The sequence below is a fragment of the Nothobranchius furzeri genome, chromosome 4, assembly GCF_043380555.1.
Source record: "Nothobranchius furzeri strain GRZ-AD chromosome 4, NfurGRZ-RIMD1, whole genome shotgun sequence".
Taxonomy (NCBI): Eukaryota; Metazoa; Chordata; class Actinopteri; order Cyprinodontiformes; family Nothobranchiidae; genus Nothobranchius; species Nothobranchius furzeri.
Window position 1 is genome coordinate 9,538,230 of NC_091744.1, and position 144,179 is coordinate 9,682,408.

General features: G+C 43.1%; 1 protein-coding gene and 1 long non-coding RNA gene across 4 annotated transcripts; both read left to right on the top strand.

The window, feature by feature from the left end:
- The first annotated feature begins 18,054 nt into the window (after positions 1 to 18,054).
- Positions 18,055 to 72,648, top strand: LOC107395821 (vasorin). 3 transcript variants are annotated; one of them, XR_011520259.1, is made up of 2 exons: positions 18,055 to 18,267; positions 49,602 to 50,261. XR_011520259.1 is itself a non-coding variant. In XM_054743645.2 (2 exons), exon 2 carries the CDS (start codon positions 68,219 to 68,221, stop codon positions 70,322 to 70,324), a length of 2,106 nt encoding a protein of 701 aa, XP_054599620.1. In that variant the 5' UTR covers positions 18,055 to 18,267; positions 68,191 to 68,218; the 3' UTR covers positions 70,325 to 72,648. The 3 variants fall into 3 exon arrangements, 2 of the variants coding, with proteins under 2 accessions (XP_054599620.1, XP_070406171.1); XM_054743645.2 differs by lacking the exon at positions 49,602 to 50,261 and adding an exon at positions 68,191 to 72,648; XM_070550070.1 differs by lacking the exons at positions 18,055 to 18,267; positions 49,602 to 50,261 and adding exons at positions 31,510 to 34,158; positions 68,191 to 72,648.
- A 20,292-nt stretch (positions 72,649 to 92,940) lies between these two features.
- Positions 92,941 to 96,549, top strand: LOC139069700 (uncharacterized). Its single transcript, XR_011520394.1, has 3 exons — positions 92,941 to 96,001; positions 96,111 to 96,412; positions 96,491 to 96,549. It is a non-coding gene; the product is annotated as an uncharacterized lncRNA (long non-coding RNA).
- The last annotated feature ends 47,630 nt before the right edge of the window (positions 96,550 to 144,179 follow it).

The following is a 144,179-nucleotide window of genomic DNA, read 5'->3' on the forward strand; positions in this document are numbered from 1 at the left end:
ACCGTATTGACCCAAATATATGATGACCCTAATTATAAGACGACCCTCGCTTTTCAAGACTAATCTTAAAAAAAAGACTTAATTCACTTTTTAAAGTAAAAATTTAAATTGAAATTTTGAGAAAGTAATTTAAATGATTCAGTAATTACAGTAATTCACACTGTATGATGAGTGTGAAATTCAGATTTGTAGCTTGGAATCCTTGGGGGTGCACAGTGACACCTATGGCTGCCTGCTATGTCCAGTGCTGCTGCAGCTCATCCCAGAGGATATAGCCTTAGCATACACCAGGTGATCAGACTCCAACAGCGAATGGAAGGTTCCAGAGCTTATCGAGTTTCTGCAGAATGAGGTGCAAAGCAGAGAAAGGGCGCTACAGCTAACCAGACCTGGACATGATGTTAAGGATGCTACCCCAAAGCAGGGCGGTAAACCATTCTATGATTCTGATGTTAAACCTAGAAGGTGGAGCACCCCATCAGCTACTGCCTTGCACACAGCAAACACTGTGCCCCAGACCTGCGTGTTTTGTGACAGCAGTAACCACAAGCCTGAAAATTGCCCAGAACATTCAGTAAGTGCAAGTATTTTATTTTGAAGGGAACCTTCAGGAAATGCACTCTTCTTCGCTGATTGTGTTGTACTCGACGATTTAGACTGAACATCTTTAGGTCCCTGGTTCGGTCCCGGGTTTTGGCACCAAAAACTGAAGTGGAATAAAGGCTTCTAAAATGATGACGGACGACAGCGTCTTTATCTTGAACATTTAATGCTCATTTCAGAACTTGAGCAACATCCAAACCTTTTAACGTCTCTTATTTCTATCGTCAAGTACAACACAATCAGCGAAGAAGAGTGCATTTCCTGAAGGTTCCCTTCAAAATAAAATACTTGCACAAATACATTTTCAGTGCTAACAACAGGACTGTATTTCTTTAGTAACTAAATACTTAAATGAAAAATAAGTCACAACAATATTTGACTATTAATGCAATCACAAAAATCTGTAATGTATATTCTAGTGCAGGGGTGAGTAATCCTGGTCATTGAGGCTCAGTATACAACAGGTTTTAGTTGTTTACCTGCTCCAACACACCTGATTCCTCAATGACTCACCTGTTCAGCAGCTCATCAGGCTCTGCAGCAGCCTCTTAATCACAAGCGTGCTGGATAACGGCCCTCAAGGGCCAGGCTTGCCCACCCTGTTCTAGCGCATGTGGGATTGTCAGGAAAGACAATAGTAATGCTGAACAAAAACTGAGCAAAATAATCCCATTGTTGTACAAACTGTCAGAACTTTGCTCATGACATGACAAATCAAAGGTCTGCATGAGGCTTTTTTTTCACAGACATCCTCTACCTCACTGTGCTCAGTCACGCTCATGCTGCTGTCCACTCTCCTCCTACAGAACGTTGTTGCCACGATGTGCCATCTTTGGACATTTAGCTCTATAACTCTGTATTTCCTGGCTGCCTGACAGCTGTTTGATGGCTCTGCTGCATTGATCACCATCATCTTAAAATTAATGTCAAAAGTCTGGTTCAGTTGTCTGATTATGTAGTGACCAAGCATCTGTTTCCGACGCTTAGGGTGTGAGAATGTGTTGATTGTTTGCCCTCCTCCCTTAATTCCAACTCACAGTCCATAAATTAAATCTCATCCCGCCTTTGCTCTGTCGCTGCCATCCTGTTAGATTATGTTTGCTTCCTGCATGTTTTTTTTGGTCATCTGCTGCCTTTTTTTGTAAATTTCATCAAGCGTCAGTTTTAAAATAAACTATGTTAAAGTACACAGGAAGTAGCAAAAGAAGAAAACATCTCCATACACCCTTTGCCACTCTATTCAAAATAAACAGGACACTTGGGCATCATGTGGAAGAAAACAGAAAGATGAATGATGTTGGCTCATATGTTTCCTATCTGCAGATCTCAAGTGTACAGTAACATGAATGTGTTCTCACACCAAGCTGTGGAGGGGGGGGGGGGGATGTGTAAACATTTATAACTCAACATTCAGAGTCAGGGCCGTGCAGAGACCTTTGACGGGGCGGGTGCTCAAAGTAAAAAAAGGGGCACTTATAGAGCAATCCAACAAGTTAGAAAATTCAGATAATGAGACCCTTGGGTTCAAACAACATAATAAAAATATATCAATTAGTGTCATTAGTGTAGTTCATAAATAATAGTTTTAGTTTTTAAAGCTGACTTATATCTAGAGATGTTACAACCACATTTTTGCCCCTGATCCGAGTCCAAGTTGTTTGATTTTTGATTATCTTCCAATACTGAGTCTTGTTCTGATACCAGGTGGTGATGCAACGCCTTATAAAAGAAGAAAGAAGTCGTCCTTCTGTCTGTATTTGTTATTTTGTTGTTTTAGCCTGAAAAGGTCACTCATTCAGGAAGTACATTGAACAGAAATCAAGATACTTTATTGCTATTGCACAGGTGTACAACCAAAGATATTTTGTGCCTACTAAAGACAGCTCTAGTAAGAGGTAGTAAAATAAATGTAAAATAAATGCAACCACAGAGACTTTACTAAGGTGTGATCTACAGCTATGCTAGCTGAGATCTTTTTCCTGTCAGTAGAAAATTCTTGATCCCATTCCATGTTCTCACTGAACTTACCACTAAACATGAGAGCTCTGCTACCAACCTAACAACAACACCCTTTACACAAAGGCACCATCATCCCATATGTGGCAGGAGTCTCAGAGAAACTTAGAAGAATCTTCTCCAAACACAACATCCCAGTAAACTTTATACCCAACAGCACCATCAGACAGAACCTGGTCCATCCACAAGACAAAACACCCAAACAGAAGCTCAGTGGCGTCGTTCATGCAGTCCAGTGTAGGAGCACTGTCCAGATGTTTACATTAGAGAAACTAAACAACAAGTACACAAGAACATAACACAACACAGGAGAGCCACCTCTTCAGGTCAAAACTCTACAGTCCACCTTCACCTGAAGGACAAGGGACACACCTTTGAAGATGACAAAGTCCACATTCTGGACAGAGAAGATAGATGATTTGAGAGAAGAGTAAAATAAGCTATCTATGTCAAAACGTGAAATCCCCACGTTAAATAGGGGCGGGGCTTAGATTTCACCTTTCCAGTACCAATAATGCAGCTTTGGTCAAGGTCAAGGTCAAGGTCAATTTTACCTACAGAGCGCATTTACAGCAGCAAAGCTACACCAAAGCGCTGTACAAGGTAAAACAAATCAAGATACAACAAATCAACAATAAAAACCTAAAATAAGATGAGCACACAACAGTCACAATCTATGATAAAAACTGTTAAAAACTATTAAGATGCTCAAGTCAACCTGCATTAAAAGCCAATTCAAAAAAATTGCGTCTTAAGAAGGGATTTAAAATGCTCTAGATTCTGTGTGGTCCTGATGTTGAGAGGTAGCTTGTTCCACAGTTTGGGCCCAACCACAGAGAACGCTCTGTCGCCGCGAGTCTTGTGGCGGGTTTTTGGAACTGTTAAAAAAGCTTGAGAGCTGGACTTCATGGTTCTGGCAGGGACGTCAGAGGACAGCAGCTCAGAGATGTAAACTGGGGCCAGGCCATGAAGGGATTTAAAAACAAAAAGTAAAATTTTGAAATGGATCCTGTAAGAGACAGGAAGCCAATGGAGAGAGGTCAGAACCGGGGTTATGTGATCCCACTTGCTGGTTCCAGTCAGCAAGCGAGCCGCTGCATTTTGGACCAGCTGAAGTCGGTGTGGGGAGGACTGGTCCAGGCCAGAATACAGGGAGTTGCAGTAGTCCAATCGGCAAGACACGAACAGGTGGATGACATTAGCAGGAAGGTATGGCTTCACCTTTGCTATCTGCCTTAAATGATAAAGACTTTATTGGACCACTGCACTCACCTGTCTGTAAAGATTACAAGAACCGTCTAAAAACACACCAAGGTTTTTAACACAGGGTTTTAGAAAACCAGAACAAGGACCAAGAGGACCAACAGCGTTGTTTAAAAGATTAGAACTTTTTTTGAATCTCATTCAGTTTCAGTCTAGGTCACACCTTCCTGCATCTAATCAACACGATGACTCACCATCAATAGAGGCTAACGACTCATCAGGAGATGGAGAGGTGGGGTACTCAGAGTAGTTTCTGCTCTTTAAATAACAACAGACAGCTACAGCTTATGAGCTTGACTCTCCCATATTCCAGTTAGAACTGACAAAGCTCCTCAGAGGAGAAGTGAAATGTTTTAAAGAAACCAAAGAAGTCCAGTTGCCTTCATCTGAACTCTTTGGAGTAATAGTCAGTGATAAAAAATACATAATAAAGTAATAAAACGTATATAATTATGCTCACATTCACTTTTACCATCTCTTTGTGGGAGGTGGAACATTTATCACGGTTAACCCTCTTATGACCATAAATATAACAAGTATTTTTTTTTGTTTTATGGCTTTAAAATTGTAATAAAAGTGTAAAATGTTTGTAACTCTGCTCCTTTTTTCAGAACAACCTCAGCTTTCAGTGTCCGGTTTGTATTTAGTGTTTATGTTTATTAAAGTCTGTAAAACTGCAACTTAAATGAAAAAAAAAAACAGACTTGAATTTTCTTTATATTTATTACTAAACAGGTACTTCAAAATGACTTGAGCAAACTATGTCAAAAGAAATACCGGTATTTAAACTCAGAACTGTGTTGCAAACACTCAGAAAACAGTGTGACCCCTGACCTCATGTTAACCAGTTTAATGACTGCAGCCTGTCTGTGACCACAGGTCTACGCTCTGGTCCAGAGAACGGGATACAGTAAAATAAATACTAGGTATCATAAAATAACACTCATGGGCTACTTCACAGCTGGAGCTACATTTCTACCAGCATTATGAAGATCAATAAGCCAGATAAAAGGTTAAATCTAAACATTTCATTACAAAAAGTCAACTAATAAAATTCAGCACTGATAAAATGATATTTTCAGCTAAATAAATATTTATTGTACGTATAAATAATGCTGGAATGAAGCTGAATCATTTAGTAAACAGTTGAGTGTTCAAATAAAAACCAGTGTGACTTTAATCTGTCCCTCCTCATGTCACCATCTACAGAAACAGCCTTCTGGGACACCTGACCAACCAGGTGGATTTTATTTGTGACGTTTCCATAACTTTATAAAAGATCAGATCATCTCCTCCTTTCGGTTCTCGCTCTCCCGTCGCGGTTCGCACCGTTTCTTTCAGAAAGTTTGTTTCCTTCTAATAGCTATTTTTGGAGTAACATGAATTACATCATGTAATACCTCGTTGGAAAGCTCATTTTATGTACTTTTAGAAACCGTTTGAATTATTTTTATTCTATTAGTAATTCAGAAGTTATGACCCGGAGAATCTAGAGTGAGAAACATCCGTGATTCTTTGTGAGTTTCTTCAACACTTCAGAAGTCTCTCTCATGTTTCATTTTCTGTCCCAGACATGCAGCTACCTGACTCTGCTCCACACACACTAACTACGGACTCAAACGCACGTAAACAAAAGCTCTGATATTAAAATCTATCCAGCTGATGTGAAGCAGGCAGAAAAAAAACTTACAGGTAGATGAACGCAGACTCCTGTCCGCAGGGAAAACACCGGTCTGTCGTCTCCATGGCTACAAGGTAGAGCGACAGCAAGGACAACCAATCACACGTTAGTATGATGCGGCAGAGCCAATCAGTGAGCTTGTAGGCGGGTCTAAGGGAAAATAGCCTTCAGCTTGAGGCGAGAACGAGACTGACAGGATTACAAACAAACATTAATGGACCGACACAAGACAAAGACAAGACAGGGCTTAAATAGACTGGAAGAGGCAATTAGGAAAACAGGCAGCAGGTGTGCGGAGTGAGCTGCTGGAGGGAAGGCAGGTGATGATAATAATCTAAATGGGGAAACAGAACAGAGAATGGCAGATAACCCTAAAATACAATATTTAAACCTAAAGACTGAGGGAAAGGCTCACACAAACTATCTGGAGGAGGACATAATACACACACATATACACTCATACACACACACAAACACCAACTGGGCAGGACACGTACACACACACACACACACACACACACACACACACACACACACACACACACACACACACACACACACACACACACACACACACACACACACACACACACACACACACACACACACACACACACACACACACACACTGAGCTGGGGACAAGGCTGGAGCTTCAGACTGGAGGAGGCTGAGGATGACTAAATGAAACACCGGACCTGAAGGGATAATATGAGAACCTACAACCAGAAGACACAATATAGAGACACAGACAATGACACACACACATTGATTGTGATGAGTACAATGTAGCAACAGCCCTGGGGCAGACTAGCAGAGGCACAGTAGTTGCCTGGGATTCATCCCCAGCCAACTGCATGAGGTTTAGTGATGTTGTGTTAGACCACTCATACTGTCTTCAGGATTTGACCTAAAGCAGCCACATCTCCATTTTTTTCTCAACAGAAAATGATCTTACTTTTAACTTGAACTAATCAGATAAACACAACCGCTAATTAAAAATAACACTGGACAGTTGAGCTCAGTATGTGTTGAGTTAGAAACTTAAGTTTCATATTTGACACCACTCTGAAGCTCCCTGTTGACCAAAAACCACACTTGATACTTTTGTACAGCGAGTAGGTGTCCTAGGGGGCACTCTTTACCTGTTTTATAGCTGTTAGCTGTAACGCTAGCAAATAGCATTTATAGTTCACAGATCGTCAATATAAAGCACAAGAAGAGAAAGAAGAAGTTTGCTTTTTCTGTTGGCATCATGGTAGATCCTGGAAGCAAAAGTAGTTGAGTGATGCCTTTGGAGGCAAAGCAAAGAGCTAAAATTGGTGTGAACATCTGTGCAGCCTACACTAGTTTGAGGGAGCTAAAGGCAGCTACGAAATCATGGACTGATGGTGACCTGGCTTTGTTGCTACTGGACTTGTAGGTAATAATATTTTTGTCTAACTGTGTGGATCTTTTTACCTGTTGGTTTATTTCAATATTAGTTGGCTCATGCTAGTGTTAGCTCGTTGTTCGTGCTAGCTACAGCAGGGTTGTTTACGACATGTGTAATTTCACTTTCAACCAGTAGGGCGGAGGAACAGAAAACCACTCCGTTTCTTTAAAATTTCAGAAGTGAAAAAAGAAGAAGATTACACATTTTGAAATGTCACTAGTAGGCATATGTGCAACAAAAGACAAAAAGAAAAGTCTATTTAAAAAAAAAGGTTTGACTTCTGATGGCTTGATCACACATCAAACACTCACAGATCATATGTGTGACTATTTAACAGTTTGTGGAGAGATAAAATAATACACCCTACAACAGAGGACTAAATGTGCATTATGTAAACACAAAATATTCATCCACCAGTCAAACAGAGCAGATCAGAAATGTGAAAACTGGACTGAAAAAGTCATGCATGCCGTTTTTGTTCCTCCTTTAGTTCTTCTGGCTCAGGCCCAAACACCGACTCTGACTGCCTCCCATGGGGAGACTAACTCCAGGCTTGAATTCCTTCGTGTTATTTCATGTCTACTTTTGGCCACAGCTTGTTTCCCCCTTGAATGCAGTTGGTGCACCAGCTCTCATTAAAAGAGAACTTTAGCAGAATCATGAATGTTGTAAAACCCCTAGCTCACACAGAGCAGCTCTAATAAACGCAGACACGCCACAGTTTTTGCCACCTCTTATTCTGCACCTTCCACTTGCTTAGCTCTCATTTAACTGCCTTTAAAGCTACAAATCGAAGAGTTGAGGAGGTACTGAAGGAAAGAAGAGGAAGTCTTAAGCAGAAAAAAGTCATTTCCGCTATGTTAGGGAGGTCTGCAAAGGGTCAGCCCTTCTACAACCCTTGCTGTGTGAATTACATAAACACTAAAACACACCCTTTCTTTGCTGCTCTCATAGCAAGAAGCATGCTTAGCTGTTACACACAGATCTGGACTTTTTCAAGCAGTTGTGCACATTTATAATATATATATATATATATATATATATATATATATATATATATATATATATATATATATATATATATATGTATATCTAAAAATCACAGAAGATCTTAGTTTGAATAATTAAAAAGACAATAAAATGTGAAATACGACAACTGTTTTTAAAACTTGTTATGGTTTTTCTAAAGGTTATGTAAAGAGGTGAAATCATCCTTTTTCTCTTCTAACAGAGAAAAGTGAATGAGGCTGGTTGTTTTCCTTGTATTGATTTGTTCCCATGAGAAAATCCCTCTTTTGAGTTTCACTGCTGACAGCAGATCAAACATACCTGCGAAGGATCCAGGTTGTGGTGTTTGTTTTCTCGCACTCCTCTCAGAATCTCTTCCTCTTTCTCACACTAACACATCTGTGCAGACACGCAAGCACACATGATAGCGACATACAGTAAATCGCTCAGCTCCCACACACCAGAAGTGTGAAGGCCTATGTGCTCCAGTATGTAAATGTCTAATACCTCCCAGGTAGATTTTCAATGGTACTGTCAATGTTTCTTTGCAGTTTATTCAATTCTAAATTTTAGGGAATATCAAAAACCCGAATAAGACCGTAAATATAGCCAAGGCAGTTTTGTGTGCACTAATATTTTCTCACATAACCTAAAGTATCACCTGCTGAGGACAAGCCAGTGAATCCACAATTAAATCAGTAGGATTGCTTTAAAAGCAAACAATAACAATTTTTTGATGGATAACCATTTCAGTATCGTCATTTTAAAATCCCTGAAAATAAATAAAATGTTGGACAAAAAACATTATTACTTACTAGTTCAGTAGCAACAAAGCCAGGTCACTATCAGTCCATGATTTTGTAGCTTCCTTTAGCTCTCTCAAACTAGTGTAGGCTGTACGGATGTTCTGTCATGAACAGAGTTCAGAAGACCCGTGAAGACGCCAACACAGTAAAAATCTATATTAAAAAGTCTTTATTGAAAGCAGAGGTACCTGGAGGGCAAGGCTGAGGCAGGTTCAGAGGCAGGCTAAGGTCAAAGTGGCAGGCAGAGAGCAAGGCAGGGGTCAGGCAAAAAACAAGGTCCAGAGGCAAAGATCAGGCAGGGTGGATGGCTGGAGAACTACTGACAAGGCTGTAATAATCTGGCATCTGTTGACTGGATGGCTGGTTCTTTTATAGCAGGGGAAGCAGGTGAATGGGATGAGGCTGATTACAGGAGCAGGTGGAATGAATGGAGCTGATTGAAGCTGACAGAGGTTGCTGGGGAAAGCAGGGCTTGGCTGGAGCTTGGTGAGAGGAACCAGGTGAGCTGAATGAAGGTATAATGAGGAAGTGGAGGAGGGTGAAGGATGGGAGTCATGACAGAACCCCCCCCCCCCCCCCCCCTCAAGGGAGGATACCAGACGCCCACAGGAAACCAGAGCAGGGTGGGAGGAGGGAGACCAGGAAGGAGGGCCAGAGCAGGGCGGGAGGAGGGGGACCATGAAGGAGGGCCGGAAGGGTCTGGGGGGCCGGCGACGGGGAACCAGGAGCCGAGACTGTGGGAGTCTGGGGGGCCGGCGACGGGGAACCAGGAGCCGAGACTGTGGGAGTCTGGGGGGCCGGCGACGGGGAACCAGGAGCCGAGACTGTGGGAGTCTGGGGGGCCGGCGACGGGGAACCAGGAGCCGGGACTGTAGGAGTGTGGTGACAAAGGACACTGGTGGACGAGGACTAAGAGGGGACACTGGACCAAGACCAAGACTACGAGGAGACTTTGGACTACGACTAAGAGGGACACTGGACTACGACTAAGAGGGGACACTGGACTACGACTAAGAGGGGACACTGGACTACGACTAAGAGGGGACACAGGAACTTCAGACTGGGGAACTTCAGACTGGGGAACTTGAGGGCAGGAGGGGTCCTCTTCAGAGCAGGGGCAGGAGAGGTCCTCTTCAGAGCAGGGGCAGGAGAGGTCCTCTTCAGAGCCTGGAGGCGTCGACCCTTGGACTGGAGCCCCTTGGACAGGCTGGGCCGGGACCGGGGCCTCTTGGACCTCATCCGTCGAAGCCGGATGCGATGCGTCCTCCGAGACCACCGCCGGAGCAGGATGCGATGCGTCCTCCGAGAACACCGCCGGAGCGGGGTGCGATGCGTCCTCCGAGAACACCGCCAGAGCAGGGTGCGATGCGTCCTCCGAGAACACCGCCAGAGCAGGGTGCGATGCGTCCTCCCGGACCACCGCCGGAGCAGGGTGCGATGCGTCCTCCCGGACCACCGCCGGAGAAGGATGCGATGCGTCCTCCCGGACCACCGCCGGAGCAGGATGCGATGCGTCCTCCCGGACCACCGCCGGAGCAGGATGCGATGCGTTCACCGGGACCACCGCCGGAGCAGGATGCGATGCGTTCACCGGGACCACCGCCGGAGCAGGATGCGATGCGTCCACCGGGACCACCGCCGGAGCAGGATGCGATGCGTCCTCCGGGACCACCGCCGGAGCAGGATGCGATGCGTCCACCGGGACCACCGCCGGAGCAGGACAGATGGAGGTGGGACCCCTGCTGGACATGGATGTGGTGCGGACCCTGGGACCACCGCTGGACATGGATGCGATGCGACCCCGGGAACTACCGCTGGACCTGGACAGGCGGAGGCTCTCAGACAGGCGAAGGTAGAATCTCTGCTGGACGAGGATGTGGTGCGACCTCTGGGACCACCGCTGGACGTGGATGCGATGCTCCCCCTGGGACCACCGCTGGACGTGGGTGCAATGCAACCCCTGGAACCACCGATGGACCGGGGCAGGTGGAGCCTCTTCAAAAGGCGGAAGTAGGAACCCCACTGAGCGTGGACACTGTGAGACTCCTGGGACCACCGCTGGACGTGGATGCGGTGCGCCTCCTGGGACCACCACTGGGTGTGGATGCGGTGCGTCTCCAGGGACCACCGCTGGACGTGGACGCGGTGCGCCTCCTGGGACCACCGCTGGACGTGAACGGGACGGAGGGACTCGAGGCTTGAGCGGCGTAGTTGCAAAACCTGGCGTCTGTGAAGGCCATGAATTAGTAGAAGGTCTCCGGGACTGCCACTGTTGCGTTGTCAGGTACCCGTTGCGCAAGATGGCCGCAGCAGGCCTGGACGGAGGAGTGGAACCTCTGCGAGGCTGTGGCCTGATGGCCAGCCGTGTTCCCCAGAACGGTGACGCCTGCTCCTTCTCTAGTTCCATGAAGTCCAGGAGCGTGAGATACTCCATGACAGGTATGAAGGAAAAAAAAATACTCCCAAGTGCTGTGTCGGCGTAGGGTCAGAGTTTGGCCAGATTATTCTATCATGAACCGAGTTCAGAAGACCCGTGAAGACGCCAACACAGTAAAAATCTATATTAAAAAGTCTTTATTGAAAGCAGAGGTACCTGGAGGGCAAGGCTGAGGCAGGTTCAGAGGCAGGCTAAGGTCAAAGTGGCAGGCAGAGAGCAAGGCAGGGGTCAGGCAAAAAACAAGGTCCAGAGGCAAAGATCAGGCAGGGTGGATGGCTGGAGAACTACTGACAAGGCTGTAATAATCTGGCATCTGTTGACTGGATGGCTGGTTCTTTTATAGCAGGGGAAGCAGGTGAATGGGATGAGGCTGATTACAGGAGCAGGTGGAATGAATGGAGCTGATTGAAGCTGACAGAGGTTGCTGGGGAAAGCAGGGCTTGGCTGGAGCTTGGTGAGAGGAACCAGGTGAGCTGAATGAAGGTATAATGAGGAGGTGGAGGAGGGTGAAGGATGGGAGTCATGACATGTTCACTCTGATTTTAGTTCATTGCTTCACCTCCAAAGACATGTCTCTCCTACTTTTGCTTACAGGATCCACCATGATGCCAACAGAATAATCAAACTTTTTTCTTCAAATATTTATTTCATTCAATTTAAAAAATACAACATTTAAATAAACAATATACATATAAACACAATACAAACTTGAATGAAAGGTAGCAGATGGAAGAAAAAATCTCACAATTTCTGCTCCTTTTAAATAACAGATCTATTTTTATGCATTCCCTCGAAGTTCATTCTGTCACGTTCCTTATCCACATTTCAATTATAGCCACAGAAATTATTCACATTCATATCCACCCAACACACTTGATCTACTATATTCTCTAAACACTTTTAGAGTTCTTGACTCTTTCACTTCTCTGTCCAGGCAATTCCATAATTTCACACCATTTACCGACATAATTCCTTCATTCTGGTTCTAAATTGGGGCGTTTTGAAGACTTCAGTTCCCTTCAACATATAACTACTTTCCCTCTCTACAAACAATTGCTGAATGTTTTTTGGCAACACTCCTATATTAGCTTTATACATTGTATGCATAATTCTCTAGTCGACCAAATCATGAAATTTCATTACTTTATATTTTATAAATAACAGGAAAGATGGAACTCTACTGTGATTATTATTAATAATTATCAAAGCTCTTTTCTTCAAAATAAAAAATGGTTGTGTATAAGTTCTATATGCAGTTCCCCAGATTTGTACACAACAAATTAAATATGGATGAATCAGTTCATTGTACAATGATAACAGCCCAGCGCTATTCAGTAAAAACTTCACATTACTCAACACTGCAATGGCTTTGGCCATTTTACCTTTTATATAACCAACGTGTGATTTCCTGGTTAGAGCTTCTTTTTCTTCTTGTGCTTTGTACTGACGATCTGTGAACTGAAAATGCTAACCGCTAGCATTGCAGCTAACAGCTATAAAGCAGGTAAAGAGTGCCCCCTTGGACACCTACCCGCTCCACAAAATTATCGAGTGTGGTTTTTGGTCAACAAAGGGCTTCAGAGTGGTGTCAAATATGAAACTTAAGTTTCTAACTCAATAGTTACTGAGATCAATGTTAAAGCTCTAGCTTAAAGTTTAAAAAACTATCCAGTGGTACTTTAAATAAACACATCTTCTAAGTTATGAGAATTTTAGACTTGTATCCAACCTGACAATGGCCTACAAGATTATTTATCTCTTATCGTCCTACCAGCTCTGTGAGATCTACAAGAACAGCCTCTATAAGTGTGTATCTCCCTCTATATACTTCGTCTGTCATCTTTGAGGAAATCTGCTGTCTCCTACACAGAGATGCCGAACAGGAATGTGCTAGTGGCCGACAAACAATTGCCACTTGGTCAAAAACTAGAAACTTCTTGCAAAATCTTCCCTTAAAAACACACAGCTTTGTAAGCTTTTAACCACAAAACACACTGTTTATTTGAATGTTTTGGGACTCTGTTTAAATGTATTTACTGTGGTACCAATAACTGGATATGTTTATGTGAAAATTTCATTGGAATTTTGTGTATGAGGTTATTTTAAAGGTCAACTTCACAGAGAAACCATTTTTTACTGATTATTTCTGATTATAATGGGTCATTCTGAGTTTTTCATTCAGGCTGAACATGAAAACAGTCTCCTACACTTATCTACTGCATTAGCTTCTGAGAGCAGTGAAGTGCTGTAGAGGGTAACAGAATTGCTGCCATGTTGGATGGATCTTTTCACTCTCCAAACCCAACAGGAGTGAACGCTGAGTGAAGAACTGTGCCTGTTATTGTGCTGCCTACGGTTGCAACAACCGGCGCACTATTGAAAACAAATCACTTGTTTTGTTTACTAGTGACTTTTCTAGCCCACCTGTTCAGATTTTATATTTTAATTGATTTAATTTGTTTTATTTAATTTTATTTATTTTTTAACTATCATGAAATGTCTGATTTTATAAAAAGGTGTTACAAAAAAGTGTTTTTAGTTTGGTAAACACCTTCCTTAGTAGAAATAAATGCACTGTTGGTGAATAAAAGTCCATCCGAGATGGCGGCTTGCTGCTATGCCAGCTTAAATAGGCAGCGCCAGTATACATCACATTTGCATATGATGTCTGTGATCTTGACTAGTAGAAGCAAGCCATTAGCATAATCAACTCCACCAAAAGGACTTTTCCAGGCTTTTTTATGGAGATAAAACATCAGTGTTGCAGAGCAAACTGTCAGAGTTGTGTTGCTGTTAAGCAATCAGAGGGGAGATGTCCAAATATCAGGAAAACAGACCCCAAATCCTGCCATCTGAAGCTACTTTCTAACCTAACTTTAATTTCTCGATGCTGAAACGGCTCACCAGAGCTTTTTTTCCCCAGAGTATGATCGCAAGGCATTCTTTCCTACTAGAGACCATTTCAAATGTATCAAAAAATGAGCTTTAAGGGCTGGGGTGGGGTGAGTGTGTGTTCTGTTCTTAGTCTGTCAGGACTGCAGATGTGAATTGGGCCAGCAGCTCACTTGGGTACGATGCATCAAATGCCAACATTTATGTTTAAAATTGTAAATAGTCTCTAACAGTACTCAGTGGAGTCTCTTCTGAAATAGGAAATGTGAATACAACTTTCTTATTTATCATGTCACATGTTCTTTGATCCATTTTCTATCCTTCCAGCACTTTTAACAATCTAGGCGTTAGTTGCAGCACACTGTGACATTTATGTCTGAGCATTACTGCTTTTAAGGCAGTGGTTGGTGAGCGCATCAGAGCCTTTTGCCTGCACAACTAGCATTTTGTCTGAGGTGTAAAATATCAGGTAGAATTCAGCAAGATTAGCTGCAAACCTGAAAAACTGCAACACAATTCACCTTCAAGGGAAATTATATATTTGTGTTAGATGTTGGAGCAATCAGAATGAGTGAATTTCCTCACTGTTGTGTAACATCCAGCAATGGTCAGTTTTAGGTACAGTTTGACCATTCAACATCCGGTCAAAAAGGAGACACGAGACCGCATGTGTCCCCTTTAAATCAGCCTGCCTTCATCCCATCAGCTGGAGCTCAGAGCCTGTCTGCAGCTCAGAACACAGATAACGAATTGTCAACAATAATGTTCTCTCCTCAAGGTCTCAAGGCTTCCCTTATCGTTCTACAGGATTCTTCATGCCTCTGAATAAGTGAACACTCGCAGCCCGGATCAGTTGCTAAATCAAAGAATGACTTCCTAAATTAAACATGAACTTCTAAGACCTATAAGCTAGATAATCATTAAATAAATGCTTGTTTAGTGCTACTTATAATAATTACAATATAATGAAATGTTTCATTAATCTGTGCTCAATGATTGAAGTTTGAAATGAATGTTATGCTATGATTACAGTGATTGATATATGTTTCAGCATGTTTATATGACAAGGTCATCACCATTCACACTCACACAAGAACAAAGTAAAGTTAAACTCATGACACATAGATAGCCCTTTACCCCAGATCAGAGCATCCGATATCAAGGAAGGCATGTTTCTGAGTTGTCTTGGTAACATTCCTCAACTTGTCAACCTCTGGTTGGCTACACAAATCATAACATGAGAACATTAAAACTGGATCACTCTGGTGATTCATCAGTTCAGTTCAGCTCAGCGGTTCAGCAGTTCTAGAGAAAGCTTCAGACCAACCGTCTGAAGCAAAACCCTTTTTAACCCATCAAAGCTTTTGACACGTTGTCAAAATCTTTTCGCACCTGCAAAGCTGATACAGCAACAGTTCCTGCAGAACAAGCTGATATTGTTTAGACTCCTTAAGAGTCCCAGACGCGCGGTTCCATCCATCTGTTGTGACCTGGAGACAACTCTAAGACTGGTCTAGTCGTGCCGCAGTTTCTTCCACGGACCTCGGTGCCTGGAAGTCTGAGGACTTCGACATTCCAGATCTATCACGAGGGTCTTCGAGTCGGTATGTAGACATGACCGATAGCGTCGGATGTGTTTTTGATAATAATCAACTTCATAGCTTAACGCAAACCAAATTCTTTTACATCCAGAGCTCAGCTCTCCTAGATATGGAAGTTCTGATAACATCGCATTCACACATAGGTTCATATATCACAGTAAATGCTTAGATAACTTGTCATGTTTTAATTGTTTGTAAAATAAATTCCTACTTTTATAAACCTGACTCTTTTCTGAATCAAAACAAAGTGTTTACAATCCCTTAATAAACAAAGAATCCTAGAATCTTCTGATAAACACACAACAACCAGCAGGGCTCTTTTGACTTATTATTTGCATCTACTGTAATGACTTTATACTGTAGATGGGTTTTATCTATTTCTGGGGACTGTTTATATTTTCCATACTTGATAGTATCCTGAAAATTTTAACTGTGTTTTTTTAACTAGCTGTGTACCTTATACCTGCCCCCATACTCTATAGCACTTTCAGATTACTTCTGTAATGTAAAACACATTATAAATAAAATGTATTATTTTATTATTATTATTATTATTATTTTTAGCAGCTGCAAGGGGTGCATTCCTAGGGACGACCCTTGCTCTAAGGGCTGCAGCAATCTGGTGCAGGAGTGTGATGTTTCAGTCTCATGAAGCAGCTGTGTGATAAATGTTGAGAAGAAGCAGCATCTTCAAACAGGAGGAGATACAGGAAGCCCGCTACAACATCTAGAAAAAGGGAGATATGAAGAAGGAACGGAGGAGGAACCGTGGGAGCTGCTTACAATCTGGACATTTTAGTGAAAAATTCTTCAGTGCAACAATATTACCAACAACAAATTTTTTGGGATTTACAAACAGTAGACACATTTTCAATTTATCAACTGGTTACAGTTGTAAAAACTTTAAAATAACATTTGATTTTATTTACAGTAGATGTAATGAACATGTATGGTACAAAGATTATTTTGTGATAAAAACTTAGCAGAAAACATGATATGAAGTCATAGAAGAACTTTAGCCTGCTGTGCTCACATTCGTGTGTGTGTGTGTGTGTGTGTGTGTGTGTGTGTGAGATAAATGATATGTGATTTCATCTGGGCAGCACTCATGCATGTCCTGGCCTGTCTGACCATCTTTCTCTTTTTAGACCCTCTGAGTGTTTATGTGTGTAAACACGAGTCGACTGATTGCTACACACATACACAAAAATAACGCGTGTGTGTTTGATTACAACATGTGTGTGTTTGGGAATCCTGCTGCTGATCCCTCAGATTAAATCCAGATGTGCGTTTAGATTTTCCGTCAGGTGCAGAGCAGTTGGCATAATTTAGTATTTAGTTTGTCATGCACTTGGAACAACGAGACATTATATGTAAACGAGCTTATAATGAAAATGCAAGCAGACCAGTTCTGTAACTGAAACACAACTATGACGATGCTCATTTAGACAGAACATGGAGACTAAATAAGATACATTTTGCTTTTATTTAGCAGCATTTTTTAGCTTTTTCATTCCCCACCCACATCAAAACTCCACGCAGCTGGAGAGGTTTGTGCAACGTTTGTGCTGATTTGTGCCATTTTGTGTCTGAAATATTCAAGATGATGTAATAGGTTATTCAGGGATCACCAACCCCCTTAGGAACTACTTTTTGAGTCCTATTTATGCTGATTTTTGCTCTTATTTAATTGTTTTGGAAATCTTTAATTGAGACTGTAAAATTTCACTGATAGTAAAGCGTGAGCTACTCGTGACAGACGGCTATTTTGTGCAGTTTTAATGGAGAATATGAAATGTTCTTAACTTTTCAGCTTTCAATAAAGTGAATCATTTCCCACACCCAGATAAATCTATAATCAGAAATAGAAAAAAATATGAATGAAAAATAAAAACAAGGCTCAATTCATTACAAGTAAAAACAATCATCATGCATGTTGAACTTTACTGACCAATACAAACAAAGGCTCAAAGTAATTTGTAAGACATTTCCAGCAGCAACAGGTCGAAAAGCATCAAATTATAAACATTATTTACACGAATTAGCACATTATTAACGCCATAGACCTCAGATGTCATCATTCAGATAAGATATGTGATAAATAAAGCTATATAGAAACAGGTGCACTAACCACTCCGCTTTGCGTGAATTTCTGATGGGGGGGGGGGGGGGGGGGGGCAGCTTCACTTGTCCATTTAATTATTTTTTTGCAGGTGCAGCGTGCGTCGGGGCCGCGCAGGGCCGCGCGCCCCGGCTCCTGCCCCTCCCACCCCCGCAGCCTGTTTAACAGCTCGCTGAACAGCGCTGTTAGCCCATACACCCGCAGCGCTCGCGGATCCAGGCTCTTCAGCGAGTGCGCTGCGCTGATTTTGGTTGAAACTTCGTGTCCACGCGGCTGTGCAACAAAAGGACGTTTTTTTCTTCACATTTCTAGAGCTTTGAGTTCAGAAACCAGCTGATAAAAGTGGATGAAGACTTTAAGCCGAAAGCTTCACAGCTGCGGACTCTGAATTAAGACTCTACCAAGGTAAGCTTCTCATGCGCGCGCCTTTAATGTGAAGTGAAAGCTCAGTGCGCGCTTTTACGCACTTTGGATGCTTAAGACTTTAACTTGACCACACCGCAAACTTTCTAACCACAGAGAGCTGCTGCCAGTGAATTAAAGAAAGATGTGGCGTTTTTAATGAAACGAAACGTTGACAGATCCATCAGCAGCTCCCGGCGGGGCGCACGCCAGGATCCGTGGAGTAGGACGCGCCTGTAGGGACTCAGATATGTGGAGGCTGGATTAGTTCTTATCTCAGTCGCGGTAGTGCCGAATAATTTGGATTATAGGTTGTTATCTGCGATTTCCTCGGGTTCTCTCTGACCTTAGGCTGCTTAAAACCTCTCTTTTCGGGTCAGAGAGATGATCTGATTTGCTCTTTTTGCAGTTATTCGCTCCGGTTTTCTTTGTTTTCACTGTCTTTTAAAAACGTCCCAATCATTCTTTAATAACAACATTTAAAACAAGTTGATCTAAATCAGCAGGAACATGAGGTTTGATGAGGGGTTAGATTGACAGACGTGTTTTCTAATATTAATTAGAAAATGCAAAGTTTGGCAATTTAGGGTTTTTGGGAAGGTTTAAACCTGTGGTGGGCATTAAGCTAATAGAAAAATATTGACTTTAATTAAAAATTTTAATGAAAATCATAAAGTTTTATAAAAATGTTATTTCATGAGTCATTTTTGCGTATTGATCTGTTGTCAGAGCACGTTTTAGTTCTGAGGTGTGATGAACTAAATTGTAAAAGCAATAAAAAAATCTAAAGAAAAAAGGATGTTTGAACAGAAAACAATTTATTTTTGCATTACTGTTTTATTACACATAAAATGACATTAGTGTTATGATTCAGTTTCAGTTTATGTCGAAATCCTAGATTCTACATTTGATTTGTCTATAAACTTGCTCTGTTTGGTGATTTATTAGGAATACATCAGAGGATTTTCTGCAAAGCATGCCCAAGATGTTCATTTGATAGGAATCAGACAGCATTTTGCTCATCGGGACCTTTTGCCTTTGCTGTGAGGAGTTTTGAGGCGCTAAGACAAACTCATGATGGAATAAGAATGGGAAAAGCAAAGAAAGGTGGAGACAGAGGGATGGCTCAGCGAATGTACCTCAGGACGAGAGAGCAAACCAAACATTCTTCCCTCCGTGTCTTGGCAATTTAATTAAGGTTTATGAAAGATGCTGCAGCGAGCACCTCGAGATGAAGGCTTAACCCAAACTACCCTCCCCTGTTTTCAACCTTGGACTAATCCCAGGGGTCAGCTAATAAGTGTTCAGGTCATGCCACCATGTCAACAGAACAGGACAGAACGCAAAGGAAAGCTCCTCGATCAGAGACTTAATAACCCCATGAGAGAAGTTAAGAGCTACAAGGTGAAGAGTTCTGGATTAGTGTGTGTGTGTGTGTGTTTGATATTCGACATAGATATATATATCGAACGATATGAAACAAATAGCTATTTTTGTCAATCGTGTTTTCTGGTACTTTCAAGTAACATAGATATCAGAATATATTTCTAAAGATTCATTTTCGAAAGCTGAACACATGAAACATCAAATAACTGTTTTGGATTGATAAAAGAGGTTTAATCTAAACTAAAACCATCAATCCTTAGTGGAGAACAGAACTCAATAAAATAGGTGTCAAAATATCACATCTCAAAATCTCTGCTTGGTTTAAATGTAGCTTTTTTATGAATAAGCATAAAAAATAAATATTAGGAGACAACCTTTTTATATCAGTGAAAATTTAAACAGCTTTCAAAGAAAAAAAATCTAAACAATAAAACAGACATCATCTAGTTTCAGAAAAGGACCAAAACTGTAATTCTTAATGTTCTCTGTAGCATTTAACTGTAGCAATCTGTTGTGCATGAATCAATTAGTTTAGTCTGCTGAGATCGGTTCGTGTTTGGTCTAGACTTTCATATAGTAGCTGCTACAAGCCAAACTATGTCCCCCCGACTGAACTGTTCAGTCCCTTACTTTCAACCACGTCATTGCTTGTGTCCTTCCTCTCCTTATCTCGTTTGAGGCACTGATATTTTCTGTTTTTACTAGCCATTGTTGAAGTTTTTAGTGATGATTAAAACTCATGATAGCACAAATGGCTTTGCCAACAACTTAAGTATCAGTAGATGCAGTGGTGTTCATGGTTGGAAATAATGGTGGAGTATTTATTTGACACTGTGTTTTGCCCTCGTTCTGCCATGGCTGCTAGCACTTTAAGATCATCGACACAACACGCAGGTGAATTTAGCCTCCTGGAGTGAAGGCCAACACAAAATAAGAGTGTAGAACTGCTAAGTGGTAAATGACAAACAAATTTTCCATTGATTATGCTGACACTGTAACTGGAATTCCAATTTGACTGAATGCACAGCCATGCATTAAAGCGATGGTAAAAAAACAGGTTGTGGTATAATAATGATGCAAGTTCTTCCCCCTGGACTGCTCTACCAGTGTATCCACCTGACACCCTGTGTATTTGTCTGACGGGTTATTAGCAAGGACATTCTGATTAAATGTTTGGAGTTATGTTGGATAACAGTATCATTTCTTTCACTGATCTTTTTTTTGTCTGGGTCTGAACTTTCTGTTGAGCACATCTGGGAAAGTTTAAGGAAGCGAAGATGGAGCAGACATCCAGCATCAACCCCTTTTGTTCAGCCTTTAAACTGATCTCTGTTTGTTCCCCTGACTGTTTTTTCATTTGAGAGATTCAAAACAAAATCAGTTCATCTGAACCTAATAACTTTGTAAGTTTGGAGAGGTTGTTGTAGAATCTGTAATTCAGGGGTAAAACATGGAAACCAAAGAAAGAGTTCTGGTGTTTGTGTTAGAAGTGACGGAACTTCTGAATGCATTTTTGTCTATATGAGCTTGAATCCAGCCTAATTACGTTTCTGCTTTCAGCACCAAAAACCGACTCACGTACTCACGTAACGTCTAAAAATTCCTCGACATAAGAAGAATTCTAGACTCAATTATCACGCAGCAGGCTGAGGCTTTTCATGCCCACCAGAATGGAACCGGCACTTTGAGTTCCTCATCTCCACAGGCCGGCATGGTTCAGGACTTGTCACTTCTTTACCAACTCATGGAGCGCATCCTTAAACATATTTTTCAGTCTTCCTCACAGGCTGCTGTGTAAACATGGTGGTTCTGCAGTAGGAGGAAGGAACATCACAAACAAACACACACACACACACACACACACACACACACACACACACACACACAAACAAACAAACAAACAAACGTGAACCTCAGAATATTCTATGGCACCAGCAGACAGAAAACTCCAAAACCAGATCTAATTATGCTTTAGACATGAAATCAACTTAATTTATATTAGATTGTGTTGTTTGATTGCTAAGAAAAAAACATTTCTTTTCAATAATTTGACCCTTTGAACATAATCTGCCTCTTATATTAAAATAAACATTTTTATTTGTAGCTCAGAAGTAAAATAAAATGGAGATTACTGCGTGTCCCTCTTAGCTTAACATGCCCTTTTAATTCTGACCCACCTGAATACATTGCTCAGTGCGATTTTGTGAAAAGGATCAGAACAAAAATCAAACCTATTAAAGGCGCACTTGTCAGTTTTACTTGCTTATAGCACCCTTTAGTGTCCGTTATTATTTACCTGTTGTCAAAACAACAGTGAAACTTATCTCCTCTCTGTGTGTTCGTCTTTTTAACACCTTTATCTAAAAGTTGAAATGTCTCCTCAGCCTTCATTAGAGTCTACAGGAGCAGTTTATCACTAGATTAATATCAGCTGTGTTTATGTTTATGATTCATGTTTATGATTTATTCAATTCAATTCAATTTTATTTATATAGCGCCAAATCACGACAAGAGTCGTCTCAAGGCACTTCACACAATAAACATTCCAATTCAGGTCAGTTCATTAAGCCAATCAGAAATAATATTTCCTATATAAGGAACCCAGCAAATTGCATCAAGTCACTGACTAGTGTCAATGACTTTACAGCAATCCTCATGCCAAGCAAGCATAAAGCGACAGTGGAGAGGAAAACTCCCTTTTAACAGGAAGAAACCTCCAGAGAATCCTGGCTTAGTATAACACACACACACACACACACACACACACACACACACACACACACACACACACACACACACACACACATCCCCCACTACAATGACCTTATAGACACAAAGTAATGTGTCTATAGTTATATTGTGATGTCTTAGTTAATTTTCTATTTGGTGAGAGATAAACTTTATTGTATTTATCCTAATGAATCTATAATTAAACGGATAAACTAGCAGTAGCACATCCAACGTCAAGGAAAGCAAAAAGTTATTATCAGGAGAGGGAGAATGTTTAAGTGGTTAGCAGCAGTGTGCTAGACGTTGGCCCCCTCCATGAGGCCACCACAGCTCAGCAGAACATCATTGTAGCTTCTTCTGGGGAGAAAAACACTTAGAGAAAAAATAAAGTTAACAGCTGAAATTGCAGAAAATAATACAGTTAAAGAGCAGATTGTAGAAGAAAGTAGTAGAGTGTGAAAAGTGGTCAGTGTGTCCTCCAGCAGTCTAAGCCTATAGTAGCATAACTACAGAGATAACTCTGGCTAATCTATCCTATTTAGATGGAGGCATGTTGGAGTCAGGGCAAGGGAGAGCCGTCTTTACTGACTGTACACTCCACCTCCCTCTGCTCCCCCACTTCTCCAGATTTAGGTTAACATCAGATTTTAACTATAGGCCCTATCAAATAAAAATGTTTTAAGCCTAGTCTTAAAAGTAGACAAGGTGTATGCCTCACGGACTAAAGCTGGGAGCTGGTTCCACAGGAGAGGAGCCTGATAACTAAAAGATCTGCCTCCCATCCTAATTTTAGATATTCTGGGAACCACCAGTAAACCTGCAGTCTGAGAGCGAAGTGCTCGGTTAGTAACGTATGGAACAATCAGATCACTGATGTATGATGGAGCTTGATTATTAAGAGCTTTATATGTGAGAAGAAGGATCTTAAAATCTATTCTGAATTTAACAGGTAGCCAATGTAGGGAAGCTAAGACAGGAGAGATATGATCTCTCTTTTTAATTCTCATCAGAACTCTAGCTGCAGCATTTTGGACAAGCTGAAGACTTTTAACTACATTCTGTGGACTTCCTGAGAGTAATGAATTACAGTAATCCAGTCTTGATGTAATAAATGCATGAACTAGTTTTTCAGCATCACTCCTGGAAAGGATGCTTCTAATCTTAGCAATATTCCGAAGGTGGAAAAAGAAAATCCTACAAACCTGTTTAACCTGAGATTTGAATGCCATGTCCTGGTCAAAGATAACACCAAGGTTCCTTACTTTGTTCTTGAAGATTAATCTAATGCCATTCAGGTCAGGTGATTGACCAAGCAATTTCCTTTTCAGGATTTCTGGTCCAAAGATGAGAACTTCCGTCTTGTCTTGATATTAAAGCAAAACGTTTAGAGTCATCCATTTTTTTATGTCCTCAAGACAAGGCTGTAATCTACCCAACCGATTAGGTTCATCAGGGTTAATGGATAAACTGAGTATCGTCAGCATAACAGTGGAAGTTTATCCCATGCTGTCTAAGGATTTTACCAATTGGGAGCATATATATAGTAAAAAGAATTGGTCCAAGCACTGAACCCTGTGGTACTCCACAAGTAACCCTGGAGTATGAAGACGATTTGTCATGTACATTTACAAAATGGAATCTGTCAGACAGGTAGGATTTAAACCAGCCTTGCGCTGTTCCTTTGATCCCTACAACATATTCTAGCCTTTCTAAAAGAACATTGTGATCAACTGTGTCAAAGGCAGCACTGAGATCTAACAAGACTAGAACAGACACAAGATTCTTATCTGAGGCCATGAGAATATCATTTGTAACTCTCACTAACACAGTTTCAGTGCTGTGATACTCTCTAAAACCAGACTGAAATTCCTCAAACAGAGCATTAGTGTTTAAATGCTCACATACTTGGATGGCCACTATTTTCTCCAGGACTTTGGATAAAAATGGAAATGGAAATGGTTAAATATTGGTCTATAATTCATTGGGTCATCTGGATCCAGAGAAGGCTTCTTAAGCGAAGGTTTGATTACAGCAACCTTAAAATCCTGTGGTACATATCCATTTACTAAGGATAGATTCATTATAGCTGGGGGCAGTAACCAAAGGAAATGCTTCTTTAAATAATTTGGTTGGGATTGGATCCAAAATGCAAATTGAAGGTTTAGAAGCTAATATTTTTGATAAATCTGAAAGCTCAACTGGATCAAAACGGTTCAAGCACAGATGAGGTTCTGCAGTCACCTCTGATGCTGCCTCACTTACTGAGGAAGAAGAAATCGCATTAGGGAGGATGCTAAAGATTTTGTTTCTAATAGAATTAATTTTACTTGTAAAAAATCCCATGAGGTCATTGCTAATGAGGGCTAAGGGAATAGATGGCTCAGAGCTATGATTCTGTGTAAGTTTAGCAACTGTACTGAAAAGAAATTTAGGATTATGCTTATTCTCCTCAATTAATGCTGAGAAATAAGCAGTTCTAGTTTGTCGAAGCTCATTTTTATAAAGCACAAGACTATTTTTCCAGGATAGCTAGGCCTCCTCATGGTGCGTAGAGCGCCATGTTCTCTCCAATTTCCTAGAGTGTTGTTTTAAGGCTCGTAAATGAGAATTAAACCAAGGAGCCAACTTCCTGTCCCTAATTACCTTCTTTTTTAAAGGGGCAACGTCATCTAATGCCACACATAAAGAGGAATTAACATGATGAACTAAGGCATCAATTTGTGAGGGGTTAGAACTGAAAATATTATCCTCTGCTACATGCCTCTGAGATGCTGAGGACAATAAAGATGGAACAGTTGATTAAAAGATGCAACTGCGTTGTCAGATAGAGACCGACTATAGTGAAATTTACTTTCATGTCTCGAGAACTCAGTTATAAAAAACTCAAAGGTTATCAGAAAGTGGTCCGAGAGGCCTGGAATATGTGGAAAGATCGTTATTTCCTCACACTCTATGCCATAAGTCAGCACAAGGTCTAATGTATGATGGCAGGAGTGGGTGGAGCTATGTATTCTTTGAGTAAATCCAATTGAGTCTAAGATATTACTAAAGGCTACATTGAGGCTATCATTTTCAATGTCCACATGAATATTAAAATCCCCCACTACAATGACCTTATCAGTATTTATCACCAAATCAGATAAAAAAATCAGAGATCTGATCCAAAAACTCAGAGTAAGGGCCTGGTGAACGATATAAAACTACAAACAAGAGTGGTTTTACAGTTTTGCAATCTGGATTAGGAAAACTAAGGATAAGATGTTCGAACGAACTGTAGCTATTAATTGGTAAGGGACTGATTAATAAGTCCGAATGAAAAATGGTTGCTACTCCTCCTCCTCGCCCTGTACTTCGAGCAATATGATGATTTAAATAATTTGAAGGAGTCGACTCATTTAAGCTAACACACTCCTCAGCCTCCCTGGAAAGGTCTACGCCAAGGTACTGGAGAGGAGGGTCCGATCGATAGTTGAATCTCAGATAGAGGAGGAGCAATGTGGTTTTCGTCCTGGCCGTGGAACTGTGGACCAGCTCTATACCCTTGCAAGGGTGATGGAGGGGGCATGGGAGTTTGCCCAACCAATCCACATGTGCTTTGTGGATTTGGAGAAGGCTTATGACCGTGTCCCCAGGGGCACCCTGTGGGGGACGCTCCAGGAGTATGGGGTGGGTGGCTTTCTGTTAAGGGCCATTCAGTCCCTTTACCAGAGGAGCGTGAGTTTGGTCCGCATAGCCGGTAGTAAGTCGGACCTGTTCCCAGTGAGGGTTGGACTCCGCCAGGGCTGCCCTTTGTCACCGGTTCTGTTCATCACTTTTATGGACAGAATTTCTAGACACAGCCGTGGTGTGGAGTGTGTCGAGTTTGGTGGCAGGAGAATCTCGTCTCTGCTTTTTGCGGATGATGTGGTCCTCCTAGCTTCATCCAGCTCTGACCTTCAGCTCTTGCTGGGTAGGTTCGCGGCCGAATGTGAAGCAGCTGGGATGAGGATCAGCACCTCCAAATCTGAGACCATGGTTCTCGACCGGAAAAGGGTGGCTTGCCACCTCCGGGTCGGGGGAGAGGTCCTACCTCAAGTGGAGGAGTTTAAGTATCTCGGGGTCTTGTTCACGAGTGAGGGTAGGAGGGATCGGGAGATCGACAGGCGGATTGGTTCGGCGTCTGCAGTGATGCGGACGCTGAGCCGATCTGTCGTGGGGAAGAGGGAGCTGAGCCAGAAAGCCAGGCTCTCGATTTACCGGTCGATCTACGTCCCAATCCTCACCTATGGTCATGAGCTTTGGGTAATGACCGAAAGAACGAGATCGCGGATACAAGCGGCCGAAATGAGTTTCCTCCGTAGGGTGGCCGGGCTCAGCCTTAGAGATAGGGTGAGGAGCTCGGACATTCGGGAGGGACTCGGAGTAGAACCGCTGCTCCTCCGGATCGAAAGGAGCCAGTTGAGGTGGTTTGGGCATCTGGTCAGGATGCCTCCTGGATGCCTCCCCGGGGAGGTGTTTCGGGCATGTCCTGCCGGCAGAAGGCCCCCGGGTCGACCCAGGACACGTTGGAGAGGTTACATCTCCAATCTGGTCCGGGAACGCCTTGGGGTCCTGCCGGAGGAACTTGTGGACAAGGCCGGGGAGAGGACGGCCTCGAGCTCCCTAATTGGGATGCTGCCCCCGCGACCCGGACCCGGATAAGCGGAGGAAGACGAAGAAGACGAAGTAGTCCTCTTGCTGCAGCCAGGATTCTGTGAGAGAGAGCAAAGAGATCTGATTATCACAAATCAACTCATTAACTAACACAGTCTTAGAAAAAATGGATCTAATGTTCAACAACCCACATTTAATTTTTCTAGTTTTCTTCGTCTTCGTCTTCTTCGTCTTCGTCTTCCTCCGCTTATCCGGGTCCGGGTCCCGGCACGGTCATAAGCCTTCTCCAAATCCACAAAACACATGTGGATTGGTTGGGCAAACTCCCGTGCCCCCTCCATCACCCTTGCAAGGGTATAGAGCTGGTCCACAGTTCCACGGCCAGGACGAAAACCACATTGCTCCTCATCAATCTGAGATTCAACTATCGATCGAACCCTCCTCTCCAGTACCTTGGACTAGACCTTTCCAGGGAGGCTGAGGAGTGTGACCCCCCTATAGTTGGAATACACCCTCTGGTCACCCTTCTTAAAGATGGGGACCACACCGGTCTGCCACTCCACAGGAACTGCCCCCCGATGACCACGCAATGATGCAGAGACGTGTCAACCACGACAGCCGTACCACATCCATAGCCTTGAGATACCCAGGACGAATCTCATCCACCCCCGGGACTCCGCCGTTGTGTAGTTGTTTGAGTACCTCAGCAACTTCTGCCCCTGAGATTTGACAGTCCATCCCCAGGTCTCCCGGCTCTGGCTCCTCCTTGGAATGCACGTAGGTGGGATTGAGGAGTTCCTCAAAGGATTCCTTCCACCGCCCGACTATAGCCCCAGTTGACGTCAGCAGCTCCCCATCCTCACTGTAAACAGTATGAGCGAGTTGCTGCCTCCCTCTCCTGAGGCGCCGGACAGTTTGCCAGAACCTCTTTGGCGCTGATCGATAGTCTTTCTCCATGGCCTCACCAAACTCCTCCCACGCCCGATATTTTGTCTCGGCAACTGCTGCACCCCGCTTGGCTATCCGGTACCTGTCTGCTGCCTCCGGAGACCCACAGACCAGCCACGCCCTGTAGGCCTCCTTCTTCAGCCTGACGGCTCCCCGAACCTCTGGTGTCCACCAGCGGGTACGGGGGTTGCCACCACGACTGGCACCGGCCACCTTACGACCACAGCTAGCAACAGCCGCCTCGACAATCGCAGAGTGGAACAAGGCCCACTCGGACTCAATGTCCCCCACTGCTCTCGGGACGTGGTCAAAGCTCTGCCGGAGGTGGGAGTTGAAGACCGTCTTGACAGGTTCTTCTGCCAGGCGTTCCCAGCAGACCCTCACTATGCGTTTGGGTCTGCCAGGTCTACGCGGCATGTTCCCTTGCCATCTGATCCAACTCACCACCAGGTGGTGATCAGTTGACAGCTCCGCCCCTCTCTTCACTCGGGTGTCCAAAACATACGGCCGCAGGTCAGATGATACGACTACAAAATCTATCATCGACCTGTGACCTAGGCTGCCCTGGTACCAAGTGTACCGGTGGGCATCCTTATGTTCGAACATGGTGTTCGTTATGGCCAAACTGCGGCTTGCACAGAAGTCCAATAACAAAACACCGCTCGAGTTCAGATTAGGTGGGCCGTTCCTCCCAATCACACCCCTCCAGGTCAAGCTGTCATTGCCCACGTGAGCATTGAAGTCCCCCAGCAGGACAATGGAGCCCCCTGATGGAGCACTATCTAGCACTCGTCCCAGGGACTCCAAAAAGGGTGGGTACTCTGAACTGATATTTGGCCCATAAGCACAAACAACAGTCAGGACCCGTTCCCCGACCCGAAGGCGCAAGGAAGCTACCCTCTTGTCCCCCGGGGTAAACCCCAACACACAGGCAGAGAGTCTCGGGGCTAACAAAAAGCCAACCCCAGCCCTCCGCCTCTCACCCGGAGCAACTCCAGCAAAGTAGAGTGTCCAACCCCTCTCCAGGTCTCGGGTTCCAGAGCCAATGCAATGTGTCGAGGTGAGTCCGACTATATCTAGCCGGTACCGCTCAACCTCTGCCACAAGCTCCGGCTCCTTCCCCGCCAGCGAGGTGACGTTCCATGTCCCAAAAACTAGTTTTCTTGTCCGGGGATTGGACCGCCAAGGCTCCCGCCTTGGTCTGCCACCCAATTCGCATTGCACCGGACCCTTCATGTTCCTCCTGCGGGTGGTGGGTCCACAGTTGGACGAGCCCATGTATCCGGTTCGGGCTGGGCCCGGCCGGGCCCCATGGGCGAAAGCCCGGCCACCAGGCGCTCGCTCACGGGCCCCAACCCCAGGCCTGGCTCCAGGGTGGGACCCCGGTAACCCCCCGGGCCGGGTACTCCGACTCTTCGTTTTAACCGCCATGAAAGATCCTTCGAACCGTTCTTTGTCTCACCCTTCACCTAAGACCAATTTGTCATGGGAGACCCTACCAGGGGCACTAAGTGCCCCAGACAACATAGCTCCTAGGATCATTAGGGCACTCAAACTCCTCCACCACGATAAGGTGACGGTTCAAGAAGCTTTAGTCTTGTATTAAATTTGTTTACACATCTCTACCCATATGAATAAGATAATATATCCTACATTCATATTACTAAATAAAAATAAAACAGTACTGACACATAAACAGCTTTTTTATAATTAAAACGTCCACGTTGGCCGGTAATCACCTGGATCTGGCTAATGGGGAGCCTAAGTCTCCTCCCCTTCTGGCTGGCTCGTGGGTCACCAATCAAAATAAAAAAACAGATTGTTAGTGAACTGGGCTATAAAAGTTATTTTCTTGTCTTTCTGGGCTTTGCCTTACGCCCAGATGGCGCCCGGTTCAAGGAGGAGTTTCTAGTTTTCTGCTCAGTTGAATTTGTTCTAATATTTATGAGATTTCCATGATTTGCTTTATTAAGCCTGATATTTAATCTGTGTGATTTTGGCCGTGGGCAGGACACTGTCTCTATGGGGTAGTGGGTGGGTAACAGTACAGAAGCTGCAGAGGGGTGTGTTAAACTACGACTCTGCTTCCTGGTCTGGCCCCTGGGTAGTCATGGAGGGCTAATAAAACTGGCCATGTTGCTAGAAAGAAGAGCTGCTCCATCCAAAGAGGGATGGATGCCGTCTCTCCGCATCAGACCAGGTTTCCCCCCCCCCAAATTTTTTCCAATTATCAATGTAGCCCACGTTGTTTTCAGGACACCACCTAGACAGCCAGCGGTTGAAGGACAGCATGCGACTAAACATGTCGTCACTGGTCCAATCAGGCAGGGGGCCAGAGAAAATTACGGAGTCCGACATTGTTTTGGCAAACTTGCACACAACATTAATTTAAGTGACCTCCGATTGGCGTAACCGGGTGTCGTTACCGCCAGCGTGACTAACAATCTTACTGTACTTACGCTTATCCTTAGCCAGCAGTTTCAGATAAGATTTAATGTCGCCTGCTCTGGCCCCAGGTAAACATTTAACTATGGTTGCTGGAGTCTCTAATGCCACGTTTCTGACTATGGAGCTGCCAATGATCAGAGTCGGCTTATCAGTGGGTGCGTCACTGAGCGGGGAAAATCTATTAGAAACGTGGACGGGTTGGTGGTTGCCCACAGGCTGGGTTCTATGCTTCCTGCGTACCGTCACCCAGCCATCCTGAGGTCCCGGCTGCTCGGGTTCTGCTGGAGGGTCGCTACGGGGTGGTTGTGAGCTAGTTAGCCCCGCGCTAGCTAAGTAGCTACGGCTGTTTACGGGTTTTTCAACAGCGCGGAGCAGGGACTCCAATTCCGACACCCTCGCCTCCAAAGCTACAAAAATGCTACATTTATTACACGTACCATTATCACTAAAGGAGGCAGAGGGGTAACTAAACATCTGACACAGAGAGCAAGAGATAGGAGACGGAGAAGCAGAGACAGAAGTAGCCATAGCCGTGCTGAGTCTAAGCTAACTGGACCAGCAAACTGTTCAATACCAAATAAACTGCGTGCAAACTCAAAAGGTTCCCTAAAAGCTAGGTGGAACAACAGAAAATGTGCGTTTTAGCGTGCTTATGTACTACAATAACTCAGAGATATCCTAGTACAGAGAAATTAAATCAGTTTTAGTGAGCCCCAAACACCAAACAGCTACACGTAGTGCAACACTGAAAACAGGAAACGCCTTACCGCCAGGTGCAGCCAATGATCCCTGCTGCGTGTGAACACAGTGTGTTTATGATTATTGTACAACTCTAAGAAGGCACTATACAAATACAGGTCAATTACCGTAAAACATGCAAGAAATGTGCTGGAAGCAGACTATAGCGCCAGGTATGTCGGCTCCAACAGACAGGCACTCTGAAGTTGCAAATGGGGTATTCTAGCCACAGAGGGCAGTCTGAGTGACATTCCATTAGACCTGTAAAGGGACATTTTAGCACATACTAGCTCGAGACAATGATGTAAAAATATGAAAACGTTGTTTAGTATTCCTTTAGGAAAGCTCGTTGAACAACCTCACTTTGAAGAAACAGAGAACAGTTCTGACCAGATAATGAGCTAATGGCTACTCTGACTACATACTGAGTACAATTCTGCCATCTTAAAACTATCTGAGTCTAAAACAGATCAAAACAGCTCATGCGAGTATTAGTATATAAACTTTTTTATTGCTGCAAATTGCAAAATAAAATTTATATGGTAATTTATGCAGATTTAGATTGCCATTAGCACTGAAAACGAACAAAAATGGTTTGCAAGCGCTATGTATGAAATTTTGCCCCTCACAGCTAAATCAGCAGCGCCTGTTAGCAATGTCGTCCCTACCTGCTAAAACAAATCTCTCCATCCTGAGTGTGATAGATTGAGTAAAGCCATCTCCAGCCCCCTTTTCCTCTGAGCCCCGCTCCATCTTTCTGCCCTGAGGGCAAATAGTCTGGCTGCAGACACACAAAGGATGCATGCATGCACTCTTTCATCCCCATTCAGCCACTCAGTCTACTGAGTACACACAAACACACACATACTCTGGTTTGAGCTGACAACGGCCCCAGGGCTGCAGAGCACATCAATAGACAGAGGTTTGAACTCGTGTTGCTCTGAACACCTTAAAGGGACAACAGATGAGCAGAGTTTGGAGTTTGAGACACAGAAAGTGTTCATCAGTGCTGGACAGGTGCACTGAAGGCAGTGTTGATGTGGAAGATTTGGTTTTGCCAGGAAGTCCTAGAAGCAGTTTTTACAAAACAATGGCATCAGTTTGCTGCAGCGCCGTGGCGGCATCAGAGAGCTTTTGGTCATTTTATAGGTGGTCAGATCGCGGCGGTAATGTTGCGCTATGATGTCCTTTTTACAAAAGTTTAGGCGATGGCGGTATAAAGGGGTATGGGGCAGTCTCTGCGCTGCAGCGGACTTCCGTTTAACTTGAACATAACTTGCTTTTTTATTGAGATCAAAACCGTGCTCATTAAGTTTTTTTAACAAGCCGCTCCTAAAGGTCCCACAGCCCCCCACATTTCCTGAGCAGTCTCTGTGATCTGAGCTCCAGCTGTAACGGAGATAAGCTCCAGGAGCGCTGCATCGCTCCAGATTATCATCTCAGCTGATTCTGTTTATAAAAGCGAAATGTACAGCCCGTGTTTACTGTCATTTTTAATATAGTTGCCAGCCGGATCTCGGCAGTAGATCATGACATGTGATCATGACACCTCCCTCTGTTGCGCCAAGCCGCAATCACTGTTCATAGGAAAGACAATTACCACAGTATTACGATTACCAAGCAAGGTGGAATGAACGCCGCAAAACGTAACGCAACGCCTTGCTGGCATGGAGCGTTTATAAGACGCTCCGTTGCGGTAATATTACACTGATTTGCCGGTGTGTGTTGTAAAAAGGCTTGAAGATTTTTCAGGCATTTCATGTTTTTTGTGTACATTCGTTCGTTAGCATCTTTTAAATAGAAATCTGGACCTGTTACATGTGGCTAGATGAGCGCCCAGCTGCACACAAAGATATGAAGTTAGTAGTAAATTCTCTTCATGAATTTTTAGTGACCAACTTCATCCCTCAAATATTTTCCTTTTGTACCCCCCCCCCCTCACACACACACACACACACACACACACACACACACACACACACACACACACACACACACACACACACACACACACACACACACACACACACACACACACACACACACACACACACAGAGTCACATATCTCTCCTCAGAGGCCTTTCTGCAGCTGGTAGGGGATTGTGAGGTCAAAGGTCAAAGGGTGATCCAATCAACCCACCGACCGGGACAAGAACCTAACGAAGCAGAAGAACCACAGATACAGAAATAGCTTTCTTACAATCCAGATGACAGAAATGATAAACAAAACAAACCTGTTGAGCAGGCTACATTTAGCTTGATGCAATCATTTCTGATGATGGGAACAAAAAGGATAAAAAAAATAAAACAGGCAAGACTGGGCTTGTTGAAGATCCTTAGCAGATTCTCGCCTGCTTTGTTCTAATGCAGGAGGAAGTTGTGCTTATAATGACTGAATAAACTGAAGGATCATGAATCACAGGGCAGTTTAAACGTAGAGGTGCTATAAAATATTGGGACAGCAAGCAGTTTGCACCACAAAATGTTAGATTTCAAAAGCATTTTTACAAAATAATGCCGTCAATTTGCCGCAATGCTGGTTCTACATCAAGAAGCCTTACATAAGTGGTCAGACCGTGGCGGTAATGTGGCACAATCGTTTTCTTTTCATAAAAGATTAGGTGAAGGAGGCATGAAGGTGGTATGCTGCTGTGGACTTCATTTATCTCGGACATAACTTGCATTTTACTGCGAACGAAGCCGCTATCTTTAAGTTAAATGGCTCGTGTTTACTTTCCTTTTCTCGACAGCAACTCCTCACTTGATCCTGACACCGTCCTCTGTTGCGTCAAGGCACAATCGTTGTTTCTAACCCCTTCTTTCCACCAGAGCCGTCAGCAGCATGTTACTGCAGCAGCATGTCTTGCTCACGTAAGCTGCTGCTTGGCCCTTCCCACGAGACGCGAAGCAGCAGGGGAGCAGCAGTCACCGACAGAGCACGAAGTCACACGAGTGACTTCGTCAGTAAACACAACAACAAGCAGGAGAAAACTACAACATGGCTCCAAAAGGTTTGTGTTTTATGTTCTGTCCGTTTTATAATCGCCAATGCGGACCTGAAAAACAAAGGAGACCGCTAACTAGGTGATAACTTCTCACAGGAGTTAGTAACTTTTTTTTTAAAGTAAAGCAACCGGAAGGCAGTACATTTCTTTATTCTGAAAATTTCGGGAGCTTTGCTCCATTTCCGCATCCGATTTCCTGTCTTTCCTTCCCCAAAAAAGTCGAACTTGACTCGTTTCAGAGGCGTCGCGCGTAGAAATTAGAACCGGCACGTAAGGGCCGCGACATGCTGCTCCTGAGACGCGGCCGACTCGTGCTGCTGACGGCTGCTAACGGCTCCGGTGGAAAAGGTTCTGTTGACCACAGCGGTTCCTATCAGCAGCTATGACGTGCTGCTGCAGTAACGTGCTGCTGACAGCTCCGGCGGAAAGAAGGGGTAAGAGCTCAGACAATTACCGCGATATTTCTACCAACCGAGGCGGAACGAATGCACAAAATTCATGTGATGCCATGCTGGGACGGCACGTTCATAAGACACACCGCTGTGGTAATATTACGCCAATTTGTCGGCATGGTGTGTCTTATAAAAGAGGCTTTTAAGAGACAAACTGAGCTGTCATCTAATGATTGTGGTGGAAATCATTCAGTATACTTCATTAGTTTATTCTCTGCAGGGGGGGGGGGGGATGATAGTTGTACTTTTAATGAATATTCAAAAGTACGGAGAGGAACTTTCTAAACACAAAAAAAGTTATTAAGGACATTTGCAAAACTCGCCTTTTGCATCCTTTTGTGCTGCCCTGTGGGTCTCTACTGCTTCTTCAGATGCTCCAAACAATTGCTTGGATTTAGGAATTATTAGCATAACATGAACTGTTTAAAAAAATAGTTTGGGACATCACAGTTAGAAATTTGCATAGAAACCCTCCTCACCTGTGCACACTGGAGGAGCAACAGCTCTACTCCAAGCCCCTCCCAGATATGGGAGCATCTCAGCTTATAGCAGCCTGAGCAGGAGAGATGGGTGGGCGTGGCCAGTCCTGAAACGGCTCATTCTGGAAGGTACTGAAACAAGAATAAAATAGTTAAAATGTAACAGGGATTTTGTGTAAAGAACTTTTTTATATCTTAAGAGAAAAAGTCATACTATGTCTCCTTTAAGACATATAAAATTTTAAACTAGAGCTTTTCTTTCTTTCATTGTCACATTAACTCTAGAAAATCTAGTCAACCAGTTCTGCAAAAAATGTATGAAAACCTCAAATGTATAAAGTTAAGTGAAAAAAGAACAAAACAAAAAATTTCTTTAAAAAAAAGACCATTGACATTTCCTCTGGATTTCAAATTATGCATTGTGGGGAGTTTTTATTGTTTTCATTTGACTTCAGACCCTCTGATCCCACTATAGCATCATTTGATCATGAACGTGTCTGTGGTATTTTTTAATTTGGACTTGTTGTTCACTGATGAAAACAAAAAACTACTTCAAAGAAGTGTAACATAATTTATAAGTGAGCTTGCCTCAGCTTTAACTCAAAATGGGAGTGGAAGGGTTGAATATTGGAAGTATGGGTCAAGGAAACAGAAGAAAAAACACAAACGGAAGACTTTTAAAGATAAAAATACAGCAACAGTAAGGTGATAGTTCAGATTTTCTGAGAGAATTGTGTAGAAAGCTTATGAATGATTATTACCTTACTCGCTCTTTGAATAACCTCAGTTTGGAGAAACAGGGATTAGTTCTGACCAGATAACTTAGATAGATATCCTTTATTGTCATTAAATGATTGTCCATTCAACAAAATTTCCTAGAGCTTCACATTAGGCATCCGCTAAAAATACTAAGAAAAATAGCTAAAACAAGTACAATATGCACCATGCAATAAAAACAAAAAACATTACAAAATACAATAAATAGTATCAATATAGTTGATTTTTCTGTGCATTCAGGGTTCTAACAGCCCAGGGAAATAAACTCTTCCTCAGTCTGTCGGTCCTGCAGCTGAGGGATCTGAACCTTTTCCCAGAGGGCAGCATGGCAAAAAGGTAGTGGTTTGGGTGGTAAATGTCCCTGGAGATGGTCCTTGCTCTAGTGAGACACTTCTGCAAGGCGATAGTGTCCAAGGAGGGAAGGATGCATCCAATCACCTTTTCCGCCGCTCTGATGACCTTCTGGTATCTGTTTTTATCAGCTACTTTGCACCCCGCGTACCACACAGGGACAGCGTAAGTCATCACGCTCTCAATGATTGCTCGATCAAAAGACACCAGAAGGTTGGTCTGCAGCCTGTTCCACTTCAGGACCCTCAGGAAGTGCAGCCGCTGTTGTGCTTTTTGACCAAGGCAGTGGTATTGATTGTCCATGACAGATCCTCAGAGATGTAAATCCAGAGAAACTTAAAGGAGGGAACTCGCTCCACCTCAGCTCCTTTAATGCAGAGAGGGCGGGGGGCATCCTTACTCCTTCGGAAGTCAATAACCATCTCCTTGGTCTTCTTGATGTTAAGAGAGAGGTTATGATCATCACACCATTCTGATGAATGGCAAACCTCACCTCTGTATGCTGCGTCATCGTTGTTATGAATAAGACCTACAAGAGTGGTGTCATCTGCAAACTTAATGATCTTATTAGAGCGACGAATAGGAATGCAGTCATGGGTGTAGATGGTGAACAGCAGGGGGCTTAGCACACAGCCCTGAGGGGAACCAGTGCTGAGCATCAGAGTGGATGACTGCTTGTCACCAAACCTGACAGCCTGTGGGCGATTGGTGAGGAAATCTTTGATCCAGCCACAGGTGGTAGGGGGGAGGTTCAGATTAATCAACTTGGTTACAAGAATGTTCGGGATTATGGTATTAAAAGCAGAGCTAAAATCAATAAAAAGCATTCCAACGGAGGTGCCGGTGTTCTCCAGATGTTGCAAAGAGGAGAGGAGTGGAGAGTATTAGATATGGCATCCTCAGTAGACCTGTTTGCTTTATATGCAAACTGGTAGGGATCCATGCTGGGTGGGAGGAAGGATATGTTTTTGCACCAGCTTCTCAAAGCACTTGGTCACCACCGGTGTGAGTGCTATGGGTCTGTAATCATTGAGACTGTTGACTATAGTAGACTTGGGGAGTGGGACTATTGTTGTTGATTTCAAACAATATGGAACCGTAGCTTCAGACAAGGAGCGATTGAATAATTTGGTAAATACCATTGACAGCTGTTCTGAGCAGTTCTTCAGCACCTTGCCAGGAATACCATCTGGACCAGCCGCTTTCCTCTGATGAACAGCCCTGAACACGGTGCGAACCTGTTGTTCTTGAAGTGTGAGTATTTGTGTATCTGAACCAAACTCAGCAGGTGATGTTATAGGAGTGATGTTAGTTGTGTGGAAGCTGGTATTCTCAAAACGAGCAAAGAAATAGTTGAGTTCCTCAGCTAATGAAGCTCCTATTTCAGTGCTAGATCTGCTATCCTTGTATTTGGTAATATGTCTCAGTCCTTCCCAGACCCTACTTGGGTTTCTGGCAGCCAGATGTTGTGACAGCTTTTTGGTGTAGCTCACTTTAGCCTCCTTGATTCCCTTTTTAAGATCAGTCCTTGCCGGCCAGTACTTGGCCTGGTCTCCCGACGCGTATGCAGCATTACGTGCCTTTAATAGTACCCTGACCTTACTCGTCATCCAGGGTTTACAGTTAGGGTAGATCCGAACCTGCTTGTGAATGATAACAGTGTCCATGCAATGTTTGATATAACAGAGCACAGCATCTGTGTAAATTTGAAGATCTTCGTTTTCAAAAATGCTCCATTCTGTATGAGCAAAACAATCCTGCAGTTGAGCCATGGCTTCATCTGTAAGAGTATTAATGGTTTTAATAATTGGCCTTATTCTTTTTTTCAGTGGTATGTATGCAGGTAGGAGGAGCAGAGAGAGATGGTCTGACTTTCCAAGTGGGGGGAGAGAGACAGATTTATAAGCCTGTTTAATATTTGTGTAAACATGATCCAAGATGTTGTTTCCTCTCGTGGGGCATTTCACATGTTGGACAAATTTAGGCAGCACAGTTCTCAAGCAGACTTTGTTGGAATCCCCTGCTATAATGTGTACTCCTTCAGGATATGTTTGCTGCTGTTCACTGATTTTATAGTATAAATGATCAAGGGCTAGACTGACATTGGCATCCGGTGGTACATAAACTGCTGTTATCATCACAACAGTCAGTTCCCTGGGCAGATAAAATGGTCTACACGTGACAGATATCGTCTCTATGTCTGGTGAGCAGAATTTAGCAGCGATCCTGCTGTTCGTACACCAGTTGTTGTGTGTGTAGATACACAAACCTCCTCCTCTACGTTTTCCAGCTGAAGCTTTCCTGTCGCTACGGTGTAGAGTGCGGCCCGGTAGTTGCACTGACGCATCAGGAATGTCCTCTCGTAACCAGGACTCCGTCACGACCAGAACGCAGCAGTCCCGAGTGAGTGAATGAGCTGTGAGTCCAATTCGTCGATTTTGTTGACAATAGATCGTGAGTTGGTCAGGAGAATGCGTGGGAGTGGTGGTTTAAATAGCTGCCTCTTTAGTCTGGCTTGCAGGCCAGACCGGCAGCCCCGCTTTTGTTTGCGTTCCTTCCGCCTCCTATGACGCGTAACTGAGCCAGCAACGATCCACGGAGCGTCCAAAGGCCTCGCTATATTCGGAGGGATGTTGTGGGAGCTTTGATACTCCTTTGTCATGGGCATCCGGCAGTTGTATCCGATGCTGTATAGTTCCCCTCGGTCATACGTGAGTTTCGCTCCGCAATAGTCCGTAATAAAACATAAAAAGACGAAGCAAAACATGGTAAAAAGCCTAAGTGAAGAGCTCAGAGCCACTGCGTCTGTGTGCGCCGCCATCTTGATTTCTCACAATTGACACCTGAGAACCCAGTCTTAATGCAAAGTTGGATTCAGGCCAGAGCTTTGATGAAATAAATCTACCTCATTTTCTAACCTGTATGTAAACATCACATTGTTTTTGAGCCAAACAGCCAAAGTCAAAACTGCAACCGTCTGACAATGACCTCTTCTAAGGTCTTAAATATCTCTTTAAAGAGTAGTTTTCTTTTGTTTCTGTCTGGTATGTTCGAAGTATCTTGGCTTGCACACACCACTCTGTAAACACAGACAAATCAAGAAGCCAGCAGGTCGGTCAGCTGCAGAGACATGACTCAGAGCTCTGATGAAGCCAAAACACACCAGACTGTTCTCGGTCAAATAGATGAGATAAATTAGACAAATTGATCCAGTAGAGATTAAAGGAGCTATTTTCTTGGCTCAATCGTGGCAGAAAATAAACGGGCCTAATCTGTGCCGAGACCTGATTGGGTTGATGGTCAGTTCAGGACTTTTTACTCGTTAAAATCTGACAGCTGCCATTTTTCAAAGTAATGTCACAGCGTTCTCGATAAACAGCTGCATCAGAGTTCAGTGAGAGAGCTCGCTGACCCTCCTTAGGACAGAAGGGTTCAGCTCTTACTTAAAAAATTTCCAATCAGCATAAAAACAAAGTCAATGTTTTTTCTTTTAAACATTGTTCAATTTTTACTGGAAGGATTTAGTGCATTAAAAAGAAAAAAGTACACAACTTCATGTCAGTTCATCTAAGTCAGGCTTGTCTGAATGGGTTAGGGTTATCTAATCACAGTGATTTAGGTTCTCACTTGGATTTCCAGTAAAGCCGATTTAAAGTCAGGTACATCTTTGAGCAGCTCAGTGCTGCTGCAGAATTGAATTGAAATTTATTTCTACATTCATTATTAACATTTGCAAGATAAATACTTCATTTAGGTTATGACTTTAACACTGAGCAGTGCACAAAGTTAAGGTTTAACAGTTAAATTCACAGTTCAAAAGCTGATTCAGCTGATGTCATCAGTGACATTTTAGGTGACAGCTGTGCTCGCAAGCCTCGCCTCTGTCAGTGCACCCCAGGGCAGCTGTGGCTACAATGTAGCTCATCACCATCAGTGTGTGAATGTGTGTGTGTGTGTGTGTGTGTGTGTGTGTGTGTGTGTGTGTGTGTGTGTGTGTGTGTGTGTGTGTGTGTGTGTGTGTGAATGATACACTGTAGTGTAAAGCACATTAGAGTCCTCTGACTCTGAGAGACGCTATTCAAGTGTGGATCATTCATCATTTATCATTTCAAATACATAGGACCTTTAAGAAGACTGTGCACTCCTGAAACTGGTGATCTGTAGAGTCGGCTGTGAGTTTTTGCACTTGTTTGATTTAATTAGGCTCATTTTGTCACACTCATTAAATCTATAACAGATGCTCTGATTAGGAAAAATGAAACAATGTGGATCCAATCAGTCACATTTTAGAGCAACTTACCAATGATCCAAGGTTCAAAAGCAAAAAAAAAAATCAGGTTTGGTTTGTGTGACTGAGCTCTAGTAATGTGTATTGGTGTAAATATGAGCATAATTGTTTATTCAAAGATAAACTAGTGTTGGGAAACTAGCCCAACCATGCACACAGTGCCTTAGTCCACTTTTGTTGTCACATTTGTTGTTGAACAAAGACTCATAATGTCTGTAAAACTACCACCTCTCATGTTCCCATGAAACAGAACCGCTGACGTTTCCATCTTTAACACAGTCGGATGAACTCAGTATCCCTCTCTGTTATACACTTCCTCTAAGAAGGGAGTCAGTTTAAAGAACTTAAGATGTTTTTTTTTTTTTACCATTTTGTTGGTGAGCTCTCCTAAAAACGCCTTTCCCCCTTTCCTCCCCCGTAACCCCAAGGCTTTGTTTTCAGTGTGGTGTGTCAGCGCCTGGTCTGCAGTCGAGCGTGTCATCACCGTTCCTTCGCGTGTCTCTTTACTCGGAGTCCAGTTTCACTCTGCAGTGTGCAGCAGGGCCCGTGTTTTAAGTGCAAGCACATGGAATGGCATGTTTGTGATTGAAGAAAGAGGCGGTAGGAACATAGCTATAGGGTTGCAGCTGGACTTTCAGATTTATTGAAACACTTAGAAATCATCATGACAGTTATCAAAACCCATATATATAATAGCTCAAAAGGATTTACTCAGATTTTCTTTGCTCCTGTAATCTGACATCCTCCACACGACTTGAACGGCAACAAAAGAAAAACAAAACATGGAAAGCAAGACGGAATGCTAACACGACCTTTGACCTTAAGCAGCTAAATTGTTTATGGCACAACTTCAGACATTTTTTTTCTCACATTACTGGAATGTTTGTGAGGAAATAACACGAATTAATTAAAGTCACTTTAACCGAACTCTGGACCCAGGCGACGCTCCTTATTGAAGGGAGCTGATTGTAGCTTTTATATCTAAAGAAGTGCCAAACAGAGAGAGTCTGGCATTTGTCATGATTAATGGGCTCGAAGGACAGATAAGCATTTTCTGGTGTGTGTGTGTGTGTGTGTGTGTGTGTGTGTGTGTGTGTGTGCATGTACTGTCTTGGATAAATCTGAACATTTTATTTGTCATCAGTAAATTATGAACAAATACTCTTTCTTTCTTATTTTTCTCTCAGTTCCATAACGCATAATTTTGCTGAAACCCAAATCCGCTCCAGTTTTTTCTTTTATATTTCCGCAGCCACAAACACTCCTCAGCAGAGTCGCCCTCCTGCCTTAGACAGATTTTATGTGTCTAACTGATTTCAAACTGTGAATGTCGTGTCAGGGAGCAGGCCCGGGCTTGTAAACTTGACAGAGCAGATGCCGTGACTCGGTTCGGCAAAGCAAAGAGTTAAAAAACGTGATTTTATGTTCCTGTGAATAATGCAGCCTTTGTTTCTGGGTCGGGAACCAGTCAAGGTCAGTGGCTTTAACTGAACCAAACAAACACACACAGTTCAGTTTGCTCTAATTGATTCCCCTTCCAGCAGAGACAAGAATGAGTGTGTGTGTGTGTGTGTGTGTGTTTACTTTAAACAATCTGTCAGGAGTTAAAGTAAATAGATAAGTGACAAAGTAAACAGCAGTCCTACACACATGCCAAAGCAACATCCTTCTGCAGGAATATCTTCATCCTCAAACATAAACTGTTTCTGGAAGGTGAACTAATTTCCAAATTATAATCCCATCACAAGTGTGTGTGTGTGTGTGTGTGTGTGTGTGTGTGTGTGTGTGTTTATGTAGTTTTTGGCAGATCCTGTGAAGCCTTGCAGCAGTAAATCCATTCACACACTTGGTTAATGAGGCAATCCAGCTGCAGGGGACTGCTGGTAGAGGCCTTTGGGGTTGTTTCGGTGTGTGTGTGTGTGTGTGTGTGTTTGTGTGTGTGTGTGTGTGTATGTGTGTGTGCGTGCGTGCGTGTGTGTGTGTGCGTGTGTGTGTGTGTGTGTGTGTGTGTGTGTGTGTGTGTGTGCGTGTGTGTGTGTGTGTGTGTGTGTGTGTGTGTGTGTGTGTGTGTGTGTGTGAGTTTGTGCACATAAAAGGGTGTAGCACCCACAGAGCTGAACTCAGAGATGTATGTTTTTAAAAAGAAGCACAGACTGTTCCTGACTTTCTGGTGTGTCTCTAAATTTCCAGAGAAAATTGCTGTTTTAAGTGCTGTGAAAGAACCAGATCTCTGCAAGGTGAATCAGAGGTGAAATCAAAAACAAGGTATACAGGGGCAGCAGTCACTCAGGAGGCAAAGCGGGTTGTTCAGTAATCAGAAGGTTGTAGGTTTGATCCCAGCTCCTGCCAGAGAATGTTGCTGTTGTGTCCCTGGGCAAGACACTCAGTCCTCCTTGCCTGCTGGTGGTCGGAGGGACCAGCGCCTGGCAGCCTCGCCCCTGTCAGCACTCCCCAGGGCAGCTATAGCTACACTGTAGCTCATCATCACCAGCTTATGAATGGGTAAATGACTGCTTGTGCTGTGAAGCGCCTTGGGGGGTTGTAGAACCCAGTGGCGGGCGGTGCATTCCACCCCTGGGCCTTCAGTGATTTCCTATTCAGTCCAATCTAAATTAACACACCTTAAAATACCATCAATAAGACATCACAGCTGGAGAAACCTCTCTCTCTCTCTCTCTCTCTCACACACACACACACACACACACACACACACACACACACACACACACACACACACACACACACACCAGTGGCTGGGCAAGACGTCATTTCCGGAGCCTTTAAAATCAAACTCGCATTCCCAATTGAGAGTAGGAAGCAAAGACCACGGATACCGTCAAATCTCAAAAAATGAAAGACGGGTTTAAGAGATGAGACAATAAAATAAATAAGTAAAGCAAACACATTATTTGCATTTGTTTTGGAGAAAATTGCACCGCGAAACAATTGAACATGTTGGCGCAGCTGCACACACCACATTATACACAATATAAATTGCATAGAAACAGAACACGTAGAATTATTTCATTAGCCATTTTATTTCGTTACCATTTATTATTAACAAAATGAAATGACAAAACATTAAAAAATACTTTCTACTCACCAACATAAATGTCCAGCATGGATCTCCTCCTCTCCTGCTCATTTGAAAATAAAATCCATCCTTCTTTCTTTCCTCAGGAAAACCTCAATGGCTCTGTACAGTTCATCTGTGCACTTCAGGTCCATGAGTGGATCCTTTTCTATGGACACGGAGGCTAATGCTGAAAGACGTGTCTGTCCGGTCGTGTTTCTGGCGTACGTTTTAACGCGCTTTAATGCTACCAAATCCATCTGATGCGAGCAACAGGCATTCCCAGCAGAATACCTGCAGCGGTTCTCTGAAGCTGTTAGCCATGGGTACCGTTCATAGTTGCTTGCCTGAAAATGACGAACAAATCCTTTCCCCTGCTGGGACAAGCCAGCTAGCGTTGGAGTCAGACGACCTGTTCTCACAAGATCCATTTTTTCTTGAAAGGTCCGTCTGGAAAATGGTGTGGCAAGCATGGTGGCAAGTTAATCTGCATCCAAGTCTGTCTCTTCTCCTCTTTCAGCCATCATGTGTTCAAAAACACACCGATAGCTGCCTATAGATACAAATCTCTGTGTTTAGTTTTGATATTTTGCTTCATGCCGCTAGAAAAGTTCTAACTACTGCTTATCCAATCACAGGATGCGTTCATGTCAACTTTTGCGTGAGGCCAGCTAGCTGGCCTGAGCCACGCTGACTCGTGAGCTGATTGGCTATCGCAACTAGATCGTCTCTGTTCACTTACAGCAGACAGCGGGCTTCTCGATTGATTCTGAAGGCCTAGGGCAGACTTAATCTGCCTGAAAACACAAGCTAGCTTAAATCTGATTGGATAACACCCAGCCTTGGTATTTTAACACTGGAAGCAGCGCAGCCAAGTGGGTATAATAGGATATAAAGAAAATAGACCAGTGAACATTTTTTTTATTTAAAAATATTTACCAAAGGAAAAAAAATACATTTACGTTTTTGAGTATGTTTAGGCCAGCAGAGAAGGCTTTGCTGGCCCTGACTGCCCACCACTGGTAGAACCCCAAGAAGACACCATAGAAATACCATTCCCTCAGGATTTAAACGATGATCTCTGATACACTTTTAGGGTTTGCCTGTCCATTCTTTATTTGGCCCTCAACATAAAATAAATGAGCTATACACTGATAAGAGTAAAACTGATTTCTGAGAATTTATTGGAGAATTGGACTTTCACGCTGAACTGAAATGATGACAATACAGAAACATGAAACAGAAATTTCTGTAGGAACTTCTAGTCAAGTCAAACCACTTGACCACTCAGCATGGCAGCTGACAAAAGTGCTGTAAACATTCTTAAAATAACCAATATTAATTAAAAAACAGGAAATAAATGAATGTCAGTACAGATTATTACAGAAGTAATGTCACACATCTCAGAAAATAAAACATGGAAAAACATCAACCAAAGGCCAAATTAAAAAGGTGAGCCTTAGTTTTGATATAAAACTAGCGATCAAAGGGGACTGTCTCATCACAAGTGTAGAAGCGATGATAACTCAGTAAAGTCATGTGATTTCTCACCTGGTGAGCTCAGTAATCATGTTGACTGCAAATGAAAAGTAAGAAGTAACACAAAAGATTTGCAGCAGCCGATTTAGACCTGGCACTACATTACGACAAAGCACCACTGTAAGCCGCCACTGCATGGCGCATGAATATAACACAGCGTTCGAAAAAGTTTCTGGCTTCTTTAAACAAACACACACGCACTAGCCACACCTCATGCTTATAGGAGGTTCAGCAACACTCAAGAAATTATATTAAATGAAAGACTACTTATAGATAGTAATGGTGCACTTCCTTTTGGTTCTTCACCAAAATATGGATGGGACTGTTGTTTATTCAGCTGCCAGAGGCTTTTTCACCCACTGTGTTATATCCATGCACCGTGCAGCAGCATTATGCAGAATCATTATGCAGCGTCTCCATGCAGCAGCTCCATGCAGTAGCTCCATGCAGCAGCTCCATGCAGCGGCGCCATGCAGTAGATCCATGCAGCAGCTCCATGCAGTAGCTCCATGCAGCAGCTCCATGCAGCGGCGCCATGCAGTAGATCCATACAGCGGCTCCATGCAGCAGCTCCATGCAGTAGCTCAATGCAGTATCTCCATGCAGTCGGCTCAATGCAGTAGCTCCATGCAGTGGCTCAATGCAGTAGCTCCATGCAGTGGCTCAATGCAGTAGCTCCATGCAGCAGCTCCATGCAGCAGCTCCATGCAGTAGCTCCATGCAGCAGCTCCATGCAGCAGCTCCATGAAGCAGCTCCATGCAGTAGCTCCATGCAGCAGCTCCATGCAGCGGCGCCATGCAGTAGCTCCATGCAGTGGCTCAATGCAGTAGCTCCATGCAGTGGCTCAATGCAGTAGCTCCATGCAGTGGCTCAATGCAGTGGCGCATGCAGCAGCTCCATGCAGTAGCCCCATGCAGTGGCTCCATGCAGTAGCTCCATGCAGTGGCTCAATGCAGCGGCTCCATGCAGTAGCCCCATGCAGTGGCTCCATGCAGTAGCTCCATGCAGTGGCTCAATGCAGCGGCTCCATGCAGTAGCTCCATGCAGTGGCTCAATGCAGCGGCTCCATGCAGTAGCTCCATGCAGCGGCTCCATGCAGTAGCTCCATGCAGTGGCTCAATGCAGCGGCTCCATGCAGTAGCTCCATGCAGTGGCTCAATGCAGCGGCTCCATGCAGTAGCTCCATGCAGCGGCGCATGCAGCAGCTCCATGCAGCGGCACCACGCAGCGGCGGCTTACAGTGGTGCTTTGTTGTAATGTAGTCCCAAGTCTATATCAGCTCCTGGAAGTCCTTCAAGTTACTTTTTACTTTTTATTTGCAGTCGCCACGATTATTGAGCTCTCCAGGAATAATTAGTATCATTATTGAGTCATTTTGATCATTTTTGCACACAAAATGCTAGTTCCTGCTATTCACTTCCATTGTTTATGCTAAGCTAACGCAGATGGGCTGCCAGACCAGGATAATTACTGCGCTGGTTACAAAATGCTTTTCTCTCACTTATCTAGCTCTAGGAAATAAGGAAATAGACAAAATTTCACTCAGAGGTGGAATATCCCTTTAATGGTGGAAGAATGGATGGATGAGGGGAATGATGTAGGAGACTGGTTTATAGCAGTGATGAGTGAGGTGTTTCAGACATCAAAGCTGGAATATGCAACGGAAAATGGATCACAGGAAGGTTTCTTTGATTGAAAACAAAACCAGAAGCAAAGCTTGGCTCCAATGCTTCTGCAGCGTCATTCATTAGCTTCAGAGGAGATGCCTTCCCCAGATGTCAATTACTCAGTAAGACAAGCGACAAGTGATGGCAGGCCAGGAGCTGACAGGGCAGCAGAGGGTTGAGTGGTTACTAATAACAGACTTTTCAGCTTCAGGGTGAAAAGTCACCATAGTTTTGAAAGAATCCCCCGAAGCTGACACGTAGCAGTTGTTTACTATGTGATTTCCTCTAATTGAGTTTTGATTTAAACGGTGTTAGTTCTGGCAAAACAAGTTCTAGTGAGATGGTTCTTTACTCTAAAAACATCAGTTCTGCTCTGACAAAAGGAGTTACTGGAACTGGGAGCTCTTTTACTTCCTAGGAAAGAGTCGATGGCTTTTATAATAATAATAATAACAATAATAATAATAATAATAATATAATAATAAAGAGCTGACATGCTTCACAGGGTTGTCCTGCTGCCAGAGGCCTGCCTGAACACCTGTGTGCAGCTGAGTGTGTGTGACAAGCTTATAGCCAGCTGTTGACAGACATCTGAGATGTGAAGACAAACCCAGGTGCACCATCTGTAGTTTTTAAAACTTGCTTGTGTTGTTTTCATGGTTTTATCATGTCTGTCCGAGGGTAGACTGATGCTAATGGCTAGTCACAGTGGTACCACTTCAACAGTGCTGCCTGAAAACAACACGTAGTCTCTAAAATGTTCAATGTGCACCTTCAAAATGTAGTATTTCTTAGTTTTTTTAAGGCTAGGTTCACTGAGAAACAAATTTTTACTTATTATTTCTGAAAATGATTGTTTTAGATTTGACTTGTTGGCTTTTGCATAATGCTTTGAGATCTCCTTTGTTGCACACATTTAAATAAAGTAACAAGTGGCAGATCTAGGATTTTTGGAGTATGGGGACATCAAGGGGGCACAGTATTTGTCCAACATCCTTACACAATATTTCACGCTGGAAATTCCTATTTCACTCATTAGTGCCACTGGTGTTTTGACTTGGAATTGCACTCACCAGTAAGTGACAGGCGGAACTTCAAGGGAACAATCAGATTTCTGCAGGGGCCAGTGACTGTGGCCCCACCCTCAGTGCCACCAATGAAACTGAAGTGATTAGAAGGAAGAATGCTGTGAGTGTGGAATGTCTCAAGTGCCCATATAAATTAAGTAAGTAAGTAAGTAAGTAAGTAAGTAAGTAAGTAAGTAAGTAAGTAAGTAAGTAAGTAAGTAAGTGTTATTTATATAGCACTCATCACAGACATAGAATCACAATGTGCTTCACATTGATCAAAACAAAATAAAACAAAGTCATAAAATCATAAATAGAATAACATCATTAAATCAAAATGATCTCAAAGCAGAATCAGATTAATGTCAGAGAAAAAGTCATAAAATTATTACATTTCATAAACAGATGAAAGATTAAAAATTAGATTTAAAAATAAGAAAATAAAAGATTTAGGTAAAAGCAGCTTTAAATAAAAGGACTTTTAGCTGTTTTTTTTAAGTGTCCAGACTGTCAATGCTGCGTAAGGATAAAGGAAGATCATTCCAGAGTCGGGGTGCAACAGTCTGGAAGGAGCGATCGCCTCGACTTTTGTATCTGGTCTTTGGAACTTCTAGAAGGTTCTGATGTGTGGACCTGAGGGATCGGGTTGAAGCATAAGGCTTTAACAGTTCAGCAATATAGGGAGCAAGGGCGTAGGAATTGGGGGAGACGGGTGGGACGTGTCCCCTTCAATATTGGACAAACGCGCATTTGTCGTCCCCCAACCCCCCCCCCCCCAACATGGAGAAGAAAAATATTGATTTTGAAATATTTGACTCGCGAGCTTTTATTTTGAAAGACACCATGGACTTTTCTCCGACACAGCCCCTCTCCTCAGGGACAGGCTGGCTGAGTGAAGCAGGACTCAGAGCGTCAGAGCTGGGGCAGACACAGGTGTCAGAGACAGACAGCAGCAGCTCAGCGAGTTCAGCGAGTTCTTCTCATGGGCCAAAAAAGAAAGAAAGGAATTGTGAGTTGGTAATAATTTAGTCCAAGAGTATAATTGTATTTATGGTCAAACGCTAAAATGGCTGACAAACGTAAACATCTTGCTAGTTAGCGTTAAACATTGACCAACACTACTAGTCAACAAAAAATGGCGAATTTTACAGTAACAGACAAAAACCATTTGACACGAAATAAATAAAAAAGTTGAATCTCCAAATAAAAATGGAGTTTGTAAGTGTGATTGTTGTTTGTTTGTGACATTCTCATCACATTTCATTTTTAAACCTTATTCATGTCACTTTATTCATATAAGAGACCAGAGGAAGTTCAGCAGGAAAATAATGAAGAAGGTGAGACAGGCAGCGCCAGACCTGCTGAGGGTGAGACAGGGAGCGCCAGACCTGCTGAGGGTGAGACAGGCAGTGCCAGACCTGTTGAGGGTGAGACAGGCAGTGTCAGACCTGCTGAGGGTGAGACAGGGAGTGCCAGACCTGCTGAGGGTGAGACAGGCAGTGCCAGACCTGCTGAGGGTGAGACAGGGAGCACCAGACCTGCTGAGGGTGAGACAGGGAGCGCCAGACCTGCTGAGGTGCAGGTAGGTGCTACAACGAAGAGTGAGGCTTTAGATGGTTGATGATGAGAGGAAGATTCGAGCATGATAACAAGTGAACACGACTAAATAATACTATAACAACCATGATTTTATTATTGCACTAGTCGTCCAACAGTATTTTTACTCCATATTCCTGTCCACTGTTTTTATTTTAGAGATCAGATGAAGTTCAGCAGGAACCTGTTGAGGGTGAGACAGGGAGAGCCAGACCTACTGAGGGTGAGACAGTGAGAGCCAAACCTGCTGAGGGTGAGACAGGGAGAGCCAGACCTGCTGAGGTGCAGGTAGGTGCTACAGTGAAGAATGAGATGGTTTTAGGTTGCTGATGAGAGGAAGATTTGAATGTAATAATAAGTGAACACAGTCAAATATATGTAATCCCATAACAAGTAGGGCTGGCCAGTACGGTTTAAGAATAAATTACATTCTGTACACGCTTCCTTAGAAATATTAGAAAAATAAGTGTTAAACTCCACTTTCTGGTGCATTTAGACTGCAATTTTGGCCACTGTTTTTTTTCTTTTGTCCATCTGAAAATTAATGTAGTTCCAGCTGTTGTTGTGAGTGAATTGTTTCTTTTTTCATTCTGTCAGAAGCAAACAGATTTTTCTGATTGTTGATCAGCATAGTTGGGTGATGTAGTTTAAAATATTCTGATGAGAGTCAGATCAACTCAGACTGAATATTCACAGCTTTAGTCTCTCGTCTCTCGTCTCGTCTTCCTCCGCTTATCCGGGTCCGGGTCGCGGGGGCAGCATCCCAACTAGGGAGCTCCAGGCCGTCCTCTCCCCGGCCTTGTTCACCAGCTCCTCCGGCAGGACCCCAAGGCGTTCCCGGACAAGATTGGAGATGTAACCTCTCCAACGTGTCCTGGGTCGACCCGGGGGCCTCCTGCCGGCAGGACATGCCCGAAACACCTCCCCGGGGAGGCGTCCAGGAGGCATCCTGACCAGATGCCCAAACCACCTCAACTGGCTCCTTTCGATCCGGAGGAGCAGCGGTTCTACTCCGAGTCCCTCCCGAATGTCCGAGCTCCTCACCCTATCTCTAAGGCTGAGCCCGGCCACCCTACGGAGGAAACTCATTTCGGCCGCTTGTATCCGCGATCTCGTTCTTTCGGTCATTACCCAAAGCTCATGACCATAGGTGAGGATTGGGACGTAGATCGACCGGTAAATCGAGAGCCTGGCTTTCTGGCTCAGCTCCCTCTTCCCCACGACAGATCGGCTCAGCGTCCGCATCACTGCAGACGCCAAACCAATCCGCCTGTCGATCTCCCGATCCCTCCTACCCTCACTCGTGAACAAGACCCCGAGATACTTAAACTCCTCCACTTGAGGTAGGACCTCTCCCCCGACCCGGAGGTGGCAAGCCACCCTTTTCCGGTCGAGAACCATGGTCTCAGATTTGGAGGTGCTGATCCTCATCCCAGCCGCTTCACATTCGGCCGCGAACCTACCCAGCAAGAGCTGAAGGTCAGAGCTGGATGAAGCTAGGAGGACCACATCATCCGCAAAAAGCAGAGACGAGATTCTCCTGCCACCAAACTCGACACACTCCACACCACGGCTGCGTCTAGAAATTCTGTCCATAAAAGTGATGAACAGAACCGGTGACAAAGGGCAGCCCTGGCGGAGTCCAACCCTCACTGGGAACAGGTCCGACTTACTACCGGCTATGCGGACCAAACTCACGCTCCTCTGGTAAAGGGACTGAATGGCCCTTAACAGAAAGCCACCCACCCCATACTCCTGGAGCGTCCCCCACAGGGTGCCCCTGGGGACACGGTCATAAGCCTTCTCCAAATCCACAAAGCACATGTGGATTGGTTGGACAAACTCCCATGCCCCCTCCATCACCCTTGCAAGGGTATAGAGCTGGTCCACAGTTCCACGGCCAGGACGAAAACCACATTGCTCCTCCTCTATCTGAGATTCAACTATCGATCGGACCCTCCTCTCCAGTACCTTGGAGTAGACCTTTCCAGGGAGGCTGAGGAGTGTGATCCCCCTATAGTTGGAACACACCCTCAGGTCACCCTTCTTAAAGATGGGGACCACCACCCCGGTCTGCCACTCTCTAGGAACTGCCCCCGATGACCACGCAATGTTGTAGAGACGTGTCAACCATGACAGCCCTACAACATCCATTGCCTTGAGATACCCAGGACGAACCTCATCCGCCCCCGGGGCTCCGCCGCTGTGTAGTTGTTTGACTACCTCAGCAACTTCTGCCCCCGAGATCGGACAGTCCATCCCCAGGCCTCCCAGCTCTGGTTCCTCCTCGGAATGCGCATTGGTGGGATTGAGGAGCTCCTCAAAGTATTCCTTCCACCGTCCGACTATAGCCTCAGTTGACGTCAGCAGCTCCCCATCCCCACTGTAAACAGTGTGAGCGAGTTGCTGCCTTCCTCTCCTGAGGCGCCGGACAGTTTGCCAGAACCTCTTTGGAGCCGATCGATAGTCTTTCTCCATGGCCTCACCAAACTCCTCCCACGCCCGAGATTTTGCCTCGGCAACTGCCACTGCTGCACCCCGCTTGGCTATCCGGTACCTGTCTGCTGCCTCCGGAGACCCACAGACCAGCCACGCCCTGTAGGCCTCCTTCTTCAGCCTGACGGCTCCCCGAACCTCTGGTGTCCACCAGCGGGTACGGGGGTTGCCACCACGACTGGCACCGGCCACCTTACGACCACAGCTAGCAACAGCCGCCTCGACAATCGCAGAGTGGAACAAGGCCCACTCGGACTCAATGTCCCCCACTGCTCTCGGGACGTGGTCAAAGCTCTGCCGGAGGTGGGAGTTGAAGACCGTCTTGACAGGTTCTTCTGCCAGGCGTTCCCAGCAGACCCTCACTATGCGTTTGGGTCTGCCAGGTCTACGCGGCATGTTCCCTTGCCATCTGATCCAACTCACCACCAGGTGGTGATCAGTTGACAGCTCCGCCCCTCTCTTCACTCGGGTGTCCAAAACATACGGCCGCAGGTCAGATGATACGACTACAAAATCTATCATCGACCTGTGACCTAGGCTGCCCTGGTACCAAGTGTACCGGTGGGCATCCTTATGTTCGAACATGGTGTTCGTTATGGCCAAACTGCGGCTTGCACAGAAGTCCAATAACAAAACACCGCTCGAGTTCAGATTAGGTGGGCCGTTCCTCCCAATCACACCCCTCCAGGTCAAGCTGTCATTGCCCACGTGAGCATTGAAGTCCCCCAGCAGGACAATGGAGTCCCCTGATGGAGCACTATCTAGCACTCGTCCCAGGGACTCCAAAAAGGGTGGGTACTCTGAACTGATATTTGGCCCATAAGCACAAACAACAGTCAAGACCCGTTCCCCGACCCGAAGGCGCAAGGAAGCTACCCTCTTGTCCCCCGGGGTAAACCCCAACACACAGGCAGAGAGTCTCGGGGCTAACAAAAAGCCAACCCCAGCCCTCCGCCTCTCACCCGGAGCAACTCCAGCAAAGTAGAGTGTCCAACCCCTCTCCAGGTCTCGGGTTCCAGAGCCAATGCAATGTGTCGAGGTGAGTCCGACTATATCTAGCCGGTACCGCTCAACCTCTGCCACAAGCTCCGGCTCCTTCCCCGCCAGCGAGGTGACGTTCCATGTCCCAAAAACTAGTTTTCTTGTCCGGGGATTGGACCGCCAAGGCTCCCGCCTTGGTCTGCCACCCGATTCGCATTGCACCGGACCCTTCATGTTCCTCCTGCGGGTGGTGGGTCCACAGTTGGACGAGCCCATGTATCCGGTTCGGACTGGGCCCGGCCGGGCCCCATGGGCGAAAGCCCGGCCACCAGGCGCTCGCTCACGGGCCCCAACCCCAGGCCTGGCTCCAGGGTGGGACCCCGGTAACCCTCCGGGCCGGGTACTCCGACTCTTCATTTTAACCGCCATGAAAGATCCTTCGAACCGTTCTTTGTCTCACCCTTCACCTAAGACCAATTTGTCATGGGAGACCCTACCAGGGGCACTAAGTGCCCCAGACAACATAGCTCCTAGGATCATTAGGGCACTCAAACTCCTCCACCACGATAAGGTGACGGTTCAAGGAGCTTTAGTCTTGTATTAAATTTGTTTACACATCTCTACCCATATGAATAAGATAATATATCCTACATTCATATTACTAAATAAAAATAAAACAGTACTGACACATAAACAGCTTTTTTATAATTAAAACGTCCACGTTGGCCGGTAATCACCTGGATCTGGCTAATGGGGAGCCTAAGTCTCCTCCCCTTCTGGCTGGCTCGTGGGTCACCAATCAAAATAAAAAAACAGATTGTTAGTGAACTGGGCTATAAAAGTTATTTTCTTGTCTTTCTGGGCTTTGCCTTACGCCCAGAGTCACATCTGTCAGACTTTTCTAATCCTAGAGTTTCACCGTCTATCAGATTTTCTACCAGAAGCTAATGCAGGAGATAGCGGTAGGAGACTATGTTCATGTTCAGCCTGCATGAAACATTCAGTGACACATTAGAATCAGAAATAATCATTAAATGTATTTTTTTCAGTGAAGTTGACCTAAATATTGACCTACAACAGATTTGTTAGATTTCCAAAATTTGTCCCCCCCCCACAATATTAAACTCGTTCCTACGCCCTTGATAGGGAGCAGCTTGACCATGTAGAGCATTAAAAGTTATAGTCAGGATTCTAAAATGAACTCTAAAGTTAATGTGTAACCAGTGCAGAGACATTAGAATAGGAGTGACGTGAGCTCTTCTGTTTGCTCCAGTTAGGAGCCTTGGTGCAGAGTTCTGGACCAACTGAACGCGGTAAAGGGTGTTTTGTTAAAACATGTGAAAAGTGTGTAACAGTAATCTAGACGGGAGGAGATAAAGGCATGGATAACCACTTCAAGTTCATGTTTTGACACCAACCTTCGCAGTTTGGAGATATTTCTTAAATGATAAAAACAGTTTTGGACCAACGTTTTTGAGTGACCTTCAAGAGACATTGATTGGTAAAAAATAACACCCAATTTCCTTAAGTTTGTCTTGACGGCAGAGGATAAATGACCAAGTTTTAGACTAAAGAGGGGAACCATGCTCTCAGGGGCAATGATCAGACATTCAGTCTTTTCAGAGTTTAACTGAAGGAAGTTATCTTCTAGCCAGCTGGTGATAGCTGATAGACACTAGTAATTCAGAAAGTTTGTAGAACTCAGAATCCTTAAAGGAACAGTACAGCTAAATATCATCTGCATATAGGTGATAAGAGACATTATGAAAAGAATCAAGTGTCTGTCCAAGAGCGTGTATGTACAGCAAAAACAACAGTAGACCCAAAACAGAGCCTTGGGGTACCCCACAGAACAGATCAGTAGAATCTGACATGATTTGGTTTATACAGACACTGTAACTTCTGTTAGAAAGGTACGATCTAAACCAGTCTAGAACAGTTCCAGAGATCCCCAACGAGTCACCAAGTCTGTTAATTACGGTGCTATGATCAACAGTGTCAAAAGCTGCAGAAAGATCTAACAATACTAGCACTGTGAATTCCCCGTTGTCTGCAGCCATCGTGATGTCACTGGAAACTTTAAGCAAAGCTGTTTCTGTTGAATGCCTTTTCCAAAAACCAGACTGGAATTTATCAAAACTGTTGTGTAGTTCCAGAAAAGTAATCAGTTGATCTGTCACAACCTTTTCCAATATTTTAGAGATAAAGGGTCATTTAGAAATGGGTCTGTAATTTTTAGGCTGAGATGAGTCCAAACTTGGTTTTTTAAGGATAGGTTCAATAACTGCATGTTTGGAAACAGATGGTAAAGAGCCAGATTGTAGGGATAAATTAATAAAATCTACAATGCATGGGCCAATTGGGTCAAACGTCCTGATTATCACGGTAGTAGGAATGAAATCCGCAGAGCATGAAGTTGGTTTCATGTGAGACTGAGACAGTAAATGTTTTGATTAATCCAGGGACTTTTTCTCTTGCTAGAAAAAGTAATCTGCTTAACAGGAGCTACTTTATCTAAGATACTGCAGCTTTGTTTATCCAATGACTGGATCAACAAGCTTGGATCATCACCCTGAACTGAGCTGCTGTCAAATAACCTAGAAAATCCATCCACTGCTGACTGATTAATGATACGTCTCTTTGATTTTAGGTTGTCAGGGACAGATTCAACATTAGATAGGACATTAAAGAAAATGCAGCTGTGGTCACTCACACGAACCTCTTCAACATGTAAATGATTGATTTTTAGTCCCAAAGAGAAAACAAGATCTAGAGTGTGGCCCATTTTGTGTGTGGGGCCTGAAACGCGCTGCTCTAAGTTAAAATACGCCATAATAGACATGAACTCCACTGCTGTGTTACAATTAGGATCATTGATGTGTAAGTTAAAATCACCAAGAATTAAAACTTTTTCTAGTTTGATCATTGATGATAGAAATTCTCCAAATTCAGAGAGAAAAGGGCTAGCTGGACCGGGAGGTCGGTAGATTAGAATACAGTGAAATACATTTTGTAACCCTGCTTTGATGACCTGACAGTCAAAAGTTGTAAAAGGGCCATTTTTCACCAGATTACAGACATCTTTGTCCTTAAAGACCACAGCAAGACCTCCACCACGATGTGTCGGGCGTGGTGTGGTAAACACAGAGCAGTTCGGTGGACATATTTCATTGAAATGTTCAAAATAGCCATCTTGCTGCCACGTCTCTGTAAGAAATAAATAGTCCAACTTTTCTCTGGTGAACAGATCATTTAAAATAATGGATTTGTTTGAGATGGAGCGGGCATTTAACAGGGCACATTGAACTGAATCCTGGAGAACATTTGTTTTCTTAACCTGTTGGAGAGGGATGGGTCGTAAACATCTGGTGTTCTGGGTTCTCCGGCCATGACTACAGTTTATGTCTTTGCGGTTGATAAATGAACTGGAATAGGGAAACTTTTGGGTTTGTCAGCAGAAGACAACATTTTGGGAATTGTGACCTGTGGAAGACACACAGAAGACTGTTGCTTCATGGGAGGACTGTAGGGAGGGACGTTATTTGAAGTGGAGGTTTGAGCAAAGGCCGAAGAAGGCGAAGATCTCTGGGATGTAAACCGTCATGTCTGTGGAAGGGAATCCACTATAGATGTACAGTATATCTATGGGACTGAACAGCATGCCGGATGCAAGCGGATAGCATGCTTGAGCCATGTCGGTTAGGGTGAATAACATCTCGCCTGAATAAGGAGAAACGGTTCCAAAACAGGTTAAAATTATCGATGAAACCAAAACTGTGGGACCTGCAAGCAGACTGAAGCCAGGAGTGGAGGGAGCGCAGATGGCTAAAACGTCCATATCCGCGAGAAACTGTGGGGATCGGGCCGGAGATGAAAACAAACATTCCACCGCTCTTCAGAATGTCAAAGAGATGGTTAAAATGCTGTTGAGTGATGACAGACTCCCGGCGTGTAACATCGTTTGATCCCACATGAATGATCACTCTTTTAACTGAAGCTGGGATGGAGTAGCAGACCAGGAAGTTTATCCAGGAGAGCAGGGATGGTGGCTGATGGAAAACATCTCGTCATGACATTAAAAACGCGGACATTCCTGATTATTGAATCACCTACCAGCAAAGTGGTAGGTGAAAACAGTGTTGGAAACTTTTTCTGATTGGCTTAATGAATTGACCTGTATTGGAATGTTTATTATGTGAAGTGCCTTGAGACAACGCTTGTCGTGATTTGGCGCTTTATAAATAAACTTGAATTGAATTGAAGCAGAGTCGTCCTATAACCTATTTAAGGTTTTCAATTCTTTTATTTGCTTTAGAAAGCATAAAGGCATCATTGTGGGGCAGAAGGAGCGGGAGGACAGACATTCAAGATAGCTTCAAGGTTGCTTACACTTTAGCTGAGCTGCCTCTGTCGGATACGAAAGATTTGTATTCCAAATAAAGGTCCAAGAAGTCAAAGAATCCAAAAAATAAACAAAGGTCCAACAAAGTTCCAACAAAATCACAAAATCCAGAGATCAGTGACAGGACAAAAACTGGTTTTAAGAGGAATTTGAGCACAAAAATAGGAGATGAAGTAAACACTTCTGCCACGTCTCAAGGTCCAGATAACAGCTAAACACCACCTCTGCATCATAACTCATTCATTTCATGATTAGTGTGCAAGTATAACCTTTCTCTAGTCCTTAGAGCATAAGGTTAAATAAAGAACAAGTCATCACAAACATAACTATAAAAACACAAACATTCCTTTAACATGCAGTATGTGTCGCTGCATCTACTCACCAAGAATGGACTCCATTCACCAAAAAGCTCAGACCTGTTGGCTCAGACATGCAGCTACATAAGGCTAAAGACTCCGATCACAAACTAAAGACTAAACGGCCTCAGTTTTGCAGATTTTGGTTAGTTAGTCAGCTAATTAGTTGGTTAATTAATCAAAAGGTGAGAGCAAAATATTTAATGAAAAATTACACAGACATTAATTAAACACGATGTTTTCCTTGGATGGGCATCTATTAGTGATTACTTGTTGAAGTCAGCCTTATTTATTTAAGCCACTGCAAGTAATCTTCTAACACAAAAACGTTTTTTATATTTAATTTCTCAAGACTGAGTTCAAATTTAATGCAGCACCATTCACAACACGCGCATTACAGATCTCATGAGCTGTTGTAAAGTCAAATGTGATCATGCATAAAGTTTTTATTCAAAGTCTAACCAAAATCACCATTATTCAAAAAGTTTAAATGAACGTAGTTCAAAACTGTAGCACGAAGGGCGGCAGTTCAAATGCTTTCCTTTAGTCCATGAGATTAAGTAGGTGATGAAAGCAAATGGTTTCCAACAGGAAGAGGTGGAGTCTTATACACCATGTTCTTAATTTGTTCCACAAGTGGCTGATCAAACTGTGGGTTTGCATAAACAGCTGTACAATGTACTTTTAATTTGAAAATCGGGAAGAATCACAAGATCCAGAGAAGAAAAGAAAAAAAAACGATTTTCACGTTTCACTTTATTCAGCAGACTTTAGCTTTGCTTTGACTTCATCCCTTTTATCTGTGCTTCTGCATAGGGCTAAAGCATGGAGTAGTTTGAATTGTGATATGGATGCCAGAGTTTTAGAATAGAATGCAAAGGCCACACCTCTGAACACCTTTTGTAAAGTACGCTCTGTAAAGTTAGCCACAAGACCTGATTGTCAACAAGCCACAAGAAGGTATTGTGCAGTGAAACTGTCTGCTCATCCTTTCAAACAAGACCACTAAATGAGCACAAGATAATCCAGGGATTGCATTGTTTCATGCACAGACTAATTCCTGTCAAAGGTTCATCTGAAAGGGGTACATATTGTTCCCATTTTAAAGACTCAACTTTGTTGAGATTTTCCTAACTTTTCTAAGGACGCTCATTAGTCTCAAACCCTTTATTAAAATATTAAAACCTTGTTATAAATTATTTCTGCATTTGAGATCCCACTCCATAATCCTTCTGTCATCAGTTTACGATATCTTGTCTAACATACATGGGAGCGGGTTTAAGTAATTTTCTGTGTTCTGGATTTATTTTTGATATGTGCACTCATACAAGTTTGTGCTTGTGTGTAGACATTCCTGTGCAGTACTACGTGTAAACAGGATCAACTTTATCAGCTTAGTTTGGAGGGAGTGGACCAAGAGTTTTAGAGAGATTGTAGCTGTTAAACAGACTTTGCTGCAAAGCTTTTTAGCTATGAGGTAACAGGATATTCTTCTTTGGAGACTTGGTACCAATAACTCATGTCTCCTTTTTTTTCTGAAGAAAGATGACGTAACCTTCCTGTTCACTAACATTCCCCGACCAACTTTATGATCCCTGCTCTTTTTGCCTTCCTCTCTTTCACCTCTGCCTCAGTCATTCCATGTATTGGAAATATTTATTGGCTGGCTATAGCTTATCCACATGTTTTTGTCATCAGTATGTCTCGTGTTCTGTAATGATTTTTTATTGTGTTTAATTCTCCTAGCTTTGCACAGTGTGCAGCAAAGGAAGAATAGCAGAACACCATTCCTGGCAAGACGTTTCATATTAGCTGTGCTGCTTCCCTTTGATGTCTCTGTACTCAACCCAAAGCAAATAGGAAAGAAGTACAATGAAACCACAACAAATAGAACTGAAACCTGGAGTTTGGGTACATCAAATCATGCAACAAGTGTCAAGCCAATGGTTGGTTTGTGAGTCTTGGAAAACGTGTTTAAAACAATGTACAAAGGTTCAATCAAATCTTGACAAACTGAAGGTTGGTGTAGCCACACCCCAATGGAGCCTCAGCAGGTCTACAATTGGCCACAAAAAGTTTAGGTTTCGCCAAGCACAGCGTTCTATGTAGATAGACACTGGCTGGGCTTATAACACCAGAGCTGCGACGGAGAAAAACTACAAAGATGGCGTTGGCTCAGGAAGATTGCTTGTTTGAAATGGCTTCAACTTTGAACTTTCTACATTTGAGATTTTCTTTGAAACTCTGATGTTTGCTTCTTCTCCTAAGGTTTATGGCGGACTGCTTCATTCCATGATTTCCGTAGTGATGAAAATGTCAAATTGTTTGTCGCTCTGATTGATCCTAGTGCTATCCAGTTGAGTGCAGAGCATCAATATATGGACAATTAAGGTCCATAGGCCTGAATTATTAGTTTTTGTTTCCAAATGGGAGGTTCCCACCACCGCCATTTTGACTGTGTTACATGTCTCGTCATGCCCAGACAATCCAAAAATGGGAAAAGAGGTGGAGCCGAGGGTGGGACTGTTACGATTGGAACAAATGAACCAATGTAGCTACTAGCTAACTTAGCTAACCCAAGAAGCTAAGAAGGGGCTCTGGAGAGCAGGATAGCCCACCTGCACGGCTGACTGGTTTCCGTGGGAGGCTGTAGTCATGCTGGTCACCTGTGGAGATCTAATATGGACTGGGACTGTTAAATTACAAGCAGAGCCTCAGACCGCTGCGATCGTAGGTGGGCGCCGTGGCCTTTTACATCAGCTCATGCTCCACGGTCGGAGATTTGCAACATGCTAACCCAAAGCTAACAAAGTTTTTCTGAGCGTTTTTAGCAAGAAAAAAGTGGTAGAGGGACTCTGAAGTGGAGGCAAACAAAATCATACCACGTAAGCTGACCAAGGATTCGCTGGTCCACTATGGTCAAAGATCCGCGAGTCTGCCCTTGTTGACAGTCTCGTCTCTGGGAGCGTCAACTCGGCTCCAGGATCTGTGTCGCGCTCATGGCCGGAGACGGAAGTGTCGACTTGGCTACCGGTGCTGTATCACCATGGGGCAGAGAGCCATGTTGCTACTCCGGAACCGTCGATGACGGCGGACTGGCAGATCTTTGACCGCGGTGGAACAGCAAAGCCTGATAGCCTCCGCTATCCTTGGTCATATATTTAGCTTTAGTTTTGTTACCCACCAACATGTTATATTTTAACCCATCTTAGACCAAGTGGTGTTATGGTAAACACACAGAATTTTCCCCCATTCAACCAGCAAACTATTAGCGAGAAAAAGATGATTGAGTGACTCAAAAGTGAAGCAGCGTCAACTAAAAGAGTTGCAGTGCTTCTCTGGTCTCCCTCAGAGATCCACAAGTGACCACCATGATTACAGCCTTGCATCTGAGCTGGTCCACCACGTCCCGGCGGCCTTGGGAAACGGGAACAGCCAGCCGCCTGCTCTGAATACTGTTCCCGGGCAGGAGAAGCCGGACATCCACTCAAGTTTCTTAAGCAGCCCCACTAACATGTTTGACCAAGCAGTTAAGTGACACCGCATTTCCCCCATTCAACCAGCGAAATAAAGTAAAGAAATATAATTTTACTTACTGATAAAAAAGAAGCAGAAACAGTTTGGATGACCTGTTCGTAACCACAGCTTGTCCTGTCTGTCCAATTAATTCCATGATTAACATCCAAACACAAACACACAGACATAACTAAAGTTTAGAGTGGAAATGGCTGAACATCTATTAACTTGAGGCTAAGGCATTTCCCCGGAGCTAGCTCTGAAGTCATGTGGCTCTGATGCTAATAAATAGTTCAAAATTTTAAGCATTTAATTATACTTAAACAGAAGAGTTACAAATAAATCCACCCCCCTCAGAGTTGTCATTGAACCAGGCTGTAAACATGTTCATTTCTGCTGTGAAAATGGCATTTTTAACATGGGAAACAATGAGGATCTGCTCACTTGTGGTGCCAGCCCCTAGCAGATGTAGTTTTGGGCAGGGGCTTTCACCAAAGTCAAATTTTGTCCCCTGTACTTTTTACCATCCAAAACAATATTACGCTATATTTAATAAACACTGGTTGAGCACTAGGACCTAGCAGAAAACAACCACTTGTGTTGAAGCCTTTTTCCCAATAGAACTGTCCATAAGCTCATCTATTGGCTCTGCTGATAATTGCGAACGTGTGACTGGCCATTCCTGCCACTTGTATACTTGACAGTTCTGTATTCCTGACATTGCATAAAAGTGCCTGTAGACTCAGTGGCGGCTGGCCAGTAGAGGGCGATAGGGCGCCGCCCTCCCAGTTTTTCCGTGTTTTTAATTTTTATTTAAAAAAATAAATAAATAAAATTAACAATAATCACATATTCTAAGTTAATTGTGTGTTTTGTAACAAAAATAAATCATATATATATATATATATATATATATATATATATATATATATATATATATATATATATATATATATATATATTGGTCTCTGCCGGTCTCTGCCGATCTCTGCCGAGCGGTGGAGGCTGTGTGCTGTTTTTCAATCGCCCAAACAGGACGAGACCAGCTGTCCAATTGCTGACAAGAATATCAAAGGGTAGGAATGGGAATGTATCCAATCAGCGTCGACGTTGTTTCAGAACGTTTCAGAAGCATGATGGGCGATGGAGCTACCGCCAAAGGATTCGTTGGTGTTCGGTAGAACTCGGCAGAGTCGTTTTTGGTCGTGACGCAGATGTAACATGGACGCCGCCGGTGACTACAACCAGCATGGATACCGGATCTCAGCAGCCACTGAATTCAGTTCGGTCCTTCCGTTCGAGAGGAGAACTATGGTGGAAAAACTTAATGTCAAAGAGCTTGGACCAGATCAGCCCGACGTAAAGATAAGCCAGCAGGAGAAGGAGAGAGGTAAACTGTACACACTAGGCTTCTCCCGAAATTGGTACACCAGGAAGGCTTGGCTAGCTGGATGCAATCACGCTAATGCGTTATTTTGCTTTCCGTGTTTGTTATTCAAAACGGCTGGGACAGATAAGGCATGGATGAGTCAGGAGTTACAGACATGAAACATTTTTCTGAGAAGGTGAAGAAACACGAGTCATCCCGGGCACACATGGACAACAACACGGTGAAGCTAGCCATGCTAGGCAGCAGAGCTAACGTTGCCATGCAGGGAACAACAGCAGCTGGGTGCAGAGGTAAGCTGTACATTACATTTCTGTGAACAAGACAATCAGAATCAGAAATCCTTGGTTGTCCCACAAACCGGGACATTTGTTTAATAACATGTTTAATGTGCAATAACTGTAAAAACTAATTTCAACACACATACTTATTATACATATTTAATCACGTAAATGTGTAGTTCATGTAAATTTGTACATACATCAATCTGATTCCATTTTACTTGTTACACTTCTGCTGCAGCAAACAAATTTCCCAGCTTTTGGGACAATTAAACATTTCTGATTCTCAATTAGATGTTTTTACCTCAAATGTAAAAACATCTGATTGAGAATCAGAAATGTTTTATTGTCCCAAAAACTGGGAAATATGACATTTGTAAGAGGATACTGATGACATTATTTCCTATGAAAGTGTTTCCTATGTACTTATCTGTTGTTTTTTATTTATCATATGACAGGTTTTTCACACCATCCTGAGCCATGCAAAAGAAGATTCTTGTCACCACACCCATGACCACAGCCGAATCAGAAAGGTGCTTTTCTACTTTAAAGAGGATTAAGACTTTCCTTGAGGAACACCATGACACAGGATGGGCTGAATGCTCTTGCCATGCTCTCCATGGAAAAAAAAGCTTGTCACAAACATTCCTGACTTCAATAAAAAGCTAATCGAGAGCTTTGCCACTCAGAAGGACAGAAGGGCAAAATTTCTGTACAAATGAGGTATCACACACACACACACACACACACACACACACACACACACACACACACACACACACACACACACACACACACACACACACACACACACACACAAATGCATCCACTTGATCTTTGTATAAAGTTGACCTTGGCACAACACTCCAGAAATATTTAACAGTGTAAATTTCTGGCATTTTGTCCAAGTGGTGTTTACTACCATTACTGTAACAGTGACCTGCTCATAATTTTTCGTGTTCACTCAAATGTTGAAATTAAACAAAATGTTTTTGTTACTTGCCTCTTGCATTGCCTATTTACCATTTATGGTCGTGTTATTTTATGTGCAATTTAATGCAGTATTTTTCAACCTTGGTCTGCAAGGCAGCGTGCCAATAGTCACACACCTGGATTAATCAGTTTGTCCAATGATGTAAGACAGGAAATAAAAGAGCTGTGCTTAATTCAGGAAATAGTGAAGTTGTGCACAAAGCTCAGAAAGCACAAGTTTGTTTAAAAATAAAAAAATAGCACAGCCCCACCAAAAACATTTTTCACCAGCCGCCACTGTGTAGACTATAGTTTTATACATATTTTTTGTAAACTTACTGGAAAAAATCCACCCACCTGGTCCTCATGCCCCCCCTGCCCGAAACACACACACACACACACACAGACACAGACTTCTAAAGTCAAAACTACGCCCATGTAGCCCCTATTGGATGAGGGTGGAACTGCATTTTTTGCCACTTTGGTGTTGGCTTCATGCTCGTCCCTGGATTATCGGGGCTTGGTGCAGAGAAAGTTTGAAATACAACCACGCTGCACACCTGAGCTCTCTAGGGTTGTGGTCAGACTTTATATTTACATATAAAGGATGGTTTGCCAGGTTATTACAAACCATCACAAGTCAACAACTAAAATACCATTGTTGAGACAATGCACCCCCTATGTACCTATGCACATGTTGATGTTAGCTGATCTCCTGCTTCTCTGCAACCCCCGGATGTGCTATAAATCACGGGGTGAACGTATGTTTGCCCATGCTGCCCCCACGCTCTGGAACTCACTGCCTGTTACAGTTAGGCAGGCACCCTCTTTGCCTGTTTTTAAGTCTCGTTTAAAGACCCACTTTTATGATTTGGCTTTCAGACAGTGACTTGTTTTATTGTTTTTACTGTATTCACTCTTGTGTTTTATCCACTGTTCTTATTGTTTTATTTGTTATTGATGCCCTGTTTAGATCCTTATTGCTGTTGTCTGTTTTGTTTTAATTGATCCTGCCTGTACAGCACTTTGGTCGGCTCTCACGCTGTATTTTAAATAGTGCTATAGAAATAAAGTTGGTATGGTATGGATGAAAACACAGATTCTCAGACTTGTCATTTGTCGATAAATTAAGAAACACATATAACATCTTTGCTTAAAAACATTTTTTTTCTGACTCAAAGTATTTTCAATCAAAATTAAGATTAAGTCATATAATCCATCTATTCTCAACACAAGATCATCTCAGTTTAAAACCCTGGTATGAATTGTAGTAGGCGGTACACATTTCTACAATGACTAGTGTGGCTTGAGTTACTGGAGATTAAGGCTTAATTACAAATAAGGAGTTTCAGAAAGATCAGGAGAGCTGAATCATCTTCTTAGTTACGAGCTTTCAGCTTTTGCTATTTTGTAGATCTATCACAAATGATAAAGAACAGTGATCAAAGACAGGAAGGGAGAAAAGTTCATGCCTTGTTTGGCTAAATGAAATGTAGATCGGCTCTCACAGATCTCTATATTGCCTGTTGAGACAACATGTCCCACACTGTTAGTTTGGGTGAGAATACCTTTGTCTGCAGCTGATTCAGAATAAAGTGTTACAATTTTCACCAACTATTTGTCCTTCATCTTGTTCTATCTGTTCCCTTCTCACTCAGTTTACCTCTCAGACTTTTTCTCGCCTCTAAAAAGGAGTAGGAATTCTCCATCTCTCCTCTCCTCTCTCTTATCATTGCAGGAGGACAAATGTTTATGTGGGCCTCTCATTCTGTCTCAAAACAGTGAAGGATGGCTGTATTGAATTGTGGATAACATAATCCAGCTGGGCTGCAAACTGTGAATATTTGCACCAATAGTATTGTGTGCACATGTAGGGCCGTGTGGCTTTGCAAGTTGTGTTGATCTGTTTTTGTATCACTTAGCTGCCGATGTTTCTCTTTCGACCTGGGTTCTTTTTGTACATGAGCAGCTGAGAACACACGGTGTTTGGTTTGAGAGAACAAACACAATTTGTTTTGCAAGTTTAAGTAATGCTATTGTAATGCATGCATGGCTGGTTGCATGCAGAGTGTACTCGAATGGTTTGGTTGATGCTCATGACAAGTGCTTATTCTGATGATCTGGGAAACTGGTCATTTTCAAACAAGAGAGGTGGAAAGAAGAGATGTTTAGTGCTCAAAACAGAGGCAGCACAGATCATGCATATTCAGAAAGCAAAGCCAATTTTAAATCGAAATACCATAGTTCAGCTCTCACTGGAGCGGTTCGCAGCCGTGTGTGAAGCAGCTGGGATGAGAATCAGCTCCTCTAAATCCGAGACCATGGTCTTGAGTCGGAAAAGAGTCAGGGAAGAGGTCCTGTCTCACGTGGAGGAGTTTGAAATGTCTGAGGGTCTTGTTCACGATTGAGGGAAAGATGGGAGTGCAACTTCGACAGGCAGATTGGTGCTGCGTCTGCAGTGATGCGGGCGTTGTACCAATCTGTCCTGGCGAAGATAGAGCTGAGCAAGAGGGCAAAGCTCTCGATTTACCGGTCGATCTACCTTCCTCACCTATACTCACCTATGGTCACCAGCTTTGGGTGGTGACCAAAAGAATGAGATTGCGGATGCAAGTGGCCAGGGCTCTCTCTTAGAGATAAGGTGAGAAACGTGGTCATCCGGGAGAGGCTCGGAGTAGACCCGTTGCTCCTCCACATCGAGAGGAGCCAGTTGAGGTGCCTCGGACATCTAGTTAGGATTTCTCCTGGTTGCCTCCTTAGTGAGGTTTTCTGGGCACGTCCAACTAGGAGAACGCTTAAAGGAAAACCCAGGACACGATGGAGAGACTATGTCTCACGGCTGAGCAAATTGCTGCTGCAGCCAACTGAAGCCCTTCTGGAAGGAATTTCATATTTCTTGTGTTGTTAAGTGCTTATGTTTGAACACATCTGCTCAGATAACTAAATCTTCATTCTGCCTGTAAAAGTGTCATTCTCAGAAGTCATTTTCCTGTAAACATACCACAATGCTTCCATTTACTTTGACTTATCGAGGCAGAACACATGTTGCCATTTGGAAGCTTGAATGGGTTTCCCCTCTATCAGCAGAGTAGATCAAAACACTCGAGACACGAAGGAGGCCCCTCTGTGGCTGAGACTTTCTTTAGACTCTAGCAGGAATTTTAGTTGGTGTTTGTCCTTTCACACATGACTTTACTATGTTTGTATGTAGAAGCACTGTGCCCATTGGTGTCCTGCTGCTTTACTTAACACTTAACACAGGCGGAAGATTGTGCCATAAACTGAAAGAAATGACTGAATGGTTTCTTACTTTCCCTTTAGGGTCACCCTGGGTGGGCTGAACCAACCTCTTGTTTGACCTAATTGAGCCACAGCTGCTTTCAATGTTTCTCAAAAAGAAAATGAATGAAGATATCCCGGCAACACATTTGAATAAAAGTTAGCCCCCATTCGTCTAAACTCAGACTGTCCAAAAGTTCCTACAATGTGCAGAAGTTGAAAGTCAATTTGAAAATTTACTTATTCTCATAAATACAGTTTAATAGGTGAGCAAGGGCAATGTGCAAAGTAATGAACATAAAACCAATATTACAAAGGGAATGCTCAACAACAGACTGTATTAAAATAAATGGTACTGACTGATTTACTTTTCTAATTTGCATCTCTTTTCCGGTTAGTTAATATACCACACAGATCTACTTAATGGTATTGGTCTGGTGTTAGTAGCATCGGCTCACCCCTACTCGGACAGGTATTGTTCACACAGCCTTCTGAGGGACACGGATGTCTCCAAGCATGTGGGTAGGGCATGAAGAAGTTTGTTTTGTCCTCCTTAAGTTAGTAAACAAAGGCACCCATGAGCAATGCTGCTTTGGGAGACTCTGATATGAAGCATGCTGCTTCCTACAGTCTCCCTGAGACTGGTGTGTTCTCCTCTCACAGCAGTCTGTCCTTGCCCTGCCACAGTGCGGTGGTTCCGAGCAGCAGTCAGAGAAAATGTTTACCCCAACACATCCAGACTTATAAGGGATTGCCCATGCAGGAAGCTGCTACTGGCTGATTCTACCCGCCAATCAGAGGTTCCCTCTTTAGGTAGGCGTAAACTTCAATTGGCCAATCAGTCGGTTGTGGAGATGTTATGACTGCAGCGCATGAAGCGGGCTGCTGGAGAGCAGGTCCAAAAAAATAAACAATCAGCTAAGCACAGAAAATGCAAAGATTACCCAAATATGAACACAATTAACCTACCAGGGCTGGGCCAGCTTATCCAGATGTGAAAGCCCTATGCGTTTTAAACATGTCCAGCTGAACAAGCCAATTTTTAACATACCTTTTTTGTGTGTCTCATGTTTTTCAGAGCTGCTGGACCCATCCTCATCATCATCATGTTGATTTTCTTCATATTCTCCTTAATCGTCTCTGGTGTGGAGTTATTCACTGACTGTCCAGCACAATGCGTGTGCAATGACCCAAACTCAGTATTTTGCATCAACAGACGGTCCAACACTGTACCTCGAGTTCCTGTCACCACCCGATATCTGTACATCTTCAACAACAATAATTTCACCTTGTCCAACAATGACTTCAAAGGCCTAGTGGAGTTGGTGTCACTTGATCTGAGCCAGAATGAGATACGAGAAGTTCCCGATGGAGTGTTTGAGTCCCTGTCAGAACTAAAGAACTTAGACTTGTCTGGTAACCAAATTGCTCACATTTCAAAAGACAGTTTTTCTGGGATGGTCCAGTTAGAAAGGCTGTATCTTCAAGGAAACCACATTCAAAGCATTCATTGGGAAGCTTTTGATGGCTTAGAGATGCTATTGGAACTCAAACTGCAAAGAAACCAGCTTGTTTCCTTGCCTTACCTTAGATTTCCCAATCTTCTCCTTTTAGACCTCAGTCACAATAACATTCCAATGTTGGAACCCTCAGACCTTCATACTCCCAATTTAGAGGCCCTTAAATTGGCTCATCTTGGCTTAGTTACTCTGGATAAAGACTTCATAACATCTCTGAGGAACCTCCATGAGCTTGACTTATCAGGCAATAAGTTAAATGAAGTCCCTCAGGCCTTGAAGCAGGATTCCCTCAAGGGCCTGACCAAACTTAGCCTGGCAGCCAACCCAATACTTGAGCTGAAAGTAGAGGACCTCCAGAAACTTGATGGACTTCAGGATCTAGATCTCAGTGGAATAAATATTCAGGAATTTCCTGAGGGATTTTTTGAAAGTGCTCCAAAGTTGATTTCCCTGACAGCAGCTCAGAACCCATTTAACTGCCTATGTCCATTTGCCTGGTTTCCTGTTTGGCTGAAAGAGAAGAACATTCGTCTGTTGAAGCCCGAGATTACCAGATGTCACTTTCCTTTAGTTAATGCTGGAAAAATGCTCATCTCACTGGAGCACAAAGATTTTGGATGTCCACCAACTACTACCGAATCTTTTAGTTCTCCCAAAGAAAATACTCCTGTTCCTCAAATTCCGACCACATCTCCAGACACCACCCATACCAAAGCCGTTCTCCCCCCTCGTTCATCTAGTGAAGAACCCATTTCTTCAACAGACGTCCATGCCTCTCCACCAGAAGACTTGGTTACCTTCAGCTCTCACAGTAAGGAAGATGAACAGCATTTTTGCCCAGAAAACATCTGCCTCAACAGGGGTACTTGTAAATTGGATCTTCTTGGACAACTCAGCTGTATGTGTCCCTCAGGAACATTTGGCCTCTTTTGCGAAGATATGGATGTGAGTCTTGCGTCCCAGCAACCCTCTTCTGCAGTTACCCCCGAGATACCTGATAGAATTGATACAATCAGTTCACGTCAGGTGACCTCCACATCAATCCTTCTTGACCTACACCGCTTCATCGAGACACGGCCAAATATCCGTGGCATCAGGTTGACCTACCGTAACCTTTCAGGGCCCGACCGCCGCCCTATGATGATTAGTTTGCCAACATCCTACCCTGAGTACACGCTACGTGGTTTGATACCCAACTGTACCTACTCTATTTGTGCCAGTCCCCTTGGGGAGAAAATACTTTACAAGGGTAGCAACTCTATAGAAATGGGGACATGTACAGAGGCCCACACAGACGGCATGCCTGTGACATCTGTAGAACCTTGGGTGACCACAAGTACTCCTCTTACAAATACTCTCATCTCAGCTCTTGCAGTCCTAGCGCTGGTGCTGGGATTGGCTATAGTGGTTGGAACCTTTGTTTGCCTGAGGAGGAAGAGGCGGGCAAATGCAGGATTGGAACTAGAATTGGGCCCTGCTGACCCCACAGAGTTGGATGGTATAAAATCTTGCCTGGAAAATGGCATAAACGGTACCTTACCTCCCAAGCAGCCTGAGACGGACTACTCCATGACTTCTCAGCCACCTCCACTCTTGCATCAAAACGGTAGTTCAGACTATGAAGCACCCTTGATGCACGGACAATGTCCATCAAATAACAATCTAGCATCCCTTAAACCATCCTATTTCTAACGATTAGCAAAACTTTAAAGACTTTCTCATCTAGCTATAGCACCCTTGGCGGTTTTATTCTAATATTATTCCAACATCAGATACACACAATTGAAAAAGGGCAATTGGTATCATTTGTTGCACTCCTGATGACACAGAATGGATTTCCAATTTAAAGACACAAAATGATGGATTGAAGATGGCAGCATATTCGAAATATGCCTGACCGCTATGGGACAATGAAGAGGATGTGATTAAGTTCATCAAAGACTGTCGTATGATGGTATAAACAACTGACTAAATGAAGTGCAATCAACTGAAAGGGGCTTAGTAGTGAACAGTGCCTTCATTACTGACCCAAGTATAACTTTCTTTTAATTCACTTAGTTCATATGAGAGGCAATTGAAATAAGCTTTAATCTTGTTGCTGGATGTGGATAAAATACAACAGAAAAAGTGCCTCAGCTTTCAGGCTAAAGAACCAGAGAACTGACGGTGGATCAGCTGAATTTCAAAAATACTTCTTGGAATTCTAAATGACTCAAATGGCACCATGGGGATTAGAAAACCTTGCACTGAAATAAAAATGGTTTCCTTTTTAACACCCCTCTCAAACTGCAACAAGATTGATGACCATGAAGACATGAAAAAAAATTACCTTTAGAGACTACGTAAAGTTTGCAATGATAAAAGTTGTACAAATTTTTCATTTACTGTTGGCATAATCTGTTCTGCAAGCAAAACTCTAATACATATTTGTGATTCTTCTGATCACTTGTTACACAGCTTTTGACTTGTGGAAATTAATTTTCTGTGAAAGACAATTGAGAATGGACTTGGATGCTTTTACTTAGTGCTAATATGGACAGATTGTTTTAAGTATGATTTTGTGAGATTCTGCTTTATTATTATTATTTTTGTATTTTCATGTTGTAAATATTCATACAGTATTAATATCACTGTGAGTTGAAACAATAACTTTTCCTGCTTAAAAATGGCCTTTAACACCAAGCATATTCTATTTTCATCTATGTTACAACGCTAAAAATATTGAGTGTTTTCAGTGCAGAAGTAACAACAATAACCAATGATTTACATAACTGGATTCATATTTATTTTTTACTCGCTCATAGGGCAGAAACCTTTCTCTAGAGGATATCACAAGTGATCCATCAGTGAGCTCAGCTTCAACAGTGTGACGGACTGAGGGTATTTGATCAAGAAAGATGGGCCCGAGTGCATAAGAGTGATTATTTCTTTACTGAAAAGCAAAACTTATATTATTGGGAAGTTTCTAAAACAACAGGAACAGCGTCCAACACAACAAAGTGTGGTTCACACAACATGTCTTTGAGACTGCTTCCAGTGGACAAAAACGTATGCAGACATTACGTAGCAAAGCAATAATATAGAACTAACACGAAAATGTGTTCGATATTTTTCTGCCGGGTGTGTTAAGGCCTCAAAAATCATAATTATTACTGATTCTAAAACTAACACATTTTTGTTTACATTCAACATTTTACTCCTTTGAAGAAATGTGTACTTATAGAGAACGAGAATTATGTTTTTTCTCAGTCTTCTTAAAAATATTCAAAGCATGAAAAATAATTCCCTGAACAATCTCTAGCAGACTCGTAAAAAGAAAGGCTAAAGTTTCCAGTATGAGGGGTTTTTGTATGTATGGTCCACAAGTTGGCCGGCTACAGGCATTTTAGTTGTTATTGGACTATTTTTCCTGGGAGTTAAAGCATGGATTGTTGGAGACAAAGAAATGCCTTCATCACATTGTTGGACTTTTACCTATTTGCTGTGCTGTTGCAATTTATCCTGATGTGCATTTCAAGAACAAAATGGCCTGTTTTGTACTCCACTGCACCAGAAACATGAAGAAACATATTTTTTATAATAAATAGAGTCAGTTCTTATGATTTTTTTGAGTAACTATATAGTTTGAACTTGTCAATCTAAACCTCAGATGCCTTTGTCCATTTTTATTTTTGTGCCTGTTTTTATATGCACCAGTTTAGTTTTTAAACTCCAGGACCAGAAAAACATTTTTTGCCATTTACTTTGTGTTAGCATCCTCTTGTAAGCACAGTCAGTATGCATTTTGGTTATATATTCATATCTGAAACTGGAAAAATCTCTAAAAAGTTTTGTAGGTCAGTAAAAACAGCAGGACATGTTTGTAGTATTTTCAACGTGCATATTTTTACACTTCCTTCCCTTATTATTTAGGGAAATATCTGTATATTTTTCTGTTTGTTATTTTGGCAGCATTCTTTCTGTGTACAAATTGCCAGTGCTGAGAAAAGAACAGTATTAAAATGCCTTAATGAACACATGTGTGTTGGTTTTGTTTTTAATTAGCTTTTGTATGTTTTTAAACAGTATGTAAATCTATGGGGTTAAATGTGGTGCAATAAAAAATAGTACCTGTGAAAGATAGGATTTTTCTGGATTTTTCTCTGTGACTTCAAGTTCCCAGTGACAAAACGCAAACATTTTTGCGCCACATTTACCTCCATATAAAGCCCCCACTCACACAGGCTGAAGAACTTCTTAAGACGTAAAAAAGTCACCCAGAATATAGACGGTTTTTGCAGGGTCTAGAGGTCTACAGGCACATAATCAGATTTTAATGGGCCTTTGAAAATTCTTCACCATGGGTAATTGCATCATGAATTAAAGCCAGCAACGAATCTAATGCCTAACTGTTCACACACTCCTCAAGCATGGGCTACTACTCGATCAGGTAATCTGCATTTGGCTAACACGGATTGATCTTCTAGCACGCAGCAGTATTCTGCAGTTCTACAAGGCTAGGGCGTGGTGTCATCATGGGAACTTGCTGAAGTACAGAGTGGTGAGGGTGCAGAAGAATTTCTAGGGAATGCAAAGCAGAAAGAAAATGACTTGGTGAGCACTAAGAGTGTGGGGGTGTCACATGATAACCTTCACACTGAAGAAGGTTTTCCAAATGAGCTTTAATCCACCCATGTTCTAATGGGTCATGGTAGGAGTGGCAGGTCTTAATCCGATGTTTCCAAAAGCCGGGGGTCGCTGTGGGTCACAAAACATTGAGTTTGGGGACTTGAGATGATCTCTTTTAAACATTGAAAACAATCCCTAATAGAATATTTCTCTATACTTTCAAAGGTTTACAATAAGGCTTAAATATAAATATCTAATTATTATAATAAATATAAAATTAGTTTTATATTTATTATAATAATAATAAGCCTTAAATATGGCAAATAAACACATTGAAAAAAATATATAAATACAACACTATTTTTTTGCTCCCATTTTTCATCAGCTGGACTCAGAGTTCTGAAACATTGATGCACAAAATGTTCACAAACCTGTCTGAGACAACCTGTCCCACCTCACAGGTGTGGCATATCATTGTGCTGACAACATGAATTCTGCCCAGAGCAGCTGTGGCTATTGCTCATCACAACCAGCATGTCTGCATGCATGGCTGAATGACTTATTATGTTGTAAAGCATCTTGGGGGGCTGTAGAACCCTAGAAAGTGTTATATCAAACCAGATACAGGTCGTTTTGTTTTATTTGGGGGTGGGGGGGTGGGGGGGTTTGAGGCGATGGTGGACGAGGAGCCAGCCCCGTCTGTCGCTGTTGTTGTGTCCTTGGGCAAGACACTTAACCCACCTGGCCTGCTGGTGGTGGTCAGAGGGATCAGTGGCACCAGTGTGCCGCAGCCTTGCAGCCCAGGGTAGCTGTGGCTACAATGTAGCTCATCACCACCAGAGTGTGAAGGTTTCTGAATGACTGATGTATTGTAAAGCACCTTGGGGGTTTGTGGAAATCTAGAAGATGCTATAAAAATAGAGGCCATTCACACATCGGTGATGATGAGCTATTAGCTAAAGCTGCCCTGGGACATCCTGGGGTGCACTGACAGGTGTGATTGGCACAATTAGGCAAGGTGAGTTAAGTGTCTTGCCCAAGAACACAACAGCAACATTTTCTGGCAGGAGCTGAGATCAAACCCACAACCTTCTGTTTACTGGACTACCCGCTCCTACCTCCTGAGCTACTGCTTCCCGTTGTTACTAGTCTTTCCTTCAGCCTACCTGGTTACTTACAATAATTTTAATCTAGTAATATCTGCATTATTTTGTTATAATTGTTCATGATGTTAAAATAACTGATACAGTCCCTAAACGTAAATTATTCAACAGGACCAAACCAAGACCCTGGATTCAAACCGAAGCTCATCGTCAGCCTATGACCCTTATTAGCCCTGAAATGTGTTTCTCGTTTGAAGACGTTCTTCCACACGGACTGCTGCAGGGTGCTAAGGAAAAAGAGAAACACATGGAAAAAAAAGGAATGAGTCAAGAACGGAGGGGGTTTGATTCATTCAAACAATCTGGTTTTAATAAAAGCAGTCAAAACTCACCACGGGTGGATACACGGATGGCTGGAGAAAAGCGTAAGGACGAAGGGTTCAAATCCAGCTGCAGACAGATTCTTGGAATTGATAACAGCTCAAATAGACCCTGCTTGCCTCTCAGCTTCAAGGTGTGTGAGTGTATTCATATTATGTTTATTTTATATGTAACCCGATTTTCAACCATTAATTCTACATGCATTGCGTTTGTCCTGTAATTTATATCAATGCTGTTATAAGAATAAAGAGGTGTAGATTATTTTTATTACAGCTGCCTGCAAAAATGCACTTTACCCTTGAAGGCCAAGTGTTGAGTAAATCTGCAAACTCTCAGAGTTTATGAATCCAGAAAAAACACACTAAGACTTTTTTTTACCCCAACAGAGCATGCAAGTTTTAAAAGAATCCTTCTGGAATTTACTCTTTAACCCCTAATTTTTCTGTATAAATGTCAGCAAATAGTTTTGTAACCATGAGAAAATTATCCTGATGCTTTATTGACTGTAAAAAAATACCAACTACATTAAATTAAATGCTGCATTCATTTGCAGGTGAGCAGGAATGACTCCTGTTCTTATGCTTCCAATGTGCATACTCAGGTTCCAAAATTAGAACGGGGCGGCGCTTGTAAACAGGATTTCATGGCTTCTCTTTTCAACAAAAAAAGATGCTGGAGACGGTCGGTCTATCTTTATCTATATGTTTCAGTTTACAATGTCTCCTTGAGCCAAGAGCACTTGAACTGCTGGATGTTTCTCTGAGAAGTCTTTTTCTGCCTCTGTGAAATATAATCAGTTGAGTCATCAACCCCAGACATGTGCACGGGCGTGACCTTGGTTCATTTGGGACATCTGAGTTTTTCAGAAAAGGAAAATATTCTTTATCTGCATAAGGAATTCTCATGGATGAATAAAATGTCAAGAATCAGTTTGAGTGACAGATCAGGGGAAAGTTACAGTAAAGCACAAAACAGGGAAATGTTTTAAAAATTAAGTAAAAAAATGGTTTGAGTTAGGGTCTTTGTGGTTCACATGTTTAACCACAGTAAGAATGAATGCCTTGTAAGTCCTACTCTGGGGGAAAAGAAGCAATGGTGCATCTATTTCAGAAACTAGAAGTGAGCCACATCAAAGCTGAGCTGCAGACAGCAGGATTTAGAGTATCATTTCCTGATATTTGGACATCTCACCTCTGATTGGCTAACAGCAATACAACTATACCGATGACTCTGTTTGCTTTGCAACGTCAATGTTTTATCTCCACAAATAACACAAGCCTAGAGGATCTCTGCTGTGTGGTGTAGTTGCTAATGCTAAAGGTTAGCTTCTTTTTATCCCCCTGTGTTCTGTCTGTCTGTGAAGCAAACAGAATTAATGTCTGAATGCTGGTGACAAGCCTTGCAGATTTACTCTCAGGTGGAGCATCAAAGCTGCTGCTTTAATGTCACGCCTGATACTTGAAACTTTATTGCTATTGTTTTTTGAATGCTTGTAATTCTGACCAGACACGGAGACAGAGGTGAAAAAGAAAAGAAGAGACAAAAGGAAGAGGTGGGGGGGTTTCCATAAAAATAAACAAGCAATGATGAACAAGAGTCTGCTTCTAGACCTGCAGAAAGAGAAAAACAAACAAACGAAAAAAAGGGACAAACAACAATACAACTAGAGCAAGCTATAACTGCATCAACCTAATGAGGAAATATAAAATCAACATTGTTTTGCTGAAAAATCCCATGATAATAAATCACAGTGCATTTAGTGCCAACCACAGCCTTAAGACATTTGTTGAAAATGTCCTAGTCCATACTTACCATGTGAGCACCTGTGTGCGTACCATCGACATATATACTGGACAATTCATGTCAATAGGCTCCAATTATAAGTTTTTGTGCCAAAATGGGAGGTTCCCACCACCGCCATTTTGACCATGTCACAGGTTCCGTCAAGCCCAGACAATTCCAAAAAAGGGAAAAGAGGTGGAGCTGAGGGTGGGGCTAAAAGGCTGGGATCAAATGATGACACCCGTCGAACTGAAGCAATGTAGCTACTAGCTAACCTAAAGCTAACGTGGAGGTTGGAGCTAAGCTAACGGAGGTAGATACCTAGCTACAACTGGCGTGCTCAACACCAGAGCTTCTGAGTCGGAGATACGCCGAGCTGCTGGGGAGAACCGGATGGAAACCGATGTTTTCCATCCGAGAGTTCCACAAGCCGGCAGCTGTGCAGCAGACAGGCGCCGCTGCAGTCAGAGATGCGCCAAGCTGCAGCTGAGGTGAGGGAGACCATACAGATAGTCGGAACCCAGCTCCACCAACATGTCATATTTCAACTAATTTTCAAAAATGCAGCATTAAGTCACGAACAGAACTCAGAAGACCCGTGAAGACGCCAACACAGTAAAAATAGATAAAAACAGTCTTTATTTCTGGTGGAGTTACCAGGAGGGCAAGGCTGGAGACAGAGTCGGTAGGCAGGCTAAGGTCAAAATGGCAGGCAGAATACAAGGCAGGGGTCAGGCAAAGAACAAGGTCCGGAGGCAGAGATCAGGCAGGGTGAAACGCTGGAGAATTACTGGCAGGGCTGTAATAATCTGGCAGGAAACTGGTAGTTAACTGGTGAATATGTTGTAGGGGAAGCAGGTGTGTGAGATGAAGCTGATTATGGTAATCAGGAAACAAGGGCTTGGCTGGGGCTTAATGATAAGACCAGGTGTGCTGCATGAAGGTTATGAGGTGCTGACTGGGGTTGCTGTGGAAAACAGGGCTTGGCTGGAGCTTGGTGAAGGGACCAGGTGAGCTGAATGAAGGTGAAATGAGGGTGAAGGATGGGAGTCATGACACATTACGTTAAATGCACTGGCTTTTACCCTATTAAATTTAAATGTCATGGTTAAACAGTACATGTTAAAATCTAAGCTCAGCTAGTGCAAGAGCGGCAGTGACCTAAAATACATGAATATAATTTTACTTACCAAAAAAAATGAAGTGGAGACTCCTTGGACGTTCTATTAATGCAATTAATAATACAGCAAGTCATTTTATCCAACAATTGCACCAATAATATCCAAAAAATAAATGAAAATAATACACAAATGCTACAACTAATGGTCTAAGTAGAGAGTCTGAAAATCATGGAACAGTTTTAAGGCAAGGCTGAGACTCAGACTGAGGCCTATCCACGGCGCTAGCTCTGCGGTCACGTGGGTCTGATGCTCATTAATTATTCAGAATTTTAGGCTTTTAATACACTTAAACAGAAGAGTGACAAACAAATTCACCCCCCTCAGAGTTGTCATGAGTGTAAACTAGATCTATTAATTAAACCTAAAACATGTTTTGGAACAAGGCTGTAAACATGTTTATTTCTGCTGTGAAATTGGTATTTTTAACATGGGAGTCATTGAGGATTTGCTCGCTTCTGACACCAGCCCCCCAGCGGACGAGGGAGGAACTGCAATTTTTGTCACTTCCTGTTTTGCTTCATATCCAGATCCGAATTATGGGGGCTTGGTGCGTACACGCGCTTTTATATGTAAGATTTCTTTATAGGAGCGGTTAGCTTCTATTAGTCGAGAAGTTCTCTGCTGTTTCCTGGATGCTAGACCAACAACAGCCTTCCCCGTCATGAGTCAAGTTGGGTGAGTCCATCTGAGTAAATCTGTCAGGATTTTCTAATCCTAGACTTTTACCGTCTCTTTTCTACCAGACAGATTATTGTGAAAAATTGATGGTTTTAAATAGGTAAATCAACCAGGAGCTAATTAGACAAGCAAGCCAACTTCCTGCTGTTTATTCAGAACAAGCAACAGGTAAACTTTACTGTGCTTTTATCACAGGAAAAAACAAACAAACATTTGGAGCCTGGTATGAAATGATATGGTTGCAGCATGAACATGAGACCGTGAACAGTCCTGCTCCAAAATGTTTGCCACCAAGCTACACGGGTGACACACTTCCATTCCTCACCTCAATGACCTTAACTGCATCATGGGGTCACAAAAATGTTAAATTGTACTACATAAAACTAACTATCTTGGATTGAAAATTAAACATAAAAATAATCTTTGTCGTCACTGCTTTTGTGCAAATGACTAAACAAGACGCAGTTCAGGTTAACTTTGTTGTACGGTCCAAAGTAGCTTCCCACGCTGTCTGGATTAGGAGCTCTTGCTTCATACTCTCATGAGAAAAAGACAGAGTAAATCTACAAACGACTGTTTAACTTTCTGAAATCCAGAACATGGTTTAATTTAATTAGCTTTAATTGTTATTCTGTCTGCAGAACCAAGTGGAGTATTCTTACTCAGAACTTTTAATGGTTTCCATGCTTTCTGAGGCAAGTCAAAACTGATACCTTTGACACATTATGAGCATGACCACCCAGGACTTCACTATTGTTTCAGTCTTGGCAAAGGGAATTTTTTATTATGCAGATTAGCTGTTTTAACATCTGTTTAGATGAAAACCAATAAAAGAGGAACCTGTACAATTGCTTGGGCTGTTATTAGTCAGATTTACTCTGACTGTGTTTCATTTTAGAGTGCATTGTCCTTTAAATGATCCTAATAACAATTAGATCATTTCAAATTAAACACTAATCCAGAAAAAGTGCAAAAGAGAAGTGAGCACGGTTAAAATGCAGGTGACACTGCTATGAGTTCAGTATTTAGTGACGTCTGGAGCAATAGCCCAGTCCGTTATCTGTGTGGCTCAGCAATGGACTATCAGGGCCAAGCTGTCACGTTGCGAGCCAGGAGGAGGTTAGGACCCAAGATGCAGAAACCCAGAACGACACAAGGCAAGAGCAAAGTCAAAGTAAAATCCTTTATTTAGGAGGAGAGTCCAAAATCCAAAAATCCAAAAAGAGCAGGAAGCCAAACCTAATATCAAAGAACCTGCGACGCAAAACAAAAACTCACTTCAGAGCAAAACACCTAATGGCCTAGTGGGGGGAACAGAACAACACTGACGTCAACAACAATGAACCGACAACACACTGAGACACAGACAGGGTTACATACACAGGGGCTGGGTGATTAAGGGAATTGGACACAGGTGAGACTGATAACAGAGAGGAGGAGCAGAATGGAGCAGGGAAGGAAACCAGACCTAAACTGGCAAAGGAAGCATACATGAACCAGAGGGAGATACTGACCAAATAATCCAAACATAACGGAAACCTAATGATTAGTGGGGTGACTAAGGAAAACGTGAGGGAAACCTAGAGAGAACCTGGAGGGGGCTGGAGACCACAGGGACACAGAAACCTAAGGGGAACACCTAAGGAGAAAACCTGGAGTGGGCTGGGGGACACAAGCAGGCACATGGGGGAACCTAGAGAGGGATGGAGAACACAAGGGGACACATGAGGGAGACGCAGAACATGACACAAGCAGGGTCGTGTTGTAGGAAAAGACATGACTGCAACAGTTTTCAGGCTAATCCCACACTCTGAAATCTTTCTTTAGAAACCACAAACACTTATCTGATGTGCAAAATGCTAGAATTGCATGCAGCTGCTGGTCTCTGTGATGCCTGGTTTAAAAGTTATCCTAAAAGAATATAAGAATATTTCTCTTTTTATGTTGCATAGAAATTAATCTGCAGTAGTCCAGTGGCTAGACTAACCTGCAGAGGGAAGTCTGTTTGCTATGCTGGATGTCTAGGCAATAAAGCTGAGCAGTCTGGGAACACTCACATATCCACGAGTGAAACATGCAGATTCCATCCTCAAAGGCTGCAGATGAGCTTCAAACTTGCAACATTTAAGCTGCAAGGCAAATATCCATCCGTTGTTGCGCAATGATCCAGGCAGCTGCTTCCAGTGCACGGTCCATTCTCGAAGTGGCGCAACCAAAAAACTATAATTAGCACACGATCGTTAATGTCTGCACATGTTCTCTATTTTCTGTCTTATTTGTGCCTGAAGTGCTCTGCTACTGCGGAGCTCATCACCTGTGCTGCGGTGATTTCACCTCACTGACGCAGCATCGAAACGCGCACTCAGCTTTGCGGTCAGGAGATGCCTTTGATCTGCTCAAAAGTAACAGATGAGGTGAAAAAGTAATAATCCAGGCAGCAGTTTTTCTGGAGAGTTTAGAGGAGATGCAGGAAGATGAGAGACAGACAGGACAGGAAAATAGTTGAATAAAAACAAGAAAACAAAACAAAGTGTTGAAAAGTAAAATGTAGGTAGATTTATCTCCACTACACGTGTCCACCCGGGCTTTTGCGCTGCACAGAGACGCTTCACTGTCTATGACTTTGAACGTCAGTTGAGAGTCAGTCTCATGCAGACTGATCAATGAAGAGAGGGCCTCAAGTTAAGACCCTCTCCTCATTGGTCAGTCCACACAAGGTGGGTCAAAGGTTACCCTGAGCGGGTTACGTGATGTCAGGCATTCAAGTATTGAGTATATTTACTGCATATTACAGTAAAATATTCTGTATGTGGCCATATTATGGTGATCCTTGGGTCGTGATGATGGGGCCCTTTAATATTGTTGCCCAGGGTACAACAAAGTGTTAATCTGGCCCTGGTGCTAACCACTGCACCACTGTGCAGCCAAGCAAGGCAAACAGCTCTTCTAAAATGTTAGTTTAATAAACGCAAATGGACAAATGAGCACATTTATTTCTTGAAAATATTAACTACAAAGTTTGAAATATTTTGTCACAGTTGTGAGAAAAGTTAATATATTCGACGTGTTACCAGAGGACATCAGGTTAGGGTTAGGTGACAATGTAATGATGCACCTTGTTAAGAGAAGAAACAGGAAAAATAACGAAACATTTGCAATCGAATAGGAAAATCAAAGACATGTTGTTTCTAGTGTGGTCCCTATTATTTATGTAACCCCATGGGTTATTTGAAGTGCACACATATAACCCGTTTTTTTCCCTTCTCAAATACTTCTTTCTTTTCCCATTAATACAATGCATTGTAGCCCTACTTTCATATTATTGGCTTTGTACGAACCTGATATTTAGTGTTTTACACTTTGACCTTTCAGACTGTATGCACAGTAATAGTCAGACACATAAACATATATATTTGTACTTTCTAACATGAACACATGTTAAATGTTGTAATTTTTTAAATAAAAAACTGTAATTTACTACCACCAGTAAATGCATCATTGTTTATTTCTACCTTCCTGGTCAGTCAAAAGCAATATATGTGGGCACTTCAAATAGCCCAGGGGGTTACATTTATACATTTATTCCTTTAGTAATAGTTACACCTGGTGAATCTTTATTAACATCAGCCCTTAGTAACATTGCTCTCCAACACTGTCTTTAAATAAACTTCACAGAACATCTTTAACCCACCTGACATGTTTGACTTCATCCTGACATGTTTGACATTCGGTATCCACGTTTTACTCACAACGTCTCGGTTTTCCAGCACAAAGTTCTTCTCTAAACACTTCACTGCTGCAGGGCTTACTCGCCTTGACCTCTGACCTCCTTAACAGGTGACCTTTGACTCTCAGCAGGAACTGGCTATGACCAGCACACTTATCCACGAAAGGGTGTGTTTGGCTCGTTTGGTTATATTTGGCAACACATCTCATCATCTTGTCAGCTTTAATTACTTGTTTCTCATTTTCATTCCATCTCCTTTTGCTCGCCCACTCCTCATTCCAGTTCAGAATGTTTCTGTTTAATTTAATGGGACGCGCTTTGAATCCATCTCATTCTCTTGTAGACTCATCCAAGTTCTGGCCTTTACTTCTATTCATCATAAATCTTTATTATCTTTATTTTACCTGTCTATTTAATCACGGCATTAAAAATAAAAAGCCTCTGGGGTTCTCCCATCGTTGCTCATCACACCGATACAGACGGCGTTACTGAATTACCCCTCGTAGCAAAGAGTCCTGGTTTATTGGTGTTGTTTAGGCCTGACATAAAAGCAGGTTCAAACAAGGACTAACAGGAAGAAAAACAGGAAAGAGCAACACATTAGGAAGGGCAGAAGATCAGGAGGAGGAACTTAAGACATGTTGATAGTTTTTACTACATGACATTTATTTATTTTGACTCATTGGCTGCACCGACTGTTGGTAACTTTCCATGGTAGCTCCATGCATCACAGAGTAGAAGCATTTCTAGACTTCATTTTAAAACGTTAGTGCAACAATGCATCAGGAAATTACACGGCGTTCTCTAATGTCTGATCATGAATCATCTTCCGTTAAAATTTTCTAAAGTTTGAAGCTTTTCACTTTCTGATTGATATTTTCTCTATTTTCTGTACTCACAACACACAGAGCCAACAATTAAAATAACTGCATCATTTATCTATTTAAAGGGAAACTAGTGAACTTTTTCATATTTTTAAAACATTTCCTTGAGCCAGTATGTGCTAAAACAACCCTTTACAGCAGGGATATTCAATTCCGGACCTCGAGGTGCCAGCATCTAGCACGTTTTGGTTTTAACCCTGCTTCAACACGCCTGATTTAAATTGGCAGGTGATTATCAGAGTTCTGCAGAGCCTGATGAGCTGCTGCACAAGTGATTCAACCACTGAATCTAGTGCTGGACTAGAAAAACTACTAAAACGTGCCGGATGCCAGCCCCCAAGGCCCGGAGTTGAATAGCCCTGCTTTACAGGGTTAATGACATTTCATTCAGACCCCCACTGCCCTGTGTGTTCAGGGTATCACATTTGCAACTTCAGAGTGCCAGTCCAGTCTGTTGGACTTGGAAAAAAACTGAGATGACAGTCTGGTTCCAGCACGTCTCCTGCATGTTTTAACCCTCCCACTGTCCTAATGGGTGCGACCCCGCGAGGACAGTTGACCATTGAGCAGGATTGATGGTTTATCCCTTGGGTCCACGTGGCAGGGGTGAGGAGTGAGCACCACCTCACCCATGCCACATGGACCTCAAGGGATAAACCATCAATCCTGCTCAATGGTCAACTTTCCTCGCGGGGTCACCCATAAAGACAGTGGGAGGGTTAAAACATGAACACAACTGATTTGTTTATTTAGTGATGAATCACTCCTGTAGACACTAATGAAGGCTGGGGAGACATTTCAGCTGTTAGATTAAGGTGTTAAAAAGAGAATGCACAGCGAGGAGATACTTTTTGGTTCTGTTAAATGGACAATAGAGGGTGCTAAAAGCAAGCCAACACTGCCTAGTCTTCCTTTAAAGGAGCAATATATAAGAATTCTACATTGATATTCACAAAACAGTCTAATGTCTCAGTCATGTTGGAGGGAACTGCATTTTTGGTTCTTTTTGAAACACAGATAAGGTTTTTCTTTACTTTGCTGACAGTTTTGTTTACAGGCTGTAAACATCCTCAGAGCTGACGCTGATGGTGGCGTCACTTCCTTCTCCGTTTATCCGCGGGCAGCAGAGGACGTTGTCGCCCTCTGCTGCCCGCTCTCCCTTCACCGATGACACAGTCCCATGCACGATCCAACGTGTAAACCCCATTCTCTCTGTTCATAGTCTCGTATCCACGTGTCCTTATCTCAATAGCTTCTTTTATCCATCTTTTGTATTTCTGTTGTTCGGTGTTTATGATCCTTGTGTTGTCCCAGTCCATTATATGGTTTTCTCTTGTGCAGTGATCTGTTACGGCTGACTTCTTTATTGTGCTTTCTGCTTCTTCTTTCGCTGCTCTTGTGTGTTTTCGATGTGCCTCCTTCTCGCACACCTTTATATGTTCTATTGTTCGAGTGTTGAGTTGGCGTCCGGTTTCTCCTGTGCATGTTTTATTGCAGAGTTTGCATGGGATTTCGTAAACAACTCCACATTCAAGTCCAGCTGATATTTTGTCTTTTGGGTGCACTAGTCTGTTTCTTACTGTTGTGTATGGTTTTGTTGGTGTGTTTATGTTGGGTTTTTTCATTGTTGCTCTTATTTTTTCTGTTATGTCTTTGATGTATGGTAGGGTAATCACTGGTTTTGGTTCTCATCTTTCAGGGTTTCTGGTTCTTTGCTTTGGTTGTTTTTTTCTTTCTGTTGTTGTTTGTTGTTTTCCTTTGTTTATTGCCCATGTCGGGTATCCGCAAGTCTAAAGCGTGTTGTATGTGTTTGTTCTCTTGTTTACGGTCCCTTTCTTCATTTATCATGTTTGCTCTGTGACATAATGTTCTGATTACTGACATTTTGTGTATAGTAGGGTGTTCTGATGTCCATAATAAATATTGGTCTGTGTGTGTTGGTTTTCTACATGTTTATGTTTAGGGTCCCGTCGGTCTGCCTGCTTATTTTCATGTCCTTAAACGCTATACTGCCGTTTATTTCTGACTCATATGTGAACTTTATGTTGCCTGTGTCGTCAATGTTATTCAAGTGTTGTGTTAGTGTTTCTGTTTGTCCTTTTGGTATGATTTCTAGTATATCACGAAACTGTCAGCAAGGTAAAAAAAAAAAAAAAAAAAAGAAACCTTTTCTGTGTTTTAAAAAAGAACCAAAAATGCAGTTAGAAACTAAGCACAGCAAGAACATACCGAAGATGTTAGAGAGAAGGTTATACTAACACATATTTCATTCTCAGCTGGCTGGAGGCTTGTCAACTTTTCTCCTTTCAAAAAAGCAAAACAGGAACATAGTTACTGTTAAAAGCCCGTGAGGTTGCTGAGTTTGTACCGAGCAAACACTGTAGCACAAGCATTTCTAATTGGACAGTTTAAAGAGCTGAAGCCAGTAAACAGGAGCAAATTAAGTCATTTCTTGGACCCCTAAAAAAATACTTTTTGTTTTCCTCTAATATCTGGTAAAGAAGGCTAGAGGCTAATGCTGAACTAACCATGCTAACGGGGAATTAGAAGCAAATAGTCAGCTCTAAAAATATCTTAAACTACTTTTTCAGTTACCAACAACTTGATAATACAGTGGAATGTGTGTGAAGTGAATTATATGTCAATAGTGGAGTTTTACTTCCTTAGATGAGTCGTTCAGAACTAAAAGAGCTAATCGGCAAAGGACCACACTTTAATGCTGGAGAAATAATACCGTAATAAGTGTAGTAAGTGCTCCCTACCACAACAGCAGATATAACAATGTATATATTTACTCATCAGCTTACTGTGTAGAATCTTCTGTCACTGATCTGTAACTGGTCCCGGCCATGAAACTTGTGGAACGGTAGCGAAAAAGGGATTTTTGCGTATAAAAATAGATTGCAGTAATCACATTTACCTTACCTATCACACCTTTAATTACAAATAAGAAATAGTAAAATTCTCATTAAGCAGATAAAAGGAAAACTTTATTATTTTTGGCATAATAAGATGTTTCAGAATAAAAACAGCAGAAGGAACTAACACTGCACAAATTACCACCAGGTTTTTCACTGGACTTTCCCGTGGTTTCTGCTGTGGTGACTAAAAATGATTATTTGTCACTTTTAGGCTTTGTCATTGAGGTTTATGTGACCACCAGAGATGATTTGGGTCTGCTTGCTCCACACCGTTGGTCAGTGGAGGTGGAAAACGGGAAAAAGGCAAGGCTCCTTTATTTACATAGCACATTTCATAGGATGCAAGATCAGCAAGAACATAAAACATTGAAATAAGTGTGACAACATGAAACAGCAGATTATAAAACCAAATTTAAAAATACACAAATAACACTAAGAAATCTAATTAAAAAGGCTAATTTAAAGGGTGAGCTGTTACACGATAAGGTGCAGCATTAGAAGCATTTATTCATTTATTCATGATGAAAACATGGAAGTTTTCCATTTTGATTTAAAAGTTACTAGAGTTGGGCCACATTTGATATCATAAGGAAGCTGATTCCATCTGTGTGCAGCATAGTAGCTAAAAGCAGCTTCACCCTGTTTGGTTCTGACCCAAGGTTCTACCAGCTGACTGTTTTGTTGAAATGTTTGATCTTTTCAGACACTGGTGATGAGACTTGGTAGGAGGTCAAGTCTGATGAGTTTTCACCTTAGAGACCAGAAAGACAAGTTCAGCTATGTTTCCACTGAGAAATCCAAAAATCACCGAAACACTAGAAGAACAGACACTCATGTTGAAGTTTTACACCAACAATGTTTTCATATCATTTACTAGAAATGTGCATGAAAAATGCACGAAAAAAGCAACTGAAGCGTTTCTAATTATTCTGTTCAGTCAAGATCTCATCAAATGCTGGTTTCAGTGTTGGGTATAACAAAATCCTGACCAGACTTTAAGCAGCTGGAATTAAATCTGAACAGCTGTTTAATGTAAATTTGTGCAAACTTGAAATTTGTGAGCATGGTTGCAACACACAACTCTAAAACCAATTAAAACATGACAACCAAAATGGATTAAATGCAAATAATTTTGTCAGAGATTTCAAATAAGATACTCTGATGTTGACAAAAAGGTTGTTTTATGGTATTTCTTGCAAAGTTTGCAGTTTTTTTTTATTTGTTTGCATTCTCAATATGTGTTGTGATTTAATCACAGCATTTAGTGTACGCCAGTAGCCATATGACATATTCTTCAGGGGTTGGCAACTCCCTGTCGCAAGGGTGAACATCCAGCATGTTTTGGTTGTTTCCCTACTCCAACACACTTGGCTCACCTGTTCAGCAGCTCATTGAGCTTTGTGGGAGTCTGTTAACCATGCGCTGATTAAAATCAGGTGTGTTGAAGCTGGGAAAACAGTAAAACATGCTGGATACTGGCATTCGAGAAAAGGGAGTTTCCGAACTTTCTAATTGAAATCAATGCCTCTCCTTGTATTTATATTTTTTGTTAGATTTTTTGGCTTCTCCAGACTTCTGGTAGGATGGTCTTAAAGCTGCAAGGTTAAATTAGGAAAACAAATTAGCTTTAAACACTTCTTTATATAACTTAACTACATTCTAACATATTATAGCTATGACTATATTGTGGAAATGAAAAAAAGTGTTTCTTTTGCGTTTGTTTAAAAACCTCCTTCAATCAGGCGTTTCGGTCCCAAAGCAACTATTGAACTTCTGCACTTACCTTGGTCATCCATTCATTATGCATAACGTATTTAGATGCAGAACACCACTGGTGTGAGAGGGTTTCTGCTCAATATCATCAGAGAAGGAGAAACAGCCAGCTGCTACCACTTCAGCTTTAGGAAAAACTACCAGAGTCTCAAAAAGAAAAACACCATTTGAAGGTACGGACAACAAAAGATGTTCGGACCTGGAAAACGCCAACTGGTGTTTAGCACTCTCTCGTTTCCTCTGGCATCAGGGGTTTCTAGATCTGGCAGAAGCGTCTCAGGAAAGATACATGAGGGGAGGGGAGAATGCTCCGTTACCGTGTGCAGATTCGCTGTAACAGCTTTAAATTAACTACAAACTCATCATGATTCTTGGTTTTCTTTTGGACAAATTCAATTTCAAACAAAAACTAAACAAAATGACATATCTGACTTTTAAACTTCAAATCCAGGAAGAAAACTATGAGTGGTATGCTGCGCATGTACTTTCAATGACTATTCCAAAGAATCATCCAGCACATTTGTGTACTTTATCTTTGGATTTGTTTTCCCAGCCAGGTTATGAACCAAACACCCTGAAACGCTTGCCTGCAGGTGGAAGACTGTATATTAAACTGCGTAGCAGGTGGTGTGCAGCCTGCAGAGAGAAGATATGAGAGACAGCAGCAACAGCTATTGGTTGTCTGGGAGAAGCCAGCCAAAGACGTTTAAGCTGTCAGAAGACAAAAGTGAGACTGGTCCATGCTTAACAGAGAAGGATCCCAGGAGGCAGACGTTTATTACTTTCTAGCTCAAATAAGACAAAGAGAAGAAATGTCTTAATAGTAAAAGCATTAAGTGAAACTCTCCCATCGACTTAAAAGGCTTTGAGATTATTTGCAGTCAAAGGCATAAAGCAATGACTTTCTCTAAAAGTGGTTAAACAGGAAACACCAGAAGTGTGTCTCCACAAACAGTGGCCACACGCACACACACACACACACACACACACACACACACACACACACACACACACACACACACACACACACACGCACACACGCACACACACACACACACACGGACGCACACACACACACACACACACACACACACACGCACGCACACTCACACACACACACACACACACACACACACACACACACACACACACACACGTACACACACACACGTACACACACACACGCACACACACACACACACGCACGCACACACACACACACACACACACACACACACACACACACACACACACACACGCACACACACACACACGCACACACACAAACACACACGTACAACAATTGTTTACGACTTTTTCCATAGAGACCCACTTCAAAAGATCTAAACTCTGGCGTAATTAGTCCAAAATATGTAACATCTAGAAATAATCCATCACTGCTTCCATTTGAGCACAGCTTGAACTCTTGTCCTAAAAAATCAACTCAGACTCTTATAAAGTGATTATTTCTTCCAGTCACCTAAAGTTTCACATGATTGGAATAAAGGTTTACTGTATCTATCTGATAGGACACAAATCAAACATCTAAACTTAGATATCAGTTAGAAAAGGTTATGGTCGGAATGACAACTATCTTTATATATCCTGTCATAAGACCAGGCTGTACGGGGGATTCCATGTAAAACACAAGCGTATGGTAGTTTGTAAAAGTGTCATAAAATGCAATCTGTTGGTCTGTGTCCTGACACATGACTTGTTTCATTGTGGATTGGCAAATAACCGGAAACGTTTCAGATGGAGGCTGTGAAACCAGACATCAACTTGTTTGATCACTAAAGGAGATGAGAGGAAGTATTTCAGCTCCCATCCGTGCAGCGTTCACTACACTTCATTTGATTCTAAACCGCTTTGTTGAATTTAGGCAAGGAAGGATAACTAGCTAAAGGCACACTTTAAAGTTTAATAGCTTTTAGCACCCCGTAGTGTACATCACTGTGATTAAACCGACAATGAATCTTATCTCCTCGCTGTGCGTTCATCTTTTTAACGCCTTAATCTAACAGTTGAAACGTCTCCTCAGCCTTTATTAGTGTCTACAGGAGTTATTCATCACTAAATTAAACAAATCAGCTATCTAAAACATGCAGGAAAGTTGTTGGAAGTAGACTCCAGCTCCAGCACATGTCAGCTCCACTCATTTTCCATAGCTCACCTCACCAGCGCCCAGCAACTCTGAAGTTGCAAGTGCGGTGGGGGTCTGAGGAACATTTCATTAACCCCATAAAGAGTCATAATGGCTCAAGAATATGATTTTAAAAACATGAAAAGGTTGCATAGTACCCCTTTTAAATATTATTTTTTTTACAGAAGTATAGGTTGACAAATATTCATTTGTATTCATAAAATAAGAAAATAACTCCTTCCGTCTGTTGCTTTTAGTGTTAATCTAAAGTGTTTCAGTTGATAGGGTCTGGATGTCCTTTGATGATGCTTGAAAGTACTTCCCTGCTAATCAGAAAAGTTCAATTTGTTCAAAAAAGTTCTTGCATTGCATTGAACTCGACTGTATTTTAGGGCTTTTCTTTGAGACATGAACAGGTAGAGGTACTTCAGTCCTTTTTTTTTTTGAAAAATTATAAATTTAGTTCTTTTAATTTGATGGTGTATGGCAGACTGCCCTATTAAATGATTTTCTTAGCGGTGATTACGTCAAGTCCCTTGCCAAGTCATTTTTATGTCAATATATAGCATGACCACGACCCATAGGGAGGGCTCAGTCATGGGGCAGAATACGGTTGTCTTTTACACTGTCTCCACATCCTATTGGACAGCAAACACTGTGGCATACTCACTGCCATGTCAGGTAATGGGACAGTCTGCCATACGTTGTCAAAGAATTCGCAAATACATCAATTTTCTAAAAAAAATGTAAAGCTGTCATCTGGAGTTTTCCCCTTTCAGGAATTATGTTTGATTTTCAGAAATACATACAAAGGAAAAGTCTTATCTTATACTGTGATATAATATAGGCAATTTGTATTTTTGTTTTATTATTATTACTATTATTTTTGCTTCTTGAAATTTTATAAAAATGTACAAATCCAACATATATCATACATTAATTTAAAGGGTATTGTGGGGTTTATAACAACAATAAATGGCCATAGGCAGCAAATAGTTTTAAAAATATACTTTGGTCCTTGCTGTACTCAAAATAGCTGATCAGTCCTGATAGAGACTCACTCTATTTCTCCAAACAGAGGCTGTTCAGGAAGCTTTGTGGGGAAGGAATGGGAAAGATCAAAAGCAAACAAAATCACTTGTAGAAGAAGAAGAAAATATCATTTCTATAGCGCCTCTCAAGATAAAAATCATGAGGTGCTTCACAAAAACAAAAATGTAAAAATATAAAAAATAATTTAGAAAGTGGTTAAAAATATATTTAAAATCAGCAAAAAATAGACAACTGTGATTAAAAAAATGTTAAGATGGAGAGAGAGTGAGTAGGAAATAGGGAAATCAGTGGATCCTGAGGAAGGTGGAATAAGTGGGGAGAGCAGAATAAAGAGAGATTGGTGAAGAAGGTCATACAAAAGCCAGCTTGAACAGGTGAGTTTTCAGCTGCTTTTCAAAGGAGACCACTGAGTCCACTGATCTCAGGCTCAGGGGGAGAGAGTTCCAGAGTCTGGGGGCCACAGCAGCAAATGATCTGTCACCTTTGGTCTTTAGCCTGGTGCTGCACAACCAGTAGGCTTTGATCACTGGACCTCAGGGACCTGCTGGGGGTGTAGGGACTAAGAAGATCACCAATGTAAGATGGTGCTTGTCCATGTAAGGCCCTATAGACCAGAATCAGGATCTTGAAATGAGCCCTGAAGTTGACTGGCAGCCAGTGAAGCTGGAGGAGAAGCGGGGTGATGTGGGTGTGTTTGGAGGACTTGGTCAGAAGCCGAGCACAGGCGTTCTGAACCACTTGTAGACGGTTCAGGGAGGTTCTGCTCAGACACGTGAAAAGAGAGTTACAGTAGTCTAAGCGTGAGGAGATGAAGGTGTGGATAACTGTCTCAAGTTCAGAGCGGGACAGAATGGGACTCAGCTTAGCAATGTTCCTGAGATGGAAGAAGGAAAAGCGAACAAGAGAACTGACATGAGAATCCAGGGTGAGAGCTGGGTCAATGGTCACACCAAGATTCCTGACGGAAGGTTTGGTGTGGGAACCAAGCTGACCAAGAGAGTCTCTGACTTTGGGAACCAGCTTGTCTGGGGCACAGATGAGGATCTCAGTCATATCTTCATTCACCTGTAGAAAGTTCCCAGCCATCCAGGTTTTGATAGAGTCTAAGCAGGTGTGTAACAGCTGCAGCTTAGACAACTCATGAGGCTTAAAGGAGATGTACAGTTGGATGTCATTTGCATAAAGATGGTAGGAGATTCCTTTGAAGGAGCTCAGGATGTGCTGAAGGGGAGCAGATAGAGGAGGAAGAGCAGAGGCCCCAGCACAGAACCTTGTGGGACACCATGGGTAAGGGAGGTGTTGGAGGACCTAAACGTGGAGACAGCCACAGAAAAGGAGCGCTCAGAGAGATAAGAGGAGAACCACTCCAGAGCAGTTCCTGATAGGCCTACCCAGTCTCTCAGCCTCTCCAGTAGCAGGTGATGGTCAACAGTGTCAAAGACTGCAGTCAGGTCCAACAGGACCAGAACAGAACAGTCCCCTGCATCACTGTGAGTCAGAAGGTCATTAGAGACCCTAAGAAGAGCTGTTTCAGTAGAATGAGCTGTACGAAAACCTGACTGGAAGCTATCATGGATGCTATGTTCATCAAGAGCAGCTGTGAGTTGTTTAGCCATGTTCTTTTCCAAGATCTTGGAGATGAATGGAAGTTTACAGATGGGTCTGAAGCTGCTGTGGAAAGAGGGGTCAAGACTCGTTTTTTTAGGAAGCGGGTGGATTACAGTGTTCTTAAAGTAAGCAGGGACCTGACACGAGACCAGAGAAGCATTAATTATAGAGAGCACGCTGGGACCGATGGACTGAAAAGCACTTTTAAACAAAGATGAGGGTAAGATGTCGAGGGGGCATGCAGAGGTCTTCATAGAGTTAACTAGTTTGGTTAACTCAGGCAAAGAAACAGGAGCAAAGCTATCCAGAATGATGGGCCTGGTTGGAGTCGGGAGGGGCAGAGATAAGGCTGAAGGAGAGATACGAGATCTAACCTTATTGACTTTGTCCACAAAGATAGACAGACAGTTCTCACAGTCTGCAACAGAGTGGATGGAGGCTGTAGGAGATAGTGATGTGTCGGTCGCGAACGAACCGGCTCTAAGAGCCGGCTCTTTGAAGTGAACGACGGGAGCCGGCTCGTCATTGGGAGCCGTCCCCTCCCCCCCCCCCCCCTCCCCTCTTGCTTTGGTGAAAGCTACAGGCGATTGGTCAACATGTGTAACTGCGTGTCCAGACTGTCCAAACACAGAGCAGTAGGGGTGGATCAGACTCAGACACACAGCAGAGCACATGTGGGTGGAGGGAGACGAGAGGGAATGAGGAGGAGGAAAAAGGAGAGCGAGAGAGGAGAGTGCGATGAAGACGGTGAGGAAATGAGCGCCAGCAGTCGGAAAGTGGAGATTTCTTATAGTGTTCAGTTATTAAATCCATAGAAATTATAAATGTTTGATATATTGCATTTTTTATATTAGTAAATTATTATACATATAGTTGTGCATTATTTTGGTTATAAATGTACTCTACGCAACAGAAAATCTGAGGAGCCACTTGGGAGCCGAAAGAGCCGGCTCTTTTTGGTGAGCTGAGCCAAAAGAACCGGCTCTCTCAAAAGAGCCGGAATTCCCATCACTAGTAGGAGAGGCAGGAGAGACAATACTGCTGATGGTCCTCAGGACAAACATTGTCAGCATTTAGACTCAGGGTAAAAACAAGGTCTAGAGTCTGTCCCCTGGTGTGTGTGGGGCCAGAAACATGCTGGGTAAAGCTGAAAGAGTCCATAAGGCTGGAGAAATTCATGGCAAAGTGATCAGAGGGATCATCAACGTGGATGTTAAAGTCACCAACAATCACCAGTCTGGACAGCTTCACAGTGGAGGATAGAAAGTCACTAAACTCCTGAAGGAAAGAACTGTTTGGACCAGGTGGATGATGTGTCTGTGACTGTGGACCACAGCACAGTAGAACGGGTCCTTACGCCTGACTTTAATCAGCTGCAGTTCAAAGGAAGCAAAGTGATCAGAGGTTGTAGAGCTACATGGAAGATGGTCTCTGAAAACAACAGCTAGGCCTCCACCACGACCAGAACCCCGGGGCTGGCTAAGAAAAAAATACCCACTCGGCCAGAGTTCAATCAGACCAGAATAATCAGATGTTTGCTGCCAAACTTCAGTTAGAAACAGAAAATCCAGGTTTTTAGAGAGAATTAAATCAATGAGCAGGAAGAACTTATTTTTAACAGTGCGGGAATTTAATAGAGCCATGCTGAGTGAGGTGGAGGAATCAGAAACTACAGAAACAGCTGGAGTTGGTGGACGTAAATTAGCGGGGTTAGATCTACGGTGTTTATAAAAAAACCACTTATGGTGGGAACAGGAGGAGAAACCACTGAAGAATGAGGATAAACAGACCTTAAAAAAACTTGGACGGAGAATCCGCGCCGCAACGCGGCCTGGCGGGAATGCGGAGTTGGCGCTCAAGTCACCAAACAAAGGACAAGAAGTTAGAAGTTCATGCCGTGGTTTACTAGATAAACCACACTTTAACAGAAGTCTTATTCTCACCTGGATTCCTGCTCATTTACCTCTTTTCCTCTGACGTTTTCCCGGGACTGGGTAAACATCGCTGGAGGCGCCCTAGTTGGAATCGTCGTTTGACTCTGGGCCAGTGCGCCACTCAGATGAACAAACAGGGAGATACGTCCTTGGTGCATCTTGAGCGATCATGAACGAACGGAAGGACAAAAGAGTCTGACGATCATAGGAGATGGTAGCAGGGACACTACTGAAGAGGATCGCAGACAAGAGCAAGGTGGAAAAGAGGAGGTTAGTGGAGAAAAGTTTGAAAAAGTGGCCGGTGACTGCAGCTAAGCCAAGCACAGGCGCCATCATGTTACCGACCGGAAGGAAAGACTTGTCAGTGTGAATGACCTGTCCTTTCATGAAGATGTCCAACAAATTTCCACAAGTCGTTCTCCGGTCTCTTTTCTCATTTGGTGCCTTTGTCTTTCCCTCTCTGAGGTATCACAGCAGACTGAGTGCTGACTGACGACTGGAATTATGAACGTGCAAAAAAAGAATAATTATGAAAAACCTCTGGCTGCCTTTCCTGCAGTACCTCATAAGTTTTAATCAAAACCAGGCCTGGGACTTGCCTCAGACTCTTCCACCGCAGCTCCTCCTGGATTCTCCAGCAGAAATTAAAGTTGTTCTGCTTTCATACAGCGGAAAGTTTACACAATGGAGCATTTTATCCCTGGAGCCCGCCTTGCTCTGCATGCTTTCCAAAGGCTTGCAAGATGAATTCCCTTTGGAAAATTACATTACAAGTTTCTTTTCTATATTTCCTTCTTGTTTTTTTTTTCCTTTCTGCTGTCTGAGCTTTCCAGATCTGTCCAGCTTTCCCACTCTGCAGGAGAGGATCAGTGATTATTCTGTGGGCGTCAGGCAGGTCTAAATATGAGTAGAGGAACTTCATGGGAGAATGATGCACCAAAGAAAGTCTTTGCCAAGTAAAATACAGGAAACCAGATGAGATAAGAAATGAATTAGGTATAAAGATCTTGCATTTTTGTAAGGTGACCAGGTTAGCTGTTATGCTCATCTTTTTTCATGAATTAAAGCCGATTTCTTGATGACTTGTGACTAATCTGTCTAAAATGATTTGCAGACTGTTGTCGAGAATAAATATCTAGTGTGCAACAGTAGAGCACAATTCCTGGAAGCTCAGACTCTTGACTCCTGTCCTGTTCTCATTTTAATGGATTTTTTGTATACAGCTTTCAAATAAGGACAAAAATGTCAAAGTATGTAAACAATAAATGCTTCAGGAAATTGAAATTTCAATCATACTGAGAAAAATTATTTCCAGTGTTGACACTAGAAGAAGCTTTACAACAAGCGTTATTTCATTCTTTAAATAATATTATGTATGTAACAACTTGCTGAAAAAGCAAAGAGGTTCAAAACATTTTAGCTGCTTTTCACCTATTTAAAGTGGGAATTGTCATGTGCCGGGGTGAGTGCTCCTCTCATTTTTTTTCCATCTTTGAGCTGCTGTGTTTCAGGAGAGGGAGGCTCTAGTTGCAGCTCATTAACAATCAGCGGGTCCAGCTATAAGAGGAGGAGGAGAACACATCTCGACGCCAGGTGATTAACTACAACTTGGTAGTTCCAGCCCTTTGTGTCTCCGGGTTAACTCTAGTGATTTTTGGATTTTAGGACCCTTGTGGATATACTTGTGCTTACCTGTTCCCAGGATTTTTGGATTGTTTGTGGACATTACCTTGGCTCCTCAGGATCTCCTTGGACATCTGAAGCTTCTGGAGCTTCTCTGGTTTTCCTGTGACTCCTCTGATTGACTACTTGGACATTTCCACGATCCTGCTGGATTACTCACCTGTGCCCTATAAATCTCCTGGACGCAGCATTCACCGTTCTCCTCTCCTCCCTGCCGGCCCGCTCTCCTGCTCTCCTCGCGTCCCCTCTCCTGGACAGCCCCACTTGGATTCACCCCGGCACTCCACCTACCCTCCCCAATTCCTCAGCCCCCAGCTTCCTGTAAGTCTTTACTCTGCACCTTCCTAGTTTAGACTTACCTCCCTGGACTCACCTGTTCCTCTGCTCTCCCCTCCTCAGACACTGCGGTTCCGTTGCAATCCCCACTGGACCTTATCTAAGGCACCCTCAATTCCCAATTTGTTTTTAAATAAAATTCTTTAATTTTTCTAGTTGACTCGTGAGTGGTCAATTCTGCATGTCTTGGGTTAAACTCATCCCCAAAACCATGTCAGGAATGATCTAACCACATACTGTTATCTTGATGAAACAAGGACATTGACATTTGTACCCTGAGCAGTGAGTTCCTCTCAACTCCATCTGGAGACACAAACTCTCCACGTTGTCAAAAAGCAAAAAATTAAAATTAGTTTGATTAATCCTTGTATGAAAGCTAAAGGTAAGTTGTACATTGAACATAAAAATCAATGCAGAAGTTTGCAATTTGTGTGCATTTGGTTAAAAAAAACACATCCGTGTTCAAAGCGTTCACTTGTTCATTACGTAGATTACACTATTCTATTCCAATGCATGCTGCAAAAGTTGCAAAACTTTTCAGACTCTGACTCTCCTTGGTTTATCAAAATAAAAGTGGCTCACCTCTTCTTCTGCTTGAGCTGCAGGGCTTTAGAATTTATTAGGAAAATGTGAAACTACAGTAGATTTAAAATGAATGTTGAGATGTTAATCTATAAATAAGCCACTGCATTTTTTTGGCTCAATTTTAATCATTTGCACTTACAATACAATAATAAAAAACATACATTTTACATAAAAGCTGAAAAATGTTTTCTCTTGGGTGATATTGATTGAAAAGGTAAGTCTATTAAAGGCTGTGATACAGTTGCAGCTTCAGTCTATACTGATTCATAAAGTGATGCATTACAATGAAGATGTGGTGGTGCTGGAAGTCCCGGCCACTCGTTTGCACACAATGATATTGTTTAAAGGTATGATGAGTATGAATTTTACAGTTAAATAATCACAAAATTGTCTAATGTCTCAATCATGTTGGAAGGAAGGTTACAGTGGAACTTCCTTCTCAGCGGGCTGAGGGGGTTGTCCGTTTTGCCGCTTTTATAAAGGTGTAACATTCAGCATTGGTCAGTTTTCACCTACAGATTAACCTACATGCCACTGGTCATCTACAGGTATGAATCTGCCTCTGTGCGTCTCTTAATCTTCCAAGCTGCAGGAACAGTTTTGACACTGCGTGTTTACACTTAGATTGTCAACATCATGTGCCCTTCTCAAGGTTCTTCTCTGCCAAGCCTGTCTGCTTATCTAGGCTGTTCTGCACAGAATAAAGGACTGAACCGTAATAGTAAATAATCAAATGGTTGAATGAACAATAACGGTTTATGAATAATAACAATGTTTTGATTAATCTGTGCTTGAATTACTGAAGTTGAAATGAATACTATTACATTGAAAGATTTATATATGATGATCAGTAATGTTTGATATTCAATTCAAATTCAATTCAAAAATACTTTATTAATCCCAGATGGAAATTGATGGCTGTAGTAGCTCAGAATAAAAATAATAATCAAGTCATCAAAGAGTTGTTGTATATTACAATGGCTGTTGGCAGGAAGGATCTCCAGTAGCGGTCAGTGTTGCAGTGAAACTGAAGAAGCCTCTGACTGAAGACACTCTTCCGTTGTCGGACAGTCTTGTGAAGAGAATGCTCAGGGTTGTCCATCATTTTCTTGATTATCTGAAGAATCCTTCTTTGCATTATCTCCTCCAGTGGTTCCACAGTCGTCCCCAGAACAGAACCAGCCTTTTTTATTAGGCTGTTGAGCCTTTTCAGGTCCCTGCCTCTGATGCTGCTACCCCAACAGATGATGGCTGAAGAGATTACACTCTCAACAACAGACTTGTAGAAGATCTGCAGCATCTTGCTACAGACATTGGAGGACCTAAGCGTCCTCAAGAAGTGCAGTCTGCTCTGTCCCTTCTTGTAAACGGCTTCTCTGTTCTTTCTCCAGTCCAGTCTGTTGTCCAAGTGAACTCCAGTGTTTGACTCCACCCTGTTTCTTCTGAAGTCTAAAATCATCTCCTTTGTTTTGTTCACGTTCAAGGTCAGATGATTGTTTCCACACCATGCCACAAAGCGCTCCACCAGCTCTCTCCACTCAGCTTCCTGTCCATCTCTGATACACCTGACGACTGCAGAGTCATCTGAGTATTTCTGTAGATGACAGGTCTCTGATTTGTACTGCAAGTCTGAGGTGTACAGGGTGAAAAGAAATGGTGAGAGTACAGTCCCCTGTGGTGCTCCAATGTTACTGATCACCTGGTTTGATGTGCAGTTCTTCAGCCTCACAAACTGGTCGTTTGTCAGGTAGTCTTTAATCCAGGCGATAGTTGAGGCCCCCACCTGTGTCTTCTGGAGTTTCTGGCAAAGTACATCAGGCTGGATTGTGTTAAATGCACTGGAGAAATCAAAGAACATGACCCTGACAGTGCTGCCTGCTTTGTCCAGATGACAGTGGATTGGTTGAAGCAGCTGCATGATGGCATCTTCAACTCCAACTCCATGGCGATAAGCAAACTGCAGCGGGTCCTGGTATGTTGTAGTTTGCTTATCCAGGTGGACCAACAGGTGTCTCTCCAGGACCTTCATGATGTGGGATGTCAGGGCAACCGGTCTGTAGTCGTCATTGACTGATGGGCGAGTTTTCTTTGGAACTGGAACAAGGCAGGATGTCTTCCACAGGACTGGAACCTTCTCCTGGGCCAGGCTGAGCTTGAAGAGGTGCTGCAGAATCCCACAGAGCTTCTCTACACAGGCCTTCAGCACCCTGGGGCTGACACCATCTGGACCTGCAGCCTTGTTCCTGTTCAGTCTCTCCAGCTGCCTCTTCACCTGACTTCTAGAGACAGATGGGGAGGGGGGGGGGGGGGGGGGGGGGGGGCAGCATCTCCTGACTTGGTTGAAGACAGATTTATAGAACCAGAAGAGTCCATGACTGTGTTGGAGGACAAAAGAGCTGGCGTGTGACAGGAAAATGTTGGATCAGAGGAGGATGGGATGTCTGATTGGCTGGGGACAGGCGAGGAGGATGCTGGGTTTGTTCCTGAACTGAACCTATTGAAGAACTTGTTCAGTTCATTGGCTGTGTCCAGGCTGCCATCTGTGCAATCCTTCCTCTGCTTGAAACCTGTGATCTTCTTCATCCCTGACCAGACATCTCTGATATTGTTCCTCTGAAGTTTGTTCTCCAGCTTCTTCCTGTATGCCTCCTTGCTGTCTCTGATCTTGATCTTCAGTTGCTTCTGTATACTCCTCAATAATTCCCTGTCTCCCTCCTTGAAGGCTCTTTTTTTCTCATTCAGCAGATTATTCAGTTCACTGGCCCATGTTTAAAACTGTCCTTTCACTTCATATTAATTCAGCTTTGAAGATTTAAAATTATGACTTTACCACAGCTCTATTATAATAATCATCCCTTGTTATAAATTACTGATCTACAGGTTTAATGTCAAATTCAGAAATTGTAATTTTAAATTCACACTCGTAGTGAACTTGGTGATTTTAGGTGTGCAAATACATAACATGCTGGTGGAAGGATAAAAATAAAGTGGAGGTTTTATTAGCTGTTGTAAATAATAAAGACTCCCATTGCTCTCAGTCCTGTCACGCTTCATCTGAGTCGCATTTCACTGAAGTCAAACAGTAACATGCTCACTTTCCCACACACCAGAGATCCTTCTCTGTCTTTAGCAGCTAAAACACCTCCATCAAAGGCTTCATCTCTCAGTATTCCTTTGTTTGTTTATTAAGATTAAATATAGCATCATTTTACGAGTTCAAATAAATGAGTATACATATATTTTTATATTTTAATAGATCGACTTTTTGTATATTTGTTTGTTTACAGGTAAGAAAAAGTATAAAGTCTGATTTGACCTAATCTGAGTCCAAACCCTAAGGTTGTAGATCTGCATCATTTAGGGATTTAGAGATTATATAAGACCTAAACACAGTCTGCATTGTTGACTCTAAGATTATAATGTTTATAAGCATTAGTAAACACGCTGGGCTGACATTAACTCGTAAAGCTTCAGGGAGCTTCTGTGCACAACAATATCTAATCCTTTCATCATTGCAGAATAATTTAAGATTTACCTTGAGTAAAGCAATCAGAAAATAATAATAAAAAACCATTCTGCTTTACTACTAAACTCTTGAGTGATGAGTCAGAGCTTAACTATGTTTATAAAATTACCTCAAATATTCAGCCCCTCCTGCAGATATGAAAAATCAGCTCCTCCACTGTTCTGAGTCACACTCAAAATGGGAGAGAACATTTTTCTTATTGTTCAGACCAACACACTACAACATTTTATTAACCAGCTATCTCTTAGGTACAGAAAGCATTCAGACCCCGTCAGTTTTTCACTCTGAGCAAAGCGCCTGAATACTCACCCCCAAATTCCACTACCTCCGCCCCCGCCTTCCGCAGCCGCTCGCTTCCGAACTCAATGTTTACTGGTACCCGCTCTACAACGGCTCCGCTCCGGTGCGGAGAACTGAGGTGCGCAAACAAGCTTGCCTGGGATTTTCGAGATCTTGCGATGCAATCCAAGCATTAAACGTGGAAGTTAGATCCAAACACCCGTTGTATGGGAGAAGCATCGAAATGAACTGTTTAATCTGCCCATCATGTGTGTTCAGAGATCAGCAGTGTTTGGATCAACAAAGTGTGACTACTTTGATAGTTGAAACTGTATTTGTGGCTTATTTTAGTGCATTTAAAGTTCAGCTGCCATTGATAGTTGTTAAAAGTTGTTAAACCTGTGCATATGAAACAAAAAACGCTTTTTGTTTATCGATTTATTGTGAAATAATGGAAGTTGTGCTTGCTCCTTTACCTGTTGGGCGGTTGTGATTCCTGTCCATTTACTGCGGAGGTGCTCCGGCGTCTGGCAAAAATAGGATCGATTCTATTTTTGCCGGACGCCGGAACAGAGGGCGGCGCACGGCGCCGCACTGCCGGAGCACGGCCGCAGTAGTGGAATTGCTCTGACTGACTACAACGGGACTGATTTTGCTGCGGAGTTCGTGGCGGAGCGCAGGTAGTAGAATTTGGGGGTTAGGACCATGTTATATTTCAGTTTTTCTTAAATCTGCATACATTTCTAATTCTGTCAAGATGGGGTGCTGTGTGTATTAATGAGGAAAAAAATTTTAATTGATTTGAGCAAATGGCTGCAATACAGTAAAGAGTGAAAAAATGACAAGGGTCTCAATACTTTCCGTATCGACTGTAAATTGCTAACATTTAAGGAATGGCTGTCTTGATTTGCAGCATCATTTTTCTACCTCTTGCTGCTCTGTGGAGAAATCTGTGAATGTTCAGCCATGCAGACCCCACACTAAGCCTCAAGTTGGAGAAAACGTGACTGCAGATGGTGATTTTTTCCCCTCTTGGTTGGATTGAATTTGAAATCTTGCATGTACCCTATTTTCAAAAAAACAATCTGAGCTCATTTTTATTTTCATACAGTGAAGTTTTTGCTTTTGCTGTAAAATATTCAAATTTTCTATTTGAAAAATCTAATGTAACATGGCAGCAAACTTCAAAATGAAATGTAACTTTACATTAACATCCAACATGGGGAAACAGAATTCTAGCATTGTAGAAATAAAATCCACTCTGGGGACCATATTGGCCTAACCCTGACCCTAACCCTAACCGAGAAGTCTCAAAGTGCACAGCCGCTCAAAAACTTTCTAAAGCATCAGCTAACTAATTACAGCCAGGAATGTTTAACCAATTATGACACCAATATCTCAAATAATCACATTCAGCACTGTCCTGCTCATGACTGCCAAATTCTTCGGAGTGGAAACCTTTGGCATGCAGGCAGCAGTTTCATTCGCCGAGGAGAACACGATCCATTTGGAAATGTTACAGCGGTGCTTATTTCTTTTAAGTCCCAAATGAACTCACACTTGGAGTTTCCACAGAGCAACCGCAGTCTTGGCCAACAAATCACCTTTGTAAAGAAACTGGAGGTTAAAAAGGATACTCCTTAAAGTGTCATACATCACTGATCGTAACAGCCACTTTATCACGGTTTGTGGAAATAACCTTTCTGCTGCACCCGCTTTCCAACCTGCTGAGTCTGTTGTCACTTGAAGGCAGTCATTCCCATCCTTCAAAAATCCTCGGACACAGACTGTTTACTTATGTACGTGGTACATGGAGAGTGCAACAAGAACAGCATCCTGACATCACATTATGCTGTCTATTAAAGACACTCCTGAACTTTGCGGATATATGCTGTCTGTCGCTCTCTCAAGGCTTGCTGTGTAATGTCACTGTCATGAAATCTAATCTCTGATGCGCATGAGAGGCGTGTTTACTGGCTTTTTTCCAACTTGCGTACCCAAACAAACATTTATTGGTGTTTCAGCATTGAAAAAAGTTTTATCAGGACTGTATAATAACTTTATACCCAGCATAACACAATAACACTGGTGAAATAATTTATTACTTACCTATCCATTAGCAGCATGGCTAAGTCAGAGCCCTAGTAGAGAGATGCTCATGCTGCGTTGACTTTGGAGAGTGAGGAGACCCATCAAATGTGGTGACGACACTGTTAAGCTCTTCAGTGCCCAATGGGGCAGATGTATTCATGTCTATGGGGTCAAAAACTGCATAGTGCAGTAATCAGATGTGGGACCCCATAACACTATCACAACTCAGAAAATGAACATAATAGATGATGGAATGCTGCCAAAACCTTTCAAAAAACATGATTTTAAGGTGTAAAAGTTGCAGAATGTGTCGTTAAAGAGGTTCTTCACTAGGGCTGAACGATCTATTTTTTGGACCGAAATTGCGATTTCAAACAGCACAATCACGTGACCGTCGAAGCTGCGGTTTTAGTGGTTTTGACTGATCCAGGATCAGTTGTGCAACTTTTTTTTTTTTTTACATCTGGGGTTTTCCCCCCTGTGTTATGGCGGCGACAAAAGCCAGCACAGGGGAAGGGGGTACTGTCCAGAGCTAAGCCCAACTCCACAGCTGACAGAGCTGCATGTTCAGGTTATTTTCCGTTTTATGTTCCCACACACAGCGCTGCTAGAGCCGATAATAATGGCACTGTAGATGAGGCCGGGACAGAGAGAGAGAGAGAACGTAGTTGAGTAAAGCTTGGTTTATGCTTGACGCATTTTCTTCCCGCTTGCTGATGCGGCTCGCGGACGGAACGTGCTTCACAACTTGCAGCGTTTATGGTTCATGTGGCTTGTCTCTGCGGTGAGCCAATATTCTCCCAAACTGTAGGGGGCAGCATGGAGCTCTATGGCATGCATCCAACACTACACCATAGAAGTAAAAATTATTGTTTTTTACAACATGGCATTCCAGCATTTTTTAACAGCGTCCTCGTGTTTTCCGACAGTGCGAGCTATTTCTCTCCAAGAATTATTAACAACATGTTGATCACGGTGATCTTTGAGAGCTGAATCATACAAATGTCTGTATTTACAAACCTCTGCCTTACTAGTTCTTGCCAGTCCGCCATGTTTTTCCGTGTCCGACCTTCCGCGTGGTTAGAACATTTCCTAGGTGTGCGGTGCGGAAAGTTTGGGCCGTGCGGAGGCGCGGTGGGGGGGCGTGGATGTTAAAATGACGTAATTTTGCCGCGCGGAGCCGTGCGGACCTCGCGGACGTGTCAAGCATAAACCAAGCTTAAGGGAGAGAGACTCCTCCCACATCGGAGCAGTTTCAGGCAGATTTCTAAAGCTTGGTTTATCCTTCATCAGCGCGAGTGCGTGAGTGACTTGAAAGCTCAACTTCTCTTTTAAAAATGGTTTGAATGTTTCTGATGGCACACGTTAGTTCAGACAAGCTAAGGTATCAGAATGCATGCGTCGCTCTCACGGAACAGACGTTTTAGTGAGGAAAAACTATCAGACGGCGAAAAACGTGCAGCCAGCCTGTCTTGGTAATGCAGTTTTTTGTTATTTAATATATTTAAAAGCTATTTCTACCTACAGATTTTTCTCCATGCATTTTTGGAGTAGAACATGTTTTTGTAAAGCTCCTCTCTAGATAAAAATCACAAATAAAAATCACAAGCACAAGTTGCTTCACAAACACACGTAAAAAATTTAAAAAAAGATAATGTGAGAAAATATTAATAGCTTTAACTGTTTTTATTGTTAATCAAATAGTAAATATTAATGTGAATGATTTGTTGTACTAGATTAGAATCTAGACCATCTTTTCACTTAATCTGCAGGATGGCTTGGCAGGCTTGTGTCTTTGTTTGCAGAAAATCGTGAATTGAACCAAAATCACAATTTTTGCTAGAAAAATTGATATTCAATCTTTTCCTAAAATTGTTCAGCCCTATTCTTCACTGACAAACCATTTTTTACCTAATATTTTTGAAAATATTGGTGTGATTGGTGATTGGTCACTCTTGAGTTTCACATGCAGGCTGAAGAGGAAACTTGTTTCCCAAACCGATCTCCTGCTTTAGCTTGTGATAGAAAATAGACGGTAAAACTCTAGGATTTGAAAGGCCTGACAGATCTTGTCGCTTCTCATTTGGGAAAGCTGTTGTTTTAGTGCTCAGGAAACCACAGAGAATGTCTCAGCTAGTAATAGCTAACCTTTAGCATTAGCAACTCCACCACACCGCAGAACTCCTTCAGGCTTGAGTTATTTGTGGAAATAAAACATCAGCGTTTCAGAGAAAACAATCCATGGTAGAGTTGCGTTGTTGTTAGCAGGCGGCTAAAACAAAAGCAGTTGAAAAAAATTGTCTAAACGTTTGTCAAATTAAGTGTTTTTAAAGGTTTTAATTAATCTGCCGATACTATAAAAGGGTTTAGCAACTTTATGATAAAAACAGCTCTGTGAGAAGCCTCAATGGATTTATATTACAGTTTATGCATTGTGAGATTGTGTGTGCTGGATGCAGAAACAAATTTAGCTTGCAAACATGTTTCTGTTTAATGTTTTCATTGTCTTTCTAACCTGAATTTGTATCAGAGGCGTGCGTTTTTCCAAAAGGTCCAGTACAATAAGCAAGAATAGAATGTGATCCCAGCTGAGTTGCATGGTTGGGCAACTTCGGAGTCTGAAGTGGACATGTTGAGCCCGAGCTGGACATATGTGAGTCGTTAACTTGTTCCTGGCAGCTCTGCAGCACTGTTTCAAAAACAAAACAGCAGAGCAGCAAATTAAAGGCTTTCTAAAAACATGCTGAGTAAGTTCAAGAAGCCTTTGTTTGTGCAAGATGAGGGAAAAAAGTAAGGGTTGGTATCCACTTCCCAGATTATTTTTTTATAAGCAGAGCACAAACTAGATTTATTTTGTTTGTTCTGTTTTACATTTTGTTGCTACTCTGCCTCATCTTCCATTCTACATGCTTTCTTACAAATGAATGTTCATCCTGAGTTCAGTCTCAACACGTGTCTAGAAACCTGTCACATCTTTTCTCGTCAGCCTTCTTTAACTAACAACTGGTGATGGACGTTCAGCTGACACATCACAACCACACGGGGATTTAAGCAGCTCTTAAACACCCCCCTGCTGACAGAGGGGGTGAGAATAATCTACAAATCCTTCAAGAGAAAACTTGATGGACGATGATTTAATAACAAGTTACTCCTGCTCTCCCATCTCACCTATAATTCTGTCTGTAGCGTCCTCATTTAGCAACATAATGAGTTTACTTTACTGACCTGGGAAACTCTGGAAAGGCGAGCAGACCAAACACTAGGACCAAGTCTCAGAGATTTCAGATTTAGATCCACTGTGGAGTTTACTTTTCTTAGCCACAACTATGTTTATGCATAGTTCGTACAATCATATGTTAAGACATTCTCATGCTTATACATTACCATCAGGGGGCGAGATGGTGTGACTTTATTTTTTTGTTTATTTATTTGAAAATACATCTTTAGTGACAGTGCCTGTGTCATGTTCTGTGTTCCTCTGGTCCCCAGTCCCCTCCTGTTCTCACTCCAGGTTCTCCTCATGTGTCTCATTATCACCCCCAGCTTTCTCTAGGCTTCCCTCAGGTTTCCTTCTAGTCTCTCCCTGGTAGTTTTTATATTAGTCCTCCTCATCCTTCTAATATTAGTTGTTTATATTTGCCCTTAGTCTTTAGGTTTAGTTACTCCGTGTTTTATATGTTAATGTTTATCTCCCCCCTGCTTAGTTCTTTTCCCCATTTAGTTTATTGAATGCACCTGCCTTCCCTCCAGAATCTCACTCCTCACACCTGTCACCTGTTCCCCTGATTACCTCCCTCTGTGTTTAAAAACCCTGTCTTGTTCCTCAGTGTTTGTCGGTCTTGTTGTTGTTAGCGTGTTTGGTTTCCCCCGTGTAAACCTTAGACTCCTGCTCAGTTAAGTGACCTTCTGAATTTTTTGTTTGTTCCTGATACCTGGCTTGGCTTCCTGTCTGTGATTTTTGGATTATGTCCCAAAATAAAGGATGCTTAGGGTACCGAATTCGGTACTTTTTATGGTACCGACCGAATTCCATAGTACCGACTGAGCACCGATTCACTTCATTTGAAATGGTGTCTCGTTTCGGTACCCGTCCTTCATAACGAGAACTTGCCTAGACAGCTGCGCATGCGCAAGAGCGTTATGTCATAGGTCGCTGCGAGCGAGTTGTAAACTGAGCAGCATGGTAGAAAGAACGAACGCTAACGCTTGGGTCCACTTCACTAAATGTGATGGGTAACTGGGTGATGACGAAACCAGCGACAACGATCTAAGTGAGACATCCTCATCTTAATCTGCTCCGGTAGGTAAATAAAATGATAATGTTAGCTTGATTTGTTAGCTTCCGTTTCACTAATGGTGCGTTCGCTTTCTCCTCGGAACTCCGAAATTCCGACTAGAAGAACATGAATGCGCTCTAAAGTTTGGCTTCACTTTAATAAATGCGACGGGTGATTGGGTGAAGATGAAGCCAGTGACAATGATTTAAGTGTGAGGCATCATCGTTTAAATCTGCTCCAGCAGCTAAATAAACTGTTTAAGATAACGTTAGCTTGATATGGTAGCTAAAAGGAACGAAGATACACAGTAAATTTAGTTCACAGTAAAGATGTTTGCTTCAGTTTAATTATCAGCTTATAAAACTACAAGGCCGATGTTAAAATACAAACAGTTGTATGTTATTTATTGTGATATATATCAAATATGGTTATAAATTGAGAAAAATATATATTTAATTATAAAAGAGAATTAAAAATATTAAACACTCAAAAGTATCGAAAATTGGTACCGTTAAGTACCGGTATCGATTCGTAGGTACCGAGAATTAGTACCAGATCGATTCAAATGTCAAAGGTACCCATCCCTACTCCTGCCTCATGTCGTCTGGTGCTCTGCATCTTGGGTCCTACTCCTCCTGCTCCGAACCTGACAGCCTGTAGGCCATCCCATATATGTAATAGAGTCAGGGCGCAACCCATATATGGATCTCAGTTGTGGGGGTGGAGTCTGTTGCCTTTCAGATGGTCTCTGCTTGCAGTTGGACAGAGTTCAGAATAATAAGAGCAATGAAAAATGTGATGTAATCATAGTGGCAGAAATCAGTCAACAGGGCAGTCTGCCATGCATTGTGAAAGTAGAAGAAGTACCATCTATCTGCTCTTGTCTCAAAGAAAGACCCGGGTCTAAATCATACAAATTTGACGCCAAAGCTGTTTGGGAAATGGTAAAAATGGTAAATGACTTGTATTTGTGTAGTTCTTGGGGTTCTACAACTCCCCAAGGTGCTTCACAACACAATCAGTGATTTACCCATTCACACAAACATTCACACTTTGGTGGGGATGAATTAGGATGTAGCCACAGCTGCCCTGGGGCGCACTGACTGACAAAATATGCAACACGATTTTGGTTCTACATAGACATTAGCATTTACTTTACAGAAAATCAAAGCTGAATTAGCCTGCCAGTCATTTTTTAGCTCACAAAGCACACAAATGATCAGTAATTGTATTTTTACATAAAAGTGACAAATACAAAAAATCAAGTTATTGAGAGCGGTTTATCATCAGAAGCTAATCGTCAGGAAAACGTTTGACAAACATCTTCATTCAATTCAATTCAAAAATACTTTATTGATCCCAGAGGGAAATTGATTGCTGTAGTAGCTCAGAATAATAATAATAATAATCAAGTCATCAAAGAGTTATTGTATATTACAATGGCTGTTGGCAGGAAGGATCTCCAGTAGCAGTCAGTGTTGCAGTGAAACTGAAGAAGCCTCTGACTGAAGACACTCTTCTGTTGTCGGACAGTCTTGTGAAGAGAATGCTCAGGGTTGTCCATCATTTTCTTGATTCTCTGGAGAATCCTTCTTTGCATTATCTCCTCCAGTGGTTCCACAGTCGTCCCCAGAACAGAACCAGCCTTTTTATCAGGCTGTTGAGCCTTTTCAGATCCCTGCTTCTGATGCTACTACCCCAACAGACGATGGCTGAAGAGATTACACTCTCAACAACAGACTTGTAGAAGATCTGCAGCATCTTGCTACAGACATTGAAGGACCTAAGCGTCCACAAGAAGTGCAGTCTGCTGTGTCCCTTCTTGTAAACGGCTTCGCTGTTCTTTCTCCAGTCCAGTCTGTTGTCCAGGTGAACTCCAAGGTATTTGTATTCCTCAACACCTCCACTTCTTCTCCCATGATGGAAACAGTGTTTGACTCCACCCTGTTTCTTCTGAAGTCTAAAATCATCTCCTTTGTTTTGTTCACGTTCAAGGTCAGATGATTGTTTCCACACCATGCCACAAAGCGCTCCACCAGCTCTCTCCACTCAGCTTCCTGTCCATCTCTGATACACCCGATGACTGCAGAGTCATCTGAGTATTTTTGTAGAAGACAGGTCTCTGATTTGTACTGGAAGTCTGAGGTGTACAGGGTGAAAAGAAATGGTGAGAGTACAGTCCCCTGTGGTGCTCCAATGTTACTGATCGCCTGGTTTGATGTGCAGTTCTTCAGCCTCACAAACTGTGGTCTGTTTGTCAGGTAGTCTTTAATCCAGGCGATTGTTGAGGACCCCACCTGTGTCTTCTGGAGTTTCTGGCAAAGTACATCAGGCTGAATTGTGTAAAATGCACTGGAGAAATCAAAGAACATGACCCTGACAGTGCTGCCTGGTTTGTCCAGATGACAGTGGATTGGTTGAAGCAGCTGGATGATGGCATTTTCAACTCCAACTCCATGGCAATAAGCAAACTGCAGCGGGTCCTGATATGATCTAGTTTGCTTATTCAGGTGGACCAACAGGAGTCTCTCCAGGACCTTCATGATGTGGGATGTCAGGGCAACCGGTCTGTAGTCATCACTGACTGATGGGCGAGTTTTCTTTGGAACTGGAACAAGGCAGGATGTCTTCCACAGGATTTATCACTGCTGACAGCCTGCTTTTTACTTCTTTGTCCAGATGACAGTGGATTGGTTAGGTTCATAAAAATCAATCAAGTTTAATGAATTGAGGATGAACAAAAATAATTTATAAGGTCTCAGAAATTATTTAGTCCCTTTTTTTTTGCACCAAACTTCCAGCATTTTCCTGTATGAAGTTTTGAACAATCTGCTTCTAGATGTGTGCGATTAGTTTTCCTAACCACTCCCATCTGATGAGATCATCACTCTGCGTCTGGACAGCAGTGTGCTGGGTGTCGTTTTGCAGCTGTGCAGCATCAGGCTGGAAACCCCCTTACTCCCATTCCAAGATCTCTGAGTGTACATTTATAAACACGTGTGCGGCTGGTTGTGCTTGTTGAGCTTGGCTCCTGGTGTGTGTATTTAGGTGGTTGCTTTAATGGTTGAAGTATTTGTGTGTGTCCGAATGTTTGTTTGATAGGAGTGTGTGGGGTGGGTGGATGATTTGAAATCTAGATTCTTGCAGCCCATGTGAGCTCAGCATGTGGTTGTGTGTGGCTCACTGAGAGAAAGCATGAGGCATGAAGTTTGTGTTCAGTGGAAGTTAAGGGGCAGTCTCTGGTAGCTTTCACAAGTGTGCTCACATCCTCTACCTCCTCGTGTAAATGAGAGAGAGAGGGAGAGAGGTGTAGCTGAAGAAAAAAATGAGGACATGACCTTTCTGCTTCCTTACTGCTTCTGCTTCTTTTCCCCCTCCATCATTTTAATCATCCTCAGCTGTAATCCTCGTGCCCCCGCACACTCACACACTACTTCAGGTCCACATTAAACCCTCCTCCTTTTCCCCCCTCATCTCCATCACTTCTGCCCCCGTTCTTCCTCTAAACCTCAGCACAGTCCCATGGAAAGTTGCCCCGCTCCCCTCGAGCCACGGAGCCCACACTTTCCCCACCGCTTGTTCACACAGGAATCCTGCACATACCCTCTCTCACACATACACACAACAAGCACTTAGTCTGTTAATGTTCTGTTAGTGGGTGTTTCCTTCCATCCACCTATGATGGTGATTTACCAGATCTAAAGCAACAGACAAAACTCAGTTTCTGGCAGTTTTCTTTTACATTCCAGTAAATTAATGGGGTATGCAGTCCAGTAATAACTGTGTGAATACTTAAGCATTCAAACTATAGTATATTTGTTTCTCTTTCCTGTACACCAAGGTGTAGGCTATGCAAGAGACCCCTAAGACAATCCACCACATAACTGCAGGGTGTATGATGCTGGCAGGGAAAGCATACATGGAACACCACAACCAAGTGGCTGGCATCGTGTATAGAAGCTGCTGTGCAGAGTATGGACTGGAAGCCCCAAGGTCAAAGTGGGAAACACCCCCTAAGGTGGTGGAGAACGAGCGAGCAAAATCCAGAACACTAAACAGGTGATGGCAAACCGACATTGTGGTGGTGGACAAACAACAGAGGACAGTTGTTGTGGTTGATGTGGCGATACCAAGTGATGGCAACACCAGGAAAAAGAAACACACGAAACTAGTGAATTACCAGGGCCTCAAAGAAGAACTTGAGAAAGCCTGGAGAGTGAAGACTACGGTGGTGCCTGTGGTCATTGGGACAGTGACCTCCAAACTGGAGGAGTGGCTAAAGCAGGTCACAGGAAAAACATTAGACATCTCAGTGCAGAAAAGTGCAGTTCTAGGAACAGCTTGCCTCAGCAACTGTCATTGATGCACACTGCTTGGCCCTCTGGCAATTGTCAGGGATGCAACTGCGTCAAAGTGGATTTATGCAATCTTAGAAGAACTCTCTAAGCTGGTGTACAATCCCACCACTAAATGTATTTACTGAAAAGTGAAATTCACAACACTTTGACAAAGTGTTGTACAAGTGTTGTAGTGTCATAAGATCCAGGTCTCAGCATGCCTGTAATCCAGATTTCTTTACTAACGGAGATAAGATCTTGAGGGATAATGCTGAGGTGGTAAATGAACTTAATTCATTTTTTGTAAACATAGGACCAAGTTTGGCCAAATCTCTGGAAACACAAACCAATGAAGCTGGAAAAATACAAGAAGTGAGCAAAATTTTACAGTCTATGTTTTTAGGGGATGTAAGTGAAAATGAAGTTTTGAGGATAGTTAGGAACAGTAAAAATAAAACATCCACAGACTGTGAAGGGATTGACATGATGATTGTAAAGAAAACTATTGATTATGTCGTTAAACCATTCACTTATATCTGTAATTTGTCTGTTCTGAGTGGTACATTTCCAGAAAAAATGAAAACTGAAAAAGTAATTCCAATATTTAAAAATAGTGATAGACATAAGTTTAATAATTATAGACCAATCTCAGTGCTTTCCCAGTTTTCTAAAGTGCTTGAGAAATGGTTTGTTCAGAAACTAGATAACTTTATTGAGAAGGAAAACCTCCTGGTGAGAGTCAGTATGGGTTTCGATCACATAAATCTACATCCCTGGCTTTATTGAAATTAAATGAAGAACTTTCATCAGCAATAGAAAAAAAAACAATATACAGTGGGTTTGTTTATTGATTTAAAAAAGGCATTCAACACAATAGATCATAGTATTTTACTCTCCAAGCTGAGGGATTATGGGGTACGTGGAATCGCCCATGGCTGGTTAAGTAATTTGACCAATAGAAATCAATTTGTACAGTTAGATGATGAAATTTCAGATTCACACATGGTGTCCCACAGGGGTCAGTGTTGGGCCCTAAGCTTTTTATTCTATATATAAATGACATTTGTGATGTGTCCAAAGTATTACAGTTCATATTGTTTGCTGATGACATGAATATATATTGTTCTGGAAGTGATTTAGAAATTATTATTCAAAATATGGTTTGTGAAATGTCTAAACTTAAGAAGTGGTTTAATGACAATAAATTATTTCTCATTTGGAATACAACAAAATTCTTGGTTTTTGGTAACAGAAAAACTAATGATTTAGTTATGTTGTATGTTGATGGTTTTTTAATTGATAGAGTAAATGAAGTCAGATTCTTGGGGGTTCTCTTGGACCATAAAATTACTTGGAAATCCCATATAAAATATATAAAACAAAAATATCCAAAATTATTGGAATTTTAAACAAAGTCAAAGGTTTTATAGAAATTTCAACGCTTCAGACATTATATTATTCATTTATCTTACCATACTTAACTTATTGTATTGAGGTTTGGGGCAATACGTATAAAACAAATACTAATCCTTTGTTTCTGTTACAGAAGAAAGTTTTGCAAATTCTATATAAAGCAAATCCGAGAGAACTTACTAACAAATATTTTGTTCTATCTAAAATTATGAAATTCAAAGACTTAGTTAACTAGAAAATTTTACTAATTATGTTTAAGGCTAGAAATAATTTACTGTCAACTAATCTACAAAGGTTCTTTGTTTTGATCCCAAAAAATGATAAGATTAGAAAGAAACCAGAGTTTAAAAGGATATTTGTTCGTACTACATTAAAGCAAATGTGTATTTCAATATATGGTGTGAAATTATGGAATAACCTGGATGATGAATTAAAAAAATGTACAGTTACTGATCAATTCAAAAAAATGTATAAAGATAAAATGCTAAAATCGTATGATTTGGTGAGTTGAGGATGGAGGATTAATGTTTTAGTAGTGATATTATTTGTGGAAGTAAGAGAGTGGTTTATTTTTTGTGTATAAGGCTATGTTGTACTTTTTGTTATTTATCTTGTCTTAGTTAAAGGGGGTAGCTCATACAAGATTTTTTCTTCTTCCTCCCCCTATTTCACTCGAATGCTTATATTCTGATTTGAAGTTTGTATATTTAAACTTTGAGTGAAATAAATTATTGAATTGAATTGAATTGAACAAACACACATTATGATGAGACTCTTTTTTGCTGAATTTATGCAGACATCAAACCTCTCCTCATCCACATCTAAATTTAGTCTTAGTGCTGATTGGATGGAGCTCTGCAGTTTTGTTTTTATTAGATTCTTCATGTTATCTTGTTTTGTTGATCTGATTATTTATTTTTTTTCAAGCAAGGGTATCTTCCCACGATCTGGCTGGGATGGAGCCAGGAGGACAGAAAACCTCAATGGTGAGAAGGGAGGAAAAAGGAGGACTAGAGTCATTAATATTTGTTTCTCATTACAGCTACAGTTGTGACCAAAAGTGTTGAGAACGACACAAATATGGGAAATTAGAAAAGTTTCTGCTTAAGCTTTTATAATAGCAATTTGCATATCCTCCAGGATGTTATGAAGAGTGATCAGATGAATTGCATAGTCCTTCTTTGCCAGAGAAATGAACTTAATCTCCCCAAAAACTTTCCACTGCATTTTATTGCTGTAATGAAACGACCTGCTGAGATCAATTCAGTAATCGTCTTGTTAACTCAGGTGAGAATGTTGATGAGCACAAGGCTGGAGATCATTATGTTGGCCTGACTGGGTTAGAATGGCAGACTTGACATGTCAAAAGGAGGTTGATGCTTGAAATCATTGCATTGCATAAAAATGGCTTCACAGGGAAGGATATTGTGGCTACTAAGATTGCACCTAAATCAACAATTTATAGGATCATCAAGAACTTCAAAGAAAGAGGTTCAATTCTTATTAAGAAGGCTTCAGGGCATCCAAGAAAGTCCGGCAAGTGCCAGGATTGTTTCCTAACGAAGATTCAGCTGCGGTGAGGCAAAGACTTTTGGAAGATGGCCTGGTGTCAAGAAGGGCAGCAAAGAAGCTACTTTGCTCCAAAAAAATCCCATCAGGGACAGACTGATCTTCTGCAAAAAGTATGACGGATGGACTGCTAAGGACTGGGGCAAAGTCATATTCTCAGATGAAGCCCCTTTCTGATTGTTTGGGGCATCTGGAAAAAGGCTTGTCCGGAGAAGAAAAGGTGAGCACTACTGTCAGTCCTGTGTCATGCCAACCGTAAGGCATCCTGAGACCATTTATGTGTGGGGTTGCTTCTCATCCAAGGGAGAATAGAACAGAATAGAATGCCTTTATTGTCACTATACAGGTGTAAAGTGAGATACAGAGCATCTCCTACTCAGTGTAAAACAAACATACTTGGGGGTGGGGGGGTGGTGGTGGTGGGGGGTACAGTTCTGCAGCGCTATGTACATATGGACAGTAATGTTATGTATATACAATTATTGCACATGGAATTTGGTATCAATAGATAGTGGTGGTCAATGGAGGAAGTGGGAAGTGGGGGGCTGTGTTATCGGTGCATGTGTGAGTTCAGGGTGGTTATTGCTTTGGGGAAGAAACTGTTTTTGAGTCTGTGGGTTTTTGTATTAATGCACCTGTAGCGCTTCCCTGAGGGAAGCAGTCTGAACATGTTGAAGCCAGGGTGGGAGCTGTCCTTGATGATGTTTGCTGCCCCACTGAGACAGCGGGAGGAATAAATGTCCATCATGGAGGGGAGAGGACAGCCGATGATCTTCTGTGCTGTCTTTACGACACTCTGAACCCTCACTCTATCCACCTTGGTGCAGCTGCCGTACCATACCGTGATACAGTAGGTTAGCAGGCTCTCAATGGACGAGCGGTAGAAGGTCAGCAGCAGGTCGGTGTTCAGTTTGTACTTCCTGAGGACTCTCAGGAAGTGCAGCCGCTGTTGGACCTTCTTGATGACCGATGAGATGTTTTCCGCCCAGGAGATGTCAGCAGAGATGAGGATACCAAGGAACCGGAAGGTGTGGACCCTCTCCACACACTCCCCGTTGATGTAGATGGGGGCCAAGTCAGTGCTGTGTCTCCTGAAGTCAACAATAAGCTCTTTTGTTTTCTTGGTGTTCAGGGACAGGTTGTTTTCTGAACACCATGCTGCCAACTTCAGGACTTCCTCTCTGTACTCTGCCTCGTCTCCCTTCGAAATGAGTCCGACCACCGTGGTGTCATCAGCAAACTTGATGATGAGAGTGTTATTGTGGGTCGGACTGCAGTCGTGGGTGTACAGAGAATACAGGAGGGGGCTCAGCACACAGCCCTGTGGGGAGCCGGTGCTCAGTGTGCGAGTGGAGGAGAGATGAGGGCACTCATGAGTGGGTGCACTCACAATTTAGCCCCAAAACACAACCATGAATAAAGAATGATACCAAAACACCCTCTGACAGCAACTTCTTCCAACAATCCAACAACAGTTTGGTGAAGAGCAATGCATTTTCCAGCACGATGGAGCACCGTGCCAGAAGGCAAACGTGATCATTCAGTGGCTCAGGGACCAAAACTTTGAAATGTTGGGTCCATGGCCTGGAAACTCCCCAGATTAATCCCACTGAGAACTTGTGGTCAATCCTCAAGAGGTGGGTGGACAAACAAAAACCCACTAATTCTGACAAACTCCAAGAAGTGATTATGAAAGAATTTGTTGCTATCAGTCAGGATTTGGCCCAGAAGTTGACTGAGAGCATGCCCAGTCGAATAGCAGAGGTCCTGAAAAAGAAGGGCCAACATTGCAAATACTGACTCTTTGCATAAATGTCATGTAATTGTTGATAAAATCCTTTGAAACATATGAAGTGCTTATAATCATATTTCAGTACATCACAGAAACAACCAAACAAAGATCTAAAACCAGTTTAGCAGCAAACTTTGTGAAAACTTATATTTGTCTCATTCTCAAAACTGTTGGCCACAACTGTACTTGCTACCCCCAACCTGAACCTTTAAACCAAGTAGACACCATAAAGCCTAAAGGTTTCATTTATGATGGATTTCTTTCCATCATCCCCAGAAGAGAAGTGTCTCTACAAAATGTTCCGTGTGTGTGTGTGTGTGTGTGTGTGTGTGTGTGCGTGCGTGCGTGCGTGTGCGTGTGTGTGTGTGTGTGTGTGTGTGTCTGCTCTGTCTTCTCCATCCCCAGTGAGTCGTGGTGGATGGCTGCTTATATTGAGCCAGGATCCTCTGGAGATTTCTTCATGTTAAAAGGGAGTTTTCATCTCCACTGTCGCCAAATGCTTGCCTAGTATGACGATTGCTGTAAAGTCACTGACACTAGTCAGTGACTTGATGCAATTTTCTGGGCTCCTTATATAGGAAACTTTTTACTGATTGGCTTAATGAACTGACCTGAATTGGAATGTTTTATTATGTGAAGTGCCTTGAGACGACTCTTGTCGTGATTTGGCGCTATACAAATAAACTTGAATTGAATTAACAAATAAATATCCTCATTAGGTCAATGGTGTGAGCAACAAACATGAGCAATGTGTGAGTTGTGGATAGTAAGCCAGTGGATTTGCACATTAATTTATGAAGCTCTGGATTTAAAATCAATGGAATCTCTTTTAAATGAATACGCTGTAGTCTCTGGCATGAATGAATGCCTTGTGAGTCATTTTGTGTGAAAAAAAAAACCCTCTGGCACTCCTGTTTCAGGAAGTAGAAGTTAGCTGAAGGAGTGAAGAGGCATCTTATTCTTTAAAATTCATATTTAAACGTCTCACCTCTGACTAACAGCAACATGATTCATCATTTACCTTTGTTCACTCTTCTAGGGAAAAAATGCAACATTGTTGTTTTATCTCCACAAATAACATAAACTTGAATGAGTTCCGCCATCTCGTGGAATTGCCAATGCTAACAGTTAGCGTCTACTAGCCAAGGCACGCTCTGCTTTCTCCTGGACGCGAAAACAAGACAGCCTTCTGCAGACACAAGAGGAGTGAGTCCATGAACATAATTTTTTCCCTGAGACGTTTTTGGCGGGTAATCCAGGCGACAGGTGTTGGAGACTATTTTTACATTCAGCAAGCATGTGAAACTCAGGGTGACCAATTGTATTTTTTCTCAGTGAACCTCTGCTTCATTAATTAAGGCTTGAGAATAATAATACTTGTGTCAGTATTTATTTTTGATAATTGTGACATCACAGTGTTAGCTAACTCTGACAAATTAGGAAATCTGACACAAGGATCCATCATAACACAACAAATAGAACAGGAGTACAAATTGATGATAAATACAATGTTGGTGAGAAATTAAATGCACACCATCAACAAAAACAGGATTTTAATCTGTAAAGAACACATTTAGGGAAATAAAGTACAAGCTTAACAACTAAAACAATACGCTCAATAGCATTTTGAAAAAGGGGGTGACATGAAGTGGATCGTATTTTATGAGGAAAGACTTTGAAAAGCATCCAAACTCCCTCAGAATGAAGGAGGAGAAGGGTGAAGGAAAGTCCCGTGAGGTGGAGATGAAGAGAGCAGGCAGGAAGGACTGAGTCACAGACCTGGGTCTTGTTATTGTTGGAAAAGGAGACGGAGAAAGATTAAGAGCAAAATTTGTTTTAGTGTGTGTGGTGGAGCATAAGAACTCCTGAAGGCTTGTTTCAACGAACTTCTATATAAGTAATATTTACTTTAGGAGAAATCCAGCAGAACATACTGTAAAAAAAATGATGATTGGTGAAAGTTTAATGAAACTAAAGTTTTCTCGAGAGAAGCTTAAAGAGCAAGTCACCCTCTACCAGTCTTACTCAACTCCCACTCTCACTTCCTGTTTGAAAAATGCACCAAATGCTGTTTCCTAGCAGATCCAGAGGGCAGAGCCACTAACACACACACACACACACACACACACACACACACACACACACACACACACACACACACACACACACACACACACACACACACGCTCACATCAACATTGTGACATCATAATGTACCAGCTAATGTCAAAGTGTACCTCTTAGCAAATAGCGATGGCAGATTTAAATTCAAATGCAGTGCAGAGTTTTTTTTACTGAAGACACTGCAACACTGACAGTTTCAAGCAGAATATTTAAATTTTAACTAAGATGCACTAAAGTACCAAATTATTGACTACATGTGTCTACGATTAGACACTCATTTCAGCAAAAAAAGTTGATTTGGGGGGGCCTTGCTCTTTAAACACAACAGGAGACTCTGAAAAATGTCTGCACCAAAAGCAAAAGCTGATTCTCTTCGCCACCGAGGCTTCAGGTTTCCTGGTTTCACCTAATTGTGATTAAAGCGAAAAACACACATTTCTGACTGCAAAACAAAACATGCTTTCCTTGGGAATTTTATCAACCAAAACCAAATCTGTAATGCTCCCACCACCAGATCGACTTTAAATTTAAATGACATTCGTAAACTCAAGAAAACAGCCCCCAATGTTTGTTATTATTTGTGATAAGAAAGGTGTTAGCCAACATTTTTTCTTTTTCCATTTTGTCTTGAAAACATATAGATTGCTGAATCAGGGAGAGGACAGTCTGACCTCAGCTTCAGAATCTGGTGAAGACACGTTATCAGATGTTATGAAATTCAGGTTCAGAGGTCCTCTAAAGCCCATGCCTTTTCAGGCTCTGATAAGCTTTCTAAATTAATTCTTCCTTCAATAACTCGCCAAAGACAGAAACATTCTAAAATCAGAGTTGATGTTTTAGTTCTGGCTTTCCAAGTCTACTGTACTTTGGTGAGACAATCAACTCTATCTACTGCTGCTTGCTGAAAGACTCATGTGTCACCTGTTGTGTAAAAAACAGCCTACAGAACAGAAGAAAAACAATACACCATTAGTCCTTTGGGCGTTGTCATGGATTTTATCAATATGTTCATCAATAACCCATTTCCTGTAGAGAAGAGAGGAGACAATGAACAACAAGTCAAACAGTTATAACTGTGGCAAGATACTCGAAGCATAACGCACCGAACATCCGGTCACAGAGTTTATTTATAGAGAGGGAGAGATTGACTACGTTTACATGCAGCCAATATCCGGGTTATGATCGGGTTAAGGTCGGTATTCGGGTTTCTGAGTTGATCAGAGTAACCCGTTTACAAGCATAAATAGAAAGAGTTACCCCTAACTTGCATAACCCGATGTAAATGCGGGCGTTGGGGTAGCGTCAGGACGTATGAACTACGTCCAGACGCAATATGCATCATTTCCTGTTCTTCTTGTTCCAGTATCCGTGAAAACAACAACATGTTTCCCAGTTCGGAAGAGACAGCGACCGCGTTTCTTTGCGCTTTAGTTTCCTCATCACTCAAAGTGTGGTGCTGTGCCGCGACTCGCCATGTTGCTCCCAACTTGTTGTTTACTTCCGGTGTTCTGGCGCATACAAGACGTCTCGCTACTCAAAAGACCAAGGTTCCTTGCGAATAGAGCATGCGCAGAACACACGCTTTGATGGGGATATCCCGGTATGCGTTTACACGACCGAACATTCGGGTTAGAAAAGGGTTACCCCAGGTGTAGTAACCGGGTTTTTAAAAACCCGGTTATGAGCATATCCGGGTTTTTGGCGGTGTTTACAAGGACCTGCGGAACCGGGTTATTGTGAATATTCGGGTTTTAAAAGGGTTACTGGCTGCATGTAAACGCACTGAATGTGTGTGTGTGTGTGTGTGTGTGTGTGTGTGGGGGGGGGGTCAAGAATGTGCGTGTGTGTATGAATGTGAGTGGCTTATGCGGGTGTGTCTGAATGAGTGAGCGTGCAGAGAGGCATAGAGCAATGCATTTACATTCAGTTGATTGAGTCCATGATCAAGAACTAATAAACATAAGTTTTTCCTTAACAGGCGTACTTGTATGTTTAAGAGTATCCCTGGTATGGTGACAGTATTTATACCAAAAACATTTAGCAATCAAATGAGGGGAACTAAACTCCAGTTGTTAGCTAAAAATACCTGTTGTTCTGAGTGTGGGCCGCCTGATAGAGGCGGGTGGTCTGCTCCAGAGCTGCTTTCTCACCAGTGTTGTCTTTCAAATGTTGGCCCAGAGAACTGAAGCAGACCATCAGCCTGACTGTCGAGTGGCTTCTGTGCTCTAAAAAGCACAGCCTTTCCATTAAGGCTTAGCACACAAGGGCCTTGTTACAGATGGTCAGTGTGTGTGTGAAGGGCTGTACGTTAATCTGGTTGTGTACTAATGGAAATAGGTGGGGAGGGGGGCTATAAAGAATCTTAAGTAGTTGGTGTGTTGATGGTGAACATGATTAAAAGGTAAAAGGCTAAATCACGTGTGTTTTGGAAGACCGACATTGGTAAACAATTGGAACCATTTGATAGAAATCTTTAATTTGTGCACCACCATCAAACAACATCACAACTTAGACAAAACTCATTTAAAGTAACGCAGAGCAGTTTCGAGCTTCTCTGCCCTACTGGGTGAAATTATAGCTAGCGCCAACAGCGAGGTAACACTTAAAGAGACAATGTGTCGTTTGCATCATTAATTTATGGAAATATCCATGAAAATGTTGTTGGAAATTATTTAAATGATGCCCAGTTGTTGAAAAATATTGGCGGCTTCACAACAACCATAACCATAAAAATCAGGGCAAAAATACATGGGACCAGGTCGGGTCTTTGGAGCGGCGCCATATAAGATGCCATGTTTCCTTCTACGGGAGCCCATGAGGACAAAATGCATTTACTGATTTGTAACAAACAGTTACAAAACATTCATCATTCTTAAATGTTGTTGTTTTATACATTTACCTCTTCACTTGTTGCCAGTGATGAAAGGGAGTCTGATGTGCTTGTTATTTTGCTGAAGTTTGCACTCCACAGGGCTTTTGACCCTATTGGACATTCGTTGGTAAGGTCTTAAGCCTGGTTTATGCTTCTCCGTCAGCTCCGCAAGGGACCGACACGCACGGATTGATGGAAGCATTTTGCTCTTTTACTTCTCCGTCTCCTGGAGAGTGTTGCAAAGCAATTGCCCGGCAGGACCACAGAGGGTGTAGAGCTGTTCTGTGGTATCCTGTCATGTATCGGTCCAAGATCGTGTGTTTATATTGTGTTTTTTGTGTATATAAGAGACTTTTAACACGGACATATTTGTCTCTCATTCTCCCACCGCTTCATGCGCTCCCCACCTCTAAACCCACGTTTCCTGTCATTTCCGTCCACAAATAAAACGCTTGCTGCGCATCTTTTCACTCCTCCAGTCACGGGAGAATTAAACGTTCTTTCACGAGGTTATTCTTCAAGCTGCTCCGTGTCTGCCGCTAGTTATCCTCGGCTCTCTTTGCAATGGCGGCGCTGTAAACAACAGTGGCGTCCTGACCAATCACAAGCTTGCGTAATCCGTCTCGTTTGACAGATGTTTAAAAAAGTGGGCTCGGCTCCGTACGTACTTGCGTGCCCTACGCAAGGACGGATAATGGCGTTGCGTGTCTCAGCACTGACGCAGACGGAGAAGCATAAATCAGGCTTTACTCCAACACAAAAATACTGCTTGCTTGCAACAATTTAGGTATCTACTGCCCCCTATCACCAGAAAAAAAATACTGTCACTTTCAATGAGCGAGCTAATACTAAGATAAACTACAAAGTAGAAAGATCCACACAGTTGGACAAAAAATATTATTACTTACAAGTCCAGTAGCAACAAAGCCGGGTCACCATCAGTTGATGATTTAGTAGCCTCCTTTAGCTTCCTCAAACTAGTGTAGGTCGCACCGATGTTCACTCTGGTTTTAGCTCTTTGCTTCAGCTCCAAAGACATAACTCTCTTACTTTTACTTTCAGGCTCTGCCATGCTGCCAACAGAAGAAACAAACTTCTTCTTTTTCCTCCTCTTTTTATTGATGATCAGCAAACTATAATGCTAACCGCTAGCATTACAGCTAAAAGCCATAAAGCAGGTAAAAAACTTCCCCTGAAACACCTATCCACTCCGCAAAACTACCTAGTGTGGTTGTTGGTCAGCAGAGGGCTGCAGAGTGGTGTCAAATATGAAACTGTTCTAGTTTCTAACCCAGTTATAACTGAGATCAATGTTAAAGTTCTGGCTTAAAGTAAGACTAAGCAGTATTGGATAGCTTTTAGCACCTCTCCTCTTAGTGTCCATTTAGTAGAACTGAAGGTTTCACTTATCTCCTCACTATGAGTTCATCTTTTTAACACTTTAATCTGAAAGCTGAAATGTCTCACTAGCCTTCTTTAGTGTCTACAGGAGTGATTCGTCTCTAAATAAAACAAATCAGCTGTGTTCACAATCTAAAACATGCAGGAAACATGCTGTAACCAGACTGCAGCACCAGGTATGTAAGCTCCAACAGACTGGATGGGCACCCTGAAGTTGCAAATGCTGTATTCTGACCACAGATTAGAGGTGTGAATCTTCACTTGTCTCCCGATTCGATTCGATTACGATTATTGGGTCAACGATTCAATTCGATTCGATATCCCGATGCATCACGATGCATCACGATTATTTCATATTGATTTGTTTTCATCGATAAATAGAAGATGTCAGATAACTGCTTTTTATTTTTTTTATCTAAAACGTAATTGACACAACCTGCCATCCCTCAAAAGCTCTCCATTCACAACAGGTTAGGACAAAACATTTTAAACATTTAAGAAGATTTAACAAAGTAAAACATCTGTTTCCTGGTTCAACACCACGCCTCAGGCTGAGAAAAACACGCTTTGCAAAAACTCACAAAATCTAAAAAGTACTGAAAACCTACAGGACACATAATGTAATAATAAAATCCATAATGGGTTCATATATGAGTGTTTAATGTCTCTGAGCAGCTCTAGAGTCAAATATTTATGCCACAGTTGAAGGGTGTCAGAAATAACACCAAATGAAATGTTTGACTTAGTTTGTTATTTTATTTGAACCCAGCGGTTCGTTTCTGAAATGTTGGAGAATGAATCAAGTTCTGTTTGATGCAGAAAATAATAAAACACAAAACAAATTCTACACTTCCAATAATATTTAAGATGTGTGTTTTATTCTTTCTGATAATAACACCAGCAGAAGGCTGTGGGCTGGATTAGGATTAAATTACCCAGCTGATGGATCTCCTTCACTAACCAGCTAACTACAAACCTTTCCACTAACCTGTCCTGTGGGACCCTCGCCATGTGACCCTCATGTCCATGCTGTCTCTGGAGGAGCAGATTGGAGACAAGACCTCCTGTAACTTAAAATGAACCAAAGCTTCCTCCCAGTTTCTCTTTAAGATGAGTTTAACATCAGTTTATCTTCATGACACAAAATAATAAAGTGGAACAAGAACTTCTATTTCTCTCTCCTTTTAACTTCTCCGTGTCCCTAAATAAAAGAGACAGACGATCACGCTGCAGCTGCTGTCACTGACCCCGCCCCCTCCCCAAGACCGGCTCTCCCTACATTACAACAAGCAGTCTGACTGAGCGCTTCCAGGAGAAATAATAATTAAATTATGAAAATAATAACGCGTGTTTGGAGGAGCGTCCTCCGATCGTCTCTCTGAGCAGACAGTGTCTCTCTCTCTCTCTCTGATCGAGCGAGCGGAGCGCGCCGCACGACAACCCGCTCAATTAACATAATTCACGGCCCAAATCCAACAGAACCGGTCGGGCTGATTCGGTTCCGGTTTGGTCTCGGGTGACAACTCTAGCGCTCAGCCCTGCAGTACCACATTAAGGCGGAGGTAAATGTGGAGGACGCTCACTCTGACAGATTTGGATCTGCGCTGGTGCTGCCATTAAAAAAACAAAACTACATTCCACTATAATCGATTATGGCGTACTCTTCTATGATGCAGAATCGTTTATGTCCGCATCCCGATGCATCGATTATTTGATTATTTTCCTCAGCTCTACCACAGATGGTAGTGGAAGTCTGACTGACATTTCATTAATCTCGTAAATGGTCTTTTTAACACCTACTGGGTCAAGAAAATTACTTTAAAATGTTTAAAAAATTGCAAGTATCCCTTTAAAGTTTAAAATACTATCTATTGATAGTTTAAAGGAGTAAACAACACAATAAAAGAAAATGGAAACAACAGAGAAAAAGCTCTAAAAGCTAGTTTGAAACCACAAAACATAACCTCAACAAATGGGCCTCAGATGTAATAAAGTCAGCAGTGGCCTTTCTGCTCTTTGCTACTGAAACACTTACTGACAGAGATGGTGTAAACAAAACCAGTGGCACCAAACAACATCTACTCACCTCTGTTGCCACTGATTTGGTAAATTAATTAGTTTGAAGCATAAACTATGAATTAATGAAGAATACTGACTTCTTGTTGAGGAAATGGAGCATTAGTTAATTTCACTCATTTATTTTTCATTCCAGAAGTTGTATTTTCTGTCACCAAACTAAACGACTGAGAGTATTTCATCAATGGTAAGTGATTATTTAAGGGGATTTCTTCTGTGGTTAAACAGGGAAGCATTTATAAATGGCTTTTCTAGCCTTTTAGACCGTCCAGTTTTACACAACAGCTGGGCATCATGGGATCAGTGTCTTGCTCAGGGATATTCCAATGTGTGGTGGTGGAAGCTGGGATCAAAGCACCAATAGCCACCTCACAAAGTAAATCGAAGTATGGTTCCACGATGCGTCATCATTGGGTTTGTTCAACGTTTATGACAGTATACAGTACAACACACTTTCAGCATCAACCTCAACAAGAACTAATGGGAATACAAAGAGTTCATAACCGCTTTGCTTTGCCTCCTATATCCACATGTCTTTCTTTCTCCTAGTACTTCTTTTAGACTCAGACAGTCCCACCACCTCCCTTCCCTGTTTGCATCTCTGTGTGCCAGCTGGACGTGCAGACTAAACACCTGCAAACGCATAATAAAACATCATCTGCAAACATAGACACCTGACACACACTTGCTTGCAGCACCATCAGGAATCCCACCTACGTGCGGCCTGGAATCAAATGAAACCTGAATTATGTAGTCTGAGCAAACCGAGACAGTCTGGTCAACAGAGCGAGGAGGTGTTGTAAACTTGAGTGTTGTGAGAACTGCTGGCTCCTGGTTCCTGTAGCAGCATTGACAGAGAAATGACAGATGTTCATCTTACAGTTTGGGCTGAATGTATGGTTGGGTGGTCACCATAGCAACAAACAGCAGTACACCGCTTAGCTTTGGACCATACTTTTGCGATAAACAATGAGTTTAAAGGAAATTGCATAGCCCTGGCCTATTAAAATTAGTTAAAGTCAACCATTTAGTCAGCACATAGCGTTTCTTGGGTTGTGTTTCAGGTTTTGCATTTTTTTCTCTTCAAATTCTGAGACGCAAAAGCATAAAAGCAAGTTTCCTATTCCAAGACCTCAATAGGATCTAAAGCAAGGAGCAGTTTGAGATTAAAATTGGCTAAAGAAATTCAAGACAGCTTCAGGGAAGCCAAATGAAAAAAAAAATAAAAAAACAGTCCAGAGGATAAAGAAATTGGGACCAAAACTCCTGTTTCTTTCCAAAAATGGAACGCTACCACATGTATAAAGATCTGCTCTATATCATCAGGGAGATCTCAGATTTACATCTCTTGATTGCAGCAACAAACCTCGTTCCCCAAGTGGATAGAAGCCAGAACAAGCAACAGTCTCAGCGTGAGCTGAGATAAAAATGAGTTTTGGAACGTTTTTTGTCACAGTGAGAAACTGCACTTGCAGATGTTCCTTTATTTAATTTTGGTGAGTTGTTGATATGTAGCCTGTGCGCACTCCAGAATCATCCTGTGCTGACAATTGCAGGAATGTGCACAGATGTGCAAAAATCTTGATTATTCTTGTCTGTGTGTTAGTGTGTTTCCCCTCTTTTTATGCAGTTCTGATGATGAAGACTTTTAAGGCCCATTTCAGCCAAATGCTAATATGTGGTTACAGCTTTTGTTTCTCCTCCGCAGCTGTTACAACACCAGAGAAAAGAAACCCCCTCTGTGCTTAGTATGTGGCAAAGCCACTTCTAACTTTGGTTGTTTTTGAGGTCTTTGCGTGTTAGTCTTTGGGGAATTTCACATGCTGTCAAAAAATCTTGATCTAATGGTAATGTTATGTATTCAATTTTCTTCATGGACGATTGTAGCGAATACATTGAAATATGACCTGATAGTTTAAAATATTAGTAACCATTATCATTATATTGGACATGAACCCTGCCCTGAACCCTGACTGAAAGGTCTCCCATAAATCATTTGTGTCCATAAAGGCAACCACCTATGAATACACGACCTTCTCCAGCAGTTTGGAAAGAAAAGGGAGTTTTGAGATGGGCCTGTAATTAGCTAAGTTGTCACATCCAGCCCCGGCTTTTTTAACATAGGATGAATAACAGCCTTCTTAAACGAAGACGGAACCATACTAGAGGTAAGACTGCCATTTATGATTGCCAAAAGTAAAGGGCCTATCACTGGAAAGAGTTCTTTATAAATTCTAAGGGACAGCACATCACAAGGAGAGCCAGATGGTTTAAGCCGAGCGACCAGTATTTCCAAGTCCGATAAGGATACAGTCTCAAATGTTTCCAGTGTAGCCTGGGGCGGCTCTGGGAGTAGCGGGTCAGGTGGTGATTTTGTAATGGCAGCTCGAATAGCTGTAACCTTATCAACAAAAAAGTGAAGAAAGTCATTACAATTTTCAACTGTGGGAGGCAAAGAACGTTGGTTACGTATTGTAACCCCAGATTCTATGAGTCTAGTCGCAGCCCTTAAGCTAGCTGCTATTGGAAAGATGATCTCCGCATCAGCCAATCATGAAGAGCTTAAATGTACGCCCACCAATAGTGGGCCCCCTCGTTGTATATAACCGCAGTGACCCCAATGCTCACCTCCAATGGCTCTTTTTCCCATCATAACCAGTGGGGCCAGTGGCTTAAGGGCTGTGACTAGACTCATAGAATCTGGGGTTACAATACGTAACCAACGTTCTATTTCGTCTAGTCTTAGCCCTTAAGCTAGCTGCTATTGGAATAAAGCGCAGCTGGATGGGTTTACGCCCCACTGGTTAACACAACCATTGGACACACCCAATCAAATCTCCTCTAGTGGGGGACGTTCAGCCTCAGACCAGGCCTAAAGACTGAGGCAGGCACGATAAGAGAGGGGCCCCCACTAAAAAACATCATCCACAAGAGGATAAAATCCATCTCAGCAAGGCCAATGAGGTGCCATAAGCACTCATTTAGCCTGCTGGGGTCCAAGCACTGAACGAGTGATGGAACCTGAAGACACATCTCGTAAATAATAACGAGTAAAGGAACAGGGTGAAGCCCATGAAGCAGCCTGACAAATGTCTTCCATTGACACACCACTGAGGAGCGCCATCGAAGAGGAAATCCCTCTGGCCGAGTGAGCCCTGAGTGCCTCAGGGGGATCCCGCCCTGATGATGTGTAAGCGAGGGAAATGGCGTCACACAGCCAGCGTGAAAGGCGCTGGGCCGACAGCGCCTGACCAAGGGAAGACTCCCTGTAGTGCACAAACAGGTTTTGTGAGCGACGAATCCCTGAAGTGCGTGACACATATCGTGCAAGCGCGCGCACCGGGCAGAGAAGGTGAGAAGCCGCCTCCTCCTCAGAATTATGGGGAGGAGGAAAAAGTCCAGCCAATGAAATTGACCTGGATTTGAAGGAAGCATTAATGCTTTTGGGCACAAAGGCTGGGTTGGGGCATAAAACAGCAGACCCGCCATCCTCCCGGATCCTGAGGCATGCGGGAGCCACTGAGAGGGCGGTTAGGTCACTCACTCTCTTAACTGATGCTAGCGCCAGCAGCAATGCAGTTTTAAGCGACAGGAACTTGAGTGAGACCTGGTCCAAGGGTTCAAATGGAGCTTCAGATAAGCCGTGCAGAACCACCGTTAGATCCCATTGGGGAAAAAGCGGGCGGGACACAGGTCTGTTCCTTCTGACACCTTTTAGAAAACGTTTTGTGAGGGGATGATTGAAAACAGATCTATCTCCAAAACCCTGATGACATGATGAGATAGCTGCAGCATATGTCTTAACAGTGCTGAATGCGAGGCCCCTGTCCATCAGTATCTGCAAAAACGATAGAACATCCGCCAGCTGGCAGGAGAGCGCTTGAACATTCCGTTCTGCGCACCAGTTCTGGAAAGCTGCCCATTTAGCAGCGTAAGAGGCAATGGTAGAGGGCGCCCGCGCACTCTGAATCGTGGCCACCACATCATGCGGCAGCCCAGAAGCCTCTAAGCGTGACCGCTCAGCGGCCAGACCCACAGCCGTTGGCCTATTTCCGGAGGATGTTTGATTATCCCATCCGCCTGGAGAAGGGCGTCCGCCCTCCACGGGAGCCTCCACGGGGAGCCGGACACTAGCACTTGCAGGTCCGGAAACCATGACGCGGACACGCGCCTGGGAGCCACCAGAATCACCGAGAGCTGTTCCGACCGAATTCGGTCCAGGAGACGGGGAATCAGAGGGACTGGTGGAAACGCGTAAAGGAGCGTTTGAGGCCAGGGCTGGTGTGAGAAGGCGTCCGCCCCGAGCGCGGGTCCGTCCCGGGGACTCAGGGAAAACCACAGGCGACACTGAGCGTTTTCGCGAGCCGCGAACAGATCCACAGACGGTTCCCCGAACCTGATCCAGATCTGTGATATCAGTGCAGGATGTAGACGCCAGTCGGAGTCGCGGGGTCCCCCTCTCGACAGGATGTCTGCCGCTACATTCAGTACCCCCGGAATGTAGATGGCTCTGATGGACAGCAGGTGGACATGTGTCCAACACAGTAAATCTGTGGCGACACGCAACAGTGGGAGGGATCGAACTCCCCCTTGGCGATTTATGTAGGCTGCCGCTACCCGGTTGTCTGTGTGAACTTCGACATGACGGCCCTCGAGAAGGGCAGCGAAGTGTCTGATCACATTCCTCACTGTCATAAGCTCCAACACATTTATGTGCTCGTGCGTGTGGGAGGGCCAGCGATCTGCCACCGTGTGGGACAAGCACGTGCCCCCCCACCCCGACAGTGACGCATCCGTAAACACAGATACGTGTGACGCAGGACGTCCGATGGGAACCCCGCATGAGAGGATGCAGGGGTTCCCCCAGTGAGCGAGGTCCCCGCCCACTGAAGGGGGAATCCTCAACATACGTCTCTTCTGACGTATTGGGTGTACCCGGAGGCGGACGAACCAGCGTTGCAAGCGCCTCGTGCGCAGCAAACCTAGCGGCACTACTGAATGGGCTGCGGACATCATGCCCAGGAGTTTCATGACTAACCGGGCTCTCATGATCTTGCGGGGTTGAACACGGGAGATCACCGTGGAGAGATCTGCCGCTCTTGCGTCCAACTCCACCCCTAGATACACAATCGACTGGGATGGAAGGATGGAGCTCTTTTCCCAGTTTATAGAAAACCCTAGGGTTGACAGATGCTCTGTCAACCTCCTGGTTTGCTGTGACGCCTCGTCCTCGGACCGAGCGCACAGGAGAAGATCGTCCAGGTAAAATAAGACCCTCATTCCCTCCGTGCGCAGTGGCTGCAGCGCGGTCTCCAGACATTTGGAGAAAGTGCGCGGGGCTAGCGAGTAGCCGAAAGGGAGGCGATTGAACTGATATTGAACTCCCTTGAACGAAAAACGCAGAAACTTCCGGTGGTTTGGAACTACTGGTATGTGGAAGTATGCGTCTTTCAGGTCGATTGACATGAACCAATCCCCGGGGCGCACATATTCCAGGACTTGTCTCATCGTTAACATGCGGAAATGCATTACTGCTATGGAGCAGTTGAACAGGGACAGGTCGAGAATCGGCCTCATTCCTCCCGACTTCTTCGGTACTACGAAGTAGCGGGAGTAGAAACCCGAGAGTTCTTGTCCGCGAGGGACTCGGGAAATAGCGTCTTTGGACAGAAGTTCCCGCAGCTCCAGCTCTAGCGCCTGAGACTGTACTTGCGATGTGAACGGCGTCTCCACGATCCCGTTGAAGGGAGGTGGAGTGGCCTGAAAATGAAGTGTGTGACCGCAATGAATGGTGTCCGAAATCCATTTGCTCATGATGCAAAGGCGGCGCCACTCGTGCGCGCGTTCCGACAATAGACGAGTGTGCGCGGTCACGTGAACAACGTCTGAGGGTTGTGCATGCGCCCTTACCGCCGTCGCCCGTACCAGAGAACTGGGGGCGACCCATGGAGGGCTGCGCTCGAAAGGGCAAGTGCGAAACAGCTGGAACAGGCTGGTCCACACCGCGGAGCGTGGAGTCCGAGAGTGAAGGACGAGTGGGAGCTGGGCCTGTGCACGGGGGCGACAGAGTGCAAGCGGATGGAGCCGCGCACTGTGCCGCCGCGCGTGGTCGAGACAGCGACATGACATCCCGCCCCACCCAACGGCGTGGGGAGAGCGGGACGAGTTGGGCCTGGCCGGATGCTGGGGCCAGAGCGCAAATGGAGCGCACCCTTACGGCTGGCCGTGTATTATGACTACCTGCAGGAACATGTGTGCGTGCAGCAGTGCTTGGTGTGGGGAACATGTGTGAAAACTCGGCAGAGGATTCTGCGGAGGACTGTAGGATTGAGCTCTTTGAGTGACGTTTTTTGGGTTTTATTTCAAAACCAACAACATCAGAACAATCAGTAACACACACATTCCCCCCAAAGAGTCACTTCCGTGGCTGCTTTCGGCGAGGCTCCTGCACCTGGGACTGCCAAGACGGCGTCTGCTGGCCCCGCCGGAACCGTTGTCCGCCATCTCGCTGGTCCCGCTGATGTGGAGCCGAAGCGGGAGGCCGGCTCCGTGGAGCGGGCGGTGCAGCTGGACGTCTGAAGCTTCCGCGCCGTTCGTCCCATCCTCTGGCTGAACGGCCGGAGTGCGAGGCTGACCGAGGGTGGACCAGGTCTCGCACCGTAGCCGATAGTTCGGCCGTCTTCTGAGCCCTCTCAATGACGCCCCTAAGATGGGGACCAAACAGAACATCGGTGGTGATGGGGCCATCCAGCATCTCCCTTTGCAGATGTTCCGGAATGGAGGGCAGGGCCTTCAGCCAGATCGCTCGCTGGATGAGGGTCTGCCAGGCAGCGATGCGAGCAGAACCGGTGAGCACAGCAGCACACAGATTGAGGATGGCATCAGCAGTCTTAGTTATGACGGCTTTCGACTCCTCGGGAGCTTCCAGCTCCTCCATCATCTTGGAGACGCCGAAGGCAAGAAGGGCGATGTTATTCCCTGCAGCGCCGGTCTGAAAGGCACACTGATGTGCGCGGTCGGTGAGCCGCGTCAGCAGCTGGTCATGTTTTGAAGCGGGAACAGCTCGCGGGCCAGCGAGGTGGTTCTTGGCGCCGAACAGCGAGGCCAAATCCGGCTCTAGTGGAGGAACGGATGGCCAGCCTTGGTCGGAAAACCCCTCGACCTTGGTGATGGGCGCATATGTGGAGACTGGCGCCTTGAGCTTGGCAGGCTCGGAGAAGGCGGCAGGCCAGCAGCTCATAGCAGCGGGGAAGCGCGGCCAGACAGGGTCTGGACAGCGTGTCTGAGTTGCCCCGAAAATTCCCGCCAAATCATCCGCTTCAGGCAGGGCCGGTTCTGGCACAGCTAGCCCCTTGCGGGCTGCTGACGCAGAAATGATGGCGGGCAGCTCCTGGAGCAGTGCTCTTACTGCTGGCAGGGAGGAGCGAGAAGCCACTGGGGCAGAAGGACCCGCTGAGCGAAGCTCGTCGACCTCCGTTATGTCTAGGAGGGACGCCGCCTCATCGTAGTTTTCGCTGTCAGTGACGTCATCCAGCCGGTTGAAGCCAGCCGGCTCCTGACCGGCGTCGAAGAAAACCAAAGCCTTGTCCAGCGGGTAGGAGTCAGCCACTGGAAATTCTTCGTCGGCGGCGGGAGTGAAGTACTCGACCCGGCGAATCTTCTCCGCCACGGGCAGAGCGGCACAGAACGGGCACGAGGCCTGCGGGGTCAAGGCCAGGCCAGCGTGGTGAGCCCCGAGACAGACCTCACACTTAGCGTGCAGGCCGCCGCTGGAAATGGAGCCCGTCTGGCAGGTCGGGCAGGGTCTGGTGTCGCTGGACATGGCTGGTAAGTCGTCTTCGGATAATTTGCTCTTTTGAGATAATATTTGCTCTTTAATAAAGCTCTCAAGCTTGGCATGAAGAGAAAAAGGAGGTGAGCAGTGGGGTCACTGCGGTTATATACCACGAGGGGGCCCACTATTGGTGGGCGTACATTTAAGCTCTTCATGATTGGCTGATGCGGAGATCATCCTTCCAATAGCAGCTAGCTTAAGGGCTAAGACTAGACGAAATAGAACTAGAATCAGAGAACTCAAGTAGCGAATTTACTACAGAAAAAAGAATGCGTGGATCATGAGAATTTTTTTTTCCACGATATCAGCAAAGAACTTCACCCTTGCTTCCTAAGAGTTTGCTGATAGCTAAACAAAGATTCTCTGAATATCTCACAAGAGACTTGGAGTCTGTCTTTCTTCCATTTCCTTTCTGCCCTCCTACAGGATTGCCTGCAGGCCCGAACATCATCAGAGAGCCATGAAGCCATGGTTCTGGTCTAGGCCTCGGCTTCCTAATCCTAAGAGGTGCAATTTTATCCAAAATGTTTTTACAGATGCTGTCAAACTGGAGTGTAAGCTCCTCTGCATTAAGTGACATTGTGTGTAGCTCACTTCCTTCTGCACATAGGAGCTCACCAAGCTCAATAATCTTCGCTGCATTTAAAACACCACGAAATCTCACATGAGAGGAAGCCACAGCAGGCACGCAGGGCAAGTTAAAATCACATAAAATGGGCGAGTGATCAGAAAAAACTGGGCTCAGTATCTCTACACCAGCAACAGAGAGACCAATAGAGATCACTAAATCCAAGGTGTGTCCCTGCGCATGAGTAGGTCCCAGGACCCACTGTGACAGATTAAGGGAGCCCAACAGATGTAAGAAATCTTTAGCCAATGGCTTATCAGGGCAACACACATGAATATTAAAATCACCAAGAATCAAAACATGATCATACTTTAGCATGTTTACAGACAGGAGGTCACAGAAGTCCTTTAAAAAGTCCACATCAAATTTAGGAGGACGATATATCAACGCCACGAGCAACAGGGAGGTGGGCCAAGTTCAAACAGGCACATTTCAAAGCTGGAAGGAGGATTCGACGGAATAAGCTGTTTACAGTTGAAGTGAGATTTATAGACGACAACCAGTCCACCGCCTCTGCCAGAAGACCTCGGGACATTAAAACAGCTACAACCCACTGGTAGTAGTTCCAGTAAAGCACTCGAATCTCCCATAGGCAGCCAGCTCTCACATATGCACAGGAGTTCCAACCCCTGTGCAACAAAGAAGTCTTTCAAAATGAAAGTTTTATTCATTACCGACCTGGCGTTGACCAGACCTAGCCGTGTGAGATGTGGAGTCGTCGGCCCAGCGCTATTTAAGCCCAGGGACGTGGATGGTACCCCCATACAGGTCACCGGGTGGAGATTTGCTGGGTTGACTCCCCTCCATCGGCACCGAGACACTGGACGAAAGCGCGGGTACGCAGTCTCCTCATCAAATCCCACCAACGCAACGAGGCAGGACGGGTCCGGCTCCAACAGGCGTGACGGCGCCACAAGATGACAGCTGATACCCGTCAGCTCAGCAAGCTCCCTACGGGACCGTGACAGCTTGGACCGTAGTCTCACCCGCCGTCCACCACGCCTTCCACGACCCCTACGACGCTTCCTCCAGTTAGCCCGATCCAGGAGCCGTCGAGGCACAAGCGGTGGTGCCGAGCGGCACTGGCAGGAGGACGAAAAACCGGAACTCCTCCAGCCCGTCCAAGCACCCGGTTTCTCCAGGTCAGCAGCCGACCGAAGTTCTAGAAGAGCCTCTCGGTCATAAGTCAGCAACAAAGTCACATTACACACAAAAACACTCAAAAATAATAAAAAGATAAAATAACTGACAGGAGACAGACGGCTTGCCACGTACACCGGCGCCATCATCCCACCACCATCCTTGCGAGGATGGGCTCACCAACAGTTGACTGTTTACACTCATGACAACTCTGAGGGGGGGTGAATTTTTTTCTCACTCTTCTGTTTGTGTATTAAAAGCCTAAAATTCTGTATAACTAATGAGCATCCGACCCACGTGACCACAAAACTAGCTCCATGGAAAGGCCTCAGTAGAGCCTCGGTCTGGCTTGGAAACTGCTCTGGGATTTTGAGTCTCTGTGTTTGTGTATTCTTTTTTGGATATTATTTGTGCAATTGTTGGACAAAATGACTTGCTGTGGCATTAATTGCACTAATAGAGCGTCCAAGGAGTCTCCACTTCATTTTTTTCGGTAAGTAAAATTATATTTATGTATTTTAGGTCACTGCCGAGCTGACCTTAGATTTTAACATGTACTGTTTAACCATGAAATTTAAATGTAATAGGGTAAAACCCAGTGCATTTAACATAATGCTGCACTTTAGAAAATGGGTTGAAATATAACATGTTGGTGGAGCTGGGTTCCGACTATCGGCTTGTGGAGCTCTCGGGAGACCGATGTTTTCCACCCGGTTCTCCCCTCCCCGCAGCCCGGCGCATCTCTGCCTGATCGCAGCTTCTGTCTGCTGCGCGGGCTGACGGCTGGTTCTCCCAGCAGCTTGGCGCATCTCTGACTGATCGCGGCTTCTGTGTGCTGCACGGGCTGACGGCTTGTGGAGCTCTGGGATGGAAACCTTTCCACCCGGTGCTCCCCAGCAGCAGCTCTGCGCATCTCAGATCGCAGCGGCGCTTGTCTGCTGTGCGGCTGCCGGCTTGTGGAGGTCTCCGAGACCTCTGTTCCACCCGGTTTTACCCAGCGGTCAGCCCGGCGTTTCTCTGACTCAGAAGCTCTGGTGATGTGCACAGTTAACTCCGGATGTAGCTAGGTTGCTACCTCCGTTAGCTTAGCTCCCACCTCCGCATTAGCTTTGGGTTAGCTTCAGGTTAGCTTGTAGCTAGTTCGACCAGGTGTCGTCAGTCGATCCCAGCCTTGCAGCCCCACCCTCAGCTCCTCCTCTCTTCCCTTTTATGGAATTGTCTGGGCTTGAAGGAACCTGTGACACGGTCAAAATGGCGGTGGTGGCCACCTCCCATTTTAGTACAAAAACTTATTATTGGAGTCTATGGAAACCCATTGTCCATATTTGTATGTCGATGGTTTTCACCCGTTGCTCTGTGGGGTCAGAAAGATGTTATTGAGCCTTCCTCAATTAACCCTGCTGTTCTCCACCTATTGTTATGGTGTTGATTCTTCTTCCAGTTGTTCTCTGGCTCATTGCCAGGTGACCTCGGGATAACCCCGCCCTCCCCCACGCAGTCTTCCCTCACAGCTGTTCATCTTACCTTATGCCCGCCGCAGCTGTGTTAGGATGTTGGGAGCTTTTTTGTTACTTGTTGTTAACCAGTGGGCATTTACTACATCATGCTCCGCCTTTAACCCAATAGGCGAGGCTTAAAGGGCAGAGCCACACAAAATAGGACATTGGTTACCTTTGTAACCCCAGATTCTATCAGTATGGCGGAGCTCTTTAAGCAGCTGACCCACTGGTTCTGGGGTTCTTTGAACTTTTGGAGACGATCCTTGGTCCTCATACCTATTTATTGAGCCAGGGCCCACCTGATAGGCGGGCGTAAATTAAAGCTCTTCAGTCATTGGTCATTGTCGGGGACTAACTCCCAATAGGCGAGGCTTAAAGGGCTCCACCATACTCATAGAATCTGGGGTTACAAAGGCAACCAAAGTTCTTTTATTGATTAGTTTTTTTGTTTTTTGTTTTTTACAATTTATCTAATGTCTTCACTAGTCACTGGATTTTATAACATGCTATTTTTGTTACTTGTAATTTTTCTGCCTATGTTATAATTAGTTCTTTTTGGACTTGGCCAAAAGCAGCAGCAGAGCTACAGAATTCTGTCCTGCTAATGATCAATTTCATAATAAATCACCATGACATCACAGATTGCCAATGCTTCCCTGACAGTTTTTGACTGTAAAAGGCAGATGCATCAATGCATTGCAGCAATTTAATGTAGTGATGATGAGCTAACTCGACTCTAACCAGTGTTGTGCCTGAACGAGTTCATTGAACGATCGTTCATGAACACTTGTTTATTTGTGTGCGTGTGTGTGTTACACCCCGGTAAAAGGGGAATAGAGAAAGAACCACGCAGACACGGTGCGAGTTCAGCTGTTTCCACTGTATTAATCAATTTTCAGAACATAAGGCAATACTTCTGCATTACAATTACTCTATGTGCAAGAAAATCATACAAAATAAAACTAAACCGCATTGCTTATTATCCTCCGGACTTATGCAAAGCAGTATGGACAACAAGATCTTTCTTTATATAAAAGATAAAAGCACAGTTTAGCTTTTTAACACCTTATTTTTACCTCACTAGAAAATGTGGAGATATAATCTAGAACCTTCCCTACAGCCGCCATCATGAAACTCGGCCAGCAGGGGAACTACTCCAGCACATTGGACTTTCTAACCTGGCTTTATTTGCTCAGTTTTTCCTGCAAACATTTCCCTGGCCTTTCCCATGTTTAGAAAACATAAATATAAATTTAAACGGATTACAGTCTGAGTTTTTACCTGTAAAAGGGGAATGGAGAAAGAACCACGCACACACGGTGTGAGTTCAGCCATTTCCACTGTATTAATGGAGTAAGGTCTAGCTGCAGACGCAGCCCCGGCCAAACACGCCCCTATGTACAAAACACGCGTGCATGTACGAAGACGAGAACTATGGCGTTTAAAGCGTGCCACAACCCGTGCACGCGCATTGGGTCCACAGCGCGTGTGTGAACGGGACTCGCGAGCGGAAATATACATGGCGAGAGGTCATTTGTGCACTGAGAGGGAGCAAACTGTGTCTGTGAGCGCACAAGGATGTGCACAAGTGACAAACCTGCGTGCGCGCGATGTCAACGAGCACACGGCAGAGGAAAACGTGCGCGCACGGCAGCCTCTGTGCGCGCTCGGCAGCCTCTCTGCGCGCTCGGTTTCTGACTCCTGCTCGCTCGGCTGTAAGGGCTTTTGGCACTCTGGAGGCGTGGCCTGTGGCAGATCTTCTCTGTCCTCTGATTGGTTAGTTCACCCCGCACTTTACCCTGTATCTATATAAAAAAGTCTGATATTCAGTAGTTGCTGGCATAGCTCAGCTGGGAGAGCGGGTGACTCTCGCCCCGGAGGATCAATGTTCGAGTCCGGGCAAGGAAAATGCAGTAGATGTCATGTTAATTTTTCTTTATTTCAGGTATTTTACAGTTGTGACCGTTCAACTGTCATTAAACGTCCGAATGTTTGCTGGGCAGTGTTTTAAAAAGTGCACATAAGCTAGATGGTTTTAACCATATAAAATTACATTTTTTGTGATACTGGAAAAATACATACTGAAATAAAACTACTGGTTGAAAACTTTATGACTGTGGTTGTACAATATATGACTCACTAATACACTGCAAACTCCCTTAGAGTGGGGCTTCCAGAGAGAGAGAGAGAGAGAGAGAGAGAGAAATGTTCTTGCCTCATTAATGTATTGTTTATTTTTTCCAGTATTTAATTGACAAATTATCCTTTCAAATAATTAATTGATGAGTTACATAATTGTCCATTTAGAATTGTTGAATGGACTGAGTAAAGTTTGGTGCACTTTATATATTTCAAAACATGTTGTTTTTTTTAATGATGCATATAAATAATTTAAATGTTAATTTAATGAAATATTTCTATTTTTTCATTACCTCACCCTTGTTTTGACAAAAACGGAACCTTGCTGGATAATATCACGGAGAAACTATTTGTTCACAGTACAGGTGCTGGCCAGTAAATTAGAATATCATCAAAAGGTTGAAAATATTTCAGTAATTCCATTCAAAACGTGAAACTTGTACATTATATTCATGCAATGCACACAGACCAATGTATTTCCGATGTTTATTACGTTTAATTTTGATATTTATAGGTGACAACCAATGAAAACATCAAATCTGGTATCTCAGAAAATTAGAATATTCTAAAGGCCAATGAAAAAATGTTTGTTTCTCTAATGTTGGCCAACTGAAAAGAATGAACATGAAAAGAATGTGCATGTATAGCACTCAATACTTAGTCGGGGCTCCTTTTGCCTCAATAACTGCAGTAATGCGGCGTGGCATGGACTCGATCAGTCTGTGGCACTGCTCAGGTGTTATGAGAGCCCAGGTTGCTCTGATAGTCGTCTTCAGCTCCTCTGCATTGTTGGGTCTAGCGTATTGCATCCTCCGCTTCACAATACCCCATAGATTTTCTATGGGGTTAAGGTCAGGCGAGTTTGCTGGCCAATCAAGGACAGGGATACCATGGTCCTTGAACCAGGTGCTGGTGGTTTTGGCACTGTGTGCAGGTGCCAAGTCCTGTTGAAAGGTGAAGTCTGCATCCCCATAAAGTTGGTCAGCAGCAGGAAGCATGAAGTGCTCTAAAACTTCCTGGTAGACGGCTGCATTGACCCTGGACCTCAGGAAACAGAGTGGGCCAACACCGGCAGATGACATGGCACCCCACACCATCACTGACGGTGGAAACTTTACACTGGACCTCATGCAACGTGGATTCTGTGCTTCTCCGCTCTTCCTCCAGACTCTGGGTCCTTGATTTCCAAAGGAAATGCAGAACTTGCTTTCATCAGAAAACATAACTTTGGACCACTCAGCATCAGTCCAGTCCTTTTTGTCCTTGGCCCAGGCGAGACGCTTCTTGCGCTGTTTCATGTTCAAGAGTGGCTTGACACACGGAATGCGACACCTGAATCCCATGTCTTTCATGAGTCTCCTCGTGGTGGTTCTTGAAGCGCTGACTCCAGCTGCAGTCCACTCTTTGTGGATCTCCCCCACATTTTTGAATGGGTTTGTCGTCACAATTCTCTGCAGGGTGCGGTTATCCCTAGAGCTTGTACACTTTTTTCTACCACATTTTTTCCGTCCCTTCGCCTGTCTGTTAATGTGCTTGGACACAGAGCTCTGCGAACAGCCAGCTTCTTTAGCAATCACCTTTTGTGTCTTGCCCTCCTTGTGCAAGGTGTCAATGATTGTCTTTTGGACAGCTGTTAAGTCAGAAGTCTTCCCCATGATTGTGGTGCCTTCAAAACAAGACTGAGGGACCTTTTAAAGGCCTTTGCAGGTGTTTTGAGTAAATCAGCTGATTAGAGTGGCAGCAGGTGTCTTCTATATTCAGCCTTTTCAGAATATTCTAATTTTTTGAGATACCAAATTTGGAGTTTTCATTAGTTGTCACTTATGAATATCAAATTTAAATGTAATGAACATTGGAAATACATTGGTCTGTGTGCATTGCATGAATATAATGTACAAGTTTCACGTTTTGAATGGAATTACTGAAATATTTTCAACCTTTTGATGATATTCTAATTTACTGGCCAGCACCTGTACATGGCTCAGTGAGGATCTGTGTAAAGGAGGAGATACTCAGAAATCTGTCTGCAGATTGTTACAACCCAGACTGGAAGTGGTGGGCTGTAATAAGAAAGGAGACCAAACAGAGGAGTGGGGGTTCAACAACTGATTTATTTAACAAAAGTAAGGATTTACTAAAGCAAGTTAGTGAACAGAAAATGGCCAGTGAGGACTCTCCACCACACAGGAGAGACCCAGTGAAAGCAGAAAAACAGTAGGCTTTGTAGGCAGCACCACACCCTGAGCCCAGGTGCCTCCAAGGCTGCTTAACCAGCTGCCTACAACAGAAGAAAAACACAATTAAACACAAATGAAAACCCAATGAGACGGTGGGGGCATCACAACACGTTCAGGACTACCCAAACACCAGTAATTCTTGACTGCACTGATCTGCTTTAGTAAATCCTTACTTTGGTTAAATAAATCAGTTGTTGAACCCCCACTCCTCTGTTTGGTCTCCTTTCTTATTACAGCCCACCACTTCCAGTCTGGGTTGTAACAATCTGCAGACAGATTTCTGAGCATCTCCTCCTTTGGTATACAGATCCTCACTGAGCCAAGTACTGTGAACAAATAGTTTCTCCATGATATTATCCAGCAAGGTCTTGTTTTTGTCAAAACAAGGGTGAGGTAATGAAAAAATAGAAATATTTCAATAAATTAACATTAAAATTATTTATATGCATAATAAAAAAAACATGTTTTGAAATATATAAAGTGCACCAAACTTGACTCAGTCCATTCAACAATTCTAAATGGACAATTATGTAACTCATCAATTAATTATTTGAAAGGATAATTTGTCAATTAAATGCTGAAAAAAATAAACAATACATTAATGAGGAAAGAACTTTTTAAACTTGAACATACCTACACCCACAAGTCTATTTTACCTGGTTAAAACCATCTAGCTTATGTGCACTTTTTAAAACACTGCCCAGCAAACATTCGGACATTTAATGACAGTTGAACGGTCACAACTGTAAAATAATATCACAGGAATTAGGAAAGAATAATATGACATCAACTCTATGTTACTTGGCCGGACTCGAACCTGGATCCTCCAGAGTGAAAGTCACCCGCTCTCCCAGCTGAGCTATGACAGCAACTGCTGAATGTTAGATTTTTTTATATAGATACCTAGAGAGTAAAGTGCGGGGTAAACTAACCAATCAGAGGATAGGGAAGATCTGCCACAGGCCACGCCTCCAGAGTGCCAAAACTCCTCACAGCCGAGCGAGCGGAATTAGAAACCGAGCGCGCAGACGCTGCCGCGCGCGCACGTTTTCCTCTGCCGTGTGCTCGTTGGCAACGCGCGCACGCAGGTTTGTCACTTGTGCACATCCTTGTGCGCTCACAGACACAGTTTGCTCCCTCTCAGTGCACAAATGACCTCTCGCCATGTATATTTTCGCTCGCGAGTCCCGTTCACGCGCGCGCTGCCATGTATATTTTCGCTCGCGAGTCCCGTTCACACGCGCGCTGTGGACCCAATGCGCGTGCACGGGTTGTGGCACGGGTCTGACGCGATAGAGAACTCGCATGCATGTTGCAACAGATGGAAATGACGGTTCAGGTAAAGACAGATTTATATTATTTTTACAACTTGCGAAGATTTTGTACTAGAAATTTGAACGTTTAAGACATAGTTTAATAGATAGCGCATTCGTAATTTTTTTCTGAAACACTTTTATATAAAATTAAGCATTATTGGCAGTGGGGGAAGACGTCATGGATGCAAAATATTTTTTATATAATTTTTAATGGGCTACATGCAAGCCTTTTGGCCAAAATAAACGTAACAATAGGCTATTTATTTGACCGTTTATGACTCCTCGTCTAATAAGCAGCAAAGTCATGACGACAATGTGGTAGCCCGGAGGTATTCTACAAACACAAGAACAGTGCTAATGCCTATATGTATTGTTTTCACATTGTTTATGACAGCCTCTAGGTGTGAATGTCATTTTTACTAATTGCTATTTATCTTTGTCTCATTAGTGAGAGGCAGCTGATATCCTATGCCATGGAACTGCTCATATACTCGGAGAAATTCAGAAAAGCTCTGGACTCATCTGAATTTTTGAAGAGGATGTAGCATTGTGTGGACATTTTTTTTAAGGTTTTTGTAAGGCCAATAAAAGCTGTTGCTGGTGTTTCATTTGTCTGAACTTTTTTCTAAAGCCCAACTTTTCTGCTTTTGTGTTTACAGTATATTCTTTACAGATTAGTGTATGATCAATGTCAGTTTACTAGTCTTGTGAATTGTATACTTAATGCAAAATATGTTGCTGTAGCAGGCGTGCTCCCAAAAATGGAGGCTAGTGGGCTTAAGGGGTTAATTAAAACGATTACCACTAATGACTTTTTCTGATATTGTGCCTATTGTCCGGCAACTGATTATTTGTTGGTGGTATCTGTGTTTTATAATCTCACTGGGGATGGCCATAAAGTGTGTATGCAAGAAAAAAAAATCCATACATTCATATTTAAACCTGGAGTTCTGTCTGTTTAATTACATTATTACTATTTCTGTATAAACGTATTCTTTCAATTGTGTTGTTCGCTGGGAGGGCCGCCGTTATTGAGCTCGGAGGTAGCTCAACAGGGGGCGTGTTTGGCCGGGGGCGTGTTTGGAGAGGGTCTGCAGCTAGTTATTATTGTATTAATGAATGAGTGGAAGCTCTGCGTTTCCCCTCGCGCCAACTCAGACCTGTCTAGTAAATGCCAAACCAGCTAAAAATGTTTAATAAACTCTAGAATAGCAATTGGTCTCCAAAAAATTGATAAAACTGTAAACATAAAAGATAATACTTAGGCAAATACATCAGAAACACTTTTTAGAAGCAAATACCAGCTCAGGGTTCCTGGCGAAAAGCTCCCTTCCTAGATCCCTGTATTCCTCAAGGGTAAGTGTCTGAAGAAGCTCCTGGTGGAGCAGATTGCACAGGAAAGTTATTCCAAAGCCATGAATTTATTTCGGTTTCAAAATGTAACAGAAATTACTTCTATTCAACTTCATTACTTGGTCAAGCTGTCGCTATTCCTGCACAGTATTTGACTACCTTTAGAATACTAACCTCTGTCTCAAGCCTTCTCTCTTCCAGCATAGCTGACAATCTCTGCTCCTCTGCGTTCGGCTGCATCCTCTGTCCTGAATGGATTCAAGATTATTACAATTATGCTCACAGTTCAAAACAATAATAAAAGTATAATTTACACAGTGAATAAAAACATTCACACACTTACTTTCTGATCTAGCTGTGCCTCTTCTTCCAGCAGGTCTACTAATGTGTGAGCTGTGTTTGCAGCTCTGCCCCTTCCGCCTCGCCCTGAAACTCAGCCTCTTCGTCCCGCAGCTCTTCCTCTCCTCCATCTTCTGCCTCTTTCTCCTCTTCCTCTTGCTGCATGTTGCCTGGCCTCTGGCTCACCCATACTGGTGTCCATAGTGGGTTGCTTTCAAAAAGACGAGAATATATACATTTTATATAAATGTATATTTCATGATGTGCTTATTTTATTTACATTGCACCAACTGCTACACAATATGTGTAAATGACCACATTATAGTTTATCATTGAGTGAAAAGTTCTTTATAAACCGCACACTAAACTTATAAATATGGTCCGTCATGTAGTCGAGGGTCAACCCTAAAACAATTTCATAGTAAATAAAGACAAACAATTGCCTTTTCTTCATTATTTTTAGAACACAGCCTGGCTAACAGCTAACTTTGTGCAAACCTCAGTCTCCCATCCTCAGCTCTCCACCTGCCTTCCACCTCACTGCTACTGTTGTGGAAGCTGCTGCTTCGGTCACCATCATCAGGCTACAGACACAATAAATCTAATTTTAGTTGAGCACCAGATATCTTGTTATTAAAAAGTAAAAAGGATATAAAGACTTTCAGTTGAAGACATGCATAACTACATGTAGCGTCAGCTAGCTAAAGAATGAATGATAGCAGGCTAACGCTAGCAACCCAAAGTAGCACTGTCAGAAATTTTAATTCATCTAATGGATAATTTAAAGACTTAGAATAATACAAGTTAAATACTGTAGTAAAATTAACTTATCAGTAGAAATGAGTCCTTAGCCTTAGTCCTTGTCAGTAGACAATGTGCTGGTTGGTCATGTCCATAGACTGTATATGGTCACGTCACGCATCGG

What these genes read in the sequence shown, in the direction of transcription:
- LOC107395821 (XM_070550070.1), top strand. Translation starts at nt 33,866, where the DNA reads ATGGCTCGTGTTTACTTTCCTTTTCTCGACAGCAACTCCTCACTTGAT. An exon ending in CTACAACATGGCTCCAAAAG is followed by an intron (nt 34,159 to 68,190) that starts GTTTGTGTTTTA and finishes CATGTTTTTCAG; the next exon opens with AGCTGCTGGACCCATCCTCA.